This window comes from Eubalaena glacialis, chromosome 5, assembly GCF_028564815.1.
Source record: "Eubalaena glacialis isolate mEubGla1 chromosome 5, mEubGla1.1.hap2.+ XY, whole genome shotgun sequence".
In the NCBI taxonomy this organism is placed as follows: domain Eukaryota; kingdom Metazoa; phylum Chordata; class Mammalia; order Artiodactyla; family Balaenidae; genus Eubalaena; species Eubalaena glacialis.
The window spans coordinates 94,660,912-94,805,090 of record NC_083720.1 but is presented as its reverse complement, the minus strand read 5'-3'; the positions used below and the strand labels follow the sequence as shown (position 1 = coordinate 94,805,090).

Genomic DNA, 144,179 nt, shown 5'->3' with positions numbered 1-144,179 from the left:
ACTTTTGATCCAAATGCTATTCAACACCAGTCTCTTGCCTCTTTATTTTTTAAGTTTTAAAAAATATTTATGTATTTATTTATTTATTTGGCTGCACCACGTCTGAGTTGCCGCTGTGTGTGGGATCTGCAGTTGTGGCATGCGGGATCTTTTTAGTTGCAGCATGCAAACTCTTAGCTGAGCATACAGGATCTAGTGCCCTGACCAGGGATTGAACCCGGGCCCCCTGCATTGGGAGCGTGGAGTCTCAACCACTGGACGGCCAGGGAAGTCCCTCTTGCCTCTTTAATTCGAAGAGAGAAAGAGGGGGAGGAAGAGAGAAAGAGGGGGAGGAAGAGATGTCTTTCCTTTCTTTCTCCCATTCCTCAGAAATGCATCTGTTGGTTCACAGCCTGATGCTGTGATGCAATACCCGCTCATTGTCTCATCATGAAAGGAGGTCTAACGCTTGCGTAGGACAAAGAAACATGAAATACAAAGACCCTGCTCCTCCCTCTTCTCACTCATATCTAAACTATGAGGTGGAACGTGTGGCCATTCTAGAGTCAAGTCAGAAACACCTGCCTGAAGCAGAGATGATGGGACAGAGCAGAGGGGAGGGAAATCCCTTCTCAGAGCTGGATTCAGCATTATGATCCCTCCATTCCAAGCAGACTGACCTCCTTGCTATTTCTAGAGCACCTATCACACTGCTGCCTCAGAGCCTTTGCACTCACTGTTCCCTCTCCATAATGCTCTTCCCCAAGACACCCACATGGCTCACTCTTACCTATTTCAGGTCATCTTTTCAGTTGTATCTTCCCTGACCACCCAATTCAAAAACGGTAACCCCTCACAACACTGCTTGCCTTCTTTCCCTGCCTCATTTTTCTGAACAGCACTTATCGCCACTTGATATGCTGTATATTTTTCTGATTGTTGTCTCACCTCTCACCTTCTAAAATGTAAGCTTCTGAGCTTGTTCCCTGCTACATCCCCCTGGCATCTAGAACAATACTTAGGACACAACAGGTGCCTAAGGTTTCTTAACTTCAGCGTTATTGACACTTTGAGCTGGATAATTCTTTGTTGGAGGTGGGGGGCGGAGGTGCTGTCCTATGCATTGTAAGATGTTAAGCAGCATTCCTGGTCTCCACTCACTAGATGCCAGTAGCATCTCCAAATTGTGACAACCAAAAATGTCATCTCCAACGTGGCCAAATATCCCTGGTGGGGTGCGGGGGTGGGAAGGGGGACAAAATTGCCCTGGCTGAGAACCACTGAATTAAAGGAAGGAGGGTAGGAGAGGAAAGAAGAAAAAAGAAAGGAAGGGAGAGGAACGCAATCTACATACTGCTCCACTAAAGAACTTGAGCTCTAGAATACGTTAGGTTGCTGGGTACCTGGTGATCTTTCAAGATTCAGTACAAACATAATTTCGTCTGTGAAGTCTTAACTGTACCACCCTCAGCCCATGCATGGTGGAACTGGTTACTGCTTCCCACAACCTGGATGAACCATGACATCATTTCATTATAGTTAGTCATTTATCCATTGACCTCACTAGACCGTAAGCTCCTTAAATGCAGGAAACAGTCCTTCATTTGCTCCCAGCGCTTTTCGGCACATAGTAACAGATGCTCAGAAGTGTTTGTTGAATTAATGTATAAATAAATGGATGAATGAATATATAGGGCAAAGAGAAATATGCTGCAATAGAGGCACAAACCGCTGTGAGAGATTAGAAGTAAGAATAAATTAATGTCAACCGAAGGACCTGGAGAAAACTCCATGGAAAAATTGGCATCTGACCTGTGTCTAAAGGAAGATGTAAGAGTGTAGACGTGAGAAGAGGGGCACATCAGGCAGAGAGAATACTGTGAGCAAAGGTAAGGTAGTCGAAAAGCTCAGAGTTTTAAAGAACATCAAAGAGCAGAGGATAACAGGCCTGAGAGTATGTGGAATAAGAAAATAAAGATGGAGATTCCATCCCCGGAATAGGGACCAGATTTACCCTTCCACCTGCAACAACCAAAAAACGAAATATAGATATATATAAATATATATATATATGTTTATAAGACACTTGACATCAAATAGCAAAGGACAGTGATCCCTGAGAGGCAAAAAGTAAATATAAGCCCCCCAACTGCCCCAGTTCACTGTCTTCAGAGAGTTCCCAGGCCACAGAGCAGGAGGAGGAGCCCAGCAGGAACCTAGTGGACTTTCTGAGTTGAGAAGACAGAACTGAGAGTCCAGGAAGACCAAGGCAGCTAAAGTTTGCAGCACAGAGTAACAGAAAGGAAAGAGCTGCACAGAGAGGGAACTACAGAGGTTTGCAGAGGGTCTCCATCTGCGTATGTTTGGGAGGAAACCACCTGAGGTCTGGGAAAGAACTAACCAAAAGGATTAGAGAGAACAGTGCCCTGCATGCACACAGGGCCAGGGCCAGGGCCTCTTCCCTCCTGGGAAACTCAAAGATTCACAGGATACTGGGTAGAATACACAGAAGGGTCTTGCATCAGTAGTAGGGAGTTAGCCCTAGACTAAACATTATTTTGACCCTTCTCAACAGTTCTTAAAAGCAAGACCCAAAAGGATCAAACTTTTCCAGGCACAAGAAACATGAAGACATATACACCAATGTGTATAATAATCACACTACTCAAGATCAGTGACAGAGAAAGTATTAAAAGCAGCCAAGAAAAAACATGTCCAGAAAAACAAAGATAAGGATGACATAAGATTTCTCATCAGAAACAACACAGCCAAGAGGACGGTGGAGCAACGTTTTTAAAGGACTAAAAACAAACAAACAAAAAACTTTGAACCTAGAGTTCTATACCCACAAAAATATCTTTAAAAATGAAGGAAGAACAAGGATATCTTCAGACATAGAAAAGCTGGAAGAATTCATCGCCAGCAGATCTACACTAGACATATTAAAGGAAGTCCTTCAGGTGGAAGGAAAATGATACTCTGTGGAAATCTATTTGAACTTTTGCATAGAGATCCTCCATCGGCCAGTCAAAAGTTCGATTTTGGCAATAACCACCATGCTTTATAAAGCAGCATTTGTGCAGTTATTTGTAAATACAGAGAATTGAGCAATTTCATTCAGCCCAGATTCAGAACAAGCAGTGGTTCAGGCCCCATGTGCCTGAACCACACGGATATAATTTGCCTGTCCAGCATCATTCTGCATTTTACCCTTTAGAAAGATGAGAGGAGAATGGAAAATTTAAAGTGCTGAACTAGTGATGGAATGCATAGCTTTCATAAACTTTATGCAACAGAGTCAAAGATGGAAAACATCATGAATGTAAAAATAGGTCAGCTGATCATGTTCAATTATGAAAGGACAAAGTATGTCAAAAATATTGGAAATATAGTATCAAAGATTATGTGTAAAAGACAGAGGGAAATTATTATCTTCGCTTCCAGAGAAACTAACTCTATAATCTCCCCGCTCCCAACCCCCGATTAGGCACGTAAATCTGTTGTTGGACTGGCACAATTTGACTTGTGTATATATATTTGCACTAACACATTGTGTAGAAAAGTACTTAGGGGCCCATAGTACTTCCCTTTAGAACATAGCTTGTTTTTTCTCCTCTCTGCTTTCTTGTTCTGCCTTCACAGGAAATTGGTGCTGGGAAACTGAGCGATTTGTTAATTATCAGGCAAGCATGTGGTCAAGAATGATGGTCTGTGGTCAAAAAGACCGCCAAAAAAATTCAAGAATTCTTTGGACATACACAGTGTTCACAATTGTTAACTGCAGCATTTTACTCTTGCAGTAATAAACATTCATGTATATTTCTACTGACTATTAGAATTGCAACATGTAAAACACATAAAGAGATAGATTTCAACATATAAAGCACACAAAGAGGTTGTCTCAACATATAAAGCACATAAAGAGAGAAATAATGACTGTTCAGATATTAACAATAATGCTGAATGGCCTGCCTTGTTTGTATAACCGACTTTTTAAGATGTATTAAATATTCATCCATTTAACAAATGTTTGTTTATTTATTGTATTTTTTACAAATATTAAACATCAAAAAAATTTCAAGAATTTTACTGAAAAAGGTCAGTGCCTTCTGAAGTCCCAGAAGTCAAGAACATTTAATATTTTAATACAATTTAACTTCCTTTGATTCTCAGTCTTCTCCCTTTTTGCAGTTACCTGTGGTTTCTGAAGTCTCTGCTCATAGTGTAGTTTCTGGAAAAACTGTGGCTCCTGCAGTTGATTTAGCCCAATCCTTTTCTTTAGCTCCAGAGGAACCTGGTTGGGTCTCATTGTATGGAGCACATTATAGCTTGGTTTGCTCTGATAGTCAATGTTAAACTGTCTCAGGATGAACTCCTCATCAATGTTCAGGCCCCCCTGGAAGAATAGCACAGGGCATGAGTCAAGGACAAATGGTGAAACGCTCCTTCTTCCTTCTTTAATCTACAGGAGGTATTCGACCATGGCCGGAGAAGAGAGAGGTAGTTTAAAGGAGAGGTAGAAAGTGCTCAGTCACCGTTTATAGGAGACAAGAAGTATTTGGGGTCTGGAGAGCTTTGTCAGTGCATTAAGAGACAACATAGGACCTACAGGAAGCAGTGAGTCCTGAGGGAGATAGTGGTGCTGAGGAAAATTCAGTCTGTTTGATCAAAAGCAAACATCTCCAACACTTTATAGTAGTAACATCTTTAGAGGTATTTTCCAGACATGTCTAGAAATGTTAGTGTGTGTTCTGCCCACAGCCCCTTATACGGGAAGCTGCCCTGTTCGGGGCTCCTACTGAAGCCATGGGCTCCTTTTAGTCAGCCATGTTTTGTGCACAGAACAAACCCGCCTCCCCTCCCCCAGCCATAGCTGGCAGGAGTACAGATGGGCACATTAAGAGCCCCTAATCTGTAGGCTGACCGTGGATCTATGATATGGCTGAAAGATAACTTAGATTTGAAGGATAGTAGAATATAGCACCCCAAAATATGCCTCTGGCTTAAGGCTTATTTTGAGCTGATGATTTTGAGAAACAGCAGACAACACAGGAAACGATCTAGAAACGGAGTAGAAGTCACCCTTTAAGTGAAATTTACACTTATTAAAAAAATCTCCACTTGTAAGGCTGTCTCCCTCTCCATTCTAGGAAGAGAAGGAAGACTTTAAATCATAAGACACTCTTAGCAAAGGAAAAGGCACCCACTTAAATCTGCATAATAAACCATACTCTTGTTCTCCTATTTCTTCCTGGTCACCTCCCCATTACTGACTCCCCACACCTTTCTCTCTTTGTCTTTGGTGGAAGTTGGTATTTGAGCCTGAATTCTAAGCCACCTAGGAGAGTTAGTCATTTTTCCCTGGGTATCTCCCATGTATACATGAGGTATACTTCTTAATAAACTTCTGTTTGTTTTTCTCTTGTTAATCTGTTTTTAGTTATAGAGATCCCAGAGAAAACTTAGAAGAATAAAAGGAAAATTATTTTTTCCTGCTCTACAGGCTCAACACAATCCTACTTTGGAATATATAAGTTGGGGAATATAGAGAATGAGGTCATTAGCAACTGAAGCTGATGTTGGAGTGAAATTTATAGACAGCGGTCATTAAATCGAGTCAGGGGTATAAACTAGAGCAAGCAGAATCAATGAGGTAAAAAAAAAAAAAAAAAAAACATGGAAGGAAAGTATAAACCAGTGCTATGGAGAAAATACCACAGGGTGATGTGATCGGGACCAAAGTAGTATGACAGTTATGGGACCTTGGTCATAAGGGACTGAAAATAAGGCTGGTTACCAGAGGAACTAAACTATTATCCTAGGGTTCCTTACACTTCCTGCCTCAAAAGAGGAATAGTCTCCAGCAGTAGGAATGGGAGAAGTGGAAGGGCTGGGACTCAGGCAATCCCATCCAGTCAGCTTGTAGACAAGCAGTGGTAGAGTGGGCATCACCTACCCTGTCCAGCATGCCTACTCCAGTCACCCTCTGGGGAGCCTCCTTCCACCACTTTCAGTCAATCTGTTGCAAATGGGCTGGACATGCCCACCTCTTGGCCTCAGGGTTGGACGTGTGACCTAGACCAGTCAATGAGCATATTCCATCTCCTTACTCATAGTGGATAATTCAGGCACAGGTGTGACCCAGGTTAGTCTGGTGAGAGTAAGCCCTGGATTTTTCCCTATGGGAAAAAGGTTGCTCTTTTCCCACATTAGGTTGTTGCCTGGTGGGATATAAGCTTGGAAAATTTAGTGAATACTTTTGGTATCTCTTAGGGAAAGACTACAGGAACATGTAGTCAGAGGAGAGTAGCTAAGTGATAGGGAGAGCACCTAAAAACATTTTAGCACCCAGATCCAGCTGTGCCTGAAGCTCTGAATACTTCTGGATGATTCCCTTTTCTCACTTAATCTAATCTGAATTATATCACTTGCCAAAGAAATAGTCCAAAATAATATATTGACTAAAACTGACTAATAAACTCAAAAAATGGGGGGAGGGGGATTGAAAATTCTAGAAAGTCTTAAATCCAGGAAAAAAAATCAGGAAACTAGACATCTACAGGGACTCAGGGACAGGAATAGGTAACTAAAAAGGTTCTTAGAAGGAGGGCAAGAAAAGAACTTGATAACTGAGTCAAAAGTCTCTTCATGTCAAATACTTTTCATAACAACTGTAGTCAAGCACAGCTTTCCAAGTACTTACAGATAAATATAACTGAGAAAAATGAATTGAAGAAGGAGGTAAGGACAGAGAGAAAAGAAGGTCCTAACATTGAAATATAAGATTAAAATATGAAACAATGGGGTGGGGGAAATGGGGAGATGTTGCCCAAAGGGTACAAATTTCCAGTTATAAGATGAGTAAGTTCTGGGGAATCTACTGTACAGCATAGTGACTCTAGTTAACAAAGCTGTATTATATACTTGAAAGTTGCTAAGAGAGTAGATCTTACATGTTCTCACCTCACACAAACAGAGGTAATTATGTGAAGTGATGGATTTGTTAACTAACCAGACCATGGTAATCATTTTGCGCTATATACACGTATCAAATGATCACATTGTATACCTTAAACTTACACAATGTTATATGTCAACTGTATCTCAATAAAGTTGGGTGCAGAGAGCCACTTTAAAAAATATATGAGAGGAGGGAGGGGCAAGATGGCGGAAGAGTAAGACGCGGAGATCACCTTCCTCCCCACAGATACATGAGAAATACATCTACACGTGGAACTGCTCCTACAGAACACCCACTGAACGCTGGCAGAAGACGTCAGACCTCCCAAAAGGCAAGAAAATCCCCACGTACTTGGGTAGGGCAAAAGAAAAAAGAAATAACAGAGACAAAAGAATAGGGACGGGACCTGCACCAGTGGGAGGGAGCCGTGAAGGAGGAAAGGTTTCCACACACTAGGAAGCCCCTTCGTGGGCAGAGACTGCGGGTAGCAGAGGGGGGAAGCTTCGGAGCCACGGAGGAGAGCGCAGACACATTGGTGCGGAGGGCAAAGCGGAGATTCCCGCACAGAGGAGCGGTGCCGACCAGCACTCACCAGCCCGAGAGGCTTGTCTGCTCAGCCGCCGGGGCGGGCGGGGGCTGGGAGCTGAGGCGCGGGCTTCGGTCCGGATCCCAGGGAGAGGACTGGGGTTGGCTGCGTGAACACAGCCCGAAGGGTCTAGCGCACCACAACTAGCCGGGAGGGTGGACGAGAAAAAGTCTGCAGCTGCCGAAGAGGCAGGAGACTTCTTCTTGCCTCTTTGTTTCGCGGCGTGCAAGGAGAGGGGATTCAGAGCGCCACTTAAACGAACTCCAGAGACGGGCGCGAGCCGCGGCTATCAGCGCGGACCCCAGAGACGGGCATGAGACGCTAAGGCTGCTGCTGCCGCCACCAAACAGCCTGTGGGCAAGCACAGGTCATTCTCCACACCGCCCCTCCCGGGAGCCTGTGCAGCCCGCCACGGCCAGGCTCCCGTAATCCGAGGACAACTTCCCCGGGAGAGCGCACGGCGCGCCTCAGGCTGCTGCAACGTCACGCCGGCTTCTGCCGCCGCAGGCTCGCCCCGCCTCCTCCGTACCGCTCCCTCCCCCCGGCCTGACTGAGCCAGAGCCCCCGAATCAGCTGCTCCTTTAACCCCGTTCTGTCTGGGCGGGGAACAGATGCCCTCAGGGGACCTACATGCAGAGGCGGGTCCAAATCCAAAGCTGAACCCCGGGAGCTGTACGAACAAAGAAGAGAAAGGGAAATCTCTCCCAGCAGCCTCAGAAGCAGCGGATGAAAGCTCCACAAACAACTTGATGTGCCTGCATCTGTTGAATACCTGAATAGACAACGAATCATCCCAAATTTAGGAGATGGACTTTGGGAGCAGGATATATTAACTTTTCCCCTTTTCCTTTTTTTTGTGAGTGTAGATGTGTATGCTTCTGGGTGAGATTTTGTCTGTATAGCTTTGCTCTCACCGTTAGTCCTAGGGTTAGGTCCGTCCGTTTTTTTTTTTTTTTTTTTTTTTTTTGGCTTAAAATTTTTTTTTTCCCTAATAAATGTTTTCTTAATAATTTTTTCCTTATTTTCTATTTTTAAAAAAATTTTTAATAAGTTTTTTCATATTTTTTATTTTAAAAAATTTTTTTTCTTAATAAATTTTTTCTAAATAATTTTTTTATTTTTAGTATAAAAAATTAATAAATCTATTTTTAAAAATTAAAAAAAAATTTTTTTCTTAATAAATTTACTCTTAATAATTTTTTTTCTTATTTTTTATTATAATTGCTTTATTTTATTTTATTTTATCCTCTTTTTTTCTTTCTTTCCATTTTTTCTCCCTTTTATTCTGAGCCGTGTGGATGAAAGGCTCTTGGTGCTCCAGCCAGGCATCAGGGCTGTGCCTCTGAGGTGGGAGAGCCAACTTCAGGACACTGGTCCACAAGAGACCTCCCAGCTCCACATAATACCAAATGGCAGAAATCTCTCACAGATCTCCATCTCAACATCAAGACCAAGCTTCACTCAACGACCAGCAAGCTACAGTGCTGGACACCCTATGCCAAACAACTAGCAAGAGAGGAACACAGCCCCATCCATTAACAGAGAGGCTGCCTAAAATCATAATAAGGCCACAGACACCCCAAAACACACCACCAGACGTGGACGAACCCACCAGAAAGACAACATCCAGCCTCATCCACCAGAACACAGGCACTAGTTCCCTCCACCAGGAAACCTACACAACCCACTGAACCAACCTTAGCCACTGGGGACAGATACCAAAAACAACGGGAACTACGAACCTGCAGCCTGTGAAAAGGAGACCCCAAACACAGTAAGATAAGCAAAATGAGAAGACAGAAAAACACACAGCAGATGAAGGAGCAGGGTCAAAACACACCAGACCTAACAAATGAAGAGGAAATAGGTAGTCTACCTGAAAAAGAATTCAGAATAATGATAGTAAGGATGATCCAAAGTCTTGGAAATAGAATAGACAAAATGCAAGAAACATTTAACAAGGACGTAGAAGAACTAAAGAGGAACCAAGAAACGATGACAAGCACAATAAATGAAATTAAAAATACTCTAGATGGGATCAATAGCAGAATAACTGAGGCAGAAGAACGGATAAGTGACCTGGAAGATAAAATGGTGGAAATAACTACTGCAGAGCAGAATAAAGAAAAAAGAATGAAAAGAACTGAGGACAGTCTCAGAGACCTCTGGGACAACATTAAACGCACCAACATTCGAATTATAGGGGTCCCACAAGAAGAAGAGAAAAAGAAAGGGACTGAGAAAATATTTGAAGAGATTATAGTTGAAAACTTCCCTAATATGGGAAAGGAAATAGTTAATCAAGTCCTGGAAGCACAGAGAGTCCCATACAGGATAAATCCAAGGAGAAACACACCAAGACACATATTAATCAAACTATCAAAAATTAAATATAAAGAAAACATATTAAAAGCAGCAAGGGAAAAACAACAGATAACACACAAGGGCATCCCCATAAGGTTAACAGCTGATCTTTCAGCAGAAACGCTGCAAGCCAGAAGGGAGTGGCAGGATATACTTAAAGTGATGAAGGAGAAAAACCTACAACCAAGATTACTCTACCCAGCAAGGATCTCATTCAGATTTGATGGAGAAATTAAAACCTTTACAGACAAGCAAAAGCTAAGAGAGTTCAGCACTACCAAACCAGCTTTACAACAAATGCTAAAGGAACTTCTCTAGGCAAGAAACACAAGAGAAGGAAAACACCTACAATAACAAACCCAAAACATTTAAGAAAATGGGAATAGGAACATACATATCGATAATTACCTTAAATGTAAATGGATTAAATGCTCCCACCAAAAGACACAGACTGGCTGAATGGATACAAAAACAAGACCCATATATATGCTGTCTACAAGAGACCCACTTCAGACCTAGAGACACATACAGACTGAAAGTGAGGGGATGGAAAAAGATATTCCATGCAAATGGAAATCAAAAGAAAGCTGGAGTAGCAATTCTCATATCAGACAAAATAGACTTTAAAATAAAGACAATTACAAGAGACAAAGACGGACACTACATAATGATCAAGGGATCGATCCAAGAGGAAGGTATAACAATTGTAAATATTTATGCACCCAACATAGGAGCACCTCAATACATAAGGCAAATACTAACAGCCATAAAAGGGGAAATCGACAGTAACACAATCATAGTAGGGGACTTTAACACCCCACTTTCAGCAATGGACAGATCATCCAAAATGAAAATAAATAAGGAAACACAAGCTTTAAATGATACATTAAACAAGATGGACTTAATTGATATTTATAGGACATTCCACCCAAAAACAACAGAATACACATTTTTCTCAAGTGCTCATGGAACATTCTCCAGGATAGATCATATCTTGGGTCACAAATCAAGCCTTGGTAAATTTAAAAAAATTGAAATCGTATCAAGTATCTTTTCCGACCACAACGCTATGAGACTAGATATCAATTACAGGAAAAGATCTGTAAAAAATACAAACACATGGAGGCTACACAATACACTACTTAATAACGAAGTGATCACTGAAGAAATCAAAGGGGAAATCAAAAAATACCTAGAAACAAATGACAATGGAGACACGACGATCCAAAACCTATGGGATGCAGCAAAAGCAGTTCTAAGAGGGAAGTTTATAGCAATACAAGCCTACATCAAGAAACAGGAAACATCTCGAATAAACAACCTAACCTTGCACCTGAAGCAATTAGAGAAAGAAGAACAAAAAAACCCCAAAGCTAGCAGAAGGAAAGAAATCATAAAGATCAGATCAGAAATAAATGAAAAAGAAATGAAGGAAACAATAGCAAAAATCAATGAAACTAAAAGCTGGTTCTTTGAGAAGATAAACAAAATTGATAAACCATTAGCCAGACTCATCAAGAGAAAAAAGGAGAAGACTCAAATTAATAGAATTAGAAATGAAAAATGAGAAGTAACCACTGACACTGCAGAAATACAAACGATCGTAAGAGATTACTACAAGCAACTCTATGCCAATAAAATGGACAACCTGGAAGAAATGGACAGATTCTTAGAAATGCACAACCTGCCGAGACTGAACCAGGAAGAAATAGAAAATATGAACAGACCAATCACAAGCACTGAAATTGAAACTGTGGTTAAAAATCTTCCAACACACAAAAGCCCAGGACCAGATGGCTTCACAGGCGAATTCTATCAAACATTTAGAGAAGAGCTAACACCTATCCTTCTCAAACTCTTCCAAAATATTGCAGAGGGAGGAACACTCCCAAACTCATTCTACGAGGCCACCATCACCCTGATACCAAAACCAGGCAAAGATGTCACAAAGAAAGAAAACTACAGGCCAATATCACTGATGAACATAGATGCAAAAATCCTCAACAAAATACTAGCAAACAGAATCCAACAGCACATTAAAAGGATCATACACCATGATCAAGTGGGGTTTATTCCAGGAATGCAAGGATTCTTCAATATACGCAAATCAATCAACGTGATACATCATATTAACAAATTGAAGGAGAAAAACCATATGATCATCTCAATAGATGCAGAGAAGGCTTTCGACAAAATTCAACACCCATTTATGATAAAAGTCCTGCAGAAAGTAGGCATAGAGGGAACTTTCCTCAACATAATAAGGGCCGTATATGACAAACCCACGGCCAACATTGTCCTCAATGGTGAAAAACTGAAACCATTTCCACTAAGATCAGGAACAAGACAAGGTTGCCCACTCTCACCACTATTATTCAACATAGTTTTGGAAGTGTTAGCCACAGCAATCAGAGACGAAAAAGAAATAAAAGGAATCCAAATCGGAAAAGAAGAAGTAAAGCTGTCACTGTTTGCAGATGACATGATACTATACATAGAGAATCCAAAAGATGCTACCAGAAAACTACTAGAGCTAATCAATGAATTTGGTAAAGTAGCAGGATACAAAATTAATGCACAGAAATCTCTTGCATTCCTGTATACTAATGATGAAAAATCTGAAAGTGAAATTAAGAAAACACTCCCGTTTACCATTGCAACAAAAAGAATAAAATACCTAGGAATAAACCTACCTAAGGAGACAAAAGACCTGTATGCAGAAAATTATAGGACACTGATGAAAGAAATTAAAGATGATACAAATAGATGGAGAGATATACCATGTTCTTGGATTGGAAGAATAAACATTGTGAAAATGACTCTGCTACCCAAAGCAATCTACAGATTCAATGCAATCCCTATCAAACTACCACTGGCATTTTTCACAGAACTAGAACAAAAAATTTCACAATTTGTATGGAAACACAAAAGACCCCGAATAGCCAAAGCAATCTTGAGAACGAAAAATGGAGCTGGAGGAATCAGGCTCCCTGACTTCAGACTATATTACAAAGCTACAGTAATCAAGACAGTTTGGTACTGGCACAAAAACAGAAATATAGATCAATGGAACAGGATAGAAAGCCCAGAGATAAGCCCACGCACATATGGTCACCTTATCTTTGATAAAGGAGGCAAGCATATACAGTGGAGAAAAGACAGCCTCTTCAATAAGTGGTGCTGGGAAAATTGGACAGGTACATGTAAAAGTATGAAATTAGAACACTCCCTAACACCATACACAAAAATAAACTCAAAATGGATTAAAGACCTAAGTGTAAGGCCAGACACTATCAAACTCTTAGAGGAAAACATAGGCAGAACACTGTATGACATAAGTCACAGCAAGATCCTTTTTGACCCAGATCCTAGAGAAATGGAAATAAAAACACAAATAAACAAATGGGACCTAATGAAACTTAAAAGCTTTTGCACAGCAAAGGAAACCATAAACAAGACCAAAAGACAACCCTCAGAATGGGAGAAAATATTTGCAAATGAAGCAACGGACAAAGGATTAATCTCCAAGATTTACAAGCAGCTCATGCAGCTCAATAACAAAAAAACAAACAACCCAATCCAAAAATGGGCAGAAGACCTAAAGAGACATTTCTCCAAAGAAGAGATACAGATTGCCAACAGACACATGAAAGAATGCTCAACATCATTAATCATTAGAGAAATGCAAATCAAAACTACAATGAGGTATCATCTCACACCGGTCAGAATGGCCATCATCAAAAAATCTAGAAACAATAAATGCTGGAGAGGGTGTGGAGAAAAGGGAACACTCTTGCACTGTTGGTGGGAATGTAAATTGATACAGCCACTATGGAGAACAGTATGGAGGTTCCTTAAAAAACTAAAAATAGAACTACCATATGACCCAGCAATCCCACTACTGGGCATATACCCTGAGAAAACCATAATTCAGAAAGAGTCATGTACCAAAATATTCATTGCAGCTCTGTTTACAATAGCCAGGACATGGAAGCAACCTAGGTGTCCATCATCGGATGAATGGATAAAGAAGATGTGGCACATATATACAATGGAATATTACTCAGCCATAAAAAGAAATGAAATGGAGGTGTTTGTAATGAGGTGGATGGAGTTAGAGTCTGTCATACAGAGTGAAGTAAGTCAGAAAGAGAAAAACAAATACAGTATGCTAACACATATATATGGAATCTAAGGGAAAAAAAAAAAAAGAGGTCATGAAGAACCTAGTGGCAAGATGGGAATAAAGACACAGACCTACTGGAGAATGGACTTGAGGATATGGGGAGGGGGAGGGGTGAGATGTGACAGGGTGAGAGAGTGTCATGGACATGTATACACTACCAAATGTAAAATAGATAGCTAGTGGGAAGCAGCCGCATAGCACAGGGAGATCAGCTCGGTGCTTTGTGACCACCTGGAGGGGTGGGGTGGGGAGGGTGGGAGGGAGGGAGATGCAGGAGGGAGGAGATATGGCAACATGTGTATATGTGTAGCTGATTCACTTTGTTGTAGAGCAGAAGCTAGCACACCATTGTAGAGCAATTATACTTCAATAAAGATGTTTTAAAAAAATATATATATATGAGATGGCAGACAGCAGAAGCAAGAAGAACTACAATCCTGCAGCCTTTGGAACAAAAACCACATTCACAGAAAGATAGACAAGATGAAAAGGCAGAGGGCTATGTACCAGATGAAGGAACAAGATAAAACCCCAGAAAAACAAATAAATGAAGTGGAGATAGGCAACCTTCCAAAAAAAGAATTCAGAATAATGATACTGAAGATGATGCAGCACCTCGGAAAAAGAATGGAGGCAAAGATCGAGAAGATGCAAGAAATGTTTAACAAAGACCTAGAAGAATTAAAGAACAAACAAACAGATGTGGCAGCCCCCAAGCTGTAAGCTTAATCAGCTTTCTGCTTTCCGGAGAACTGCTTGTCTCTTTCTTGGTATGCACTCCTGACTCTGTGGTTTTGAGCGTAAAAAAGGAAAATGGCTGGAGGCCAGTTTCGTTCCAGGAGTCTGCTCTGGCCAAAGAGCCCCTGGTTAATCCCAGGAGTCTGCTCTGGCTAAAGAGCCCCTGGTTGTTCCCCAGAAGAAGGACGTGCTGCCCTGAAGGGAAGGTCTGTAACTCCAAAGAATGGCCCATTGGGCATGCTGACGCATAGTCAGGTGGCAACAGGATCATGTGGAAAACAAGGTTTACTGATTTATTGCCTTCTTTCTGTTCCTTAACTAACCTATATATGTGATCATGTTCTTTGAATAAACTGGCCTTGCAACCATCAGTTGTCTTGGCCCTTCTGATCCCATACTTGTGTTTCTCAGTTCCTTACCCCTCACCGCCAGGAACTCTCAGCTTTCTGCAGCCTGTCTGCGGCAAGTGGCGCCCGAACAGGGACCTGAGTGCGTGAGGCATTTTGGAAGATTTCAGGTAAGTAGAACTCTCGAGTGAGATAGTGTGGCCACAAAAAGAAAAGAATTTTAATTTTAGGACGGTAACTCGAGAAAGAGTCAGAAGTAAAATAATATGGGACAAAAAGGCTCTAAGGAGCGTGATTTATTTGCTCAGGTTCTGCTTTCAATGTTAAAAGCTCGTGGAATTAAGGTAACTACCTCACAACTTCTGGAATTTTTGCAGTTAGTATATGATGCTTGTCCTTGGTTTCCTGAAGGAGGATCGGTGGACTTAGCAATTTGGAATCGTGTAGGAGATGAGTTATCCAAATATCATGAAGCACATGGACCATCTTCTGTTGCAGTTTCCACCTTTAGCTTATGGAATTTAATAAGAGATTGCTTTAATCCAATTTATGATTCAGTTTCAAAATTAACAGCAAAATCTGTAGAACATATTGCTGCAGTAGCTACTGCTCCTCCTTTGCCACCGAGAGTAAAGACTGTTAATTCACTTGATGATGATGATTTTTCTTTTGATCTAGCGGATGAAGAAGCTAAGTATGAGGCTGAGAAATATCCTGATGAAAATATTCTTCCTCAGTTACAGCAATTACATGTCTCTGTCCCTATCCCTTCTAAACTTAGTCCTTTACAACAAGCAGTACGGGGAGCTCTTAATAGAGGGGAGGATCCTTTGTTCTGCTGCCCGGTGGTGGAACGACCCAATCCTCAAAATCCACAACAAAATAATCGGGAATATCAGCCTCTCTCTTTTAAGGTTTTAAAAGATTTGAAAACAGCTTGTGCACAATATGGGCCTATAGCCCCTTTCACTGTTACTATGCTGGATACTATTGCGACAGAGGCTTTGCCTCCGGCAGACTGGAAATCTATTGCTCGTGATTGTCTCACTGGTGGCGATTATTTACTTTGGAAATCAGAATATTATGAAAAAGCTGCTGAGCAAGCTGAAAGAAATACTACACATAACGTGCCAGTAAATTATGAAATGTTAATTGGAGAGGGCAAATATCAATCTCTACAGGATCAATTAGCTTTTCCTTTTGTGGCCTATGCCCAGGTTAATCATATAGCTCTCCATGCATGGAAACATTTGCCTGCCTCTGCTAGGACTGAAGACCTTGCAAAAATAAGGCAAGGGGCAGATGAACCTTATGCTGATTTTGTGGATAGATTATTACAGGCAGTCAGTAGAATTATTTCTGATGGTCCTTCTGGAGCAATTATTGTCAAACAATTGGCTTTTGAGAATGCTAATAATATTTGTCAAGCAGCCATACGTCCATGGAAAAAGAAAGGAAATTTAGAGGATTATATTCGAGTTTGCTCTGATATTGGGTCATCTTACTTACAGGGAGCAGCTATAGCTGCAGCCCTAACTAAGGCCGGATTTGGACCTAATGCTAAAAACAAAAACTGTTTTAAATGTGGGAAGCCAGGCCATTTTGCAAAAAGTTGTACTGCTGATAATTCTGGTATGCCTGTCACAAATTCAGTATCTCAAGCTAAACCTCCTCCCCCCACAGTTTGTCCCCGATGCCAAAGAGGACGGCATTGGGCTAAAGAATGTCGTTCCATGACTCATAAAGATGGAACTCCCTTGTCGGGAAACTTCCGGAGGGGCCTGCTCCGGCCCCATCAAACAATTGGAGCAATGTCAATAATCCCCCCACAACCTGCTCCACCATCTCCAGCCCAGCCCTTTGTTCCTCAGGGAATGGAATCTCCGCCCTTCAAAGGGCCACGCCAAACAGTGCAGGACTGGACCTCTGTGCCTCCACCCAATTCTTATTAACCTCTGATATGGGACCACAGGCTCTTCCTACGGGAACTTTTGGGCCTCTTCCCCAGGGAACAGTTGGTATAATCCTTGGAAGAAGCAGTATGTCTATGAAAGGCTTAACTGTTATTCCTGGGGTAATTGATGCGGACTATGAAGGGGAATTAAAAGTTATGGTTCAAACATCAAAAGAATTTTTTCTTATCACACCTGGTATGCGAATAGCTCAGCTTTTATTAATTCCATACATACCGGAAGGAAAAATTTTACAACATAACAAAAGAGGAACCGGAGCTTTCGGTTCCTCTGATGCAGTTTATTGGATTCAACAAATTGGTAGGGAAAGACCACAGTTGGTATTAAAAATAAATGGAAGGGGCTTGCCTGGTGGCGCAGTGGTTAAGAATCCGCCTGCCAATGCAGGGGACACGGGTTTGAACCCTGGTCCGGGAAGATCCCACATGCCGAGGAGCAACTAAGCCCGTGCGCCACAACTACTGAGGCTGCGCTCTAGAGCCAGCGAGCCACAACTACTGAAACCTGTGTGCCACAACTACTGAAGCCCGGGGCCTAAAGCCTGTGCTCCGCAACAAGAGAAGTCACCGCAATGAGAAGCCCGCGCACTGCAACAAAGAGTGGCCCCTGCTCGCCGCAACTAGAGAAAGCCTGCGCACAGCAACGAAGACCCAATGCAGCCAAATAAATAAATAAATGAAAATTAAAAAACAAAACAAAACTATAAAAAAAAAAAAAATGGAAGGCCTTTCTCTGGGTTATTGGATACTGGTGCTGACGTTTCTGTTATTTCATTTATACATTGGCCATAAAATTGGCCCGTGCACCAAACAATTACACAGTTACAAGGTATTGGTCAATCTAACTCTCCACAACAAAGCTCGCAATACTTGCATTGGCAGGATGCTGAAGGTAATCAAGGAATATTTAAACCCTACGTGTTGCCTGGATTGCCGGTTAACCTTTGGGGAAGAGATATATTACAACAAATGGGAATCTTGTTGCTTAGCCCCAACCCTACTGTAACTAATATGTTGTTAAATCAAGGATATGATCCTAGGAATGGTTTAGGAAAAAATCAACAGGGAGATAAATTACCCTTACAGATTAATAACAAACGGGATAAAACAGGCTTGGGTTTTTCCTAGGGGCCTTGGATTCTCCTCCACCACATGCTGACCCTATAACTTGGATTTCTGATAATCCTGTCTGGGTGGACCAATGGCCCCTTACTAAGGAGAAATTAATGGCTGCCCATAATATAATTAATGAACAGCTTGCTTTGGGCAGACTAGAAAAGTCCAATAGCCCTTGGAATACTCCTATATTTGTTATTAAGAAAAAATCAGGAAAGTATCGTTTATTGCAGGATTTGCGTGCTGTTAATCAAACTATGGTAATTATGGGAGCTCTACAACCAGGTTTGCCTTCTCCTGCAGCTATCCCTAAGAATTATATGATTATTATTATTGATCTTAAGGATTGTTTCTTTACTATTCCTCTTTTTCCAGCTGATAAATTACGATTTGCTTTTAGCATACCCTCTTTAAATTTTATAGAACCTATGCAACGCTATCAATGGAAAATGCTGCCTCAGGGTATGGCTAACAGTCCTACTTTATGTCAACAGTTTGTAGCTCAAGTTATTTCACCTGTTCGTAAACAGTTCCCTCAGATATATTTTATTCATTATATGGATGATTTATTACTTGCTTATTCTGATAAACATATTCTACTTAAGGCCTATAATTCCCTTCAAAGTTATTTATCTCGATCAGGATTAGTCATTGCTGCTGATAAAGTACAGATGAACCCACCCTTCTCCTATCTTGGTAAGTATATCACAAATTGTAATATTACACCTCAAAAGATAGAAATAAGAACTGACGTTCTTAAAACTTTAAATGATTTCCAAAAGTTATTAGGAGATATTAATTGGCTACGACCTTCATTAAAATTAACTACAGGTCAATTACAACCTCTTTTTAATATCCTAAAAGGAAATCCTGATCCTTCTTCCCCTCGTATTTTAACTTCTGATGCTCAGCAAGCACTTAAGCTTGTAAACAAAGCGATACAATCTGCTCAGCTAACTAGAGTTGAGCCTTCTTTACCTATACTGTTAATAATCTGTGCTACTGCACATACTCCTACCGCCTTATTATGGCAAGAAACAGGAATTCTTGAATGGATTCATATGAAAAATGCACCTAATAAAGTCATTACACCTTATTATGAATTAGTAGCAACCCTTATTCAATTAGGTCGCAGAAGAAATATCCAGTTGGTTGGATATGAGCCAAATTCAATTATTATACCTTATACTGCATATCAGTATTCTTGGCTTTTGTTTGCCTCTGATTTTTGGGCTCTTGCTTTTGCTGGATATTCAGGAACTATTGATAATCATTACCCTTCTAATAAACTTCTTCATTTTGCCACACAGCATCTATTTATTTTTCCTAAAACTATATGTTCAACTCCTATTCTTAATGCTCCAAATGTTTTTACTGACGGTTCTACTAATGGCGTTGCCGTGGTTATTTCTGATGACTTAATTCATAAAGAACAAACAGATCTTACCTCTGCCCAACGAGTTGAATTACATGCGATTTCCTTAGCTTTTCAAATCTTTTCACATTGTTCTTTTAATCTCTATACGGATAGCCATTATTTGGTTACTATTTTACGTAACATAGAAACCGCTATTATTGGAAGTACAGTTGATTCTCAATTGTTTCAAACTTTCCACCAATTACAAAAGGTTATTCGTCAGCATGACTTTCCTGTAGCCATATTACATATTCGAGCCCATTCAGGCCTCCCTGGCCCATTGTCTTTGGGAAATCAATTGGCTGATGAAAATACAAAGACTATAGCCTTAAGTTTATCTCAACCTCAGGATCTTGCTACACAATCACATAATTTACATCATCAATCTGCTGCTATGCTTCAAAAGCAGTTTTCTATTTCCAGAGAAACAGCTCGATACATTGTTAAGTCTTGCTCTAAATGCTTACCCCACCTTCCTGTTTCACATTTTGGAGTCAATCCTCGGGGTTTACTCCCTCATCATCTTTGGCAAATGGATGTTACTCATATACCCTCTTTTGGTAAGTTACAATTTGTTCATGTAACTGTTGATACTTACTCTAATTTTATATGTGCTACGCCTTTGGCTGGAGAATCTACTAAATATGTAATTACTCATTTGTTTCATTGTTTTGCATCTATGGGAATTCCTAAAGCTTTAAAAACAGATAATGCTCCAGGATATACGAGTAAAGCTTTTGCTAATTTTTGTGCAACTTTCCATATTTCGCATAAAACCGGCATTCCCTACAATCCTCAGGGCCAAGGTATTGTAGAACGTGCCAACCAACAATTAAAAATTACATTACAAAAAATAAAAAAGGGGGAATATGATAGATCCCCTCAGATTATGCTAAATCATGCTTTATTTATTTTAAATTTTTTAACTTTGGATGCATTTGGCCACACGCCTTATGAACGATTGTTTACAGGTCTTTCTGGAACCCCTCCGGAAAAGGCGCTTGTTAGATGGAAAGATCCTATGACTAACCTTTGGCATGGACCAGACCCTGTTTTAGTATGGGGACGGGGCCATGTTTGTGTTTTTCCTAGGGAAGCAGACTCTCCTCGGTGGCTACCGGAGCGCTTGGTTCGACATTACCATGCCAATGAACGCCCTGACTCGGAGAATGCGTCGCCTGAGGCTCTCGCAAACGGGCGCAACACAGCCCAACCGGTTCCCCCGACGGATGAGGAGAATGCGGCGACGCTTTCTTCAACAGCATAGGAGACGAATTGTCAGGGAGGCGAGAGGAGATCAGAGTCAGAATACTTGGTATCAATTGCAATGCTTAGTGTTTCAGGCACGAAGAATTATGGAAGAGGGCGCTCATCCTCGTTCTCCTCTCACCCTTTTTCTAGCTATGATCGCTGTGTTGGCAGCCCCACCTATAGAGGCTAACTCCTATTGGGCTTATGTACCCGATCCTCCTTTGCTACAACCTGTTACTTGGTCTGAAGCTGACCTTCCGATTTTTTATAATGATTCTACTTTTGGAAGAGTGCTGGGAAATTTGCCTATTACTAATACTTCTGTTAATTATTCTAATTGGTTCAATACTCCCCCTGTTCGTTTAAGTCCTATGAGTGCCAATTCGGGTTGTGTTAAGGCTGTTGCTTTAGAACATGCTATTTCTTATCAAACCACGGTGAATTCTCAGTTCTCTACTCGCTTACATAAAAACTATAAAGCTGTGGGATCTAATATTTGTCTTCCCTGTAAGCAAACAGTTTCTAAACGAGGAGATTTATCCACCTTTGTATTTTGGTATAAGGATAATGTTCCCCTTCACATGAATGCTAGAGTAACTAAGTTTGCTTCTAATACTCCGTTGGATCATTCTCTATGCATATATCGCTTGAGGATTAAAGATACTGGACATTATTTGTGTGTTGAAATTACTATGGGCAATCAAGGGACTTTGTTAGCTGGACATCAGATTACTGTCGTAAAGACTGTCGAAGGACTACGATTCCCTGCTTTTATGGCTTCTGAATTCCCCCAGTCTGATTTTCCTGTTTGTAATGATACTTGGACTAAAGCCTCTGTTTGGTGTACTTTGGATTATGATAATGGCACTATATTAGTTTCTTCTGTCCCTGCTAATAGTAACAGCCTTGTTTTTTATAAGCAATGGGAATTTTGGAAACTTGCTTTATCCTTTTCTTATAGACCGGTGATTACTTGTGTCGCTCCTCCTTATGCCTTGTTGATTGGAGATTTAATTGTAGAATATACTATGAATCCTATAGGTTATAATATTACTTGTATTAACTGTATCTTTAGTAGTTGTATTCTGCCCGTTAAAGGAACCGCATCTGTTATGATTATGAAACAACCTTCTTATATAATGTTACCTGTAAATTTGTCTGAACCATGGTATCATAATACTGGCATGCAAGCCTGGCTGGAATTGACTGAAGCGTTAAAACGACCAAAGAGATTTATTGGCGTTCTGATATGTGCAATTCTTGCTTTGGCAGCTTTAACTGCTACTGCGGTTACTGCTGGGGTTGCTCTTTCACAGACCATTCACCAAGCTCATTATGTTAATCAATTATCTAAAAATACTAGTGTAGCGTTAACCCTACAAAGTCATATTGATACCCAACTAAAGACGGAAGTAGATGAATTAAAAAATGTTTTAATAGGATTAGGGGATCAAGTTATGGCTTTAAAGCTAAAAATGCGTTTGATTTGTCATGCTAAATATACTTGGATCTGTGTAACTCAACATCTATATAATAATTCACAATGGGATTGGGAGAAAATCAAAATGCATATATTAAGTGTATGGTCTGATGGACACATTAGCTTTGATATTCAAAAGTTAAATGCCGAAATACAAGCCATTCAAGAGGCCCACCTGGACGAAGATGGACCCCAAAATTTGATTCAAGGACTATTAGATCAACTACAATGGTTAAATCCGATGCAATGGATTCATGGAGGGCTTTCGGGCCTGATATCAATTGGTGTGCTACTTTTACTGGTGATTAGTTTATTGCCCTGTATTATCAGATTTGTGACAGGGCGCCTTGCTGTCTTGCGTCAGGATGTTCATGGCTTAAAGCTACATTATCAAGCTTTAAAAAATAATAAAAAAGGGGGAAATGTGGCAGCCCCCAAGCTGTAAGCTTAATCAGCTTTCTGCTTTCCGGAGAACTGCTTGTCTCTTTCTTGGTATGCACTCCTGACTCTGTGGTTTTGAGCGTAAAAAAGGAAAATGGCTGGAGGCCAGTTTCGTTCCAGGAGTCTGCTCTGGCCAAAGAGCCCCTGGTTAATCCCAGGAGTCTGCTCCGGCTAAAGAGCCCCTGGTTGTTCCCCAGAAGAAGGACGTGCTGCCCTGAAGGGAAGGTCTGTAACTCCAAAGAATGGCCCATTGGGCATGCTGACGCATAGTCAGGTGGCAACAGGATCATGTGGAAAACAAGGTTTACTGATTTATTGCCTTCTTTCTGTTCCTTAACTAACCTATATATGTGATCATGTTCTTTGAATAAACTGGCCTTGCAACCATCAGTTGTCTTGGCCCTTCTGATCCCATACTTGTGTTTCTCAGTTCCTTACCCCTCACCGCCAGGAACTCTCAGCTTTCTGCAGCCGGTCTGCGGCAAACAGAGATGAACAATACAATAACTGAAATGAAAACTACACTAGAAGGAATCAATAGCAGAATAACTGAGGCAGAAGAACGGATAAGTGACCTGGAAGACAGAATGGTGGAATTCACTGCCGTGGAACAGAATAAAGAAAAAAGAATGAAAAGAAATGAAGACAGCCTAAGAGACCTCTGGGACAACATTAAATGCAAAAACATTCGCATGATAGGGGTCCCAGAAGGAGAAGAGAGAGAGAAAGGACCCAAGAAAATATTTCAAGAGATTATAGTAGAAAACTTCCCTAACATGGGAAAGGAAATAGCCACCCAAGTCCAGGAAGCACAGAGAGTCCCATACAGGATAAACCCAAGGAGAAACATGCCGAGACACATAATAATCAAATTGGCAAAAATTAAAGACAAAGAAAAATTATTGAAAGCAGCAAGGGAAAAATGACAAATAACATACAAGGGAACTCCCATAAGGTTAACAGCTGATTTCTCAGCAGAAACTCTACAAGCCAGAAGGGAGTGGCATGACATATTTAAAGTGATGAAAGGGAAGAACCTACAACCAAGATTACTCTACCCAGCAAGGATCTCATTCAGATTCAATGGAGAAATCAAAAGTTTTACAGACAAGCAAAAGCTAAGAGAATTCAGCACCACCAAACCAGCTCTACAACAAATGCTAAAGGAACTTCTATAAGTGGGAAACACAAGAGAAGAAAAGGACTTACAAAAACAAACCCAAAACAATTAAGAAGATAGTAATAGGAACATATATATCGATAATTACCTTAAACGTGAATGGATTAAATGCTCCAACCAAAAGACACAGGCTTGCTGAATGGATACAAAAACAAGACCCATACATATGCTGTCTACAAGAGACCCACTTCAGACCTAGGGACATACAGACTGAAAGTGAGGGGATGGAAAAAGATATTCCATGCAAATGGAAATCAAAAGAAAGTTGGAGTAGTAATACTCATATCAGATAAAATAGACTTTAAAATAAAGAATGTTACAAGAGACAAGGAAGGACACTACATAATGATCAAGGAATCAATCCAAGAAGAAGATATAACAATTATAAATATATATGCACCCAACATAGGAGCACCTCAAAACATAAGGCAACTCCTAACAGCTATAAAAGAGGAAATCGATAGTAACACAATAATAGTGGGGGCCTTTAACACCTCACTTACACCAATGGACAGATCATCCAAAAAGAAAATTAATAAGGAAACAAAAGCTTTAAATGACACAATAGACCAGATAGATTTAATTGATATTTATAGGACATTCCATCCAAAAACAGCAGATTACGCTTTCTTCTCAAGTGCGCATGGAACATTCTCCAGGATAGATCACATCTTGGGTCACAAATCAAGCCTCGGTAAATTTAAGAAAATTGAAATCATATCAAGCATCTATTCTGACCACAACGCTATGAGATTAGAAATGAATTACAGGGAAAAAAACGTAAAAAACAAAAACACATGGAGGTTAAACAATACATTACTAAATAACCAAGAGATCACTGAAGAAATCAAAGAGAAAATCAAAAAATACCTAGAGACAAATGACAATGAAAACATAACGATCCAAAACCTATGGGATGCAGTTCTAAGAGGGAAGTTTATAGCTATACAAGCCTACCTCAAGAAACAAGAAAAATCTCAAACAATCTAACCTTACACCTAAAGGAACTAGAGAAAGAAGAACAAACAAAACCCAAAGTTAGTAGAAGGAAACAAATCATCAAGATCAGAGCAGAAATAAATGAAATAGAAACAAAGAAAACAATAGCAAGGATCAATAAAACTAAAAGCTGGTTCTTTGAGAAGATAAACAAAATTGATAAACCATTAGCCAGATTCATCAAGAAAAAGAGGGAGAGAACTCAAATCAATAAAATTAGAAATGAAAAAGGAGAAGTTACAACAGACACCGCAGAAATACAAAGCATCCTAAGAGACTACTACAAGCAACTCTATGCCAATAAAATGGACAACCTGGAAGAAATGGACAAATTCTTAGAAAGATATAACCTTCCAAGATTGAACCAGGAAGAAACAAATATGAACAGACCAATCACAATGAATGAAACTGAAACTGTGATTAAAAAGCTTCCAACAAACAAAAGTCCAGAACCAGATGGCTTCACAGGTGAAGTCTATCAAAAATTTAGAGAAGAGCTAAAACCCATCCTTCTCAAACTCTTCCAAAAAATTGCAGAGGAAGGAACACTCCCAAACTCATTCTATGAGGCCACCATCTCCCTAATACCAAAACCAAAGATACTACAAAAAAACAAAATTATAGGCCAATATCACTCATGAACATAGATGCAAAAATCCTCAACAAAATACTAGCAAACAGAATCCAACAGCACATTAAAAGGATCATACACCATGATCAAGTGGGATTTACCCCAAGGATGCAAGGATTCTTCAATATGCGCAAATCAATCAATGTGATACACCATATTATCAAGTTGAAGAATAAAAACCATATGATCATCTCAATAGATGCAGAAAAAGCTTTTGACAAAATTCAACACCCATTTATGATAAAAACTCTCCAGAAAGTGGGCAGAGAGGGAACCTACCTCAACATAATAAAGGCCATATACGACAAACCCACAGCAAACATCATTCTCAATGGTGAAAAACTGAAAGCATTTCCTCTAAGATCAGGAACGAGACAAGGATGTCCACTCTCACCACTATTATTCAACATAGTTTTGGAAGTCCTAGCCACAGCAATCAGAGAAGAAAAAGAAATAAAAGGAATACAAATTGGAAAAGAAGAGGTAAAACTGTCACTGTTTGCAGATGACATGATACTATACATAGAGAATCCTAAAGATGCCACCAGAAAACTACTAGAGCTAATCAATGAATTTGGTAAAGTTGCAGGATACAAAATTAATGCACAGAAATCTCTTGCATTCCTATACAATAATGATGAAAAATCTGAAAGAGAAATTAAGGAAACTCTCCCATTTACCATTGCAACAAAAAGAATAAAATACCTAGGAATAAACCTACCTAGGGAGACAAAAGACCTGTATGCAGAAAACTATAAGACACTGATGAAAGAAATTAAAGATGATACCAACAGATGGAGAGATACACCATGTTCTTGGATTGGAAGAATCAATATTGTGAAAATGACTGTACTACCCAAAGCAATCTACAGATTCAATGAAATCTCTATCAAATTACCAATGGCATTTTTTACGGAACTAGTACAAAAAATCTTAAAATTTTACGGAGACACAAAAGCCCCCGAATAGCCAAAGCAGTCTCGAGGGAAAAAAACGGAGCTGGAGGAATCAGACTCCCTGACTTCAGACTATACTACAAAGCTACAGTAATCAAGACAATAGGGTACTGGCACAAAAACAGAAATACAGATAAAAGGAACAAGATAGAAAGCCCAGAGATAAACCCACGCACCTATGGTCAACTAATCTATGACAAAGGAGGCAAGGATATACAATGGAGAAAAGACAGTCTCTTCAATAAGTGGTGCTGGGAAAACTGGACAGCTACATGTAAAAGAATGAAATTAGAACACTCCCTAACACCATACACAAAAATAAACTCAAAATGGACTAGAGACCTAAATGTAAGACCGGACACTATAAAACTCTCAGAGGAAAACATAGGAAGAACACTCTTTGACATAAATCACAGCAATATCTTTTTTGATCCACCTCCTAGAGTAATGGAAATAAAAACAAAAATAAACGAATGGAACCTAATGAAACTTAAAAGTTTTTGCACAGCAAAGGAAACTATAAACAAGACGAAAAGACAACCCTCAGAATGGGAGAAAATATGTGCAAATGAATCAACGGACAAAGGATTAATCTCCAAAATATATAAACAGCTCATGCAGCTCAATATTACAAAAACAAACAACCCAATCCAAAAATGGGCAGAAGACCTAAGTAGACATTTCTCCAAAGAAGACATACGGATGGCCAAGAAGCACATGAAAAGCTGCTCAACATCACTAATTATTAGAGAAATGCAAATCAAAACTACAATGAGGTATCACCTCATACCAGTTAGAATGGGCATCATCAGAAAATCTACAAACAACAAATGCTGGAGAGGGTGTGGAGAAAAGGGAACCCTCTTGCACTGTTGGTGAGAATGTAAATTGATACAGCCACTATGGAGAACAGTATGGAGGTTCCTTAAAAAACTAAAAATAGAATTACCATATGATCCAGCAATCCCACTACTGGGCATACACCCAGAGAAAACCATAATTGAAAAAGACACATGCACCCCAATGTTCATTGCAGCACTATTTACAATGGCCAGGTCATGGAAGCAACCTAAATGCCCATCGACAGACGAACGGATAAAGAAGTTGTGGTACATATATACAATGGAATATTGCTCAGCCGTAAAAAGGAACGAAATTGGGTCATTTGTAGAGACGTGGATGGATCTAGAGACTGTCATACAGAGTGAAGTAAGTCAGAAAAACAAATATCGTATATTAACGCATATATGTGGAACCTAAAATAATGGTACAGATGAACTGGTTTGCAGGGCAGAAAGTGATACACAGATGTAGAGAACAAACGTATGGACACCAAGGGGGGAAAGCGGCAGGGGGGTGGGGGTGGTGGTGTGATGAATTGGGCGATTGGGATTGACATGTGTACACTGATGTGTATAAAATGGATGACTAATAAGAACCTACTGTATAAAAATATAAATAAAATTTTAAAAAAATGTATTGATAATGGCACATTAATTTTTTCAAGTGTACCATACTAATTATTAACATGAGAGATGTTATTAATAGGAGGAACTGGGCATGAGATATATGGGAAATTTCTTACTATTTTTGAAACTTTTCTGTAAACCTAAAACAATTCCAAAATAAAAAGCTAATGAAGAAAATAATAAAAAAATTTAAAAATTAAAAAATATATATTTGAAACAACAGCAATGTACATATAAACAATAAACATTCAAACATTGGCTGTAAGCTTGCAAACTTTCCAGAAATTTCACCTACAAAAAACATTTCTATTTTAAACAGTGGGAGAGTCAAAAGATTCCTTTACGACTTTGCTTATTTGACTTAGATTATATCCAAACACTGTTTTTTAACAAAAACAACTTTGAGCTCGACTTGTATTACCAGTAACTTACAAACTTAGCAGCCCAGCTGCAGAAGTCGCTAACTCCTTTGCGTACGTTTTCGTGAAGAAGTGGACCATCATTGCAGAGCAGATCTGTTTCACTTGGCTTCTTTTCTTCATAAAGCCATTGGCCTGGATGTGACACAGGAGTCTTCTTGGGACTAAAGTTAATGAGATCATCAAAGAATCACAATATAAAGTGCCATGAATCCAGGTGGATTTCAAATAGTATCTTGGGGAGGAGCTCATAATGCAAGTATGTTTAACAGGCTCTTGCAAGCTCGTACAAATTATATGTTAATATTTTTCAAAGATCATATTCTCATTATCAATATCATAAAGACAAGTATATCATATTTATTTAGAACAATTAAAGCTGATATAGAATTTTATCACTGTAAGTTAATTTTTTTTAAATTATGAGTACCATTTTTTAAGACCTATTTCAGGTAAAAACCCAAATTACAGCGCTTGGAATCTGTCAAGACTATCTTGACAAGTAGGAGATATCCTTGCGTTCTCTCTCCCTCAGCCCTAAAATCCAGCCTATTAGAAAATCTGGTAGATTTTAACTCTGTCTCCTTCTCTGGACTGTTGCAAAAGGCTCCTTGCTGGGGTCTCTGCATTTTCTCTTAAGGCCCTAACTGCTAATCCCTAATCCATTCCCAAAATGTAAATCTTGTCTTATCAAATGCAGCTACCCTTCATCCTGGATTAAGCCTCTTCAATAGCTTCTTTTTAAATATTGAGATATAACTCACACACCCTAATATTTACCATTTCAAAGTATACAATTCAGTTGCTTTCATATATTTACAAAGTTGTGCAACCATCACCACTAATTCTGGAACATCTTCGTCACCCCAAAAAAAGAAGCCCCATAACCATTAACAGTCACTGTTCATCTCCCCACCCCCACCATTCTCTCTGCTCTTAAAAACCACTAATCTACTTTGTGTCTCTGTGGATTTGCCAATTCTGGGCATTTTATCTGAATGGAACCATATAATATATGATCTTTTATGTCTGACTTCTTTCACTTAGCATAATGTTTTCAAGTTTCATACATGCTGTAGCATGTATCAGTAGTTTCTTCCTTTTTTATGGCTGAATAATATTCCATTGTATGGAGAGACCACATTTTGTTTATCCATCATCAGTTGGTTGATGGATATTTGAGTTGTTGCCACTCTTTAGCTATAATGAATAATGCTGCTATGGACATTCAGGTACAAGATTTTTGAGTTCAATAGCTTCTTGTTACTCCTCCAGTAAAGATCTAAGTCTAAACTCAGTTTTCAGGGCTCTTCCTGGCCTGTTCCTTGCCTATCTCTCCAGATTCTTCTGTAACTACACCCTCCCTCACTCTCTGAGCTCCAACCATAGTGGTCCCCTCTCAGACCCATGAATTTATCATGCTCCCATCCAACCACAGGGCCTTTGTACATGTTATTCTAACTGACTGCAATGCCAACTCCATTCCCTCATCACCATTATGTCTCAACATACATGCCACTTCCTCAGGGAGGTATTCACACAGTCTGTCCCCAGAACCCACATTTTATTCATAGCACCCTGTACCTTTTATTCATAGCACCTATATATTAATTCATCCATCCATCCATTCAACAAATATTTATTAGGCACCAACTATGTGCCAGGCACCATTCTAGGCATTTGGATTCAGCTGTAAATAAAGTTAAGACCCTATCCTCATAGAGCTTACAATTGAGTAGGGAGAGACAGATAGGAAAGAGCTAAACAAATATGTACCAGGTGGTTATAAGTGGTATAAAGAAAAATAAAACAGGGTAGGAGGGTTGGAGAGTGATGACAGGGGGCTCTTATTTATACAGAAAAGTTCTCTCAAAGTGATCTTTGAGCAGAGACCCAAAAGAAGAAAGGGATTAAACCATGTAGATATCAAACAATGCAGACACCAGGCAGAAAAGAAAAGCATGTGAAAAGGCCCTGAGGTTGGTGCTAAGCATGTATGAGGCACACAAAGAGGTCACTGCGACTGGAGAGGAGTACTTAAAGGGTATAATAGTAGAGGATGAGGTCTGAAGAGATAATGGGAACCTGATCATAAGGAACTTGAGAGGAAACTGTTAGGACTATGGAGTTTACTCTGAATAAGTAAGCAACTGGAGAATTTTGAGCACAGGACTGATACTGTATGACTTAAGTTTTTTACAGAATCACTTTAGCTATTGTGCAACAAATAGACTGGGGCACAGGGTGGGGGCTGGGTGGAGGCCATGAGACCAGTTAGTAAACTATTCCAATAATCCAGGCAAGAGATGATGGTATCTTGGATAGACTGACAGTAGTAGAACAGGTGAGATTCTAGGTATATTTCAAAGGTAAAGGCGTTAGGATTTTTCGGCAGATTGTAACCACTGTTTCAAAAGCCACTGGAAGAATGGAGTTACTATTTACTGATCTGGAGAAGACAGAGCGGGTGTAGGTTTGGGGAAGAAATCAAGAGTTCAGTTAGGACTTGTTGAGTCTGAGATGCCAATTATACACTCAAAGGCAAATGTTAAACATCCATACATAGACGGACTGAATGAGGTGACTTAGATTGCATAAACATGCAGAAAAGAAGACGTCAGAGACTGACGCACTTCGAGGTTAAAAAGAAGGTGAGGAAGGACCAGCAAAAGAAGACTGGGGAGAGGGCCATGACGCAGCAGGAGAACCAAGAAAGAGGATGTACCAGAGACAAAATGAAAAAGTGTTTCAAGAAAGATGATATCAATTGTGTCAGCTGCTACTGTTACATCAAGTGGTGATCACTGAGAACTGATTAGGTAACATAGAGGCCAATGGTGACCTTGACCCAAGGGAGATCCAGTGGAGTGCTGATTGCTGTGAGTTCAAGAAAGAATGAAAGAGGAAGTGAGTATGGACACCTCTTTCAAGGAGTTCTGCTCTAAAGGAAAGAAGAGACTATATAGTTAAAGAATGTTGTTTTAAAGATGGGAGATATTACCTCATGTGGGAGGCTGCTAATGGCTCCCAAAGAGATCAGGTGCTAATCTTTGCAACCTCTAAAGGTTACTTATGTGGAAAAGAGTCTTTACAGATATGATTAAAATAAGGAGTTTGCGATGGGGAGATTATCCTGTATTATCTAGGTGGGCCCTAAACGCCATCACAGTGCCTTATAGGAGAGAGGCAGAGGAAGATTTGACACACACAGAGGAGAAGGTGATGTGAAGACACGGCAGGGAGAGATTTGAAGATGCTGCCCTTTGAAGAATGGAGTGATATGGCCATAAGCCAAGGAAGGCTGGCAGCCTACAGAAGCTGAAAGAGGCAAGGAATAGATTATTCCCTAGAGCCTCCGGAAGAACATGTACCTGCAGATACTTTGATTTCAGCACGGTAATACTGATTTCTGACTTCAGGCCTTCAGAACTGCAAGATAATAAATTTCTATTGTTTTAAGCCACCAAGTTTGTGTTACTTTGTGTAGCAGCCATAGGAAACTGAGAATACACTGACAAAAAAAATCCCTCGCCATTATATAATTATACATTCATTTTGTGATATGACAATTTATTAACACATTAATTTTGTTTATTTCCTCTATACTTTACCTTCTTCCCTCTTAAGTAGATAACCCATTAGCTTGAAATTTCTTGCCCTGGAGATTTTTGCAGGGTTGACCAAGAAAACTGCCTAAGTGAAAGACAGATCTTATATTGTGTAGAAACCCAAGCTCACTGAAGTAATTATGTAGGTGTTGAGATGGGATGGGGAGAGTGGGGTGGGTGCATAGAGTGTGACAGAAACAGCAAGGGTTGAGAAAAGAAAGAGTCCCCAAAACCAGAAAGAAATTAAATATCAATCTAATTGCCTCTGCAATTGCTAGAGGCCTATCCCACTTTCTTATACTACAAAAAATGACCATGACTGAGTGTTTGCTATTCAGTGGGATGAGGGCTTGGTGTCAGATATAAATAGAAATAAAAGAAAAGTAATATTTCATAAACATATGGCTTTGTGAACAAAGACTCGATGCCCTTGATATTTAATGCTTTCTTCCACACCAGTCTGCAATCACCACGAGGATGGGGTCCTAACTTGTTTACCACTGTGTCCTCAGAACCTAGCACTGACCATGACCCATAGTAGGTGCTTGATAAGTACTGTTGATCTTTTTGCATAAATAGAATGAGCTAGTGGTCCCTGAGGGTCAAGAATTCAAAGATGCTCGCAGGGCCACACTGACCCACACTGTTGGAGTCTCCAAGGGGACCCCCTACTTACAACACTCCTCCCTCTTCCCCACCCACATTCTAAGCACTGAAAAATAATACAAAGAGCAAAGACAAAAGCCAAAATGTCCCCTTTATCACTGGCAGCAGCCATGTTGGAGCACTTGGGTTCAGGTCCAAGAGGACTTGCTAACTGAAATGCAGAAATGGGCAGACTGTTCCATCCGGGCAGCAGCGGCATGGACCAGGGTGGGGTTCCCCTCAAGAGGGAAGGAAGAGAGGAGAACTCGTGCTTCCATGGGTCGTCTTGCTTTCCAGTAGAAGGGCAGAGCTGAGAGGAGTTTGCCCAGTTGTTCTCCCCAAATTGACCAGGGGTACACTAAGGGGCCAGAACAGTGGGGCTCCTGTCACCTCATGTCCCACCCTAACCAACATGTATAATTAATCAGTGGATTCTCTCTCACTCCACTTCCATGTAGCTAACTTGTGTGACTAGCAAAGCTCTCCGTGGCCCCTTCCAAACACCCTGGCCGTGGTCCTGGGTCCTATGTAAGTGGCCTGGGTGCTGTGGCTGGGCTGCCCTCTAGTTCATCCATACGCTTCAGTGCCTGCCAGTGGTCTCATTAATTTCAACAGTCAAATGCATATCCCAAATCTGTTTGTGCCAAGTATACTTATCATGGCATTTACATTTTAAATTAAATAATATGTGAATGGGGAAAACAAAAGTGTGATATGAAAGAGAGCGGTTTCTAAGAAAATTAAGCTTAGTGCTTTGGAAAGGTTCAATGAAGGTGGCATTCCTGGTGTAGTTTATGCAAAAAAGATGACTGGGAAACTCCAAGCAGCAGACCCATACTCCAAAAAAGGCTTTATATTAAAAGACTAGCAAGTGAATGTACAGTTATGTTTTAGGGTAAAGTAAAATGTGTCAAGTACTAAAGTATCACCTTCTACACTTCCCTATGTTAGCCTCTTGGTTGGTTGGTTTGTTTGGTTGGTTATTCAACCAACTACTGGTCTCAGTCCTGTTGAATAAAAGGGCTTCTGCCATAGATAATGCAGAAAGCCACTGTGGGCTAATCAAAGTCAATCAGGTTTTCTGCAGTTTTCTTCTTCTCCGACAGCTGTCCTAGAGTCACGCAGATACACCTGTACTCGCTCCATAGCTGGCTAATTCACATCGATTTATGAAGTAAACACTATTCAGAGCGGGACCCGAGGCTCCCTTCCCTCCTCCTCAGGAACTTAGTTACTTTTGCTTCTCTTAATTATTCTAAAGATTCTTAATTATTCCTAAAATATTCTAAAGATGAGAAGCTTTGAGAAGGTAACTACAGATAGTCACTGACTTATGATGGTTCAACTTACGATTTTTCTACTTCATGATGGAGTAAAAGCAAGCAACGTTCATTCACTAGAAAATGCCCTTTGAATTTTGAATTTGGATCTTTTCCTGGGCTGGTGATATGCAGTGATGATACTGTCTCGTGATGCTGGGCTGCGAACCACAGCTCCCCGTCAGCCACGTGATCACGAGGGCAAACAGCCGAGATACACTTACAACCAGCCTGTACCCACACAACCATCCTGTTTCTCACCTTCAGTGCTGTATTCAATAAATGACATGAGATATTCGACACTTTATTATACAATAACCTTTGTGTTAGATGATTTTACCCAACTGTAGACTAATGGAAGTGTTCTGAGCACGTTTAAGGTAGGCTAGGCTACGCTATGATGTTTGGTAGGTCAAGTGTATTAAATGCATCTTTGACTTACGGTATTTTCCATGTACCATGGTTTATGGAGACATAACCCCACCATAAGTCAAGGAAGATCTGTACTAGAACGTTTCATCACGGGACAGGAATGAGCGAGAGGTTAAGAATGATACTTACTGCCCCAGGTAGACTTGGGTAGAACATTTTTTTAAAAGTTTTGTGGGTTCCTTCATTCTTTTCCGGATGCCCTGACAATAACCCCATGTGTCCTCCAGCTTCCTGTCAGGATCCAGCACTTCCAGCACCTTTAATAAGAGTTACAAACAGAAAACAACTTTGGAGGAAAGAAAGATGAGCTGAAAAGGGTGCCCCTTGATTCTAAAACAGAATGGACCTAGTCGTCCCTTTCCTTTTCCTTTCCAGTTGGTCAATTCTGTTCATCAATTCCAGTGCAAATACAGTGCTGGGTGCTGCAGGTAAACGTCCATCACCTAGACATTAGCTATGTGGCCTTTTTACTGAAGTTCCATCTCCTCTAGATGGAACAGTGCCTCTGGGCCCACCTGGACCCCACTGCCCCACAGAAAAAAGTGTCTCTAGAGGATTTCTGTTTGACTGCCCACCATCCATTCTTTCTCCTATGAGTAACAGTATCTAGACTTTTCTTTGGAGAATCATGTCTCCCCCCACTCTCAGTCCTTGTGACCTGAATTGGCCTGACCACTCCTCACCCTGCAGGCTGACCAGGCTAATCAGGCCCACAGTGACTGGCTTAGGAATGGGTACAAGACCCAAGTGAGACCCAGGGAAATATGGTCATGGAATTTTGCTGGAACCATGAAAAAAGAGGTGTTGTTTTTCTGGGTAAAATTTACATCCAGAGCTGCTGGTGGCCATCATAGCACCACAAGAAGAGATCCTGCTTCAGAAGGAAGCCAACACATCTGTTTGAGGAGGTCAGACATGGGAATAAGAGCCACAGTCCCATGTGCCCTCTAAGGACGTGTGCAAACAATCTCTTTGTCACGGACTCAGAAGCTCTGGCCTGCAGGAGGCAGTGAAGGAAAGCCCAGGGGGCAAATCATTGATTAGAAATTCCAGTTGTCCTTTCTACAGACTTCCCTGACACTAATCACTTATTCATTCATTCATTATCCATAAATATTTATTGAGTGTCTACCATATGCCAGGTATTGGTGGTACACAGTGAAAGACACTGATAAAATCCCTGCCCTTGAAAAGCCCTGCCCTTGTAGAGCTTTTATTCCAGTGAGGAGCCCAGTGCTGACAACTGCTAGGATGGAAATAGATCATGGTAAGGGACAGAGGATGAGGGGGAGGGGAGTGCTATTTTATGTAGGCCTCTCCAGTGAGGAGATAATTGAGGAAAGAGCTGAAGCAAGTGAAGGAGTGAGCCTGGCAGACAAAGGAACAGAGACCTAAATTGGACATGCTTGTTCACATTTGCTGAGCAGCCAGGAGGCCAGAGTGGCTGCAGCCGAGTGAGGAGGGCAGAGGAGTAGGCGGTGAGATTGGAGAGGGAGCAGGGCAGGGATGGGATGGAGCACAGAACACGCAGGGCCTTCCAGACCATAGCAAGGACTTCACTCCGAATGAGAAGCTTTGAGCAGAGGAGTTTACCTTCTCAACAACTGTCATGCCTGCTGACATAGGGAACAGACTGCAGGGGGTAGGGGGGTAGGGGGGGTAGCAGGCACTGTTAGTTCCCTGTCCAATATCCACCCTGCCCCCTTTCCTTAAATCTAATAGAATTTGTCCTGGATTTTGTGCAGTGCTGCAATACCCACGCAAGAAATTCAATTTTCTAGACTCCCTAGCAGCTAAGAGTGGTCAGATGAATGAGATGTTTACTGGGAAAGCTACTATTTGCCTAATTAAAAGAGTCAGCTGGGGCTTCCCTGGTGGCGCAGTGGTTGAGAGTCCGCCTGCCAATGCAGGGGACACGGGTTCGAGCCCTGGTCTGGGAAGATCCCACATGCCGCGGAGCAACTGGGCCCGTGAGCCACAGCTACTGAGCCTGCGCGTCTGGAGCCTGTGCTCTGCAACAAGAGAGGCCGCGACAGTGAGAGGCCCGCGCACCTCGATGAAGAGTGGCCCCCGCTTGCCGCAACTAGAGAAAGCCCTCGCACAGAAACGAAAACCCAACACAGCCATAAATAAATAAATAAGTAAATAAAAAAGAAATGTACCACAATTAAAAAATTAAAAAAACCAGGCTTCTCGTGAACAAATCATAAAAAAAAAAAAAAAAGAGTCAGCTGGCATGCAACTTTTAAACTTTGCCCCTTCCCCTTCTTGTCTGAAAGACAGACTCGATGCCGGGAGGTGTGGAAGCCATTTTGAGCTATAAGGACAAGAGACATATGCTAAGGACATTACACCTGCAAGTTAAAAGAAGCCTGGGACAGTGGTGACATATTGCAGCTGCTGCCCAGCCCTAGTCTTGGCAACCTGGTGAATTTTCCCATGACATTTCAGGTGCTCAGGTGCCTTTCCAGCCATCAGTTAATAATTCTCATGGACATCTCCCAAGACCAGGCTAACGTGACAGAAGCAAGACTGAACAATTCCTCCACTATATTCTCCCCCTAAAAAGTCACAAGCAAAGTAGACTGGTAGAGCTTCAGGGGTAAAGAAGTCAAACACTTCCGGTTTGCTGGGCCTTTATAAGTTGGATGGCCTCGTAGGAAGCACACGGAGCAGCGGGTATGTTGCTGCCATTTGCGTTTCTTAGAAGGCCGCTCCAACCCCAGGAGAACGCTCCCCCTGGGGAGACATTCATCACCCTCACCCCCTGGAGGGAACTCCCCAGGCCTCTAAGGAGCAATATTCTCCAGGTGGTCACCTCTGCAGGCATGTCTTCCTCCAGGTCCGGGTAGAGGGCCGAGGGGTGCGGGGTCAGATGGGCCTCAACGTCCGCCCGGAAGTCGTTCCGTGCCTGCCGGGCCGGCGAGAGCGTGGAACACAGGGCTGCTTCCCTAGGCAGCATGTTCTTCTGTCTCCTCTTCGGGGCAGGTCGCGGAGCTCTGTGATAAATCTGGGGGAGAAAGCCCTCCTCAGGGCCCTGAGTGATCCCACCTCCGCGAGGCGGGCAGCCTTTCCGGAAGTCATCCAGTCGCGTTCTCACAAATCTCCACTGCCGGCTGTTCAGTGACGTGGGACATGGCGACCTGCGCCTGTCCTTTGTGAAGCACTTGGACGGCAGATCTTCTCTGGACCTGCAAGACAACATGCCGGTGTTATGGACCACAAGGACCACAAGGGTGGGAGAAGGAGGCTGTGAGCAGGCTGGTCTCCACCTGTTTTAGGAGGAGAGGTGGAGGAAGGGAAGGTCACGTGGAGAAGTCTGGTCCTGGTTCATGGCACATTATCGCTGGTCTGTGCAAGGCCCCGCTCCTGTTTTCTTTATTCTACGTTATTCCCATATCCCACCATCATTGGCCTCCCCTGCACAAGCAAAACCACTCTGATTTGGAATGTACCCGTTGTTTGCAGACATCCTCATAAGACCTGGGTATCCTTCCTGTACATAAATGGTACTATTCTATTACTTGCTTACCAAGCAGGATACCATGAAGGCTCATCCGTGTCACTATGTGTAAATGTCATCCATCCATTATTACATTTGGTGGTGCTGTCACCACCATCCAGCTATCCAGTCTCTTTGTGAAGAATACTCACAAGTTGTGACCCCTCCTGGGACTCTTTCTTATCCTTTAAAGGGACACAGTGCAGTGGGAAGAACTTGGACACAGTGACAACTCGCCCCTAACTAGCTGCATGACCTTCGCCCTTCATTTAACCTTTGTGGACCTCGATTTCTCCTCTAAACTCAGGGGGTCAAGGGTTGCAAACTGGTTGTTCATGGACTGTATCAGGCCCACAAACCTGTCACTTGATCCCATTTGTGTTTTAATAAGAGTCATAATAGTTCACATGTATTGAGAACTTTCTATATAACACGTGTTGTTCTAAGTGCTTTACATGAATTAACTTATTTTAATCTCATAACAATCCTATGAAGTAGGTACTAATATTATTCCCATTTACAGATAAGGAAATTGAGGCACAAAGAAGTTGAAAAACAAACACTTGTCAAAGTTCCCACAGCTAATAAGGGGGAGAGCTGAAATTTTAATACAGGTAGTGTGCCTCTGGAGAAAGGTGTTTAACCACTATGCCAGAGCTTCTGACATATAAAAAAGTTCACACAAATAATCTGGAACAAAAATCAGGAGCTCTGGGGACACTGGGTCCACCTATCCATGGAGCCATTATTGGTATAAGGGCTGCCATCTTTAGAGAACTCCTATGCTCTCTTATTCACAGTCTCTACCACTCCCTACTGCCTTATATGCAGCCTGCTTCACTCTGTTTCTTTACCCATCAGACCCCTGTTTGCACTGAGTAGTTAGGGCATGAAGCTAAGATGGAAGAGACAGATGGACAAATAGGAAGGAAAATGGGACCTGGATAATCTAATATATCCAGCCATTGCCAAAGTCAGGACTTGGAACCTGAGCAGCTTAATGGCAGGTCTCTCATTATCCTAATACATCACACTGCCCTAGTCAGATATTTCTATATTATTGGTGTCTTTCCTTGAAGCCTCTTCCACCTCCAGGCCCTTCTCATCTATAATTACTCGTTACAGCAAATCTACTCCTTGTTGAACTCATCCTTATGGGCACAAAACATTTTTAAGAGGTTCCAGCTTGATCTCTATTCTTTTCTTATGAGTCCTAGAAACTTCTTGCTTGCTGGCGTGCATGTGTGTGTTGTAAGGGCTTAACCCATCTCTACTGCGAAGATCTAAATGAAAGGATATAAAAACATGAGTTTACAAAAAGTTGCCCTTTGCAATTAATAAGTCACTCTTAAATGGCTAAGTGGTGGGAATGTCGAAATTCCATCTAATCTTGAGATTTGATGACCCACTCAGTATGACCTGTTAGCAAGTTACCCTCCACAGTATTAAATATCTTTACCAAAGTGTATTTTCCACACATTTACAACAAATTCAAACACCCAAGCACTTCATAAAATCAAATCTGATAACCAATATTTTTACTTAAGGACAGTCATACAACTCAAAATGGGGAAAGTGTGGTAGCTAGCTCAAACCTCATAGATTGTTAGAGCTGGCAGAAACTTTGAAAGAAATCTAGTCCACCTTCCTCACTTTTCAATGAGGAAACTGAGTTCCAAAGAGGTGAATAAGGCAACCAATCTGGCTGGAGGGCTTCCCATGACCCCACTTTACCTCTCATAGCTGATAAGCTTACCTCTCTGCATTCTGTTAAGTTCATGAAAAATTTTGCTTGACCCAGAAAATAAAACATTTTTTCTAAACATTTACTATTTTCACAGTCACTATATGATACTTGGATATTTCCACTTTTAAGAATTGCAAGAGTGTCAGGCATTTATCCTAAAGAAATGAAAACTTATGGTCACACAAAAACCTGTACGCAAATGTTCATAGCAGCTTTATATGTAATAGCTAAAAACTAGAAACGACCTGAATGACTTTCAGCACATGAATGGATAAGCCATGGTACATCCATGCCATGAAGTACAACTCAGCAGTAAAAATGAACTAACTGTTGATGCACACAATCTCTTGGATGGATCTCAAGGGCTTTCGCTGAATGAAAAAGAGCCAATCTCAAAAGTTTTATACCTTTAATAAAGGTATTATTCTATTTATCTAACATCCTCAAAAGAACAAAATTATAGAAATGGAGGTCAAATTAGTGGTTGCCAAGGGTTGTGGTGGGAAAATGAATGATAGTAAAGGGATAGCATGAAGTGGTTCCCTTGCGGTGAGGAAACAGTTTTGTATCTTGATGTATACATATGACAACATTTTACTGAACCACACACACACACACACACACACACACACACAAGTACAAGTGAAAACTGGTGAAATTCAAGTAAAGTCTACCGTCTAATTCATATACTGCACCAGTGCTGATTTCCTGCTTTGGTAATGTACTATCATTATGCACGATGGTACTACTGGAAGCATCTGGAGGAAGGGTATATGGGGCCTCTGCACTGTATCTGCAACTTCTTGTGAGTCTATAATTATTTCAAAGCAAACAGTTTGAAAATGGGGGTGGGGAGAGATTCTCAAAGAGTTCATAATTGCTAACATGTATACAGTGCATGTATGTGGCAGTAACTGCTTCACAGGTGCTATGTCAGTAAATCCTCACAACAATCCTATAAAGCTGATTCCTTTTATTGTCTCCATTTTACAGGTAGGAAAACTGAGTCCAGAAACAGCAACTAAGTTGCCTAAGGTCACCAGTCAAACAAGAGGAAAACTGGCCTTCAACTCCAGCCTTTCTGATTCTAGACTTTGTAATCTTAACCACCACATTGTGCTGCCTACAAGAAAGCCGAATTCCATTCTCATAAGCAGCTCGAGGAATCAGCAAAGGCAGAAAGCCCCAGCTTCCTGTCCTGCGGCAGTGACACTGAGGTAGGAGACAGATGGGCCCCTGGGCTGGACAGCTGGTGTCTGTCACGTCGAGTAAAATTGAAGCTTTGTTCTCCCCCAGACACTCCAAGGACAAAGCCAGTGGTAGAAGCTGAGCTCTGCTGAAGTAAAGAGATAAGATGACCACTCCCGAGGTCAGGAAAACTTCCCTTTCTGCACATGCGCAGGAAGGCTCCTTGGCGGTCAAAAAGGGAGGGGGCGCCACCCCATAGTAAGTGTGGACATGCACCCACAGGACTCTGCAGTGGGATCCATCTTAGCAAAAAGTTGCACACACATGTTGGGGAGCATCCTAGGACCAGTCAGGTGTGAAGGAAGAAACAAGATAATTGGCCAGATGTAAACAAAGACCTGGAAGGACTGTCCTATAGAAGGGATTTAAATCACCTCTTCACTGCTTTTCTCATTCAGGAGGCCAGCACTCCTCTCCGGTTGTGTACTTCCGCCTAGTTTCTGACTTACTGCCTCCTCCTCATTAAGAGAGGACGCCCATACCCTTTCTCTCTGGGTGTGTATTTCTGCCTAGCTCCTGACTTAAATAAACTGTTTCAGTGTGTGCTCTCCCATACATTGTGCTGTGTCTCTAATAATAAACGCTGTACCTGTTTTTACAGTTTTTGCCTCCTAGAAACATTCTTGCCTTCAATGGGGGTAAGAGCCAGGGGAACTTTGCTTCTAGCCTCTAGCCCCTGGTGGCTAGGATTCCTGGTTTTCATCCAGGCTACCCAGGTTCAATTCCTGGGCAGGGAACTAAGACCTCTCTTCAGGACAGCTGACCGCTGTCTCTTTGAGATCAATACATTCAAAACGGCAGCAGACCACCCCAGTACCCGAGGTACTCTCCAAACACGGACTCAGCTTGGCCACAGTTACTAGCTGGGTGGCCAAGGCTCCAGGTGCTGTCTAACCCGGAGAAGGGCGGGTCGCAGGCTAAACCAGTCTCCGCAGAGGACTCTATGGCCGTCAGTTTCCCATCTGGAATGGGTATATTCATCTACCTCCTCTGGGGGACTGTGAGGATAAAAAATAAAAAAAAAAAAGGTGTCCTTGGCATTGAGGAACGTCGCGCGCTGGTTACGGTCTATTTTCGCGGGGGACCACGAGGAGGAAAGGGAGTTGGGTCCTCCGCGGCCCCCGGCCATCCCCCGCCCCCAGCCACAGCAAGCAGGGGGTGCAGGCTCCCCCCACGCTCCACCCGCAGGATGCGCCCTCGCGCGTGCGCGCGCTTACCAGGGCCTGCAGTCCATGCCCAGCGACACCCCGGCCCGCGCCGCCGGTGCGAACAACCGCTTGCGGTCAGCCGTGCTTCCCCGCTGCCCACTCGGCCTCCGGTGGTGTGTTTCCCCCGCCTCTCGAGTCGCTAGGAGACCCGCGGAGCTGTGCGCTGCCCAGACTCGCTCGGGGCGCCCCCCTGCTGCTAGCGGGGAACACGCGTCCCCGGGGCGTCCCTGCGTTCCCCAACCCTCGCCTCACCAGAGCCTTCTCCAACGCCCGGGGGCGTGGACCGTGGCAGGGGACGCGCGAAGGATCAGGTTCTTGGTTTAATTATGTTTTAATCTGTTGGGAAGGCGTGTTCGTGTTTATTTTGTTCACCACCGTTTCAAAAAATGTGTTGAAGAAAAGGAAGAAAGCAGCTGGAGAGAGAGCAAGAGAAGGAGTGGAAAGGGGGCGAAAGGAATAGACTGATTTCTAATGGTGGGAAGGCCTTTTAGCACGGCATGCTTTTCTGGAGGTCTTGGAACTCCGCGAGTCTCACCGCCTCCGTAAATCGGGGGCTGCGCACTGGTATCTAGCTAGTCACCAGCTGGTTTCCAGAGTCACTCTCAGCTCTTGCGTTGCTTGATTCTTTTGCCTGGACTCACTTCAGCAGTAAAATTGCCATCCAGTTGGCCGTGATAGGCAGTTGCCCACGTAAATATGGATTGCGTGAGGATGTATTTGGGGTTTGCTAAGTTCTCTTGCTGCTTCTGAATGTTCCTGATTTAAATAGTGAGCATCGCTTCTAGAGGAAATAGCAAAACATTCTCTTCCCTCAAAATTATTGCAGTAGTTAAATTGTGTCTGTTATGGTGGGATACTTTTTGTAGTCATTTAAAGATGAGTCTTCTCTTTAAACTCTCTGGGAATAAATTAGCTTCACCTTTGGGCACCTGTTAAATATCTGGATGGTAATAAAGGTGCCCCGACTGGCACTAGCTCCAGCATCTTCACCTGCTCTGTGTGTTCAGCTGCCTTTTCTAGGCACAGTGGAAAACCCTGGAGTCCCACCACTTGAGATAAATCATGATTCTGCCACTTAATAATTATGCACTCCCCCCCCACCCCCGCACAGTTGCTTAAATTTGTTTTAGCTTCATTGATTTCCTAGTCTGAAAATGGGGGAAATAGTAGTATCTGCCTATAGGGTTATTGGGGAATTCAATGAGATAATGAATGTAAAGCATTGAATGCTGTGCTGGCAAGTAAGAATCCCTCAGTAACTACTGAGTATTATTATTATCTCAACTGTGAACTGGGGATGTTAATATTTGCCCGGCTACTTCACAGAGTTGTTATAATAGTTGATAGAGAAAGCTATGAATGTAATCATGAAAAGGAGCCCTGTTAGTTGTTTTCATTATCTTCGATAATATCGTTAATATTTGTTTGATTGCAAATTCCAGCTTTTATTACTTTGAGGAAGTAGGATTTCTCCTTAGGACTGAGGATTAGGGTCATGTCCACCTTGCTCCTAGTACTGTGCATAGCACACAGTAGGTCCTCATTCAACAAATACTGTTTGTTATGGCCATGCTAGGCACTGGGGAGGCAATGGGGGATAAAACAGACTTGGTCTTTGTCATCTTGTTACTTAGTTTGTAGTGTTGTATGAATTAATAAAAAACCACCTATTTTCATGACTCCTGTATCCTCACAAGTTGATATTTGCTCCATGTCATAAGTCTGATTTCATATCTGGTAGGAAATAACTAAGATTCTTTTTATTTCACCACATTCCATGCCTTAATTATAGTCATTACTCAGAGAATCTCTCATTCATTCTCTTCTCTCTCCCCTTCTTTCTCTTTTGCAACACAAAGGTAAAATGTGTTACATATAGTAATCCAACAAGTAGATGTTATTTAAGAGTGAGGATGATGGGGTTTTGTTTTGTTTTGTTTTTAGCCCTATTGGCAGGTAGTGTGATCATTTTATTTCCAAAGAGGGTTACTCAAATACCCGTAACAGCGTTGCCAAACACTGTTACTGGATCTTTCCCACTCAAGGACTAATTACTATCTCTGTAACATGTTGCTACATACTCAGCAATACTTAGTTCATGGTACTTTCCAGAAAAAAAGCATTTGAACAACAAAAACAACAGAACTTTAAGCTGAGATATTATAAAATGGTCTTGGATTAGTAGAAACCCTTGGCATCTGGACAAGGTGTTAGGTTGCTTCCATATGTTGGCAATTGTAAATTATGCTGCTATGAACATTGGGGTACATGTGTCTTTTCAAATTAGTGTTTTTGTTTTCTTTGGCTATACCCAGGAGTGGAAATGCTGGATCATATGGTAGTTCTATTTTTAATTTTTCAAGGAACCTCCATACTGTTTTCCACAGTGGCTGCACCAATTTACATTCCCACCAACAGTGTACGAGGGTTCCCTTTTTTCCACATCCTCGCCAACATTTGTTATTTGTAGACTTTTTGATGATAGCCATTCTGACAAATGTGAGGTGATTTCTTATTGTAGTTTTGATTTGCATTTCTCCGATGATTAGTGATGTTGAAAAACTTTTCATGTGCCTGTTGGCCATCTGTATGTCTTCTTTGGAAAAATGTATATTGAGAGGCAATATTTTAAAAGATAATGGCTAAGAATTTTCTGGACTTGATTAAAGATACAAATTCTCAATTTCAGGAAGGACAGTGGACTCTGAATAAGATAAATAAGAATAAAATCTCACTTAGCATTTCACCGTGAATACAAAAGACAAATATTTGACATTAAAAATAGCCAGATAGGAAAGATAGATTACTTACAAAGGAACAAAAAATAGACTGAAAGCTAACTTCTAAAGCAATTATAGATGTCAAAGACATTAAATAATCAAGGTTTGAGTAAAAACATCTGTCAATTTAGAACTGCATACTTAGCAGAACTATCTTCCAATAATATGGCTCAAAAACATTTCAGACAAACAAAAAATGGCAGAATTTAGCATCAAAAGACCATAACTAAAGAAGATTATAAAGGTTGCACTTCAGAGAAAAGGGAAATGATCCCCAAATGAATATCAATGTGAGATGGAATGTTGAACAAAGAAAATTATAAATACGTTGGTATTCTTTTAAAAAGTGGGTTGTATAAAATCATAATACATTCTAATCAGTGGATATTAACAAAAAGAACTTATCTAAAATACTGAATTATTTAATCAATAAGAAGATAAATACATTGATTGAAGAAATATAAAGATGTACCAGGTAGATATTAATCAAACGAAACCTGATGTAACTATATTAATATCAGACAGAATAGACTTTAAGGCAAAAAGATCATTAGAGATATAAAGAGTATTAAATGTATCATTATGCAAAATGATAAAAGGTTCAATTCACACACACGCATACACAGATAGAGATGCACAATTCTAAACTTGTATGCACATAATAACATAGGTTAAAATACAAAAAGGAAAACTGATAGACCTACAAAAGAAGTTGATTAATACACTATCCTAATGGGAAGATTTTAATACAACTCTCAGTAATAAATCAAACAGACCAAAAAAATCAGTGAGGACGAAGAATTTAAAGCTTGATCTAATGGATATATGCTGAACTTTGCTTCCAACAATCATAGAAAACATTCTTCTCAAGAACATATACAACATTATATTTGCAAGTTCATAAAACAAGTTTTACACATCTCTGACTTGGTATCATTTAACCCACAACCCTGATCATATTGCAATTAAGTTAAATATCAATAATAAAATCATATTTGAAAGAATTTACTTGAAAATAAAACAAGACAAATACTTCATGGGTCAAGGAATATATCAAGACAGAAATTTAAAAATAAATGTAAAAATATCAAAAACTGGGAGATGAAGCTAAAATGATACTTAGAATGAAATCACCTTAAATTATTAAACTAAAAAAGGAGAAAGGTTAAGACCTAAATAAATGGAAATATCAATATATCTCATGTTCATGGTTTGGAAGACTTATTATTAAGACAACAGTACTACCCAAAGTGATATACTGATTCAATGCATCCCTATCAAAGTCCCAATGATGTTTTTTGAAGAAATGGAAAACTCTTCCTAAAATTTATTTGGAATTTTGGGTTAAGAGACCTAAAATAATCAAAACAATTTTGAAAAAGAACAAAGTTTCCTTATTTCAAAACTTACTAAAAGCTACAATAATCAAAAACATCTGTATAGACCAGTGGAATAGAATTTAGAGCCTAGAAATGAATGGTCAACTTATCTTTGACAAAGGTGCCAAGACCAATGAGGAAATAATAGTCTCCTCAGTAAATAATGGATAGCCACATGCAAAAGGATGAAATCGGACCCTTACCTTATAGAATATACCAAAATCAACTCAAAAATGGATTAAAGACAATTTTAAGAGCTAAAACTATAACAATCAGAAGAAAATACAGGAGCAAATTTGCATAACCTTGGATTTGGCAATGGTTTCTTACATATGACATCAAAAGCAGAAGCAACGAAAGAAAAAATAGATGAACTGGACTTCATAAAAATTACAGACCATTGTGTTGTGCATCAAAGGAAACTGTCCAGAGAGTAAACAATCCACAGAATGGGAGAAAATATTTACAAATCATATATCTGATAAGAGTATAATATCCAGAATATTTTTTTAAAAACTCCTACCACTCAATAACAAAAAGACAAACAACCCAATTAAAAAATAGGCAAAGGACTTGAACAGATATTTCTCCAAAGATATACAAATGGCCAGTAAGCACATTAAAAGATGCTCAAAATCATTAGTCATTAGTGAAATATAAATCAAAGCCACGATGAGATAGTACTTCACACCAACTAGAATGGCTATAAAAACAAAGAAAGGGACTTCCCTGGGGGTCCAGTGGTTAGAACTCTGCTCTTTCACTGCAGGTAGCGCAGGTTCAACCCCTGCTCAGGAACTAAGATCCCACATGCCACACGGTGCAGCCTAAAAAAAAAAAAGAAGAAGAAGAAGAAAAAAAAATTAAAAGGTTGGCAATGATGTGGAGAAATTGGTACACTTGTGCATTGTTGGTGGGAACATAAAATGGTGCAACTGCTTTGAAAATCAGTTTGGCCATTCCTTAAAAAGCTGAACATAGACTTGCTGTATGACCCAGCAACTCCACTCCTAGGTATATACCCAAAAGAATTAAAAACAAGGACTCAGTTATTTGTACAGTATGTTCATAGCACCATTACTCACAATAACCAAAAGGTAGAACCATCCCAAGTGTCCATCAAAAAATACATGGATAAACAAAATGTGATATATACATACAATGGGATACTATTCAGCCATAAAAGGAATGAAATTCTGATACGTGCTGCAACATGCATGAACCTTGAAAATATCATGTTAAGTGAAATAAGCCAAATGCAAAAGGACAAATATTGTATAACTCCACTTATATGAAATATCTAGAAGAAGCAAATTCTTTGAGACCAAAAGTTAGAGGTTACCAGCAACTCAAGGGGGAGACGAATAGGAAGTTATTTCTTAATGAGTACACGGTTTCTGTTTGGGGTGATGAAAAATTTTGGAAATAATCATGATGGTTGCACAACATTGTGAATGTAATTAATGCCACTGAATTGTACACTTAAAAATGGTTAAAATGGTAAATTTTATGTTGTATGTATTTTGCCACAATTTTTAAAAATTGTAAAATATGCAAAAAAAAAAGAAGAAAGGTTGAAATTAATGAGCTAAGAATCCAACTTAACAATTTGGAAAAATAGCCAAATAAATCACAAAGGAAGGACATTTTTCATGTTGAGCAAAAGAAACCAGACTCAAAAGAGTACGTACTCTATGCTTCCATTTACAGAAGTTTTAAAACAGGCAAAATCAAGTAATAGTGATAGATGGTGGTATTATGGTTATTTGGGGTAATTGATGGAAAGGAGGCAGGAGGGGGCCAGCTGGGAGGCTGAAAATGTTCTATATATTGATCTGGGTGGTGGATACATGGGTGTACACATGTAAAAATTCAATGAGCGGTACACTTCAGCCTTGTGCACTTTACTGTGTATGCTGTAAATGAATAGAAAAGCAAAAAACATATGGAGCATTTTCTATCAGGAATATAATCCTGGAGAATTCTCTCTGCCATCATCACACATAGAAAGGAGGCTCCTGGGAGTCATAGGACACCCAAAAGTCTACAGACTTTCCCCTATGCTTCTTTTGTGATACTCCTCCAGGGGAAGGATATTTAATATATTTAACAACCAGTAAGCCATATGCAAGAACCAGTTGGGAAAGTGGCGAGCCAGATTGCAGCAGCAGAGTTCTAGAGTCCCCTGGCCAGGCCACACATATCCCTTTAGTTGCTGATTTTGGAGGGAGGGGTGCTTCCAAGGAAGTGGCTGAGGCAATCAGGGCACAGTGGTCACTTGGCATTGCTCAGAGCAGAGCCTATTTATCAACCAACACAGTGTTTTGACAACCATTATGGTCTTAAACTATGCTTGTTGGCTGAGTATCAACTCTCTCCCTCACCCACGGGCTCTCCCTAGAGATTTCCCTCCACAGTGCCACAAGTGGCTTGTTGAAGACTGCCACCAATGCAGTCTGCAAGCCAGATCGTAACAATAAGGGGTAAGGCATGACACCAATAATCAACAAGTATATTTATCACTTGGTCAGTAGCATTGAGCATAATGACAAGTAGGAGTTTACAAATAAAACTGATGAGGTGGGGCTTCCCTGGTGGCACAATGGTTAAGAATCCGCCTGCCAATGCAGGGGACACGGGTTCGAGCCCTGGTCCGGGAAGATCCACGTGCCACAGAGCAACTAAACCTGTGTGCCACCACTACTGAGCCAGCACTCCTAGAGCCCGTGCTCTGCAACAAGAGAAGCCACCACAATGAGAAGCCCATGCACCACAACGAAGCGTAGCCCCTGCTCGCCACAACTAGAGAAAGCCTGTGTGCAGCAACGAAGACCCAACACAGCCAAAAAAACCCAAGAAAAACCAAAAACTGATGAGGCTGCTGCCCTCAAGAGGCTATGGCCCAATCGATGGATGGGTCCCCGAGCTCCAGGAAGCTGCTAGATTTAAGGAGCTACCTGAGGCATCTGCAATAGGCTAGACACATTCAAAGGAAGATGGAAGAGATGTCTACTGCTACTTTCTGGAGTATGGTAGACCATAAAGAGTAGATGGTATGTGGGGACATGCTGCTGAGAGGAGTAGAGCTGGTGCTAGTTAGAACAGTCTAGCAGGACTTAGTCAAATCAAGTATAGGTTGTGCTTACAACTGTCTGCCCTCTATTTGTTCCTCACCTGTCCCTGCTCTGCTCTGGCACCTGCAGGATGCATTTGGGAATGCAGCAGAAAGCACTGATAGGACACTGGGGATGGGAGAAGGGAAAAGTCAGGGTATTTCTCTCTTTCCCTCTGTCTCCAAGGGGGTATCTATATTTTTTCCTTCTCTTTCAGCTTCCACCGGGCAGCTTCCATCAGACTCAGGCTCCTATTATAAGTAATTCCTGCAGTTTGGATGTGGTAAGCGTGTTCCTGCTGTTGCTAATCTCTCAGTTACCTCATATCCCCAGTTTGGCTCTCAGCACTTCCATCACCTCTGCAACATGTTCTTTGCATTAAAGTCCCTTGGTTTGGGGCTTCCCTGGTGGCGCAGTGGTTGAGAATCTGCCTGCTAATGCAGGGGGCACAGGTTCGAGCCCTGGCCTGGGAAGATCCCACATGCCGCGGAGCAACTAGGCCCGTGAACCACAACTACTGAGCCTGCGCATCTGGAGCCTGTGCTCCGCAACAAGAGAGGCCACGATAGTGAGAGGCCCGCGCACCGCGATGAAGAGTGGCCCCCGCTTGCCGCAACTAGAGAAAGCCCTAGCGCAGAAACGAAGACCCAACACAGCCAAAAATAAATAAATAAATTAATTAATTAAAAAATAAATAAATAAAGTCCCTTGGTTTTACATGCTTAGAGTGGGTTCTGTTTTCCTGGTGGGAACCAGACTGACACATATATTACCTATACCCCAGTATTTCTGCTGCTGGGAATGGTATAGGAATCCAGAGGGAGTCTCACTTGTAAAGGAAGATGTACAAGGATGTTTGTCGCAGCATTATTAGCAATATCGGTGAGTTAAGGACAATGTGCATGCCCATTTTTGTGATGTAGATGGGTAAAATGGACGGATAACTAGGTATCAGATGCAACAGTCTAGATTTTACTTGACAGCATGGTTAGACTTTTTAAAAATGTAGTAATGAAAGTGAGATTTTTTACAATGATATGATTTATATAAATTAAAAATGTATGCATCAACACAAAAATATACATTTTACAGAATGCATACACTTAAGAATGATTGCTTATGGTGAGAGCAGAGGAATAGAAGTGGAAAATGGAAAAGAAAAGGAGTATATAAATGAATGATTAAGAGAGGGCCTTGTACACCCAGTTGCTAATGGAATGCCATCAATTAAAGAATAAGATTAACCAATGTGCTGTACCTGAAGTTGAAAAAAAACGGTTGCCAGAAAAATAGTTACTAGGTGGCACTGAGACATAATTTCCAAGAACACATTGTGACTTGTGGAATGTTGAAACAGCTTCAAAGCCAAGTTAGTCGCAGTAATAAGAACACAGGACAGATGGTGAAGCAAGGAGCCGGAGCTAGTGACAAGTACTGGATAAAGTGGGGCTGCTATCGAAATTCCATGGCAAATTTATGTGATCCGAGCTTGAAGAGGATTCTAGGTCAGGTCTTTTTTGTCAGTTGCACTCAAGCATGAGCAGAGATTATGACTTGGAGTCTCACAACGGAGTATAAGCGATACCAGAAATTTCTCTTTCATGCTTTTAAGGATCAGCTATGGCCTTGAAGAGTGAGCTGCTTTCTCAAGTGGGGCTCAGATTATGATCAGTATATGCACTAAAAAATTAGAAACAAGAAGCATTTGGAGTGTGTTAGGGAGGACATGAATTCTCACCAATGTAATTAAATTAAAATATGACAATAACAGAAAAGAAATACTTCCGCATGGCACCAGGTTTTCCTTTCCCTTGCTTTTATGTTTAGAGTTGGTATGATCTTCTTGGTCCAAAACAATTCAAGTTCTGGAGATTCTTTGTGTAAGAGGTTGTAAGAATACTTGAAAAATGATCATATGTAAATCACCCAATATAGTCAATATCAATTCAAAACCATATTGTATCTGTTATTCATTAAGCTTAAAGTGAGCGTTGCTCTTCTCTTTTTACAACTGGAAAGTTAAAGTGTGTTTTGTTCATTCATTCTGGTGTTACTCCAAACATAATTAACTCCCTCTCAGGAATTAACATATTTGATGGTGTTTATTTGGGCTTTTTCACAACTGTACATAGTGATGTTAAGGAGACATTTGCTAAGTTGAACTGAATCTTTGTTTCCACAGATTGTGAAGCCAAAGAAGTGATTCAAATAAGACAATAATGCATTATTGACTTATTAGATGTATTAGGCTCCTGTCTCATGACATGAAGAGATTAAGATAATCACTCAAGGTCATTCAAGCAATTAGCGGGGGAGACCACATCCTAACCCAGAGTTCTACACTTGAGTCACCCAGAAAAATACTGACTCATAAAGCAAGCTGAAGAGGCAGTTTATTATAATATAGTGGCTAAGACCAACCCTGGTTTGAATCACAGCCTCAGCACTTAATAATGCTGGGCAAGTACCTTGCAGTCTCTACACCTCAGCAATTTCTTCTTCAATAAACAGACCAAGTAATAGTCTATGTTATAAGGTTGTTATGGGAATGCAGAATGGAGATCATCTAAAGCTGTGCTCTCCAATAGAAATACAATGCAAGCCACAAGTGTGAGCCATTTATGTAACTTTAAATTTTCTAGTAGTCATATTTTTAAAAGTAAAAAAAAAGATAAAATTAACTTGAATAATATATCTTATATAACCCAGTATATCAAAAATATTATGATTTTAACATGCAATCAATGTAAAAATATTAATGAGATATTTTACATTCTTTTTTTCATATTAAGTCTTCAAAATTTAAGCACATCTCAATTTGGACTAGCCACATTTCAAGTGTTCAGTAGCCACATGTGGCTGGTGGCTAGCATATTAGGCAAGACAAATATTAGTATTTCGCCAAGTGCCTAGCACAAAGGAAGCACTCAGGGAGTACTGACTCAGAAACATTCCCTGGGTTTATCACAGATCGGTTGCATTCCTTATTGTTATAAGCATAGAAAATATTTGTTAGCAACACAAGCTTGAAGTCACGTACTTCCTCCATTTCAGTTATTCTTGTGCTGTTTACTCCAGGGAATGTTTCCTTTCTTTCCTTCTGACATGAGCAGAGGGTTGCTAGCCCTGTTAGCTTTTTCAGATGAGGGACTTTCCCTGAGAACCAAGATGAAGCGTGTAGCCTCCATAAAGGATTTCACAGGACTTTTGTCCTAGTGAAACAAACTGCATTTGGCCAGGTAGTTATTTAATGTGCTCTTATTACCGCTGGAGTATGCCTAGAGTCAAAATTATAACACTTATTTCTTTGAACCTGACATAGGTAAACACCTTCCTTTTATCCTTCTCGTCAGATTTCTCCTAGGCTTCCTTGGGAATCTGGCCCCAAATGGTACAATTAATTCATTTGAATTGCCTCTTTTACGTCTGCTTGTGGCGTCATTGTTGCCTTTACCTGCTGAATTCATGGTGATCAGTAGGCTGAGCTAGGAACCCTGCCTTCTGCTAGTGGCTCTGCTGAAGATAAGTGTAGAATGAAGGGCCAGACTCCCCATGGCCCTGGCGGGATCTCTCAGAAAGCCCACAGGGCAGTGTCTAGCAGTCTTGGAAAAATAGCACTTATATTTGTAGCATGGTAGAAACAGGTTCCCCAAGCAAGGTCAAAGCGTGCAGGCGAAGGAAACTCTGTCCCTAGTCCTTGAAGGCTGAGCCAGGCTTGGAAACATCATCCTAATCCAGGGTGACCTGGAGACATTCAGCCTGACCCGGATCAACAGCTGATGCAGAAAAATCTTTAGAGTCTTGGCAAGCACAGACTAATAATGCCATAACCTTCCTTAAAACCTTGCACAGCTACCCATTAGATACAGAATACATTCAGGCTCCTCAGGCTGACATTCAAAACCTTCCAAATGTGGCCTGCTCACATAGTTCTCTTACGTCCTAGTCCTGCTTCTCTCCAATTATATTATTCTACTTTCTATTTTTCTCTTCCATATTCTTTCTTTCTTAATGTTGTTCGTGTTGTACCCTTTACCTAAAAATCCCTTAGTAGTTGCTCTCCACCATTATCTTTGAAATCCCACTCTAACCACACATCTTTCTAGAGATGGAATCCTTCCTTCCCCCTTTTACCTCCAACAGAGCTCCCTTCTATTAAGTATCAGGCATTTAGCGTTTTTATTGGACATTATAGATGTTTCTTCAGTAATTATCCTACCCCTTCCCCATTATGTAGCAGTCACTTATTTGCAGAGAATGACTGCACCAGCTCTAATGATTGACTCTGATTGATAGAAACCACTATAATTGAATTCTACCTATGACTGGTTCAGGTATGGGCAGTAACCCAGTCCGAGTCAGTCAGTGCATGGCATTCCCTAGGGGTCTGGTTCAGATTGATCCAGAGTTTGATGTAAGTTCAATGGCTGGGGGAAGGGAAGACCTTTCTCATGCTCCCAGTGGTATTTATCATTATAATTTTTTAATGGAAGTATAGTTGACTTACAATATTGTGTTAGTTTCAGGTGTACATCAAAGTGAATCCAGTTACATATATTTTTTCAGATTATTTTCCATTATAGGTTATTATAAGATATTGAATATTATTCGCTGTGTTATATATAGTAAATCCTTGTTGCTTATCTCATTATAATTTATAATTAATTTTTTTTATTCACCAAAAGTATTTGGGATGGTTGACTTTACCATTGAATTTGAGCCATCGGAGGCCATAAAGCATTTACCATCCTTCCTAGCTCCTAGCAGAGTGCCAACCACTGTCCCTGGCACACAATAGAGGCTTCTCTCCTCCTAATGCCCACCTTAAATTTATCAAGGAGAGATAGCTTGAAATTATATATTTAAAACTATTTCCCTAAAATGAAATTGATCTTAATTTAATTTTACTATTTGAATCAGCCACAAGACAGTTTTAAAGAAAGACTAACATTCCCCAAAATGAAATAACGTTGGGGCATCATTTAAAATGATTCACTTAAACAAATCCCAGTGGTCCATTGTATATGAACGAAAACTATTTACACATACACACACACACACACACACAAAGATTGTAACTATTATTTAATTGACTTTATAATTCAGCATTTTATTTTTTTTCCCTTTTTAAAAAATTTATTTACTTATTCATTTATTTTTTATTTTTGGCTGGATTGGGTCTTCATTGCTGCGTGCGGGCTTTCTCTAGTTGCGGCGAGCGGGGGCTACTCTTCGTTGTGGTGCGCGGGCTTCTCATTGCAGTGGCTTCTCTTGTTGAGGAGCACCGGCTCTAGGCGTGCGGGCTTCAGTAGTTGTGGCACGCGGGCTCAGTAGTTGTGGCACGCGGGCTTAGCTGCTCCATGGCATGTGGGATCTTCCCGGACCAGGGATCGAACCCACGTCCGCTGCATTGGCAGGCAGATTCTTAACCACTGCACCACCAGGGAAGTCCCAATTCAGCATTTTAAAAGAAAGTTTCTAAGTTATTTCATTTCGTACCTATTCAGCATTTCTATGTGTCAACTTTTTAGGAAGGCATAAAAACAATTTGTCTTATCTAAGTGAAGCTTCTTGCCTTTTATAAAGTTTCAAATGAGAGCACCAGCAAGTTTTGTCCCTCCTTGTAAACCTAATTTCTGTCCTATATAGAATACTTAAGAATGGTAATAATATTTATTGAACACTTATCTAGTGCCAGGCACTTTATATGCTTCATCTCACTTAGTCCTTAAAACATCTCCATCAAGTAAGTACTATATATTATTCCCATTTTATAGATGAAGAAACTGACACACAGAGAGGTTAAGTAATTTGCCTAAGGTCACACAGCTTCTAAATGATGGAAGTAGGATTCAAACACAAATGGGCTTTAGTGTCCACTGACAACGTTGAACTTTGTCTGAGCCCTGTGCTCCTAAAAAGCAATTGAGATACCTCCTGGCCTTTTTGCATTCCAGCTAACCTCAAAGAACCATCCTGCCTATGGGTGATAAGACCTGTCATCACCCTTCCTCAGGACTCTCTTGTTTACCTGCCTCTACAAAACTCCCGACATTCTTTGTTTCTTTGAAATATTCATTCCTTCTTATTGAGCACTTTCCCCATTGCAATAGCCTGAATAAGATGATCTCTTTAATTTTCCACTGTGTTTTGTCTTCACACCAAAAACTTACCCACTCAGGACAAGTTCCCCAATACCTGAGAAAATAAAATCCAATTCGGAGAGTTCTAAACTGTTGTCAGGTACATAATGCCTTTTCTGGTAGAGTGGCCTACACACATTTCATCCAGCCTCTCATAATCAATTCAGAAATTTTTACCAACGGGGAGAGAAGGCAGATCCCTGGGAAGATGTAAGGTAAGGTTACTTTATAGAAAACAAAGACTGCTAAAGCTGCCAGCTAAAAGAGAGTGTAAACAGATTTGAGGGTTTGAAATCAGAACTCCTTTCCCCAAATCAATCTCTCTCTCTTTCCCCTTTCCTCTCTTCCAAAATTTTGCCCAAATGCAAAGGTTCTCAATAGAACGCTTTAGTAAAATTCTCAGTCAGCATTTATGAGCATCCGTTATGAACCACTGTACCCCTTTCTAGGGTACAGAAATAAGTAAAATCAACATCTTGCTCTCATAAAGTTCACACAGAAATGGAGCACAAATCTAGGTGTATTCCACCCTAAAGCTCTCTATGTAGGATTGCTGATTGAAAGCACATTGGATGAGGACAGCTAAACAGGGAGTGCTCTAGAACAATGAATAATACCAAGTGCAGAGATGACCATGACAAAAAAGTTTCATTTTCTCTTAACTAGAACCCTGAAATTACTCCCACCTTAGTCAAAGGTTAGACATTCAGCTTTCAACAGATACTAAGAACCTACTATGTTCCAGGAACTCTTCCAGGCACTGCAGAAATAATCACATGGTTGAATCTTTCTGTGCCTCAGTTTCTCCATTTTTATTCCATGTCAAGAGTAAGGCACACATATAACTCAGTGAAGAGTTCTATCTCCTTTTCTGCATGACACTTGCTCTCAATTTCCAGGAGGGAAAACTTCAGGACATACAGCAAAGATCTCTATCTCATTCTCAGAAGTCTGGTACTATCTGGTACTGTTAGTGTCCAAGATTTTACTTTTTTTTCTCAAGATGCAGAGAAAAACTTTCCTTTTTCTTCTAATATTACCATAGATGGTAAACAAAACAAATTATTTTTACAATGTTCTTTGGGACAATCTTAATAAAGCTCTCAGTTAAAATAAATTTGGGAAGTGTCTAGAAGAAGGGAACAAATATTGGTAAGGTCATTAATCAGATTAGCTATGTCATCGACAATAATTAGGTTTCTGTCATTGTTGTCTCTCCTTTATTACAGAAATTATGGCCCATTTACAGGACACGTCATTTCTTAGCAAGGGCTGTAGCTATACTCAGCATTTTTATGGTTGTAATAGCAGGTAATATTTAACTTTTGATGAGACAGAGTAAATAGAGAATTTGAGAGGCTTTCAACATTAGCAAGAAAAGGATGGGTTTATGCTCTTGACCCCCTAGAGAATCTGGTGATTACACAGGACCTGAGAGGCCAGTCCAGGACAAAGCTGGGGTGCAGGGCAGGGGGGAAGGGAAAAGCTACGGAGATGATCAGAGAGATATCCCCAGAGGTCAACGAACTGGATGCTGTTTGGAAGGACTAGAGACTCAATTTAAAGAGTCATATTTTGCACCATCTAATTTTAAGATTTTATTTCAGCTAAAGGATTGGACCTGCTCAGCCTCCTGAAGTCCTATTTAAAACTCTGACATTATATTTGGCTAGAACCCTCATTCCTTTTTTTAAAACCACTTTATTGAGGTATGATCGACATACAAAAAGCTGTACATATTTAATATACACAACTTGATGAGCTTGGAGATAAGTATACACCCACAATTACCATGATCTGTGCCGCAAACATATCCATCTTCTCCAAAAGTTTCCTTCCTCCCTTTTTATTATTATTATTTTTTCTGTGTATGATAAGAACACTTAACATAAGATCTGCCCTTTTAACAAATTTTTAAGTATCCAATTGGATTGTTTAAGTAACAATCCAAGTATTGTTAACTCTAGGCTCCATGCTGTTCAGTAAATCTCTAGGATTTATTCATCTTGCATAACTGAAACTTTGTACCCTTGGATTAATATCTCCCTGTTTCCCCATCCCATAGCTCCTAATAACCACTGTTCTACTTTCTGCTTCTATAAGTCTGATGATTTTAGATTCTTCATATAAGTAGTATCATGTAGTATTTGTCCTTCTGTGACTGGCATATTTCACTTAGCACAATGCCCTCCGGGTTCATCCATGTTGTCTCAAATGTCAGGATTTCCTTCTTTTTTTTAAGGCTGAATAATAATATATCCATTGTATGTGCATACCACATTTTCTTTATCCATTCAGTGATCAATGGACACTTAGGTTGTTTCCATGTCTTGGCTATTGTAAATAATGCTGCAATGAACATGGAAGTGCAGATACCTCCTTGAGACCCTGATTTCAATTCTTTGGTATATAACCCAGAAGTGTGAACCTTGGATCATATGGTAGTTCTATTTTTAATATTTTGAGTAACATCCATACTGTTTTCCACAGTGGCTGCACCAATTTACATTCCCACCAACAGTGCACAAGGGTTTCCTCACCAACACTTGTTATTTTTGTTTTTTTGATAATGGCCAAGGGCCCTCTTTCTTTTTTTAAATTAAAGTATAGTTGATTTACAATATTGTGTTAGTTTCAGGTGTACAGCAAAGTGATTCAGTTATATATATTTTGTTTTCAAAATAAGTTCTTACGAGATAATTAATATAGTTCCCTGTGCTATACAGAAAATCCTTGTTGTTTATCTATTTTATATATAGTAGTGTGTATCTGTAGTCCCATACTCCTAATTTATCCCTACCCCCCTTTCCCTTTTGGTAACCATAAGTTTGTTTTCTATGTCTGTGAGTCTGTTTATGTTTTGTAAATAAATTCATTTGTATTATTTTTTAGATTTCACAAATTAGTGATATCATATAATACTTGTCTTTCTCTGACTTCACTCAGTATGAGATTCTCTAGGTCCATCCATGTTGCTGAAAATGGCAAAATTTTATTCTTTTTTATGGCTGAGTAATATCCCATTGTATATATATACCACATCTTCTTTACTCATTTATCTGTTGATGGACACTTAGGTTGCTTCCATATCTTGACTATTGTAAATAATGCTGCTGTGAACATTGGGGTGCACGTATCTTTTCAAATTAGAGTTCATCTTTTCTTGATATATGCCCAGGAGTGGGATTGTTGGATCCTATGGTAACTCTATTTTTAGTTTTTTGAGGAACCTCCATACTGTTTTCCATAGTGGCTGCACCAATTTACATTCCCACCAACAGGGTAGGAGGGTTCCCTTTTCTCCACACCCTCTCCACTATTTATTATTTGTAGGCTTTTTGATGATGGCTGTTCTGACTGGTGTGAGGTCGTACCTCATTGTAGTTTTGATTTGCATTTCTCTAATAATTAGCGATGATGAGCATCTTTTCATGTGCCTCTTGGCCATCTGTATGTCTTCTTTGGATAAATGTCTATTTAGGTCTTCTGCCCGTTTTTGGATTGGGTTGTTTGTTTTCTGTATTTTTATTTTTACTTTTATTTTGACTGTGTTGGGTCTTTGTTGCTCCGTGCAGGCTTTCTCTAGTTGCGGTGAGCGGGGGCTACTCTTCGTTGTGGTGCGCGGGCTTCTCATTGTGGTGGCTTCTCCTGTTGCAGAGCACAGGCTCTAGGTGCTTGGGCTCAGTAGTTGTGGTGCATGGGCTTAGTTGCTCCACAGCATGTGGGATCTTCCAGGACTGGGACTCGAACCCATGTCCCCTGCATTGGCAGGCAGATTGTTAACCACTGTGCCAGCAGGGAAGCCCAGGTTGTTTGTTTTTTTGAACAATTTTTTTTTTTTTTTAAATATTTGGCCATGCTGTGTGGCATATGGGATCTTAGTTCCCTGACCAGGGATTGAACCGGTGCCCCCTGCAGTGGGAGTGCAGAGTCTTAACCATTGGATTGCCAGGGCAGTCACTGGTTTTTTTTGACATTGAGTTGTATGAGCTGTTTGTATCTTTTGGAAATTAAGTCCTTGTCAGTCACATCATTTGCAAATATTTTCTCCCATTCTGTGGGTTGTCTTTTCATTTTGTTTATGGTTTCCTTTGCTGTGCAAAAGTTGATAAGTTTGATTTGGTCCCATTTGTTTATTTTTGCTTTTATTTCTATTGCCTTGGGGGACTGACCTAAGAAAACATTAGTAAGATTTATGTCAGAGAATGTCTGCCTATGTTCTCTTCTAGGAGTTTTATGGTATTATGTCTTATATTTATGTCTTTAAGCCATTTTGAGTTTATTTTTGTGTATGGTGTGAGGATGTGTTCTAACTTCATTGATTTACATGCAGCTGTACAACTTTCCCAACACCACTTGCTAAAAAGACTGTTTTCTTCCCCATTGTATATTTTTGCCTTCTTTGTCAAAGATTAATTGACCGTAAGTGTGTGGGTTTATTTCTGGGCTCTCTATTCTGTTCCATTGATCCACATGTCTGTTTTGGGACCAATACCATGCTGTTTTGATTACTGTACCTTTGTAGTATTGTCTGAAGTCTGGGAGGGTTATGCTTCCTGCTTTGTTCTTTTTTCCTCAGGACTGCTTTGGCAATTCTGGGTCTTTTATGGTTCCATATAAATTTGAGGATTATTTGTTCTAGTTCTGTGAAAAACGTCATGGGTAGTTTGATAGGGATCATACGTACTAAATCTGTAGATTGCTTTGGGTAGTACGGCCATTTTAACAATGTTAATTCTCCCAATCCAAGAGCATGGGATACTTTTCCATGTCTTTGAATTATCTTCAATTTCCTTTATTAATGTTTTATAGTTCTCAGCATGTAAGTCTTTCACCTCCTTGGTCAGGTTTATTCCTAAGTATTTTTTAATGGAATTTTAAAAGCTATTGTTTTTTTACACTCCCTTTCTAATATTTCATTTTTAGTGTAAAGAAATGCAACCAATTTCTGTATGTTAATCTGTGTCCTGCTACCTTGCCGGATTAGTTTATCAGTTCGAATAGATTTTGTGTGGAGTCTTTAGGGTTTTCTACATATGGTACAATTTGGATACTTTTATTTCTTCTTCTTGTCTGATTGCTGTGCCTACATCTTCCAATACTGTGTTGAATAGAAGTGGTGAGAGTGGGCATCCTTGTCTTGAGGCCTCATTGTTTTGTTTTGTTTTGTTTTTTGGCCATGCCACTCGGCTTGTGGGATCTTAGTTCCCCAACCAGGGATTGAACCCAGGTCCTGGCAGTGAAAGCATGGAGTCCTAACCACTGGACTACCAGGGAATTCCTGAGGACCCTCATTGTCAAATGTGCAGGGTTTTTTTTTATGGTTTCACACATAGATATTAGCATGCCAGGTAGATCCCTTCAGGTTGTCACCTATTATTAAAGAGTTTGGAACTAATTCCAGAATATCACCCAGCATAGGTTAAGGAATAGGCTTTATTGGTGAAAGGAAAACTCACAACACCAGGGTGAAGGCTGCTGGACAGCTTCTCCCCACCACCTTCCCCTAAATCCCCCTCACCCTCCACAATGGATCTCCCTTCCAGTAGGGCAAGTGTGAGAAAGTGGCCTTTATTCTCTGTAAGGGAATAAACAGATTGCTCGGTGTCAGGCAGTCAGGATTTAGGACACTGACTCTCTACAGGAGTTGATTAGGAATGCCAGCTGTCTTGCGTCCTGGGGACCTTGGGATATACATATCTGTGGGATGTACAGTGCCCCATGGGGAAGTAAGGAAGGCTTAGAAGAAGTCACCAGTCTCATGGAAAGCAGAGTATTGAGTGCCATCTCTGCTGAGAGAGAATGAGGGAGCCCCCTTTTATTTTCTCCCTGAAGAAAAAGATGCTAGACCTTTCTAGAATTCTCTACCATCACTGAATTTTCAAAAGATCATATTCCAAGAGTAATTATCACTGAAATCAGAAATGGTATATGAGAAAGAAAAAAAAAATCCTTGGAAGAATTTGATATCTATACATCTCCTTCGTATACACTACCATCTCCTTATAAAATTCCCCTGTGATTTGCAGTTTTTATTGACGTGAAATCCACATAACATAAAACTAACCATTTTAAAGTGCACAGTTCAGTGACAGTATAATTGCATTGTTGTACAACTACCATCTCTGTCTAGTTCCAGAACTTTTTATTACCCCAAAAGAAAACCCCATACCCATTAAACAGTCCTTCCTTATTCCCTCCTACCCTTCCCTGGCAACCACCAATCTGTTTTCTGTCTCTAAGGATTTACTTACTCTGGATATTTTACGTAAATGGAATCGTACAATATGTGACCTTTAGAGTCTGTCTTTCACTTGGCATACTATTTACAAGATTCATCCATGTTGTAGTATGTAACAGTACTTCATTCCTTGCTGTGGCTGAATAATAGTCCATTGTACATATTCCCACATTTTGTTTATCCATTTGCTTGCTGATAGACATTTGGCTTGTTTCCACCTTTGGCAATTGTGAATAGTATTGCCATGAACATTTGTATACAAAGATTTGTTTGAGTATCTGTTTTCAATCTTTTTGGGTACCTACCTAGGCATGGAATTTCTGGAATATATGGTCATTCTATGTTCAACTTTTTGAGGAACCATGGTTGGTATCTTTGTCTCCTCTGGTTTAATTAGAAATGCAGAAAAACAGTGCCACTCAAGATAGCCTGTAATGCAGTTGAAGCAATCCCTTATCCTGAATATTCTGAAACATTCTTCACTGAGGCTAAAAAGAGAGAGTGTTTGTTGTTTATCAGAGAATTGGAAATGTTTCTAAACCAGTAGTTAACTGATAAACAATCTTCTTTGGAGCTGGACCCTTACAGGAGGCTTCTGAGTGATCATTTCAGAGAGACTCAGGGAATGTGGTCAGTGCAGTGGCCAGGAGTCCTGTGGGCACTAGGCTAGAGGTGAGGCGCAGCTCTTATTTTTACCCTTTCCATAGGCTAATTCCTTGACCTGCACCCCGACCCTTACCACACCCTGTCCCCAGCCGAACACTGACCCTCACGCAGTCCCCTCTTCACTGCCCATTGCCCCGTTCTACTCCCACTCAGAGATACTGAGTAAAGTTGACTTTCTCATTTAAGACAACTTCTAACCATGGAATACATCATTAAGGAATAACTGTAAACTGTTGTGTGGTTTACTTAGCACGGATTTCATAATGTGCAGGAATCAGACAGCCCTGATATTTCATAATACACTGGCTTGCCACACTGAGTTGAACGGCTATCTAAACACACAACCCAAGCTTCGTTTGCTTATAGAAAATACCACCAAACTACCTCAAGTGACGACAGATTAGAATGCTTTTCACATGAGAGCATGCGTTGAGGATTGTATGTTTAGCCATTTTGTGGTTGAGGGGAACCTGCAGCTCATTCCTGGCATCAAGTCCAGGCAGGCGGAAGTATTCTGTCTCTCAAACAATGAATTCTGATCCACTGCCACGCCTGAGGGGCATGGCTGCCCATGTGACTGAGAATGATGGTACTGCCACAGCGTCTTCAATTTTCCCTGCTTTCCTTTTGCTCTTAGTAAACACGAGGCCAGAAATCCCAAGCAATGGTTAAGAGGCTAAGAGCCCAGCTTAAGTGTCTGACAGACTCAGACTTCAGGACTAGTTTGCTTCGTACAAGCCATGTGACTTTGGACCACTTTGTCAACCTCTCTTTGCTTCAGCTTCCTCACCCTGACAAAAGAATGTCTACTTCAGGGGGCATTATGCGTGTTAAATGAAGTAACGCGAGTCCAGGATCTAGCACGGCGCTTGGCACATTGTCCAAGCAGCAGGTAGAATTGTTGACATATGAACCAATTTTTGCCCAATATTTCTTTTTTCCTCTTTTGCTCCTCTGCCTCCCCCTCTACCCACCCCGCTGCCCCGCCAAGCAGTCTCAGTTAGAAGAGACTCTGATTGTGGTTTCAGGGGAGGGAAGGGAACAAGACAAAAAAGTTGTCTCTTCCTAGTTGTTGTTTCAGATACTCTGCAGCCTTAGAGGAACAACAACAACAACAAAAAAGAAACATGGATTTGAATAGGGAGATTCTCATTTTCCCACAAACCCAAACAGAATCAAACCCAAACCCAAACCAAACAAACTAGAAAAGATTCCCCTCACTTGGGGTACAAAGATGATAACAGGGAAGCTATAAGATTTCTTGGTTGGATGAGGCAGCAGATGGGCCAAGGACAACCCCCTGGATTCCCTCTGCCTTGGTTTGCTGTGTGATAGCATATGAATGGTAAAGCAGCTCTAATCCAGGAGCCTGTAACTTGTCTCATAAAGAAGTTGGGTAAACGTGAGAAGTTTGGGGTGTTTGTTAAGTGGGAAGGGAGGTGACAGAGATTCTTTCTTATGGATCCAACATTGCTTAGGGTTAAGGATGCTCCACAAACATTTAGAAAAAAAAAATACCAGATCACTAGGGTGTGATGGTACATTTTCTAGATCACCTTCAAATCATAGTAAGAAAGCTAAGAGTTTTAGATACCTCTTGGAGCCAGGCCGATCACAAAGTAAGTAAGGCCTAGGGCCACCTGCATCCTTTCTCAGGCTCCTAAAATAATGAATAAATAACAAAATATGGTATTTCAGTTATCCATTATGGCATAACAAACCACCCCAAAACGTAGTTGCTTAATACCCAGCCATGCAATGGCCTATTCTGCAATGTGGGCAGGGCTCACAGGGATAACCCATCATCTCTGTTCCATGTGGCATATGCTGTAGTCATCCAGGAGCTGGGATGACCTGTGAGTCCCCTCTCCTTCTCCAGGGTCTCTTTCCATGTGGCTTCTCATCACCCAGCGGTCTAATCTGAGCTTCTAACATGGCAATTGGATACCAAAAAGGTAAAGGAAGGAGCTGCCTAGACCTAGAACGGGCACACTCCCGTCAATTCTGGCACATTCTACTGGTCAAGGCAGGGCACAGGGCCAGCCCAGATTTAAAGGGAGGGGAATAAACGCCACCTTTGACTGGAGGAGCTGCAGGAGCCTACAAAGAAAGGAAGACTTGCTGACAGTCATATTTAGAAATGATTTCCCACACAGGGTTGTAAAAACTGTGGTGTATTCTAAATGTTTACATTTAACACATCGACACTTTTAACATAACTGTGTACAGTGACTACATGATTAACCTCCTTTGAGTATAATATCAAAATTTTAAATTTAAGGTGGGGCCCAAAGGGTCCTTCTTGCTTCTCCCTGACTCAGAGTCTGTTGTCCTGGCACCTGTCTTAGACTCTGTGAAGGAAGTTCTTTCTTTTCTGAGTCCTGAATGATTGTGTAATTTGCAGCGGGCACCAACAGTCATTCATTCACAAAGGCACTTGTTCCTCTCAAGTTCTTGTTCTTCTGATTTTAGGTTTAGCGGGGTCACTGGGAAAACTCCTGACTGTCTCCCTGCCAGGGCATCAGTATCCCCATCCAACCAGTAGCAGCAGTAACCCCTTCCTCCACCGTCCGACCCTCCAGAGCGTGAGAGGAGCTTAATAGTCTCTGTACCTGCCATGCAGCAGCTACCCCTTGTATGTAGAGATGGAGGCTCATGTGGAAGGGGAGATGATTCAACAGCACAAAAAAACCCAAACGTTAAGAGTGCCAGTGAGCAGAGGAGGTGACACATCCTACAGATCAGAAATGAGGAGGCGGTCTCAGGAGCTTTGGAAGCTTGTATGAGAATTTGGGGGGCTTTGGGCAAAGTCCCTGTCAGTAGCTGCCATGGGATGGAGATGAAACCGAACAGAAAGACAGCCAGGCCAGGAGCTCAAAAGTCGTCAGCTCTTTACCTTACGAAAGAAATTGCTGTGGGATCACAGATTGCTATTTTGGGAACATGAGTTTTTTTTTTTTTTAAGCTGTTTATATTTTCTGTAATTTAGGTCCTTTTTGTTCTCTCTTAGTGTTTAGTACATTTTAAAAATGCTAGTCTGGTCAGCTGTGCTAAGAAAGAGGTTTTTGTCCAGTTTGGACCAGAGTTTTAAAGGCGAAGCAGCTTACCAACCACCTGGCAAGGTGGAGACAAGTGCCGTTGCCTGAGTGAGAGAGCCTCAAAGGGAAGGTAAACCGAGAGCAACTGAGTTGGAAACTGTGGTTTAGATGCTCCCCCCACCCCGAGATGTGTTTATCAAATCTGGGTCCATCTCTCCATCCCCGCAGTCTGTTACTCCCCTAGTGGCCCAGACAAGAGGCAAGAAGAGACCTCAATGAACAATGAGAAGGAACAGCACCCTGGGATTGGTGGCCCAGGGCTGGAGTGGGCGGGTCACCATGGAGTTTGCCCTCCAGAATGCAGCCAGCAAACAGAAAAGCTGGTCTTAGTCTGGAGACGGGGGAGGGGTGTTCAATGTGAGCATGAACCGCTGGGTGCCAAGTACTCAAGCAAGCATGTTACCAAATCATTTTTTTCTAGTTAATGCAGGAGAGGACACACACAGGCTGCAGAGGACCCCAACCAGTGCCTAGGAAGGGGATGAGTGAGGGTTACTGGGCTGGCACAGCCCCTGAAGCAAACTGGGGCACAGGACAGAGCTCAGGTAGATAGGTGGAATCTAAAGCAGAGACAGGGTCAGAACAGGCCATTATCACGGCAGAATTGGGGGTAGGGAAAGGCTGCTGATGGTGGCATGAGGACTGGGGACCACCCAGGCATCCTGGCCGTGAGGTTTGGAGGAGCTGAGTCATTCCAGACTCCACCCAGGCCTGGTTCTCTGGGACTGCTGCTCGAAGACCTTTGGTAGCTACAGATGGGTAGAACTGGGAGTGGGCAACCACTGTCATTGCCAGAGTCACGGGCTCAGGCCTGCCCTCACAGTCTGCTCCAGTTATCTAAAACCCAGTAACATGCCAAAACATAGTGGCTTAAAACAACAACAGTCCTTTATTTTGCATTTCAAGCAGGGCAAGGCAGAGACCACTCTGCTCCACGAGTCTGGGGCTCATGACTCAAATGGTTGGGGATAGCAGGGGGCTGGCAGGGTATCTCCCCATGGTCTCTCCCCTGTTCTCTCCAGCATGGAGGCCTCAGGGTAGCTGAGCTTAGTGGTGGCTCAGGGCACCAAGAGCTACCATTTCCAGAGGCCCAGAGAGAAGCTGCAAGGTGTTTATGATCTATCTTAAGAAGTTCCAGGATATAGTGATTTAGTGCTTTCCATCCCTAAATCCAGCCCAAACTCAAGGGAAACGGTATAGACCCCACTTCTCAATAGAAGGAGTGTCAAAGAATTTGCCGCCATTTTTAATGCATCACAGCATCTCACCAAGTCGTCAGCAAAGTCTCCCAGCTGAACCCCCTGTTCCCAGATTCTCACTGATGGCAGCTGGGAGGCAGCAATGCACTGGGTAGAAAAAGTGAGGGCTTTGGAAGTCACCGGGCCTGCATTCTGATCGAGGCAGGATTCACCACTCAGCAACTGGTTGAGCTCGTTAGGTTACTCACCTCTCAGAGCCATGGTTTCCTTGTGTGTAAAACGGGAATAATACTACCATAGTGGCCAAGAAAACGTACTCTCAGAACTTGCAGTGCAGAGCATAGCTGACCAATGGCCCTGTCCCAGCTGCTGAGCCCTAAAATCTATGCTCTGATTCTCATCCCCAGCTTGGTGCAGAGGCCAGTTTCCTAGGACTGCTGCCAGCCCATGCCTTATGACAAGAAGCCTATTCCTGGGGGATGCTGGACTCCTGGGACAGGGCAGCTTGGCTTAGGATCCCCCAAGGCCTTGCTGAACTTTCTTAGAGCTTCACTGTAGCATAAGATGCTTCCTTCCATTCAGCCTTCCTTCCTCGCCTCTCTCCTTCACAAAGGCCACACCTGCATCCCAGGTCCAGCTTCCTGTCCAAGTGCCCTCATACATCTCTGGCACAGTGCTCCCATCTGGCACTGCTTTGGGGGAACTGGGACAAACAGCCACAAGGCTGCTGTGGGTATTAAATAGGTGTGTGTAAGCACCTAGCCAAGGCCTGGCATATAGTTGATGTTCATTCAACTAATACTTATTGAGTCCCTGCTGAGTGCGGACTTTAGCCTGGCTGCCTTGGGACATATTGGTGAGCAAAGCAGATGAGAACATCAGGGCCACCTCCTTGAAGCCTCTTGCTGACCCCACTGAGCAGGGATAAAGTCCCAACTCCCCTATGGGACACAAGAGCCCTTCAAAGTCTGACCCCAAGGGGCCTCCACACCTCTCACCCCAGACTGCACACCTGAGCCTAGAGTCAAAAGTAACTTCTTTCCGCCTACAATCTTGCTTTTTCACCCGCGATGTCTGAACACAGCTTTTTCTTCTCCAAATGCTTCTTCCCTCCCTTGCACACACCCCTCACGTGACAAACCCTTACCCATCCCCCAAGACCCAGTTCAACTGTGAGGTCCTAGGTCGCCGGGGCAGAGGTGTGGTAGGCACAGATCTCAGCACGCCCCTCGTAAAAGCACTTGTTACATTGCGCCTTAATTACGGTTCACAGTGTCCCCGCTAACTTGTGAGCTCGTCTAGAGCAGGCGCAGTGTCGTATCCATCCTGAATCCCCCGTGCTTGGCACTCGGTAGGCCCGCAGCTCGTATCTGAGGAGGCGGTAGAGCCGGGGAGGGCAGGCGATTTTCCGGGGTGGGCGCGGGGCCTGCGACGAGGGGGCGGGGGGCGCTGCCGGGCGGGGGTCAGGGAGCCGCTGGCGCTGGGAGGCCGCCGGGACTGGCCGCGGGTCGCGCGGGCCGAATCGCGGCAGCCGCTGCGGGGCACATGACTGCGGGCTCAGCCTCCGCCCCGCCCGCTTCCCCGCGCAGCTGCTGGCTGTTGCCTCCCGGGGCTGCGGAGAGCCCGGCCGGCGAGCGTCCCCGCCCTGCGCGCTCCCTTCCTCTCGCGAGCTGCGCCACAAGGGCGTCGCGGCTGCCCCGGCCGGGGAAAGCGAAACCAAAGCGGGCCTTCCACTCCCCACCGGCCGGCGGGGGGCCGCGGAGTCGGGAGCGCGCGCATCGGCCGGGCCGCAGGCGCCCGAAGGTCCCGGGTCTTCCGGCCGGCCGCCCGGCCCGTGAGCGGTACGCGGAATGGGCAGGTGCTGCTTCTACGTGGTGGGGACCCTGTCCCTGCTTCTGCTGGTGACCAGCGTCACGCTGCTGGTGGCCAGAGTCTTCCAGAAGGCCGTGGACCAGACGATCGAGAAGGTGAGGCGTGGCCGGCTGCGTGTGTGTGTGTGTGTGTGTGTGCGCGCGCGCGTGTGTTGGGAGGACACTTCCAGCCCACCCTCCCTCTGCTAAACCTTGTGCAGGGAGGATCTGCACCCCGGCGAACCCTCTAGACTAGAGCCCTGCTTTCCTCCTTGTCTTCTTGGGGTGGGTTGGTAAGGGTTAAAGAAGGAGGAGAGGAAAGAGAACGCTTCTGTTCCTTTTAGAATAATAAACGAGACTACGGATCTAGACTTTTAAAGAAAGATTCCACTTCTCTTCTGTCGTTTGCATCCTCGCCCACCCCGAGCCCTCCCTACGCCCCAATTTCTGTTGGGCCCAAACTCATTTCCCTCCCACTTTATGAAGAAACAAAACTAAATGAAAGACCCCACAGGTGTGTTGGCTGCTTGCTGTGGCCTTGGAAGTGATGTGGGGTGGGGATGAGAAGCGGGTGTGTGGTCTATCGTGTCCTTGCCTTCCTGGGCTGAGCCCGCCCTTGGTAGCCAGGCCAGGCCTCTGGGCTGGGTGACTTTACAGTCCATCAGAGTCTGTGTTTACCGGCCGACTTAGATGTTTGATATCTTGTACCAGCAGTCTGTGTTGCTTTGTTTCACCTTAGATTCTTGCTCTTCTCAAACAGCCGTAAGCTTCAGGCAGAGATACATTTAGATCCTTAAAAGAATCTGAGCCCGTCTCTTCCCCCTAGATGTGTGTGCTGGAGAGCTGGTCATTTCAGATTTTTCCATCCTATGATTTCACCAGTAGTCATTTCTTCTGCCCTTTCACCCACACCCACCAATCTGTGTGGAAAGAGGAACCAGAGAGAGTTAATGGGATCGCTTTTTCCTTTAAAAAAAGATTATCAGAGCAGCCTTTCTTGTTAGCACCCATAACTGCATGCCTAATTTCCTTGATCACTGCACTCCCAGTTAGCAAAATTGTTTCGTTTCAGGTGGCAAAAGACATATTCCTTTAATAGAGGCTTGACTTTAATATACTTGTAATATAATCCACCCTGTTACTCCCAGTTCTTAATTTTTTCATTTGAAGACTGTGTCCTGTCTTGTCTACATCAAAAAGAGAAGAGAGAAGAAGGATGAAAATCAAATGAGTAGGTTGGGTTAATTGTGAGAAGCTTAGTAACATAATTCCTATTAGAAGAATTTGTCTCATGTGATAATTATCTTTGATCCCCACAGTAGCCAGGGATGATTGAAGGGAGATTTTAATTTTGGCCATCGAATAGAGTGGAAGGAACCAAGACAGTTTGGTTCCATTCTTGGCTTGTTATATTATGCCTTGCATTGGGCAAGCCCTGTAATGGTTTCTCTTTACTTTTCTCAATTGCAGAAGAGGCAGCGTAATGCTTCCCTCCTTGGCCCACACCCGCATCCTGGGGGATACTCTGAGCATTAACTGGGCCTTCCCTGTCGAGCATTTTAACCTCCCTGAAGACAGAGATTTGCAGAGACCCAGCAATCTCTTTTCCTCCCTAGAACCTGGAAGGGCAGGATTTTATGTGACATTTCATTTGGTAGCCCTGCTAATTGTTCTGGCACCTAGTGTAGTGCCTGGTACATGGTAGTAGCTAAAAAGCCTGCTGCCTCACTTTTGATCGTTTTACTTGAAAGAACAGTGTCCTAAGAATCAGCAGAACTTGGTTAAAACTCCTTTTTCTGTCACTAACAAATACTTGGATTAAACTGGACAAGCCAAGTAGCAAAGTATTGAACCTCTCAAACCCTTAGGTTCCTCATCTTGAAAATGGAGGTAATAAGAATACCTACCTTTGGGTTGGTGGAAGAATGAAATAAAAGGATTGATGGAAAGCATATAGCACAGTCCCTCCCAAGCACCTGACTTTGTTATTGTTATTTGTATAGGCAACATATTTGTACAGACAACAGTAAACATTTGTTATTGTTTCCAGCTATTCGTTTCTCATCTAGGAACTGAAGCTTATATAGTAGATAAAGTTCCTTCTAGCTTCAAATTTCTGAGATTCTATGACACAGGCATACGACCTGTGCTTGAGAACAACTCTGCAGGTCAGGATATTAAATTTGCCTTTAGGCTTGTTGACGGTTTAAACATCTCCCAGAAATGAGGACACAGAGCTGGCCGAAGTCAGGGCTGGCTAATAAGAGATGGGCTGGCAAGGGAAGCAGTGAGAGGGCAAGAGACTGTTGACACTTTGCTTCCTATTCACAGACGAAGGAAGAACGATAGCCTTAGGTCTCAGCGATGAGACAAACAGGACAGATTCCCTTACCCTTTGCCAGAACCTGAGGCTCTGGGCAGGTACCAGCTGGCCTCCATCGGGAGCCAAAGCAACTTTGGAGCTGTTTTAGTGCCTCAAGAAATAAAATATAATCACTGATAATTTAACCAAATAACATTGATTGGTGAATATGTGGGGTCTTTTTTAAAGTCAAATGAGTAAAACATTTTCATTGTTGTTTATGTAAAGACAATCAAGTATATGTAATCTTAAAGGGCTCCTTCTTGCCTGGCTACCTCATCTCCTTAGTTGTCTCTTTTCAGAGTTAAGAAGACATAGAATCTTAGATTAAGAAAAAAACCTTAGGCATCACTTAATCTGTTATTTTCTAGTCAAGGAAACTGAGACTGTGTCAATTTTGAAATGGATGGTGGTGGGTATTGAATTACCTTTACCACCTATATGGCACTGGATATGTAGATAAGTGACTTACCAAAGTCCAAATGGAGAGGCTTGGGGGGCAAGCTGGGTCTCCTAATTCACTTTTCCTATCCTGAGGATGACCCTACATCCCGTTGCCTGTGACAGTTCTGGCTTATTTACACCTGTTATCCCGGAGCAGTTACTAGCACCTTCTTTCCTTTCAAAAGAATCCTGGTGACAGTAAATTCTACCCTCACATATCACATTGTCCTCCACTTCTTGGCATTAAAGAGGAGCAATGCTCTCTGAGGAAACGAGGCATCCTCACGCGAGCTCAAGAACGAGCTAGCCGGCTTTTTATAAAGCCGGAAGAGGAAGCTCATAGAAATCCAAGGGTGAGACCCACAGCACAGTCAGGCCTCCTGCCAATCCAGTAGAAACTGGAAAGTCAGCAGGACCAGGCACACTCTGTGTCTCCCACTCGTTCCTCTGCTTTCCCCACCAACCAGCTTCCTCTGTTTCCTCGGGCACAGGCTGTTTCCTCATCTGGAGCTTCCCCAGCCCTGACCCTATATGACTCTTCAGCTGCTGAGCCTCCCATGAACATGCTTCATCTCTCAGTTCCTTCTTTCCGGATTCGTGATAGAGTCGTGTGATTGGCTCAGCACAAGCAGAAACCATAGATCTGTAAACAGAGGCCGTATCCTTGCCAGATTCTTTAACTCCTAAGCAAAATTATCTAACTCCTCCCTGGCTTTTAGAAACATGAGCTGGTGACATCAAAATCATATTGTTTCTTTCAGCTGTTACTAATTCATGGTGACCGTGCGTGCATTCATTACTAATGGTTAAGACAATGGAGTGAACCAGTCGTTCTCAGTGTTGTCCCTAGACTGTAGGGAACCACGTCAGAATCACCTATAGAAATTTAAAAAATAGAGACCCCACCAGCCCTGCTGAATCAGAGTCCTTAGAAACAGCACCCAGGTCAAAGAGCTAACCATGAAGTCTGTGACTGGTTTGGATGGTGATTACGTTAACCCATGTCTTCACTCCTTGAGATGGCAATTCTTTTTTTTTTTTTAACTTTGTATTTTATTCTTTATTTTTGTTTATTTTTCTGGTAAAAAAATACATGCCATTGTAAAAAGTCAGACAACAAAAATTAATAAAAGAAAGATAACCACTGTTAAATATATTGTTGATTAATCTACATTTTTTCATTGTGCATATATAGTAATACATATACTTTACAGAAATGGGGTGCTTCTATTTATTTTTAATTTATTTTTAATTTGCTGTATTTATTTTTAATTTCAACTGGTATGACTAACATATAAAAGAGTTGATAATTCTAGTTGGGGCTATTACTCTTAGTAATTACTATTATTCTGCAGGTTTACATTAAAGGAGATATCTTTAGGGAGGGAGGGGAAGGTTCTAGATTGTGAGAATCGTTTTTGTTTTCTCGTTGAATAAAGTACAAGATTTCATTGTCAGGCCGCAGTGAAGGGGCCATCTGTTCTGCCAGACACTTGCTTGTTTCCCAGGGAAGAATCGGCAGGTGGGATTATAAGACCATTAATGAAAACACAGGATGTTGGCCAAGTGACTGGGCATTAATGGCCTATATCATCAAGATGTATACTCTACATACATGATACATTACATGAAGCGACTGTTCTGTATCAAAGCTGGTAACTAGTCAAAAGCAGCCGAGGAAACTAAAGGCTACATTCAGTGTTTGCTCTCTATATCCAAAAGCACTTTTAGGTATATTCTTTGGCAGTCATCTGTTTATTTAGCAAATATCAATATTTACTGAGTGTGAACCATTTGTGAGGCAGTGTGCTAAGAGCTACAGATACAATGGTAAATGAGACACAGCCCTTACCCTTATGGAATTTATAATCTAATTCAGACTTTTGGGGCTCAGACCCTTTTATTCTCTTAACAATTATTGAAGACCCCAAAGAACCTATATTTCTGTGGGTTATATCTATTGATATTTACAATATTAGAAATTAAAACGGATACATTTTTAAAACACAAGAATACACAAGCACATATTCCGTTAGCTGTCAGAGCAATGACATCATTACAAGCTGTGTGACCTCTAGAAAGCTCCTCTGTATGCTCATGAAAGAATGAGAGTGAAAAAGGCAGATTATGTCTTAGTATTATTATGGAAATAGTTTTGACCTTGGAGAACCCCCTGAGAGGGTCTTGGGGACCCCCAGAGGTCCTCAGACCACCCTTCGAGAACTACTGATCTGGTTTTCATTTAATTAATTTTGTTGATTTTTAGAATAATTTAAAAAATAGCATAATGTCTCTGCTTTATTTCTGTAAGGCCAGTTTGGAAGCTATATTATTAATGTTTTCAAACCACCAGGATTTTGTTTAGCTTGTTATTGGGTTGGCCAAAATGTTCATTTGCTTAGTGAATGTTCAATAAAGTTCTTGGTGAAAATGAAAAATGTGTCTTTTATGGTTACTTAAAACTGAACGAACATTTTGGCCAACTCAATATATATTCATATGTCCTTTTAGTTTCATTAGTCCAGTGTGAAGGGTAGTAGTTTGGGCCACCGGTGATGCAGGTTCAGCAAATCTCCTGTCTTTTCCTGCATGTGAAACAAACTAGACTAGAACGTAAGCAGCTCCATAATTGAATTCCTTGATAATTCCCCTCTAGCCTCAGCCCTGCCAGGGATTTTCTATTCATATGACACAATTTAGTATTTAAAGCTAGCCTGAAAGCTCTCTTTGAAGGTAGGGGTCCTGCCTTATGTAGCTTTGTATCCTCTTCCCAACCTGCTGAATGAATGTCATACAAAATAGATGGTCATTAAACATTGCGTGGATGAATGGAAGAACGAAAACTTAACATCTTCAGGATGATTTTGTTTGTATATTGTTATTTAGCTTCACATTTTTGTTCCGCTCTGTAGGCCAGTGGTCACGTTTGCCTCACTAATAGTTTATGCCTTTAAAATCTGGAAAATTCACCAAATAATCCAGCTTTCCAGCTTCTCCGGAAACATGTGGCTGTTTTGCAGTGCTGACCCCATCACAGTCCTGTGTGGCAGCAGCCTGGGCAGAATAGAGGCTGCTAACCTCCCTCCCTGTTCCCACCACGGTCACACCCCTGTTGTCCCCTGACTGCAAGGCTCAGTGAAGGTGCCCTTTGTCATGGTGCTTGCTCTGCTGTCTTTCATAGAGTAGAGAAATATCTGTTTGTGTCTGATGCTCTTTACCAAAAGAAGGAAAATGAAAGATAGCCTGTGTTTAACAAAATGTGTTTAACAAAAATGGGAGAGGGCATAGTTCTGTGTAGAAGTGAATATTATTGCTAAGATTTGGCTTGCAAATATGTACAAACCTGTGCCTGCTTCACTCATTGACCTTTCCCACGTGGCTCCTTTGGCATCTGAGTTTTCTACTCTTTCTAGAGAAAGCAAGGCAGAAGGCCATTGTTATGGGAATGTAATCATTACTCTTGCAAGTCCCATTTTAAGGATATTACTTTTAATACTATATTTCTGATCGTCCACAGTAATGGAGGGAAGAGGAGACGTAGAACATTACTTATTTCGTCTTTGAGAGATATAATCGCAACCAAACAGGTTGTAAAAGAATGAATGGCTCCACAGATTATACACAGAACCCAGCATTATTGTCACGGCCACATTTCTTATTTATTCACATCTTAAAATACTTTCTGTCATCCACTCCTTCAGCCTCTTCCCCCCAACCCCCCGCTGGCTGGAATCCACATATATTTCCCCAATTTTCACCTGGTCCTTTTGATTAAGTTTATGTCTGGTGGCTGCTTTTTCTTTAGGCTGGCAGTCTCAACCTTGGTGTCACATTTGTAATTACTTGGAAGCGTTTAAAAAGTACTCTAGTGTGTATTTTGTAGCAGGAGCTTTTTCAGGATAACTGTTCCACCTTCTTGTCTTGTATGTAATTTTCTTTAAAGGTCAAGTTTTTTTTTTTAATAAATTATTTATTTGTTTATTTTTGGCTGCATTAGGTCTTCGTTGCTGCGCGCAGCCTTTCTCTAGTTGTGGCGAGCGGGGGCTACTCTTCATTGCGGTGGCTTCTCTTGTTGTGGAGCATGGGCTCTAGGCACGTGGGCTTCAGTAATTGTGGCTCACGGGCTCAGTAGTTATGGCTCGCGGGCTCTAGAGCGCAGGCTCAGTAGTTGTGGGGCACGGGATTAGTAGCTCCGCGGCATGTGGGATCTTCCCGGACCAGGGCTTGAACCCGTGTCTCCTGCATTGGCAGGCAGATTCTTAACCACTGCGCCACCAGGGAAGCCCCCCTTGTATGTCATTTTATAGACAGAGTAGCAGCTTACACATAAACTAACATTTGAACCTCAACTGTCAGATCTCATTAGCTGAAATTGTTGGAGTTGCAATTAAAGCAAAATGAGTTCAACAACAGTGACGTTAAAAAAAAAAAAAAAGCCAAGGCATTTGTTCTTGAGTTAAAATAAGGTCAGAGAATAAGGGTAAAATGTTAATGGCAGCGTATTTCTTTTACCTCAACAGAGAATTTAAAAAGGTAAATAGTGCAAATTACTTACATTACTATAAGAGTCTGCATTGGGTTTGCTTAATTTCAGGGAGAAATTTTTAAAATAATGCAAACCAACTGGTGTTTTGATATATGGTGAGTTTTATTAATCTGGAATCCAATGAGAATCATCCACATGCTATTAGATCAGGTTCTCAAAGTTGGTCTGCATCATCTCTGGGTGAATTCAGACAGTGTAGATGGCAACATGGATGCTGAGTTTCTGTTTAATTATTAAGTAGCACTTTATTGAACTGAAAGAACAACCAGCAGTGCTCTTGAAGCCTGGAAGTTTCCTTTAGAGTATTACTTACTACCATCAAGCCCAATGCAATTCCCTGAGTGCTTGTTTTTATCATCTGGACGTGGCTTATACCAGGACAGCCGGTTCAGCAGCCATCCTTGTGCTGCCTTCCCGAAGATCTCTGTCAGGCTGGCTTGGATGTGTTGTATCTTGTGGCTGTACCAACTCATGTCAGCTCTCAGGAGAAGCAGCTAATCCAGCCCATACCTGGGGGAAGGTGGGCAGTTGAGTGTTGCTGGTGCTTAAAGGACCTGTCAGGGGATGACAGAGGATGGCAGGTGACGGGCTGCGTCAGGTCAAGAACCTCAGACTTTATCCTGTGAGCAGTAGGGAGAGTGTCTGTCCTGATAGGCACTTTTGATAGAACTCTCTGGAAGCTGATGTGGATAATAGCTTTGAAAGGGCCAAGGCTGGAGAGAAGGAGACCAGTTAGGAGACTACCTGTTACCTAATTACCTATTAGGAGACTAGCTAATACTGAACAGTATTGCCTCAGTCCACGCCGGTGATGAAATAGGCACAGGAATAGAAGTGGAGAAGGGGAGGAGGTAAAGTCAATAGGACTGAGTGATTGATTAGGGGAGAAGATCATGAGTCCCTTTTTTGGTCACGTTGCTGTTGAGCAGCCTGTGAGGTATCCAGATGGGGATTTTAGGATGGATCCATACAATTGAAATGATCCAAATAATTTCAGGCATAAGCCCCTCTTTGGGCCTTGCACTGTTACATGCAGGTCAATTTTGTGTCCTTAGCTAAATGTCTTCTTGAAACAGGGCCTATGCTTGTTGGGCATAGAGAAAGCTCTCATTATATACATATTGGCTAATTAACTGAAAGGTAAGTTTTTCAGTCCAAATGATTAACTTGGCTGTTGACATTACAGATTGGCCACGTAACTTGATCATCTTTCCAATACCTCTTTTGATGGTAGTGCCACCATATTATTCCTGGAACAATTCATCATGTTCTGCAGTATACAAAGTCACATTGTAAAACTGATTTGGGACCTTACGCTGATTGTTAATTTAGCATAAGTGGAAAACTCTGCTGGTTACAGGGTTGTCTAGTGGCCCAGGAAGGTCTCGGAGCCCAAATGATGATTTCTTTACAGTTACACGGTCTTTCTGGAGTAGGTTGCCAGATAAAATACAGGATGTCTAGTTAAACTTGAATTTCAGATAAACTACAAATAATATTTTAGTGAGTATGTCTATGCAATATTTTGATTCATTTCAATTTATAAGTTGTTAGCATCCTCCTATATAGACGTCATCTCTCTCTCATACACTTTTTCTTGAATTATTTGAATGCAAGTTGCAGATATTACAGCACTTTGCCCCTGAATCCTTCAGCATTGCATCCTAAGAATTAAAGCATTTTTGACATGGCCTATGCAATATTTGGGACATCCTTGGGCATCCTTTGTTTTTATTCACTAAATCTGGCAGCTCTACCCTGAGGGTGCGATGGTGGGGCAGCTGCTAGAGTGGCCAAGCATGGGCTTTGCAAACCCACAGACCTAGACTTGGTGAGATTTCACTTGACTTACTGGCTCTGTGAGTTTGGGACAGGCGGTGCCACCATTTCCTTATCTGCAAAATGGGAATTCTTACCTTGCAGGGCCAGCGTAAGGCTTAGAGATCCTTTCCATAAAGCCCTAGCACAGCACCTGATTCCTGGAGACTTTCAGTAAGTAGCATTTTAGCAATGATAATTGTCCTTCTCTGAGCTGAATGTCAGGATAGGAGATAAAAATAAAGAAGCAACTGTTTTAGAAATGTTGGCAGCTGTATTTATAAACTCCCCTCTGTTCTCTCATTCCCCTTCCCTACTTAGTGTGTACACACACACACACACACACACACATACAGATGCACACGCACCACCCCACACCATCCACTCTGGGATTTACAGTGGGTTCCGTGACAGCCATTTAGCTGGGGAAGAAAAGAGACATGTTAAAGGTACAGGAAAAACCAACACTCTTGAGAACAAGATTTGAATGGAATCAAAGGTGGTCTGAGACTTGTTTGAATATTGACTCAGCTAAGAGTGACCAGGGAGAGGCCGGTGATGGGGGTGGAGGAGAATCCCGGGTTGTCACAGCACCTGCTGTCACTGTGGCTCTGGCAAGCTGTCAGGGATTGTTCCTGTTAGTAGGTTTTCATTTGCTTTGTTTAGCGAAGGACTCCAGTCTACCAAATGTTTATTTCCATCCTGGAACTTCGTCATCCACTTGAAACTTGGAGGAACAAGTTCACATCAGACTGTCGTGAGAACAGCTAGTCTTACCCTCCCTTCTGGGAACTCTTCCCCTTGTCTTTGGACTTTTTTGGCTAAGCTGGATACAAACCAGGCAAGATAAACTTGGGCAGTTAACCGTCTGTTCACTCACACTGACTGGCTCTTTTGGGGTTCATAATTCTGAGATGATTTTCTTTAATAAATAAACAAGGTTGCAAATCCTTTTTTTTATTGAAGTATAGTTGATTTACAATATTGTGTTAGATTCAGGTGTACAGCAAAGTGATTCAGTAATATACATATATACACACACACACATATATATATCTATATTCTTTTTTTCAGTTCTTTTCCATTATAGTTTATTACAAAATATTGACTATAGTTCCCTGTGCCATACAGTAAATCCTTGTTGTTTATCTATTTTATATATAGTAGTGTGCATCTACTAATCCCATACTTCCAATTTATCCCTTCCCACTCCACCTTCCCCTTTGGTAACCATAAATTTGTTTCTATGTCTGTGAGTCTGTTTCTGTTTTGTAAATAAGTTCATTTGTACTACTTTTTAGATTCCACATATAAGTGAAATCATATAATATTTATCTTTCTCGGACTTACTTCGCTTAGTGTAATAATCTCAATCTCTAGGTCCATCCATGTTGCTGCAGCAAGTCCTTTCTCACTCTGAAGTTCTTCACACACTGTGACGCTTGTCAGGAAAAGCTGGCGAGGAACACTGTTACATCAACCGTCCTGACAATAATAGGAAAAGAAATACTGTACAGCCCAGTGTGGCGGGTGGAGGCCCTTGGCGCTTGTGAGGGAGAACTGACCACAGCTGAGGAGGCATCAGCCTTACCTCTGTTTTGCAAGGACAGAGGAAAAGCTAGATGAAGCTGGTTCTCTGTATCTCCTCCTTCTGCCTTCCCTTGGGGTCTGTTAATACATTTTGTAGAATCTGAGTTTCTTTCTTAGATTTTCACTTAAAAAAAAATGATAAGGGAACAGTTATTTTTTCTGCTTACAGAATTAGTTTACTTCTGTTGTAAAAAAAAATCCAAACAATGCAGAGAAACATCACAGAGAGAATGCAAGACCCTTCATAATCCTGTTCCATAGAGATAAATGCTATTAGACATTTAGTGTGGAGGCTTAGTGATTTTGAGGGTAACTAAAAGATTGAAATTGTAAAATTATCTATATATCACCCCCCTGGTTTCATGTTTGCATTTTATCTGCTAGTCTTGTCCACACTTAGGCATATTTTACATTGTCTGCTTTTACCATTTAACATACATTATGAACATGTTTCTTAGGTCTATGTAGTTTTTATAATTCTAATTGCTTTCTTCTCCAGCCTGTGAATTATCGTAATTCACTACGTCATTCTTGTCCTGTTCAACATTTTGGTTATTTCCGATTTTGTACTAATTCCTTGTTGTTTCAACCTAAACTGAATTTTATGTAGGGCTGGAAGAGAGAATCATGACTAAAGACTTTATTTTTTCCCCCTCTTTCATTGTTTAACATTTGTTGGGTTGTCTGTATTTGAGCAGACTCATGGAAGCGACATGATTCCTTTTTTTCTTCGGACTAAGTCCTGGAACCCTCTCATCCCCAACCTGAAGATGGTAAGAGTCAAGATCGCAGTCACCATTTATTGAGTATTTTGAGCATGGCCTGCGATAAGTGCTCTGCTGAATCTTCATTTAATCCTTACAACAGCCTTAGCCAAACCCTCCTTCCCACGTATGCCAGTGTAACCTTCTGAAACACCTCTTGCCTGTGTCAATGCAAAATAGGCAATGTGGCACAATAGTTAGGAGTGTCAAATAAAAAACAAATCTGATTGTAAAGGGGAAAAGACTTTGCAGTAGGGGCAAGGGGACTTGCATTAGGGAGAACCTCTGTGTGGTCTGCAGGGCCTCAAGGCTTAGCCAAAAGGGTTTTCCTTTTATAGGGAAGAGTTCATGGGGCTGGGAAGGAGGGAAACCTAACCAAAGTTTGGTTAACAAACATTTTTCCCCCCAGCTTTATTGAGGTATGATTGACAAATAAAAATTGTATATATTTCAGGTGTACAATGGGATGCTTGATATGCACCGTGAAATGATTACCACAGTCAAGCTAATTAATATATCCATAACCTCACGGAGTTAATTCTTTGTGTGTGTGGTGAGAACACTTGAGATCTATTCTCTTAGCAACTTTCAAGTGTACGATACAGTGTTGTTAACTATAGTCACCGTGCTGTACCAGCATTTCGCTCCTGTTGACCAGCGGGGTCAAGCTGTTCAGCTAATCATTATGAGGCAAAAAATGGGAATCTGGAGGGTCAGTGCCTAGCCTTGTCTTAGGTAAACAAGAGAGACATCTGTGAATCTAAGTCACATGGGGAAGGGTGTTTCTTTGCAGTCAACCATTTCCCGGAACACGGAAGCAGAGATTCCCGAACCATTACTGTTTTCCAGGGGCATGAGGCTCCGGTAAAATTCAGCATTGCCAGGAGCACAGGTTTGCAGTGAGTCCTGGGGTGGGAGGCTGGTTGCACCCTCTGCTAGCAAACCTTAGGCGTTCACCTAACCTCTCTGAGCTTTGGTCTCCTGAGGTGTAAAATGGGGAAGATGATTTCCCTCTTGTAGACTGTTAAGGGGATTAGATGAGATACAGTGGCAACATAATGCCTGGCTCTTGATAGTATCCTGCAGCTCAGAAACCTTCCATAACCCCTCCTTATATATCATATAAAATCTAGACTCCTGGGACCCCAACCCACCTCTCTAAATCAATCTCCCTACTCCCTAGAAAACCCACACCCAGTCACATCTAATACCGTCCCTCCTCTGTATCTTTTACTGTCTCATTCTCCACATCCACTCTTTCTGATTAAGCAGAGGGCTCCAGGAGAGATGGACATGGAACAGGCAGGGAGGAAGGGCTCACTCTGTCCAGCCAGACAGGATAGTCGAATCAACCCCAGCTATCCATAAGGAGTTGATAGTCGAATCAACCCCAGCTATCCATAAGGAGCCCACCCCCGTGACCTCCTCTGCTTGCCAAATTTTTATTCATTCTTCCTTGCTCACTTTAAGCACTACCTGTCTCCGTCTCAGTTCGTAGAATCCATTGTCTGAACACCACGGAGACCACTGCCTGGTATACTCATTGACCATTTCTTACGGGCTACTTTACATTGTTGATTATCTTGCATGTGTGAATTACCATCCCCCAAATAGAGGGTAAACTCCTGGAACACAGAAACCATATCTGTGTTGCTGGGTATCTCCTACCTGCAATGCCTGGCACAGACAGTGTTTGGATGATTTGCATGTATAGTTCTACACTTTGCAAGAAAACCATGGGTATAGCGCTGCTTTAAATAGTTGTTAGGAAAAGGGATCACAGAGACACACAGATTTTTCTTTCCACCCACAAAAGGAACTGGCTGCACTTAGCTCTTTAGCGTGCTGGGTCACCGATAAGACACACAAACTAATAGGTGCTAGATCTGTGTGTTTCTGATTCTAGTGAATCTGTATCTGAATTGCTTTCTCTGTATCTGAATGTGGCTGAAATGGCTAGGGAACAACCACTTCCTCTGGGTATACTTTAAAGGCTCCTTGGACTTGTAGCTGTCGAGCTGCTGTTATAGGGCCTTGACTGTGGCTTTGCCTTTGACTGATCATGCCTTTCTTCTGCTCTTCTCTGGTTGTCTCACATCAATTTCTTCTCTCCCAGCATCTTATAAGCAAAGTTGACGGAAAATATAGTTTTCTAGTACTATATTTTGTGGATTGAACCAATATTTCTCCAAAACCTGCATTGTCCTTGAGGAGTGGGGAGGAGTAAAGAAAAAAAAAAACACCCTACTTTTTTTTTTGTAGGTCAGCACCTTCTGTTTTGAGAAGCCAACTGTTAACCTAATATGTTCCAATATAATAGCTGCACTTTCCTTCTCATTTTTGGTTGCTAATATCGCTGCTTCATGTAGATTCCAATTAACCTCAATTTTTAGAAGATGTTTTCTGTCCTGAGCACTTTTTTTCCTGAGAAATTCCTATGTGTTATAGGGTTCAAAGGAAGGGATGATCCATCCAGTTAAGGGGAGGGTACTCAAGGAATTCATGGCGGAGGAGAAATGATTGCCCTGCCTTTTTCTGGAAATTTCTGGATAAGAAAAAGAGGTTCTTTTTTTTTTTTATGTATGTATGTATGTATGTATGTATTTATTTATTATTTGGTTGCACTGGGTCTTAGTTGCGGCAGGCGGGGTCCTTAGTTGTGGCATGCGAACTCTTAACTGCAGCATGTGTGTGGGATCTAGTTCCCTGACCAGGGATTGAACCCAGGCCCCCTGCATTGGGAGCATGGAGTCTTAACCACTGTGCCACCAGGGAAGTCCCAAAAAAGAGACTCATTTTAATGAAATCAGATGACTTTGAAGGTATCTGTGGGCCTTCAAAATCCTCTAGAAGACAAATAATTATTATATATGTGTTACATTTCTCATAGTTAACATACTGGTTTTAGGTAGGTTATATTCATGTTACTGAGCTGTTTCTAGGTGCTGTGTGTATACTTTATACCAGAGAAGCTCTACCATATAACTTGTATAACTAAAATGTGTAGTAGGTTTATACCCATTTTATTAAAATGTTGTATGCTGAGGTGGGGTGGGAGAGTGGAGAAAAGGAACACTGGGTTCCAGACCCAGTTCTGACATGAAGCAGCTGTACAACCTTGACCACAGGCCCTTGCTTACCCTGCCAGGGCCTCTGGGTTCCACCTGGTAAGCCTCTCCAGTTATGCTGCCCTCTCTCTCTCTCTGGGCCCGACTCTCTCCCTTGTTCCTCCTCAGATAGCTAAGACTCCTGTTTAGAAGATAAGATAAAAGACCACGAAACTCTTAAAAAACTGCCTAAAATGATCGGTTAGGCTGCTCTATGGCCAGGGCAGGGAGAGAGTAATGTGTGCAGGGGCAGGCGGGGAGGGCTTCACAAAGGAGAGAGTCTGAGCTGGACCCGGAGCTTGGAGGAAAGGGGTTTCGTGGTTTGTCTTTAAATTTTTCTATCTCAACAATCTGACCTCAACTCCCTAAATCAGTACTGGTAGTCAAGGCCAAGAATATTTCAATAATGTGTTGTTTGGCTAGAAATCTGATGATTAGATGTTCCGAACTGATGCCAAACCACAAAGAGTCCCCAGTTCTATGACATGGCTGACTCATGGATGTGAATTGACTTCCAGCCCTCCAGATGACTGTCTTTGCTTTGACAAGCTTAGGTTTTCTGCATCCATTTATTCCGGTGCCACTTTGTTTTTCCCTGCAGAGATTCTTGGGATATTTTCCATTGAATAATAGAGTTATATCATTAAGTTCCCTTGCAACATTGCTTCTATTAAATTGGAGGCCTGGACTACTAAAAATTGGCATCCTGTTGTGTTCTGTGTCACAGGATGTTTTAGCATGTGATTTCTGTCATGTTTTGAAGCGGTCCCTCTGTTGATTGTCATTCAAATCCTCACCGCTAGGGGAGTGACAGGTGATATCAGGGGATGCTTCTCTTGCATCTAGTTACTGTTTCACTAGTGGCCCTACATTGTCTTTATCAGCAGATCCCATTTTCCTCTTTTAAAAATTTTTCTCAGTGTTAATTTTTTTTATTCATTATAAAAATTCGGAAAATACAAAATCTCATCCAGGAGAAAATAACAATGATCCAAATTCCAACATGCATAGTTAGTCACTGTTTGCATTCTGGTTTATTTATTCTGTGTATGCTTTTATCCTTCTCGAGCACTTCAGTAATCTTAACTTTAAAAATGCAGTTTTTCTTTATTAACAAGTTAACTACTAGATATTAGCTTTCAGTCTATTAACTTTAGGTGCTGTATTAATCAGGCTACTCTTGCAATGCTGGATAACAAACAACCCCCAAATCTCAGTGGCTTATATAGTAACATGTACTCCATACTCCTTATGGCCAGGTTGGCTGCAATTTGAGCTTAGCTGGGTCAGCTGACTTAGGCTGGACTCCTGGCTTCATGTCTGGTCTACACATTACCATTTTAGGGCCTTGGCTGAAGGATCACCAACTACCTGGGACAGGGCAACAGAGGGTGACTGGTGGAAACTTGCCATGCCTCTTAAGGCCTCAGCTCGAAGTTGGTGCTTTGCCATTCCACTCACATTCTGTTAATCAAATCAAGTTACTTGCCACACCTGAAGTCTGTAGGGTGGGAAGGATACTCCTTCCATAGAGGGGCCATGGTGTATTAGTTTGCGAGAGCTGCCATAACAAATACCACAGACTGGGTGACTTGAACAACAGAAATTTATTGTCTCACAGTGTTCTGGATGCTAGAAGTCTGAGATCAAGGTGTCAACAGGGTTGATTTCTTCTGAGGCCTCAGTCATGTTGGATGACAGCCCACCCTAATGACTTCATTTAACCTTTAATTTCTCTTTAAAGAACCTATCTCCAAATACAGTCACATTCTGAGGTACTAGGGGTTAGGACTTCAATATATGAATTTTTTGGGGGAGGGGGGTGGCAGGGACACAATTTAGACCATAATCCATGGTAAGGGTGGGAAACAAAGGAAGGATTGTAGACAAAGAATACCCTAAGCACTTAACCTCAGTGTGGCTTAGCTTTCTCATCATTAAAACAGGAATATACAAACCTATGTTAGGGTTTTGTTAGGGATTAGATGAGAAAATGCATGTGAAGCCCCTGGTGGTGAAAGTGGTAGAGCTGGGTGTGGTTCTACCTCAAATGGAAGGACCAAAGTAACCTTCTGGGGCCTCTCTTCCTGGTCTCTCACATGGGCGAGCTGGGAGTGCATGGAGCTTCTCAGAGTGGCCTGACTTCCACGGAAGCTGTCTGATCAGTAGACTCTTTGTGACGAAGCAAATAAGGCCTTTCGGGTACTCAGACTGTGGGCTTGGTTTTGGTGACACCATGTTTCCACCCATGAGCTATGGCTCTAGCATCCTTTCTTTACCACAGATATTTATAGAAAACCTGTTATGGCTTCTGAGGGCTGTGGGCTTCATATTGGCGTAAGGCATGTCCCTGCTCCCAAGGGACAGCAGCTGAATGCCTGTGGAAAAAATAAGTGAGCCGGGAGGTCAAAGGACAGGGTGTCCCTCGTTCTGCCTCTGTGTTCAAAGCCAACTGCCTTACACTACGTAAATCCCCTTTTGGTTTTCTCCCCTAGAATATTGTGTTAAGGAATGGCTCGGAGACCTTTGAGTCCTGGAGGAAGCCCCCTCTGCCCGTGCACACCCAGTTCTATTTCTTCAATGTCACCAATCCAGAGGAGGTCCTCAGAGGGGAGACCCCTCGGTTGGAAGAAGTGGGACCCTACACCTACAGGTGAGTCCCGACCACCTCCCTGCCATACCAGCCAGAAGATGGAGCGACCCCCCGCTGTGGCCTGAGCCCCCGTCTCTTCCCACGAGCAGCCTCTGTGTGCTGCGTGGGGGGCACATGTTCCGGCTACAGTTGTCTGAAATGCTGCTGGTGTTTGGCCCACGTGTGTCAGTAGCTTTGTGGACCTGGCCAGTCTCAGCCTGTTTCGTTTAGAAACGCAGCTGCTTCCTCCTGAGGTGGCAGAATGTGGTTACTAAGCGACGGAGAGCTGCCCTCCACTCCCTACCCTTTTAAGGGCGTCCTGCGATTTTCTTTGGTGACTTTTAGGGTCTTTTCCTATTTCTCTCTGCCACATACCTAGTTTTAGACCAGTTCCTAGAATTCATTGTTGGTCTGGAGACAGGCCTTTCTGTCTCTTCTTTTTTTTCTAACTGAGGTATAGTTTACTTACAATGTTGTGTTATTTTCTGCTGTACAGCAAAGTGATGCAGTTATACATATGTATGTACATTCTTTTTTATATTCTTTTCCATTATGGTTTATCATGGGATAGTGAATATAGTTCCCTGTGCTACACAGTAGGACCTTGTTGTTTTTCTGTCTCTTCATATTCACTCCTTTTCCCACTCCTCCATGAGTACAAGAGATAACCAGGTGGCAGGGTGGGTTAGAGTCTTGGGCAGTGACCATCAATTCCAAACGCTGGGGGAGTTAGGAGCATTGCTTTAATCATTTTTTTGAAAAGATTAGTAGAGGGAGGTGCTGGGGGATCTTATAGTCAAAGTATTTTCCCCACTGTTGCCGTATCCCCGCAACCCACTAGGACAGTAAACTGCCCCACACGCCTTGCAGTCATCTTTCCAACAAAGTTTCTCCTTACCAAGTTTAAAAAAAAAAATAGTAGAGGAAGCAGACAGCGAGATCTTTCTTCTTCAGAACTGCTGCATGGTAAAAATGCCTCACAATTCTATCGTAACCGATTGCTCAATAAATGGTTGCCAACTGATTCATTTACTGTGAGTCAGCACTGTCTCAGCGCTGGCATTGAGAGATAAAAATCCCGGTCCCTGCCTCAGGTGCTCATGGTCTGACTCTGGAGTCGAATGACCTGTTGTGAACCTCACCTCTGCCACTTACTAGTCCTCCGTGCCTCAGTTTCCTTATCTATAAAGTGGGGATAAAAATAGGACATCCACCATGGGATTGTTATGAGGACTAAGTGAGTCAAGTATTTATAAAGTGCTTAGACTAGTGCCTGGCACAGAATTAACGCTAATTAAGTGTTTGATGTTATTATTACTCTTAGGGGATTGTCTTAGTCCGTTCTGTGGAAATCAATACCCAGAATTGTAAAGATGAGCTTTATCATTATATAGTAGAATTTTTAAAAATAAACAACACTTGGGTCCTCATTTTAAAAAGCATTTTTATACCTTTAATGCCTCGAGAAACTCCAGGTACTGGGTAGAACCAGCCCTGCATTTGAGGCTGTCCAGCTTGGTGACAATTAGAAGTTGAACCAGAATTAGGCTCTGAGCGTCCTGTTTGTTTGTTTTGCAGTTTTAACCCTTTTTATGGTGATTTAAAAAAAAAAAACCCACATAAGATGTACCATCTTGGGCTTCCCTGGTGACGCAGTGGTTAAGAATCCGCCTGCCAATGCAGGGGACACGGGTTCAAGCCCTGGTCCGGGAAGATCCCACATGCCGCGGGGCAACTAAGCCCGTGCGCCACAACTACTGAGCCTGCGAGCCACAACTACTGAAGCCTGCATGCCTAGAGCCTGTGCTCTGCAACAAGAGAAGCCACCGCAATGAGAAGCTCGCGCACTGCAACAAAGAGTAGCCCCCGTTCGCCACAACTAGAGAAAGCCCGCGTGCAGCAGCGAAGACCCAACGCAGCCAAAAATAAAATAATAAATTAATTAATTTAAAAAAAATTAAGAAAAAAAAAGATGTACCATCTTTACCATTTTTAAGTGCAGTTCAGTAGTGTTAAATATATTCACATTGTTGCAAAACAGACCTCCAGAACTTTTTCATCTTGCAGATCTGAAACTGTATAGCCATTAAATAACTCCTCTTTTCTCCCCACCCTCAGCCCCTAAGAACCAACGTTCTACTTTGTTTCTATGAATTTGATTGCTGTAGATATCTCATGTAAGTGGAATCATACAGTATTTGTCTTTTCCTGTTTTTGTTTTGTAACTAAATTCCTTCGGGCAAGACGGATGACTTCCTCCCTGCAAGAATAAGCTCGCCTGAGAACTAAAGAAAAACCCCAACAAACAGTCTTCCCTCTGGGTCTCCTGGGCCTGTTCCTGTGATCATTATCCTCATCTGAGAAAAAGGCATGGGTTCTAATCATAACCCAAGGAAACCCAATGTTCCATTAAGACACCTTCTGGGCCATTGTCTGCTGCCTTAATATGCTGTTGTAGATGTAGTCATGGGAATAAATAAATCCTAGAAGTAAAATAGCATCCAACTGTTACCATACTCCCTGCATGTTCCCATCTTAGAGGGACCTAAACTAACTCCTGAGGGAAGCCTGGGAACATCTCACAAGGGTCCTTAACCCTTGATCCATGGATCCCTAAGGGGTCATGGATAGAACTCAAGGTGGTCTGTGACTTGGGGGGAAAAATTACAGTTCATTTTCATTAACCACTCACTAAAATTTAGCATTTCCTTTGAGTATAAATGTAGGCAACAAATCACAGCAGTGTTAGCAGTACCGTGGCTTCACCACTAATGGAAACACAGATATCGTTGTGTCTCATGATAGCTGTTGCTCAAAATATCATTCATGTTCATAAATACTTCAAAATTACCATAATTGTGGACTTCCCTGGTGGCGCGGTGGTTAAGAATCCGCCTGCCAGTGCAGGGGACACGGGTTCCAGCCCTGGTCCGGGAAGATCCCACATGCCGCGGAGCAGCTAAGCCTGTGCGCCACAACTACTGAGCCTGCGCTCTAGAGCCCACGAACCACAACTACTGAGCCCATGTGCCGCAGCTACTGAAGCCCGAGTGCCTAGAGCCCGTGCGCCGCAACAAGAGAAGCCACCGCAATGAGAAGCCCGTGCACCAAAACAAAGAGTAGCCCCCGCTCACCTCAACTAGAGAAAGCCCGCGCGCAGCAACGAAGACCCAACGCAGCCAAAAAAAAAAAAAAAAAATTACAGTAATTGTTAGACCTGCTGCTACATCTTATTTAAAGTGTCAATAAAGAAGCACACATATTGCCATATCACAGATTTTTACAGTGACACCTGTATTTCAGTCATTGGTTTCCTTTGTAATCCTGGGTATTTTATTTTCTGTATGTAAAGACATTTATCTGAGAAAGGATCTACCAGGCTGCCACAGGGCCCAAGGCACAGCGAAGGTAAGAATCCCAAGAGCAGATCCTGTAGGTTGGAAGGCAGATTGGTCACTCACTGATATTTCATTTTTGCCCCATGAGTTTTCCTGCCTCCGGTTTTCACCCTGCCCTGGTCTCTCCCATTTCACTGCCACAGTGATCTTCCAAAGCACACAGCTGACATTTCCTTTCCTTCCCTGCTCAGGGTCCTAGTGACTCTCCCTGTGTGATGTTCAAGGCCTGAGCACCCCGGCTTCTTCTGTATATATAGCCTCTTCGTTTGATTTTAATTTAATTTTTTGGCACTCTCAACCTAGAATTTTATTCTCCAACCAGAGCTAATTCTATGCTATAACCAGAACTGTCCAACAGAAATTTAATATGAGTGTCAACTTAAAAAAAAACGCGCAAGGATTAACCAAGATGGCGGAGTAGAAGGACGTGCTCTCACTCCCTCTTGCGAGAAAACCAGAATCACAACTGGCTGCTGGACAATCATCGACAGGAAGACACTGGACTTCACCAAGGAGGATACCCCACGTCCAAGGACAGAGGAGAAGCCACAGTGAGATGGTAGGAGGGGCGCAATCAGAGTAAAATCAAATCCCATAACTGCTGGGTGGGTGACTCACAGACTGGCGAGCACTTATACCACAGAAGTCCACCCACTGGAGTGAAAGTTCTGAGCCCCACGTCAGGCTTCCCAACCTGGGGGTCCGGCAACGGGAGGAGGAATTCATAGAGAATCAGACTTTGAAGCCTAGTGGGAATTGATTGCAGGACTTCGACAGGACTGGGGGAAACAGAGAACCCACTCTTGGAGGGCGTACACAAAATAGTGTGTGCATCGGGACCCAGGGGAAGGAGCAGTGACCCTGGGGGAGACTGAACCAGATATAACTGCTGGTGTTGGGGGGTCTCCTGCAGAGGCGGGGGCTGGCTCTGTTTCACCGTGGGGACAAGGACACTGGCAGCGGAGGTTCTGGGAAGTACTCCTTGGCGTGAGCCCTCCCAGAGTCTGCCATTAGCCCCACCAAAGAGCCCGGGTAGGCTCCAGTGTTGGGTTGCCTCAGGCAAAACAACCAACAGGGAGGGAACCCAGCGCCACCCAGCAACAGTCAAGTGGATTAAAGTTTTACAGAGCTCTGACCGCCACAGCAACAGTTAGCTCTACCCACCTCCAGAGCCTCCCATCAAGCCTCTTAGATAGCCTCAACCACCAGAGGGCAGACAGCAGAAGCAAGAAAAACTACAGTCCTGCAGCCTGTGGAACAGAAACCACATTTACAGAAAGATAGACAAGATGAAAAGGCAGAGGGCTATATACCAGATGAAGAAACAAGAAAAAACCCCAGAAAAACAACTAAATGAAGTGGAGATAGGCAACCTTCCAGAAAAAGAATTCAGAATAATGATAGTGAAGATGATCCAGGACCTTGGAATAAGAATGGAGGCAAAGATTGAGAAGATGCAAGAAATGATTAACAAAGACCTAGAAGAATTAAAGAACAAACAAACAGAGATGACCAATACAATAACTGAAATGAAAACTACACTAGAAGGAATCAATAGTAGAATAACTGAGGCAGAAGAACGGATAAGTGACCTGGAAGACAGAATGGTGGAATTCACTGCTGCGGAACAGACTAAAGAAAAAAGAATGAAAAGAAATGAAGACAGCCTAAGAGACCTCTGGGACAACATTAAACGCAACAACATTCGCATTATAGGGGTCCCAGAAGGAGAAGAGAGAGAGAAAGGACCAGAGAAAATATTTGAAGAGATTATAGTGGAAAACTTCCCTAACATGGGAAAGGAAATAGCCACCCAAGTCCAGGAAGCGCAGAGAGTCCCATACAGGATAAACCCAAGGAGAAGCACGCCGAGACACATAGTAATCAAAGTGGCAAAAATTAAAGACAAAGAAAAATTATTGAAAGCAGCAAGGGAAAAACGACAAATAACATACAAGGGAGCTCCCATAAGGTTAACAGCTGATTTGTCAGCAGAAACTCTACAAGCCAGAAGGGAGTGGCATGATATACTTCAAGTGATGAAAGGGAAGAACCTACAACCAAGATTACTCTACCTGGCAAGGATCTCATTTAGATTTGATGGAGAAATCAAAAGCTTTACAGACAAGCAAAAGCTAAGAGAATTCAGCACCACCAAACCAGCTCTACAACAAATGTTAAAGGAACTTCTCTAAGTGGGAAACACAAGAGAAGAAAAGGACCTACAAAAACAAACCCAAAACAATTAAGAAAATGGTCATAGGAACATACATATCGATAATTACCTTAAACGTGAATGGATTAAATGCTCCAACCAAAAGACACAGGCTTGCTGAATGGATACCAAAACAAGACCCATCTATATGCTGTCTACAAGAGACCCACTTTAGACCTAGGGACACATACAGACTGAAAGTGAGGGGATGGAAAAAGATATTCCATGCAAATGGAAATCAAAAGAAAGCTGGAGTAGCTATACTCATATCAGATAAAATAGACTTTAAAATAAAGAATGTTACAAGAGACAAGGAAGGACACTACATAATGATCAAGGGATCAATCCAAGAAGAAGATATAACAATTATAAATATATATGCACCCAACATAGGAGCACCTCATTACATAAGGCAATTGCTAACAGCTATAAAACAGTAAATCAATAGTAACACAATAATAATGGGGGACTTTAACACGTCACTCACACCAATGGACAGATCATCCAAAATGAAAATAAATAAGGAAACAGAAGCTTTAAATGACACAATAGACCAGATAGATTTAATTGATATTTATAGGACATTCCATCCAAAAACAGCAGATTACACGTTCTTCTCAAGTGCGCACGGAACATTCTCCAGGATAGATCACATCTTGGGTCACAAATCAAGCCTCAGTAAATTTAAGAAAATTGAAATCATATCAAGCATCTTTTCTGACCACAACGCTATGAGATTAGAAATGAATTACAGGGGAAAAAGCATAAAAAACACAAACACATGGAGGCTAAACAATACGTTACTAAATAACCAAGAGATTACTGAAGAAATCAAAGAGGAAATCAAAAAATACCTAGAGACAAATGACAATGAAAACACGACAACCCAAAACCTATGGGATGCTGCAAAAGCAGTTCTAAGAGGGAAGTTTATAGCTATACAAGCCTACCTAAAGAAACAAGAAAAATCTCAAGTAAACAATCTAACCTTACACCTAAAGAAACTAGAGAAAGAAGAACAAACAAAACCCAAAGTTAGCAGAAGGAAAGAAATCATAAAGATCAGAGCAGAAATAAATGAAATAGAAACAAAGAAAACAATAGCAAAGCTCAATAAAACTAAAAGCTGGTTCTTTGAGAAGATAAACAAAATTGATAAGCCATTAGCCAGACTCATCAAGAAAAAGAGGGAGAGGACTCAAATCAATAAAATCAGAAATGAAAAAGGAGAAGTTACAACAGACACCGCAGAAATACAAAGCATCCTAAGAGACTACTACAAGCAACTTTATGCCAATAAAATGGACAACCTGGAAGAAATGGACAAATTCTTAGAAAGGTATAACCTTCCAAGACTGAACCAGGAAGAAGCAGAAAATATGAACAGACCAATCACAAGTAATGAAATTGAAACTGTGATTAAAAATCTTCCAACAAACAAAAGTCCAGGACCAGATGGCTTCACAGGTGAATTCTATCAAACATTTAGAGAAGAGCTAACACCTATCCTTCTCAAACTCTTCCAAAAAATTGCAGAGGAAGGAACACTCCCAAACTCATTCTATGAGGCCACCATCACCCTGATACCAAAACCAGACAAAGACACTACAAAAAAAGAAAATTACAGACCAATATCACTGATGAATATAGATGCAAAAATCCTCAACAAAATACTAGCAAACAGAATCCAACAACACATTAAAAGGATCATACACCACGATCAAGTGGGATTTATCCCAGGGATGCAAGGATTCTTCAATATACGCAAATCAATCAATGTGATACACCATATTAACAAATTGAAGAATAAAAACCATATGATCATCTCAATAGATGCAGAAAAAGCTTTTGACAAAATTCAACACCCATTTATGATAAAAACTCTCCAGAAAGTAGGCATAGATGGAACCTACCTCAACATAATAAAGGCCATATATGACAAACCCACAGCAAACATCATTCTCAACGGTGAAAAACTGAAAGCATTTCCTCTAAGATCAGGAACGAGACAAGGATGTCCACTCTCACCACTATTATTCAACATAGTTCTGGAAGTCCTAGCCACGGCAATCAGAGAAGAAAAAGAAATAAAAGGAATACAAATTGGAAAAGAAGAAATAAAACTGTCACTGTTTGCAGATGACATGATACTATACATAGAGAATCCTAAAACTGCCACCAGAAAACTGCTAGAGCTAATTAATGAATATGGTAAAGTTGCAGGATACAAAATTAATGCACAGAAATCTCTTGCATTCCTATACACTAATGATGAAAAATCTGAAAGAGAAATTATGGAAACACTCCCATTTACCATTGCAACAAAAAGAATAAAATACCTAGGAATAAACCTACCTAGGGAGACAAAAGACCTGTATGCAGAAAACTATAAGACACTGATGAAAGAAATTAAAGATGATACCAACAGATGGAGAGATATACCATGTTCTTGGATTGGAAGAATCAACATTGTGAAAATGACTATACTACCCAAAGCAATCTACAGATTCAATGCAATCCCTATCAAATTACCAATGGCATTTTTTACAGAGCTAGAAAAAATCATCTTAAAATTTGTATGGAGACACAAAAGACCCCGAATAGCCAAAGCAGTCTTGAGGGAAAAAAACGGAGCTGGAGGAATCAGACTCCCTGACTTCAGACTATACTACAAAGCTACAGTAATCAAGACAATATGGTACTGGCACAAAAACAGAAACATAGATCAATGGAACAAGATAGAAAGCCCAGAGATAAACCCACGCACCTATGGTCAACTAATCTATGACAAAGGAGGCAAAGATATACGATGGAGAAAAGACAGTCTCTTCAATAAGTGGTGCTGGGAAAACTGGACAGCTACATGTAAAAGAATGAAATTATAATACTCCCTAACACCATACACAAAAATAAACTCAAAATGGATTACAGACCTAAATGTAAGACTGGACACTATAAAACTCTTAGAGGAAAACATAGGAAGAACACTCTTTGACATAAATCACAGCAAGATCTTTTTTGATCCACCTCCTAGAGTAATGGAAATAAAAACAAAAATAAACAAATGGGACCTAATGAAACTTCAAAGCTTTTGCACAGCAAAGGAAACCATAAACAAGACCAAAAGACAACCCTCAGAATGGGAGAAAATATTTGCAAACGAATCAACGGACAAAGGATTAATCTCCAAAATATATAAACAGCTCATTCAGCTCAATATTAAAGAAACAAACACCCCAATCCAAAAATGGGCAGAAGACCTAAATAGACATTTCTCCAAAGAAGACATACAGACGGCCAAGAAGCACATGAAAGGATGCTCAACATCACTAATTATTAGAGAAATGCAAATCAAAACTACAATGAGGTATCACCTCACACCAATTAGAATGGGCATCATCAGAAAATCTACAAACAACAAATGCTGGAGAGGGTGTGGAGAAAAGGGAACCCTCTTGCACTGTTGGTGGGAGTGTAAATTGATACAGCCACTATGGAGAACAATATGGAGGTTCCTTAAAAAACTAAAAATAGAATTACCATATGACCCAGCAATCCCACTACTGGGCATATACCCAGAGAAAACCGTAATTCAAAAAGACACATGCACCCGAATGTTCATTGCAGCACTATTTACAATAGCCAGGTCATGGAAGCAACCTAAATGCCCATCAACAGACGAATGGATAAAGAAGTTGTGGTACATATATACAATGGAATATTACTTAGCCATAAAAAGGAACGAAATTGAGTCATTTGTTGAGACGTGGATGAATCTAGAGACTGTCATACAGAGTGAAGTAAGTCAGAAAGAGAAAAACAAATATCGTATATTAACGCATGTATGTGGAACCTAGAAAAATGGTACAGATGAGCCGGTTTGCAGGGCAGAAGTTGAGACACAGATGTAGAGAACAGACATATGGACACCAAGGGGGGAAAACTGCGGTGGGGTGGGGATGGTGGTGTGCTGAATTGGGCGATTGGGATTGACATGTATACACTGATGTGTATAAAATTGATGACTAATAAGAACCTGCAGTATAAACAAACAAACAAAACAACTAATACTAAACTTTCATTGGGTTATTTGTATGGAAATATGTTAATATAAATGTTTCAGACATTAAAAAAAAAAAAAAAAAAACGCGCAACATAAGAGCTGTGAATTGAGTTTATTCTGTGTCTTATGGAGGACTACAGCCTGAGAGACAGCCTCTCAGATAGCTCTGAGAAACTGTTCCAAAGAGGTAAGGAAGGGGAACTTCCCTGGCAGTCCAGTGGTTAAGACTCCGTGCTTCCAATGCAGGGGGCACGGGTTGGATCCCTGGTCAGGGAACTAAGATCACATGCCACTCGGTGCAGCAGAAAAAAAAAAAAGAGGTAAGGAAGGAGTCAGAATATATATGAATTTTTTTTGCAGGAAAAACACGTAGTCAAAACATCAAAAGATTACTTCTAATCACAAAAACAGACATCTCAAGTTAATGATCTTAGTGCTTTTCTGTGTATGGGAAGATGCAAGAATCTGAGGTCTTTGAAATATTTCCTTAGGTATGTACCTTAATTATCTAGGTGCTGGTATCCATAGCACAAGATGCTTCCTGTTTTTCTCCATCCTGAATTCCCTTCAGGCTCACTTTTGGTGGGCAACTGCAGGGGCTAATGGCTTGATCCTATAGAACTAAAAGGGCAAGCAACATCTTTTTTTGTTTACAGTGCCCCACGTTGGTCATAAATTTGACCAAGGCTTGGGAGGCATTTCATGACCAATTTGTCCCACAGCCTTAGGAATGCTTATTCCCAGATCAGGCAAGGATCTTAGTGATAGGCTATTCATATGCTATAACTGGCTTAGGCCCTATTAACAACCTAAACAACCTAAAATCCTCTGGATCTTCTGTTTTACTACTCTATTATGATCCAGGAAATGTTTTCCCCTTGTTGTTTCTTCCCATATTTAAAGTTGCACTATTACAATTAACTTTATCTGTATATATGTGATATATATGTGATCATATATATATATGTGTGATCAATTGCCTCAAGATATTTAGCCATCATTAATTTTGTTGGAGGCCTGGTTACACATCAGGTAATGCAGGATACAACAATCTTATAAAATAGAATATAAGTAATATAACGAGTAACATTAATAAGATAGTATAGCAGAGAGACAAAAAGTATAAATAGTTTGAAAACAACAAAGAGAGAACAAATTAAAACAATGGTTAGTATAACTAGTTGTAATCTGGATCTCAATAAGCCATCAAGTCCAGAGGGGAGCCAGTTAGAGAAGCCAAATTCTGGAGAGATTAGGTAGAGAGAAAAAGATAAATGTTTCATCTTCATTTGCAGAGGTATACTTCATCAACTTGCCACATATCATAGCATAAGAGGAAAGGTTTTCTGGAACACAAAGATTAAAAGCCAGTATATTTAAGAAAAAAATCATAAGATTATAAATCATATTTATCAGTTCATTAAGTTCCGTATAATTAATTCTTGTTGATCTTGATAAACGCATCAGGTTTTCTATTAGAGTTTTATAATTTCTTACCCAGTTCAGTGGTATGATCTAAAAGTCATCAGAAACCTATATTTGTCAAAAAATCCTTTTTATGAATCTTCTTGAAGATTTTCATTTTTGTAAAAGCATCAGAGTAAAACAATGACTGTCTATAAATAACAAAAGACTTAAAATGGCGTGGTTAAAGATTTGATTACAGTGCAGTTGACAAAGCAACTTGGTTATTTCTGTGACAATACAACATTTTAAGGAATAATTAGAATCATAACTGATAATATTTTACTAGGACATATCAGGTTGTTAAGAATTCCATTTAATTTCTAGAATATATATGTTAATGACATTTACCCATGCAATATAACCTAAGAAGGTTTATCACCACTTATTTGACAATGTTTCCTATGTAATTTAACATATCAAATAAACCTAATTAGTTTAATGTCTCTTTTGAGGATGCTTTGGGATCTCTCTGAAGCATCCGAAAGTTAGCTACAGGTCAAAAGGACTTCATTTAGAACTGACTTGGGGAAGTTTGTCGAAGATATCAAAAGGTTTAAAACACTTGGTCATATAGAATCATAGGTCACTGTGAAACAATACTTATTTACTTCACCCAAATGACAAAAGATTTTAAAGGCAAATATAGAATGTTACAACAGATCACTTAAAAGGTAGAGAAACTTTTTATAATCTGTTATCAAAAGCAGATCAATATTCTAAGAAAACTTTGTTCTCTTAACACAGAGAAAAAAACAAATTCTAGTATTGTACCAGCTTACTTTTTTTTTTTTCAGCTTACTTTTAATGTTAAAATTTATTTACTCAATTAAATTTTATTTTAATCCTAGCCAGTCCTGACCATGTACAAAACTTTTTCTTTGCAGGGTTTCTTTCCCACAAAACTTCTAAAACTTTCTTTTTTATCTTCAGGTTTTGTCCTATGCCTTCCTTTTCTTTCTCTCTCTCCAGGACAAAATTACCTTCTTTTCCCTTAACAAAATGCATTTCCATTCCGTATTCCGTATAAGGAAGATGTTTTCCTTATTAATTTTAGTAGTTTTAATTACATACGTTAATTAGAATGCTTAACCTTGAAAACCTTAATTTCTTTCTCCAAAGAATACATACAGATGGCCAACAGGCACATGGCAAGATGCTCAACATGGCTAATTATTAGAGAAATGCAAATCAAAACTACAGTGAGGTCAAAATGGCCATCATCACAAAGTCTACAAATAATAAATGCTGGAGAGGGTGAGAGAAAAGGGAACCCTCCTTTGCTGTTGGTGGGAATATAAATTGGTGTAGCCACTATGGAAAACAGTATGGAGGCTCCTTAAAAAACTAAAAATAGAGCTACTGTATGATCCAACAATCCCACTCCTGGGCATATATCTGAAAAAGATGAAAACTCTAATTCAAAAAGATACATGTACCCCAATGTTCACGGCAGCACTATTTACAATAGCCAAGACATGGAAGCAACCTAAATTTCCATTGACAGATGAATGGATAAAGAAGATGTGGTATATATGTACAGTAGAATACTACTCAGCCATAAAAAAGAATGAAATATTGCCATTTACAGCAACATGGATGGACCTAGAGATTATCATACTATGTGAAGTAAGTCAGACAGAGGAAGACAAATATTATATGATATCACTTGTATGTGGAATCTAAAAAAATACAAATGAACTTGTTTACAAAACAGAAACAGACTCGCAGACATAGAAAACAAAATTCTGGTTACCAAAGGGGAAAGGCGGGAGGGTGGGATAAATTAAGAATATGGGATTAACAGATACACACTACTATATATAAAATAAACAACAAGGACTTACTGTATAGCACAGTGAATTATAGTCAATATCTTGTAATAAGCTATATAAAGGATAAAAATCTGGAAAAGAATATATATATATATGTACCCATAAAGGATAAGAGTCTGGAAAAGAATCTGAAAAAGAACCTATAAAGGATAAGAATCTGAAAAAATCTGAAAAAGCATACATATCAATATGTATATATAGATATATATACATATATATCTATATATATCTGAATCACTTTGCTGTACACCTGAAACTGACACAATATTGTAAGTCAACTATACTTCAATAAAAATTAAAAAATGTTAAAACCTTAATTTCTAGTGAAAACTAAGTAAGCAATTATGTACTTTTATGTTAGCATAACATGCCGCGGAGCGGCTAGGCCCGCGAGCCACAACTACTGAGCCTGCGCGTCTGGAGCCTGTGCTCCGCAACAAGAGAGGCCGCGGCAGTGAGAGGCCCACGCACCGCGATGAAGAGGAGCCCCCGCTCGCCGCAACTAGAGAAAGCCTGCATGCAGCAACGAAGACCCAACGCAGCCAAAAATAAATAAATGAAAAAAATTAAGATCTTTAAAAAAATTAATTAATTAAAAAAAATAAATAAAAACGTGCCCTTTTATGGAAAAATTTTCAATGTGACACAAAACATTTATTGGTGCTAAATATCTTTAATTTCTCTGTAAAAGGAAGCCTATTTTCAGTAATCAGTTTTTCAGTATCTTTATTTGGGAATGATCTAGATATTTAGTACATTTCCATCATTTAACTTAACTTAGCAAAACTCTAAAGTTTCAAGTTACCAAAAATCTGGAGAAACTATTTTTAAGTAGACATACCATAAAACATAATAATTCTTAAACAGTACACTAAATGGCTCTTATCCCATTTATATCTATTTAACTCATTTGTTTCCAGCAATTATATTTAGATTACCCATGAAAACTTCAGGAGACATTAGACCAAGTCAGCCATCAATATTGAATATTTCCCAGATCACATGAACTTGAAATTCATTTGGGTTAGTTTCTATTACATTCAAAAATATTTAATTTCTAAGTGCTTACTTTTAAGTCAGTTAAATAGAACTCCTTTATAAATTAATATTGAGGATACTGTCTGGAGGTAGAGACATATCTATAATGTACACACAGACATATAACAGACATAACCAGAGATCTCATAACTTCATTTTATAACTTAGTCATGAATCAGGTATTACAATATAAACTTACTAGTTTATAAATAACAGTTGGTGTAAGTTAAATTTATTTGCTTAGATGACTTAGCCTTTTTACAAAGACAGTTGCTTTCAATTCCCCAAAGAACTGGTCTGCCTAAATGATATCAAATGATTGATTTGTCCAACTACATTTTCTTTAATTTGCTTTTTTATATCAATGAGAAGATTTCCAGCTAAACTGGAAATTAGGAGTTCTATGTTCTAGAGCTTTAGGGTTCATTTTATCATGCCTTCAAAAGTTTGCACAAGGCATTCAACAAAGGCCCTCTTTCTGAGTGCACAAGTCAAACCCAGACCAATTTACCCTAGGGGCAAAAAAAGTCTCCACTATTGCTTTATTAGGCCCTGAATATTAGCCCCCAGTTTTTGTTTCATATTGTGCGGGCTCAGGTAACTCTGTTTCCTTTAGTATGTTTAATTAATACTGCCTTAGGGGCAGATTTATATGCTCTGTATTATAATATCAGGCAGGAGAAGCATTCCCCAGTGAGACATAATGTCTATCCCACAGTATAATCAGGCAAAAGAGGTGTAACCATCTCACATAAAGCCCATTCAAATATGCCAATTTTTTTTTTAAATTTATTTTTGCCTGCGTTGGGTCTTTGTTGCTGTGTGCAGGCTTTCTCTAGTTGTGGCAAGCGAGGGTTACTCTTCGTTGTGGTGTACGGGCTTCTCATTGAGGTGGCTTCTCTTGTTGCGGAGCACGGGCTCTAGGCACACGGGCTTCAGTAGTTGTGGCACACAGGCTCAGTAGTTGTGGCTCGTGGGCTCTAGAGCACAGGCTCCGTAGTTGTGGCACACAGGCTTAGTTGCTCCGCAGCATGTGGGATCTTCCCGGACCAGGGCTCGAACCCGTGTCCCCTGCATTGGCAGGCAGATTCTTATCCACTGCGCTACCAGGAAAGCCCCAAATACACCAATTTTTAAAAAATAAATTTTTATCTCAATTCTATCAACTCTTATACCTTTAACTTTAGCCAAGTGCCCCAGGCCCTTTTGTCAATCTTTAACTTGATTAATTGGCCTAACTGTTGCCTCAAGCAATTGCTGGTTAGGTATCTTAGTATAATTTTATTCCAGCCTTTAAAAAAAATTTTCAAACCGGACTTGTTTGGGGCCCTTTAATGTTGGGTGGACCAAGAGGGGGTCTCTTTGGCCCATTCAACTTTAGGTAATGTTGTGTCAAAGCCTTTGGTTTTTTTGTTTGTTTTATTTTGTTTTTTGGCCGCGCTGTGCGCTTGGGGGATCTTAGTTCCCTGACCAGAGATTGAACCTGGGCCCTCAGCAGTGAAAGCACAGAGTCCCAACCACTGGGCCACCAGGAATTCCCTGAAGCCTTTGTTTTAATCTCATCAATGCCCATTTTATTTATCGCATTTTTAAATCACCATCTAAAGATTTCTATCCTGCTGGGACGAGTCCCTTTAAAATTTCCACCTTGTTGGGAAGCAGTCTCTTGACTTTCCCCTCAGCATTTCCTATTCCCTTGTTAATCAACCTGATTAACGTTAATTAACCTAATGTTTTTATTAGTATCCTAAGACCCATCAAGGGAAAGCCAAGACTACAAATAAGGCTTCCCAAATCGTTTTGTTTTAAACTATGGGAATTCTTAAGGTTAGAATCTTAAGAATTCCCATAGTTTTTTCAGAGGTTGTTAATAAACCTCTGTATCTACCTTTTAATTTGCTCTTTTCATAGGTACCAATAAAACAGCTATTTATAATGAGAGCTCTCTAAAAATTTACCAATTTAGAAGTTTCTTCAATTTAAAGGATCCATTGTCTGGCCATTGATGAGTAGTATCTTAATAGTGATAACCAGTAAGATGCAGCCGGCACCCGCAACAAGAGAGTGCAAAGGATGCAACCTTCACAAGATCCAGAAAGTTTACTCCAAAAAATAGTCTAGGAAAATAAAGGCCTTTGTTGTATAGGTGGACGCAACGAAGGTTGAGAAGACAAAAGGTCCCTTATGGACCGGGACCCCTTACGACAAATCTTCCTGAGAGCTGGCACAGCCAGACAAAAAGACTGTTTGGAATCCCAGTCTATTTGACGGGCTGTCAAATGTACATCGTATGTGTACTTTCCTGATGGCGGACACTGTGCTCTCCAAACACAGAACAAAATGCCTAAGACGATCAGGTAGAACATTTACATCTCAAAGGCATAGGGAGAGAAATGCAAGTTCCTCCTAAATCCTAAGAGGGCGTTTGTTCCTTTAAGATCAGAAATCTGAAAAGATGTTTTATCAAGCTGGCTTTCTCTAACTGGGTATGCAAAAACCAGTTTTGGAATGTCAAAAAGAGCCCCATCTCAGCCATTTTTAGGGTGAGATTTCCTTAGTTCTCACTTAAGTACTTGCAAGTATAAATTCTGTACATCCCTAAACCTGGCTGGGTTTTAGTTGTTAGTTGGAGGTTGGCTTTCTGATACCCCTCATTTCTCTGTTTGAGAAACTGTTTCCTATTTTAAAGTTGAATTTGTCAGGAATAAAATTTACTGATGAAATTGTGTGATGGGCAATGTGCAGCTTGTGAGCTTAACCCCTGTAGGTGTTACCCTAGAGTCACTTCTGCTCTTCTGCATGTCTCTTCTAAAACCACCATTGGTGCTGGGATCAGTGAGTGGCCAACTCTCATACATGGTCCCCAGACAAGCACGTTTTAAACTAATGAGTGGGTTTCCTTATGGGACTCTGCTTCCATCACTCCCATAAATTTCTTAGTTGCCTGAGAAAGCCATAACTGGCTGGGAGGAGCCTTGTCCCCTCTTCCTCCGAGCAAAGCTTTCATGCGATATCTTCACTTTTATCCCGACAGAGTCTGTTAAGGAAGCCAAATTGAGGAAGGATGTCAGGTCAGCTTCCTACTTAATCACCGAGTCCAAGCCTCCTTAGGGTCCTTCAGCTGAGCAAAATCATCCCAGTGGTTCTCACCTGAGGGTAACCTCAGTGTCTTTCAATTGAGCAAATACAGGCACCTTTTCTGGAACCTAAGTTCAAGGATAACCTACTCCACATAGTGAGGAGTTTAACAACCTCTGAATAAACTCAGGATCTTCAGCTAAGAGTGGGAGATCCGGTACCAAGAGAGACTCACTTAAATTTGTCTGGACTCATTGAGGAGGCAGACTGGTACAAGGGGCCCTGCTGGTGTCAATCAAGGTTCTGGATCCTTGTAGAATTCAGGCGAAGGAGAGAAGTCTGCTCTGGGTCTTCATGGTTGCCAAAACTGCTGACAAAAAAAAAAAGGCACAACATAAGAGCTGTGAGTTGAGTTTAGTCTTACTGAGGACTATAGCCCGGGAGACAGCCTTTCAGATAGCTCTGAGAAACTGTCCCAAAGAGGTAAGGGAGGGGCCAGGATATATGTGAACTTTTTTGCTGGAAAGAAACACATAGTTGAACATCAAAAAATTATTGCTAATCACAAAGAGTAGACATTTCAAGTTAATGATTTAAGTTGTTTTCTATGTATGGGGAGATGCAAGAATCTAGGGTCATTGAAATATTTCCTTAGATATGAACCTTGACTGTCTAGGGGCTGATATCCAAAGCACAGAATGCTTCCTGTTTTTCTCCATCCTGAATTCCCCTCAGGCTCACTGTCGGTGGGCTACTGCAGTGGCTAATGGCTTGATCTTTGTGGAACTGTAATTGCAGGCAACATTTTTTTTTTCTTTACATGAGCCACATATGTAATTTAAAATTTTCTAGGAGTCACATTAAAAAAAAAGTAAAAAGAAACAGGAGAAATTAATTTGAATATTTCATTTACCTCCAAACTACTTAAAATAGTATCATTTAAACATGTAATCAATATTCAGAATTATTAACAAGGCACTTTGCATTCTTTTTTTCATATGAAGTCTTTGAAATCCATGTGTATTTTACATTATAGCACATTGAATTTAGGACTAACCACTTTTCAAGTGTGTAATAGCCTCGTGTGGCTAGTGGCTACCATAGTGGACAGCACGGTTCTAACCAAACTCCAATTAATTTTATAGCCCTAGACACCCTACCCTGTCAGTAAGCATGCCGTTCCCTCAGTCAAGAAGGAGCTCCTCACCACCTCTCTCCGTTCTCCCCTAGATTTTCCCTGACTTTGAATGCACTCTACCTGGTATGTGATAAAGTGATAGGGAAGAACCAAATCCTTTCATCTCTGAATATCCAGTGTCCAGTGAATATTTATAGAATAAGTGAGTGAAACATCCTCAGCCATGGTTTAAATCCACAGGACACAGGTTGCTCAGCTGGAACCCCAGGACTGAATCAGGGAAACCCAGGACCCAAGGACAGGTTCAGGAAAGGGGAATAGGGTCCTGAAAATGAGTGACCTTGTTTAGGAACGGCTACTCACACGTGCATTACAAACTGCTAAGTGTTCCTAGTGGGGTTGAGTGGGTTGTGAACTGGGATTTGTAGGAAAACCTGGCTTTTTAGGGAGACCTACAACCCCTCTAATGGGTCTTTTGTAATCATTTGGTGGATCTGATCTCTGTCACTTGTGACTTAATTATGCTATTGTTTAGCTACACGGGAAAGACAGAACATTCCAGTAGCTCTGCCCCAGTATTTGATAGTCCCACGGGTTCCCTCCAGACTGAGTCAGCTGTGTGCGTGCAAAGAAGGGGAGGGCATGCGGCCCCCCCATTGGTCAGTGTGGACTGGCCTGGGGGTGGGAGTCTCTGAGATGGGGAGGCCACGCTGGGCAGTGCAGGGCCTGATTGATTGGACACACAATTTACAGTGGCACATTCCCCATGACTTTCACGTATTCATGAGTTCAGAATATTAGTGTTTTTGGAAAAAGATGGTGGAAGTTCCACATGTAGATAAAAAATCAGTCAGTCTGGTTTAAGGAATGTAGTGCGTTATTTACATTTTTATTAAGCTGTGGATGGATCAGCCCTGGAACAGGTCTGTTGACACAAAACTAATTTGCCTCATGATCCTGTTGCTTAGTGACCTACTTGCCTAAAATTGTGTATCCAATGGCTTCTGCAACCTTTTTGAGATTTTTCATTTTGTCCGGTTTCTTTTTCTATTTTGCCTACTATTTAGCATTTCAAGAATTTTTTTTTTAATTAATTTGTCCAAGGGCTCTATCAACTAACTTTCATGTTTCTAAGATGTATTTGCTGAATTTACAATATCCCATTAAACATCTTCTCCTTGACTTTCTTAGTTTTGCTGTTTGGATTGTTAATTTCTTTTATAAGGTCTTATTACTGCTTTGATAGTAAGGAAAAAGATGTGAGGGACAAATATTTCATAAGTGTTTTTTAATTATTATTCACTGACCATTAAGTAATACTGGATTATAAAGTAATCAATATGTACAGTATCATATATAGCATTACCTTTAAAAGAGTAAAATATATTTTATATTATAAAAATAATATATATAAGCAGCAAAGATAAAGTTGAAAGTACAGGAAAGTAAAATTTAAAAACTACTGGTACCCTCCATGGTTTCACTGTCTCAAAGGTAACCAGTGCTAATGGATAGATTCTCAGTCATTTTCGCATGGTTGTGTTTTACTTTTACATGGTTATGCTGTATATACTTATGCATGTTCATGTACATCCGTGTATTCTACTCACTTAATATTACATCAGAGGTATTTTCCCATGTATGTGTTAGTCATTATACAAATATATTTTCGTGATGATAATATTCAAGAGATAGAGGAAATATATTACTGTACTTAACCACTCCCTTCTTCTTGGACATGTCTATCAGTTCTCGTTCCATCCTTTGATTACCACATGGATTGAATGTTCTCCTCATGTTTGCCAACCGATTGTGTTTCCACATTCTTAGTTCTTGTCCTTTGCCAGTTTGCCTGTCTGGGTTCCGGTGTGTTCATGCCACTCCGTAAGCTTTTTATATAATAACGATGTTAACCCTGTGTCACAATTGTGGCAACTGTTTCTCTATTGTTTGCATTTTTAATTTTAAAATTTATATGTAACCAAATCTATTCTTTAATGAACTTTTCTATCATTTCTGAGTTTAAAAAGTCCCCCTTCCTTCAAAGGTTTGATATTCAAGTCTATTTTCTTGTAGTTCTCTTTTTTTCACATTTAATTTCTTATGGATCTAATTGTCTCCTTACAATTTAGCCAAGATAGGAACTTAGTTTAAAGTTTCAAATGCTGTACTGTTATTCCTTTGGTCCTTTACTCAACTCTGAGCCAAGCTGTATATATATATATATTTTTAAATACCAAAGAGATGGTAGAAAAAATTTAAATGCCATGGTTTTTGTTTCCATTATTGTAAGAGGATGCTTATCTCTTTTTCTAAACCTGACTCATTCTACTCTGATAGGACCGTTTTTCTCAAAATAGAAACAGAAATAGCTTTAGATAAATCAGTTTTTTAAAAAATCAAAAGTGAGAAAAATAGAAAAAGATCTGTTTCTTATCCTGTACAAAAAGGTGGTGACCAGGTGGGTTTTAAATGCATGTGGAGTCCTGGGTGAGCCAGCAGGGTCAGGGTAACACTTGGAGGACGGGGGACCATTTCCATCTTCAGCAGTGAAGCTGTTTCTTATACATTGCCAACAAACATGGGCCACCGCCCACCCCCTACCCAGCGCTTTTTCTCCGAGTCCTGCTCTGGACTCTGGGTTTTCAGTCCTCCTCCTAGTTGACAAGGCAGTGGTGATAGAAAGTTCAGCAGCCCGCTGTTCAGACCCTGCCTTTGGCCGGCTTTCCTGCTCTGCCCTCTCTTCTGGGTCGTCCCATCCACTCTGACTGCACTTCACTTCCCTGCCATGCCCCGAGCTGTAGGCTGCTCTTTTTTTTTTTCTTTTTAAACATACACAAAGTTGGAAGAAGCTTTTTATTTATTTATTTATCTATTTTTGGCTTCATTGGGTCTTCATTGCTGCGCGCAGGCCCTCTCTAGCTGCGGCGAGCGGGGGCTACTCTTCGCTGCGGTGCGCAGGCCTGTCACCGTGGAGGCTCCTCCCGCTGCGGAGCACGGGCTCAGTAGTTGTGGCGCGTGAGCTCAGCAGTTGTGGCTCACGGGCTCCAGAGCGCAGGCCCAGCAGCTGTGGCACACGGGCCTACCTGCTCTGCGGCATGTGAGATCCTCCCGGTCCAGGGCTCGAACCTGTGTCCCCTGCATTGGCAGGCGGACTCCTAACCACTGCGCCACCAGGGAAGTCCAGGCTGCTCTTTCTAAACCGCCTCTGCAGTGCGTCATCCTCCGCCCCACCACAGTTTTCTCACCCTCCACTTAGAAAACACATCCTGTGCTGTCGTGCGATGCTGCCTGCCTTGCTCTCCCTCTGCCTCTGTGTGGAAGCCCCTCCACCCTCCCACCCCCGGGAAGCCTACTGCTTCCAGAACCAAGTGTGCTGCCCAGTGTTCCCTCAGGACACCCATTCCAGTTGCCCACCCCCCCTGCCCCCGACCTAGCACCTTGGGGTCAGCTTCAGAGCTCTTTCTACATGTGAGGTAGCCCTTTAAACAGCAGCCTGCTCTGCTCTGCTGTGGATTCTTCAAGGACAGGACCCAGGTCTTAACATCTCTCCATCTCAAGAACTTAGCACAAGCCCCCTCCTACATGATATTAGTAGCTAATGTTTCCTAAAGCACTTAGTATGTGCCAGGTAGTGTTCTAACTGGATGACAAGCTTATGTGGATTTAATTCTCACAACAACCCTACAAGGAAGGGATGCTGTTATTTCCATTTTACAGATGAGGAAACTGAGGCACAGAAGTTAGTAACGGATGAAGCCAGGATTGAATGCAAAGCCTGACAGTCAGATCTCAACCCAGACTCTACCCAGTGTGTTCAGTCACTTCTTATAGGAACCCTCAACAGAGAGCATTGGGTGAATGGAGAACAGAAATGACTTGGGACATTGGATTATATGGTGGTATTGAAGTATCTAATTTATCCAGCACCTCTGAGGAATTAGATATTGCAGAGATGTTAGTTTTCCAATTGATTAAAATTATTCCTTTTGGTTTCCTTATCTCAGGCGTATTTTTTGCCTTCTGTGATGGTGAGATTTTGCCTAAACATTCAGGAGATTAAAAATTCTTTTTTGTTTTAAAAAGTAAGAACTTCTTTTAAAAAAAGGTTTTAAATGAAATATCTCTAAAATCAATTATGTATTTTCCTGCCAGATTAAACAGTTCATGGGGCATAATCAACCTTTTCTTAGTGACTAGGGCTATCATTGTGATTAACAAATAGTAAACTGTATTCTGAGCCTGTGATGTCCTGGGGCCTTTGACATCAATCAGTAGGATTAATTAGTATCTACTAAGTACCTGGGACTATACCAGGAACTTTCAAGTATGGTTCCTTAATTAATTGTCTAAGCCTACGATTTTGCTTTGCCTTTTTGTTTTTTAATTTTGTTTCTATTTCTGGAAGCTTCTTTGGTCTTCTCCGATACTGTAAAGCACTAATCCATCACTTCTTGCTCTCAGTCTGCTGTTCACCAGAACAGCGCCCTGCCTCTAATTGACTATGGTTGATCAGCTATGGGGGAGATTTGGGTAACGAGACTTGTTGCTCTTGTTACTAAACTCCCTCTCCTTTTGCTGTGACCTCCTTAGGGTCTCCAGAGTGACAGGAGTGCTTGGAAGGGGAAGCCTTTTGGGTTTCCTCTGACTGTCACATGTTGTTTTGAGACGGAGGTCCCTTGCCATCCCTCCCCTCGGTTTTCCTGGCCTCTGCAGAGCTGGAGGCCACTCCTGACAGCCCTGTGGCACTGTCTTCCTTCAGTTAGATGGCTCAGCAAAGGTTGTGTGTCGGTCATGCCCGAGGACGGCTGGTGGCTGGGGGAAGTCACCTGGTTAGCTGTGAGTGACCTGACATGAACCCTTTGTGCCTGCCAAGGGAATGAAATGTTTTTGTGGTTCGGGAACCCTTGGCTTTGACTTTTTGAAGTTTATTGAGAAACCAAGTCAAGTTACGAGGCAGAAAGCGATTGGAGCATCCATGTGCAATTTCCCTTTAAAACATCAGGTTCTTACAGGGTAAGCAATAAAGAAAACATTTTAAAAGTCATCTTCAAAGTCAGTAAACATACATAGACATAAACAAACGAAGCAGGCTCTAGACTTGGAATTACTCAGGCCTCTAGGTGTATGACCTAAGGCTCAGTGAAAACAACAAAAAGTCTTGGGAAGGTCATCGATTTTCGTCATCAGTTAGAAAACTTGGCAGTGTTGGTCCCTGGCTTCTGAATCTGTGTTGAATCCCAGCTCGACTGCCTGGCCCAGCTTTCTGTGAGTGCAAGGAAACTGGCGTTCACCCTGGGGTCGCTTTTTCTACTTCTAGTTCCCTGGTGTTCAGCAGGGCTAAGCTGGGATCCTGGGCCCTGATTATACACAGCTTCTCCTGGAGAAGTTTGTCCTTTCCTCTTCCCTGCAGGGCGGCTCTGGGACTAGAGAGGGGGCGGGGCCCTCTCTGCAGGCACCTGCCTTGGCTCAGGCAGGGATTTGCCTTTGAAATTTCTTCTTTTCCTCCAGCTTCTAACAAATCCCTTTGCATTCACTTAGGTGTAGACTCAAGGAAGACCTTGGACATGAAGTCAGGCTACCAAGAGTCTAACCCTGGGTCTGACACTTCTTGATTAGTCCTGGGCAAGTTACTTTAGCTGAATCTCTGTTTCCTCATGGGTTATGATTTCTCTATGAGAGGGTTTTTGTTTGCAAGCAAGAGAAACCTCTAATTTAAGTAAAAAGAGCATGTATTGGAAGGCTATAAAGTGGGTTACAGATCCCAAGGAAACCTGTAAAGAAGAAAGGGGCAGGGGCCGGGGAAGCTTTAAAGACCCAAATCACAGGAGCCCATGGGTCCTCATCTGTGTGTCCTGGGAGAAAACGTCTGTCTACTGTGTTTTCCATCCTGAGGCTCTGTGCTCAGGATTCCGGGGCCAAGGAAAAGGAATTGGGTACCACACCACTGCCCGGTGCAGGAGAGGAAGGAAAATGAGGGCTCTGACCAGCAGAAAGGGGAGTGAGTATCTAACAACCAAACGTCCAGTGCAAACACCCCGAACTGCAAACTGCACAAGGCTTTTAACAAGTATTTGTACGTATTCCTCGCAAACTGCAAGGGCGTGGACTTTTTTTCTCTCATGCTTACTTAGATTTGGCAATTGCTAGAGGCACTCATTGGTTCCATCCTACAGACATTTAGTAAGCACCTACTAGGAGAGACCATCTGATTCAGAGGAGAGAGCACTAGGCAAGAATTAGAAGACTTGAGCTCAGGTTCTGACTCTTCCACTGCCCTGTGTCCCCATCTGTAAAAGTTGGACGAAAATACTTGCTCCGTGTGTGCCACAGGCTTGTCAGAAAGATTAAATGATATCAAATGGCATAGTGTGGTCAAACCCTTGGAAGAGCTGTACAAGTGTCAGATATTTATATGACTGTGTGTAGCTTGGTGCTAAGTACTAGAGAAGAACGAAGACTCATCGACTTTTATGTATAGGTGCGCATTTGTTTATTGTTTGCTTGTCTATTTTTATTTTAAAATCTAGAAAAGATTTGAGGCATACAAGTTTCTTAAGCTTACTTGCAATCTACATGAGGCTTCAAGCTAATTTCTTCACAATCTAAATGATGTCGCTAAGCATTTTATAACTGAGTGCCAGGCTCCATGGGTGTTCAGGGATGAGAAACCCCACGTGTGGCTGTGGTTGGGAAAGCCCTCCGGAGGAGGTGGCGGGTAGCCCCACTGCCTAATGCCTTCGTACCTTTGTCTACATTAGCTCTGTTCAGTCGAAATATAATGTGAATCACATATGTCATTCCAGATTTTTCTAGTAGCCACATTAAAAAAAATAAAAAGAAACAGATGCAATTAGTTTTAATAATATATTTTTAGTTTACTCATTCTGTCTAAAATAGTATCATTTCTGAATGGATAAAGAAGATATGGTACACACAAACACACACACTGAAATACTACTCAGCCATAAGAAAGAACAACATTTTGTCATTTGCAGCAGCATGGATGGACTTGGAGAGCATTATGCTAAGTGAAATAAGAGAAAGACAAATACTGTATGATATCACTCATCCGTGGAATCTAAAAAATACAACAAACTAGTGAATATAACAAAAAAAGACTCACGGACATAGAGAACAAGCTAGTGGTTACCAGCAGGGAGAGGGAAGGGGGGAGGGGCCTTATAGGGGTCGGGGAGTAAGAGGTACAAACTATTAGGTATAAAATAAGCTATAGGGATATATTGTACAACACGGGGAATATAGCCAATATTTTATAATAACTGTAAGTGGAGTATAACCTTTAAAAATTGTGAATCACTGTATTGTACTGTACACCTATAACTTATATAATATTGTAGAGCAACTATGCTTCAATTTAAAAAATAAATAAAATAGTATCATTTCAACATGTAATCAATATAAAAAAGTTGAGATATTTTACATTCTTTTTTTTTTTTTTTTGGTACTGGTTTTGAAATCTGGTGTGTATTTTACCCTTACAACACATCTCGGTTCCAATTAGCCACAGTTCAAGGGTTCAGTAGACACAGGGCTACCAGGTGAGACAACACAGCCCTTGATGAAACAGGAAGAAGAACAGGTAAATGGCAGAGAAGGAGTGGACATGGCAATTTAGTGACCATCTACTATGGACCAGGCAGGCTCAGGACTGGCATGAGGCATTTGATGGACAAAACATCAGTCCTGTTTTTATGTAAAATTTTGATATTTTGTTCATCATGAATTTTTAGCATTAATTTTGATTTTTTAAAATTGCATTAAAGTATTATTTATTTTGATTACTGAGTGTTTGGGCACCTCTTACGTTTTGTACCCTAGGCAGGTGCATCACTTCCCTCATCCTAGTCTCAGGCCTGGCACCAGACACTTCCTACCAACTTTGCTAATACCTCATTTGGGGGCACTCACAGGCACCAAGCTGAAATGGATATCAAAACCAGGAGTGTACTCCTCTACTTTACTAAACCTTAGGCATTCGTTTTGTTAAATGGATTTTTAATTGAATTCAGCTTAGAAATAAAAAGGCATTGGTAAACACATTGAAATTGAAACTGAATCTATGAACTGAAAAATTTGAAAATATTTTGGGACCAAACTATAACCCAGGAGAGAGTTCACTGGCTTTGATTCCCTAGCTAAGGCGACCCTTGACCATTGCATTTCCCTAATTATGGGGGGAAAGAATGAAAACAACACTTTTTTTCCTCTCTACGGGGCCTCATTTCCTTTCCACATTATAGCTTAAATCTCCAGTGTTTAGGGGGTCAATATCTGCAGTCTCCCCCAATATGGGTTGTATTGGGAATGTTATATTGAAAATAACTTTGATGCTGAAAGAAAGGAAAAGTATTACTTAATAAAGTGTTGCCTATTTTCAAAGGAAATCCTTTTCTTTTAGGGAACTCAGAAACAAAGAAGATATTCAATTTGGAGATAATGGAACAACAATATCTGCCGTGAGCAACAAGGCCTATGTTTTTGAACGAGATAAATCTGTTGGAGACCCTAAAATTGACTTACTTAGAACATTAAATATTCCTGCATTGGTAAGTAGGCATTTTAAATCTCATTATTGTGGATTTTAGAAGAAAGGAAAAAGCTAAGTTAAAGCCATTATGGTTTTACCTTTAGGAGCTAGTAAGTTATATATGTGTGTGTGTGTATATACATATACATATTTTTTAAATGTTTATATGTATATGTGTGTGTGTATGTATATATTTATATTTTCCCCCCTTCTTTAAAGTTCATTTCAGACTTTTTTTGAGGTCTTTCACATGCGGTCTTTTCCAATGGTGACAAAATGTAAGTTTTAGGATTTTTTTCGCAGTTTCTTCCTGTGTATTCAGCATCAGCACTTGTGGATTTTGGAAGGTAGCTGATAATTTTTTAAATATTTATTTACCCCTTGTTTTGGTTCAGAAACTGTAGCAATAGAACTCGCATACTACTTCTTAATTTAGCTTTCTATCTTGGATTTTTTAATTCTCAAAATATGTATTGACTCCCCCCCGTCCCCTTTTCAAATAGCAGAGACTGGGTTGTTGATTACAGCCTAGCATGATTTATTGGGCTCTGTTTTTAATGTCAAGTCCAGCTAATAAAAATACATGAGGCCCAGGAGACTTCTTCTATCCCCTCTGAGGTTCCCACTCCAACTCCTGGGTGACCGCTACATATGCAGCTGGACACTTATGGTGGACCCAGGACCTGGAAAGTATTAGATCCCAGGTCTGGCCCTGCCCAGCTGGCTAGTGGGGCAGAGTTTATGGGGACCCAGCCTCGAACCCTGATCAGGAGGAAGATGGTGCCACCTTGTGGCTAAAGATGCCAATATATTGCAAGAGTTTTTCCCCTTCTGTGGTGTTGGGAGAACTCTGAGAGTTGCGAGTGAGGATGCTAAGATGACAGTTACAAAATGTAATACTGAGAAAGGACAGTAACTGCAGAGTCTTATTCTTCACACTCAGCCAGAGAGGAGCTCTTTGGTTAACCTCTCAGCTGTTTGATCTCAACATTTACATTTAAGTTTGCAGCCCCCTTTGCTGAAGGGGCAGTAGGAGAGTGGGGTGGGGACACTGCTATCTGAATGTGCCTGTGCTCCTCAGACCGCCATGGAATGGGCCCAGCTACCCTTCCTCCACGAGCTCATCGAGGCCCTGTTGAAGGCCTATCAGCAGAAGCTCTTTGTGACCCACACGGTGGATGAATTGCTCTGGGGCTACAAAGATGAGATCTTATCCCTCATCAACGTTTTCAAACCTGACATCTCTCCCTATTTTGGCCTGTTTTATGGGGTAAGTCAGTTTTTCTTTTCAGAGATTCTTTGTTCAGCTGAGGAGGAGGACATTCCAAGCCAGATTTTATCTTCACTTTGGGTTTCTTCTAGGAGAAGACCAAAGTTGCTTGGAATTCTAGATCTCTTGTAGAGTATGTGAAAAATAACAAAGTGCTTTAGTAAGGGAAAAAAAAAAAAACTTCTCCCACAATTTCAACATGCTACCAGTGCTGACTTTGAATGAGTGTCACTATGAAAAATATATAGAGTGTGCTGTGCCATTAATCAGGTGCAGTCTTTCAAAGTGTCATAAATTTCAGTGATCAATGCCGAGTCTTGTTTTGATGACTCGGAGACTAAACCCATGGATCAGTCTGACAGAGGCAAATAAGACACTAAATAGGGATGTGATAGTCCATTAGGGGTGGGAGCTACTTATTAGATTTTTAGACATCTTATTTGTGAAAGAGGTTGGATAATTTGAAACTCTGTGTGTCCCTCGTCTATGATTTCTTTTGTTTATAAGTGGAATTTTGTATCATTTTTTGCAGATTTTATTTACTTTGGCTTGAACCCCAAAATATCAGCATTCAAGTAATTATTATTCAAAGCATATGTTATTGCTGCCTGAGCTTCAAATGAATTAAAATTAAAAGCAATTAAAAATCTATACCCCCCCCCAAAAAAAAAAAAACTTGAGTAAAATGGATAGTTGGAAGGTTGGTAAATGACAAACTTAAACTCAGGAAGAGAGGTAGGTTTGGGACAGGATATGGAATTGTGATGAATTTCCCCGTCTTTAAATTTGTGGTTATTCTCTGGGTCTAACTACTGGAGAACTTCACCCTCATCATGTAATCTCTTAGCATTTCAGTTGCTTAGTGGTAAAAATACTGCCCCTGTACCTTCAGGGATATATAAAACTTAAAAACTGTTCAAATGAAATGGTAAACAACTTTTAAATATTATCTTCGCAAGAGGAGGGTGGTCCTAGGAGTAGGGTCCCGCCAACCCTAAATCCTTCACTCTGGGCAAGCAGACCCAATAGATGTTCCCTAGAAGCTTCCGTCTGACAGGAGCCAGCTTCCACAGGACCAGAGGAAGCACCGATTTCTTGTTAAGCTGTGACTAGACTCCCTTCTAGAAATAATTTCCGGGAAACTTCCTGCAGAAAGATACAAAGGTTTCCTTAAGCCCCCTTTGGTCCCAGTGGCTACCATCCATCTGCCAAGTGGATCCTGTTCCTAATACCTCAGTATTTCTCTGATAACTTTCATTGTATGGCTTGCTTTTTGTTTTTACACTGACCTCATCAAGCTTATAACTAATATCCTTAAACACCTGTTAAAAATGTCACTCACATTTACAGACAGATTTAAAAATTGGCACTTTTGCTTTCCCGTGGCAAGGATGTGTGGTTTTACTTTATATTTTTTCTCTCTCTGCCTCTCCTTGCAAGCACCACGGTAGCTCTACAAGGCCCTGTTAGTGAAAAGCCCTGGCATTGCTCAGTTAGATTAGTACCTGGTGTAGATTTCCCACATGCAGGAAAAGAGCATGAGACTTAGACTCAGAAGGCCTGGATTTGCATTCTGACTTTCTCGTTTAATAGCTGTGGGAATTTCCTGAACCTCAGTTTCATCATTTGTAACTTGAGGCTAAAGGTATCTACACTTCAAAGTTTGCTTGGAATGGCCAAATGAGAGTCCACGAAAGTGCTTTGCAAACTATAAGTTGCAACACATTTTAGGAACCATTATTCTTTTTCTCCTCCATGACTGGCTCAAAATAAAGACCCTGAATTAATATGAATGACTGGTATATGTTTCCATTTTGGAGCCAAATAAACTGTCTCTAGTGTTGTTGGTAAGAAGGCAAAGGTGTTTTTTGTTCAGTTTTTCATCTGCTCTGGCCAATCCTGACTCTGTCTCCAGCAGCACAGAGGTCCATACTTGGGCCGTCATTCATTCAAGACCGGGACAGACCGCAGGCTTGTGCACCTCACTGGCACCTCCTGCTCTGCACTCGTCTGAGCCCGGCCTCAAATCTTTCCTTAATCCCAGTGGCGTCTGCCACATTCCCCTCTGATCCCCTAGGCCTGTGTGCCCATTCCACCCGCTCCAATACACGTTGTGATGAAAAAAGAAAACCTTAGTTAAGGCCGTTGAACACTTTTCCTTCAAAGACTTTAATGATGAAACAGCCAAACAATTAATGGTGCGGGACAGGGTGTGTGAGTGAGAAGGATGAGGTAATACAGACAGCGTGTTGGCACAGAGCTCCTGAGAACAAGGGACCTGGCTGAATATCAGGTGCTCTTATTTGCGTACTGGAGAGCCAATCAGCAAATCTTTACCCGTTGATTTTAGGGTACCTCTGTTTTCCTTGGCATAAGAGAGTTCAAGCACCTCCCAGTGAGTGTGGGTTCTTGGATGTCTAAAGCGATGGTGGCTGGGGAGTATCCTTGAGAGGTCAGCCAGTCCAGCCAATTGTACTGGGAGGATGGATTATGCATGTATTACGCTAGTGGTATGAATGTTGTCTTATTCTCAGAACATTTCTCAACCTCCTGCAGTAATATGTTCCTTGTATTCAACCCACAACCCTACTGCAATAACACAAAACCTATTTATTCCTGCTTGTTCTCAAATAACAAAAGTTCTAGCAAGTAACAGGGAAGCATTGACATTCAGTGTCTGACTCTTGGGCCAATAACAGCTGGGGAGAACTCTTGGAGATACTCTGAAATATTTAAATGCTTAACCACTTAGCTTAACCCACATCTGAGTTCATTGGAGAACTTCAAGAAGTAACACAAGCATTTTTTAAATTTGGTGGTTCAGCATTTTTTTATGTGAATTTGCTTCTAAATTGTTGTACGTTCATATTGTTGCCCTTAAAGAGGAGTCCTTTCTCATATCTTAAAGTCGTGTAAAATTTCATATGTGGAACACAACATGACTATTATGTATGTGGACCATGTTGTTATATTGACATAGTTGGTGAAGTAGTGTTAAGTGACAAAAAGAACCCAAGTAGGCAAAAAAATTGAAAAGAGAATTCACAAAGGGTATGAATGTTTTTTTAAGGAAAATGACTGAATGAAAAAAGAGTTCAACCTCAGTGAATACAGAAATGCAAAAAGAGATAAGAAACCCCTTTTTTGTTGATCCAATAAGCAAAGTTTAACAAAAGGCATTTGGGGAATGTAAACTGATTTATCTTGCTGTTTCCACTGGGTGACCTTGAGCAACTTGATACTATGTTTCAAAAGTTTAAAAAATGTTCATGTTCTTTTATCTGGCAATTTCACTTTTAGTGGTCTATTTAGAAAATACAAGCACGGAAAAAGTTTTTAGTCATAAAGATACTCATATATTATTTATAGTAGCAAAACAATTCAAAACTAAATATTTAATAATAAGAAAATGGTTAAATTATTTCCACATAATATTATGGAGTCATTAAGTTGTACCTAGGAAGAACTTTTGATAATACAGGAAATATATTAGACACATAAGTAAAGAAATTGTATATGTGTATACACAATTGTATATATGTATAAAAATTGTGTATAGCAGATACTGTATGTGTATGCTATATATAATATATCTTAGTTCTACAAACAAATTTTGTGTAGAAAAAAGACTGAAAAGAAACAGACCAAAATACTAAAAAATAAATACATGTGTGTTGCTTCTTGAAGTCCTCCACTTAACTCAGATGTGGTCTAAATTAAGTGGTTAAGCATTTAAATGTTTCAGAGTAACCCATGCTATTTCCCAGAAGTCAAAGCTCCATCCCAGATGAAGAACTTGTAAGAATGTACAGTGTGTCTGTCTGTGCCATTAAGAAGTGTAACTTGGAAAGAATATACAGCTTAAGAAAACTTTAATTGAAAAATGGGATTATATTAATACCACTTTTTTTCTATTCAAGTATAATTGGGTACTGGCCCTGGATTTATGCTTTTTTATTTTTTAATTGAGATATAATTCTCTTAATATAAAATTCACCATTTAAAAGTGTACACTTCAGTGTTTTTTAGTATATTCACAAGGGTGTACAACCACCAGCACTATACAATTCCAGAGCATTTTAATCAGCATCCCCCCCCCAAAAAAAAACACAACCTGTTAGCAGTCATTTCCATTCCCCCCTCCCACCAGCTCCTGGTAACCACGAATCTACTTTCTATCTCTATGGATTTGCCTATTCTGGACATCCATATAAATGGAATGAAATTCATATGAAATCATATATGATCTTTTGCGTCTGGCTTCTTTTATATAGTATAATGTTTAGAAGATTCATCCATGTTGTAGCATGTATCAGCACTTCATTCCTTTTTATGGCTGAGTAATATTCTATTGTATGGATATACCACACTTTGTTTATCCATTCTTCAGTTGATGAATATTTGGTTTATTTCTACTTTCTGGCTACTATGAATAATGCTGCAAATGAACATTTGTGTACAAGTTTTTGTATGACCATTAGATATAAACCTTGGAGTGGAATTCTCTTGGGTATATCCATAGGAGTAGAATTTTGGAGTCATCTGGCAACATTATGTTTAACTTTTTGAGGAACTGCCAAACTGTATTCCACAGCAAATGCAACATTTTACATTCTTACCAGCAATGTAGGAAGGCTCTAGTTTCTCCACATCTTCACTAACACTTGTTCTTTTCCTTTTTTTTTAAATTGCCATCCTCATGGGTATGAAGTTGTATCTCATTGTGGTTTTGATTTGCATTTTTCTAATAACTGACAATATTGAGCATCTTTTCTTGTACTTATTGGCTATTTTCATATTTTCTTTGGAGAAATGTCTCTTCAAATCCTTTGTCCATTATTTAATTGGGCTCATACTTTTTAAAACCATAAAGTAATAATATGGTTAATATGGGATTTAGCAAAATAGTTACTCTATTCCCTAGTTGTGGTTCAGTCTCATGAGGCAATTAGGCCCAACTAGGGTAGTTTCATAAAGATTAAATGTGTTAGTTACTGTATCAGTTAGGGTTGTCTAGAAAGACACAATCAATGGAGATCTATATATCTGTTGAGGAATTTATATTAAGGAATTGTCTTATGCACTTGTGGGTCCTGGCAAGTGGCAAGTCTGAAATCCATAGGACAGGCCGGCAAGCTGGAAGCCCAGGCAGGATTTCTATGTTTCAGTCTTGAGGAGAGAACTCCTTTTTCTCCAGGAAACCTCAGACTTTGCTTTTAAAGGCTTCAACTGATTGAATGAGCCCACCCGCATTATCAACAGTAATCTCCTTTACTGAAACCCAACTGATCACATCTACAAAATACAGCAACATCTAGAGTATTGTTTGATCAAACAACTGGGCACCATAGCCTAACCAAGTAAACACATGAAATGAACCATCACAGTTACCATAAATGACCATATTCACTTATTTTCAGAAAAACGGGACTAATGATGGAGACTATGTTTTTCTAACTGGAGAAGACAATTACCTTAACTTTTCCAAGATTGTGGAATGGAATGGAAAAACGTAAGTCTCATGATTTATTGGTGTAATTATTTTTTCAATTTTCATTTAATTGAACTTCTGCTTTATTTCAAAAAAGTTTAGCACTATCATTTTTTGGATGAAAAATCTATAAATTAAAAAAGTCTATAATTATGTAAAATATCCTATAATACAAATAATATAGTATAAATATGTAAAATTACTATCTTGTAAATCAAGATTGGGGTAAGGTACTTCACAAATTAAATATTAATGAGAGGTAGGTTTCTCATGGTTAGTCATGAATCACAAGCCAATGAAAAGTTTTGCTCTTCCACTTAGTCATTGAATGATACGTAGCTACAGCACAAATACTTCTCAAATCACTGCTTGTTTTGGGGGAAGGAAAGAGGTTCTCTTTTTTATTTAATGTAGTGATTCTGCATTGTTTATGTATTTTTTTTAAGATGAAATACAGTTGAGTTCAGCATTATAGCATTTCAAAATATTTTTAATGTTTATAATTTATAAACAAACTACCTCCAAATAGGGACTGAGGCAGCTTGCAATAAAGCCACACATAAAGCAGAATGATTTTTTTAAGTCATAGAAATTAGAAATCTTCGAGAGAAAAGGAGGCTAATTCTTCAGGAACTATGGTAAGAGGAATTTTGTTCTTGAACATTAAATTTACTTCGCAGCTTCCGAGAAATACAGGCAAGAAAACTGGCGTGGAATATTATCTGCACAACTTTTCTGTAAAGCAAAAACTGTTTTTAAATTATAAGTTTATTTAAATTTTTTAAAACACACATATCCAGGTACATACACATACATTTGCGCACGCATGAGGGCGCGCACGTGTGCACACACACACATTCCCAAGGATATAAGAACCCTAAAAGAATATGAGAAACTGGCAACAGTATTGCCTTTGGAGGGTTAACTAGATGACTGGGTACTGAGCTGGGAGGGAAATTTACTTGTAAACAGCATATAGCTGGATTTTGTTTTAAACCCAATCTGTTATTTTCTTTCCATATTTTCTTTCTCCTTTTAATAAGAGAGTTTAATCCTTTTATATACATGTTGTAATTACTGATACATTTACGATATAATGATATGTTATTTGATATATTTAGACTTATTTCGACATTATTTTTCACCCTTAGCTGGTTTATATCTAGTCTACCCTTTGATTATATTTAACAATTTTTTTTCTAACAGAATCTAAAGCTATCTATTATCTCTCTTCTTCAAATGAGACAATAACTTTACCCATTTCTTAATAGCCACACCTTCTATGTTATTCTTGTCTACAACTTGTTTCACCTTCTTCGGAAGCCAAATATAAGTAAAATTTCATTATTTTTATAGTAACTAATTAAATATACCAACATATTTTGTTAATTTATTATTTTTCCTTCTCACATCTTCCCCTTGGATTTAGTTTTCTTCTTGCTGAAGGTCATTAGTACAGTGGTTCTTAAACAGGGGCAATTTTGCTCTCTAGAGGACATATGGTGATGCCTGGACACATTTTTGGTTGTCACAACTGGAGGTTGCTACTGACATCTACTGGGTAGAGACCTGGGATGCTGTTAAACATCCTGCAGTGTACAGAACAGTCCCCCACAAAGAATTAATCAGGCTCAAAATGTTACTAGGTTGGGAAACACTCTATTAGTAGTTCCTTCAGTGAGGATCTGTGGGTGGTAAACTTTCTTAGACTTTGCATATTTAAAAATATCTTTATTGCACTTTCAGTTGTTAATGGTTTTAGTTGGGTATAGAATTCTAGGTTGACAGTTCAAAATTATGAAGATGTTACTCCATTGGCTTTTGATATCTATCTTCTTCCTTGGCCTTTTGCAGTTTTACTGCAACATATCTAGATTTGAATTTATTTTATTTATTCTATTTGGCCCTTGGGGCATACTTTCAATCCAAGGTCTTGTATCTTTCTTAAATTTTGGAAAACTTTCAGCAATTATCTCCTAAATTATTGCTTCTCTGTTATTCACTCTATTCTCACTACCCTCCCACAAACTCCTATTAAATATTTATTGGAGCCTCTTGATATATTCTCTGTATCTTGATCCTTTAATTTTTAATCTTTCTGAGTTTATATTTGTATAAATTCCTCAGAGCGATCTTTCAGTTAGCCAGTTCTTTCCAACTACCTACAGTCTAGAGCTTATCCCTATATGGAGTTTTTCTTTCAGAAAACTTTTTTATTCTGTTTTTATTCTGAAGATTTCTATTTTTCATTCTTTGGGTCTCTCTACTCTTACCTCATTCTTTTTTGTTTTTTTAAAATAATTTACCATTCTTTTTTATGGATGTTATTCTTTCATTTGTCTCTTTGAGGATACTAAACAACATATTTATTAGCCAGATTGTTCAGTTATTTTAATTTCTTCTCAAGTGAATTCATCTTATTGTTGATTTTGTTGCCTATCTCTTAGTATAAGTTTCTTTCATTAAAAAAAATGTTGACTTGCAGAATAATTATTTGGGAAGTCTGTTATCTATCTATCCATCCATCCATTCAACCATCCATCCATCCATCCTCTCACCTCTCCCTAGGTAACACTTTTGCAGTTGCCTCCATGTAGCCTACCTAGGAACCCCAATACCAGTACACATGGTGGGTCTCCACCTCACGATTACCCAGGGGTCATCACAGATCTGGCCAAAGAGTCAGTAGGCAGCTTGACTCAGGTTCTGGTTGTGAGGCTGTGTCTGGGGCTTTCTGCCTCCCAGCAACTCAGCTTTGCTTTCTTCAGCCTCTCTCGCTGACCAGAAAATCCCTGCCCCCAGATCCTGGTTTCACACCCTTGATGGACCACTTTTAATCCTCATTAACCTCAGGAGCTAGACTTGCAGATCTTTCTCCTGGCTTCCAGACCTGCAGCCCAGTGGGCCGGCAGTTGTAGCCCTACTCACCACTTGGCAGTTATCACCTTTCATTGTCTAGGGAGATGTTCTTTTGTGTTTGAGTAGGGTGTAGACCTTTTAAATGTTCTCTTTTTTGTTCTGTCAACCACTGCTCTGGAAGATGTCCTCAATTCACGAACTTAGAAGGCCACCTTGACCAGAAGTTAGAAGAATTACTATTTATTGCCTGTCCTTTCCTGTCTTTTGCATTTTATACCAGTTTTCAAGGAATTAATTTTTAAAAACCCGCTATCTCAACTGTGCTCTTAGTGAGCATAAAGTTGATTCAAGGTTAAACTTTCTTGTGACCCAAAAGAAATCCTCCCTTAGCTGTTTGGAGGGGGAGACAGTTAATGCTCTGTCACAAATATTATCTCCCTGCAATATCTGTCCAGGGCTCATCTGTCCACGGGCTGGCTGTGAACAAAGCTACTGTAAATGCCAAATGGATCACTGCTTTAAGTAAGTGCATATTCCCAAACCTCTACGTGAGATACTCTGTTTTAGAGGAAGGGAAGAAAGATTTTTGGCTGTTGCCTCTGTCAGAATTGATTGGGGATCGGGGGCCTGCTTTTCTGCCTCTTGATCCAGTCCCCAACCAATACCACCCTTGTGTCTGCGTGTGAATAAGATTCTGTGGGTAGCCAGCTCCTAGTTGAGTCTTGAAAAGTCCTGACCATTAAAAAAAAAAAAAAAAAAAGCCTGAAATCAAGTGTGACCCCCTGGACTCTTTCTTGTCTCCCAATGACAGGTCGCTTGACTGGTGGACAGCAGACGAGTGCAATATGATCAACGGAACAGACGGAGATTCTTTTCACCCATTAATCACCAAAGACGAAATCCTTTATGTCTTCCCATCTGATTTTTGCAGGTAAGAACTTGAAAAATAAGTTCTTTGACTGTAAGACCACCAAAAATGTGAGGAATATATATAGTTGCACTTATTCGGTGAGGATATGTATGCTTAGTGAGTGATCAACGATGATGGCATATTGAGAAACAGCTAAGTGTAGTGGTTCACAGCACTAACTCCAGAGCCCGGCTGTGTTGGTTTGAATACCAGCTCCACCACTTACAGCTGTGTGACCTTGGGAACATTATTTAACCACTCTGTGCCTAACTTTTCTCATTTGTGAAATAAGGATAGAAAGAGTTGCCTACCTTGGGAGTTGTTTTGAGGACAAACGAGTTACTTTGATAAAATACTCAGCCCAGGGCCTGTCACACTGTAAATAACATTAAATGTTAGCTCTTTGTTATTATGGTATGCTCTGTCAGGTGTGAAATTTGCCCTGGTCTTCTTCCGGTCAACAGGTGATTGCTCCATAGAAGGTAAAGAAAGCATACTGTGGGCCATGTTTCAGAGTTCATAGGTCTTTGCTGAGCTCTAACTGTCCCATTGATCCCATCTGCTAACGCGTGCCCCGCGATCTCTCCCTGTCTCCCACCTGCTGTTTCTCTCCAGACGCACATGATGAAGTCCCCTCTGTGGCAGGAAGGCATCCTGCTCTGTGACCTGATTCCCAGCTCCCCGTCATCACTGCTCCTTCTCCCGCCCTTCACCCTAAAACCGCTCAGCTGAGTGGCTGATCACACAGCCTCCCTTTCCTCTCCCACTCACTCCTGCAAGGCTTTTTGTGAGACTTCCCCTCCGTCAGAAGTAATCTAGTTGCCTTTGACGCTATGGAGTCAATATTCTCAAGATCAGCTGTTCTTCTGGCTTTCATATCTCACACCATTGAGTACTTCCTCAGTCAGCCCTGCCAGAATCACTATAAATCTCCCTCTTCTCTTGCACTGAGTCAGTCACCAAGTGGTATCCATCCTCCTCAGAAAGAGCCCTCCTTTCACTCCATCCCTGCTCTCTGTGCCGCGGTGCAGACCCTTTCCAGCTTTCACGTGGAATATCTCAGTCACCTTCCATCCAGCTTCTCTCTTCAGTCAATATTTGTGAAAGGACTAAAGGAAGAGAAAATATGTTTGAGTGCAATGGGTGAGACAAAGAAACTTCGGAGGGTAGTAGGAGGCTTATTAAAGATATGGCACAGAGGAAACTCATTCTTGTTTGGTACCACTACTTCTGAAGAGCCACTTGGCAATGCTTGGTAAAGCCAAAGACGTGCAAACCCCATGATTCCGCACTTCCCTCCTATGAAGGTTCCCTGACCTGAAGAACTCATGTACATACATGAAGGAGATTTATACAGAAAAGTTCACTGCAACATGGATTGTAGTTAGGAAAAATTGGAAGTGTCAACGGAAATAATAAACAATCTAAAATAGGAATAGAAAAGAGTTTTATTTGAGCCAAACTGAGGACTGTAGCCTAGGAGACACTGATTCAAGGAGCACTTGAATTGTTTTTTATCAGACTACAAAATGGGGGAGACGTACAAAGGCAAAAACTTCAAGGTTGCAGTTAGTTACATGAGTTGTTTATCAAGAATTATAACTGGAGCTGGCAAGAAGTAAGAGTGCTTGTTAAGCAAGGATTGGTTGGGATCTGAAATGGTTGCATAGTTACAAGGGGAGACCTTGAGACCATAAGGTTGCAGCTGGCCACTGCTAGCAGATACTGTTTTGAGAATGGCTAGTGGTGTCCTTGAGTTTGATGCAGTTCAGAAAATTCAAGTTCTCGGTGATGCAGGAATGTGTCTGAAACCACATTCACAATGGCCACCCGGCTCCATCCTGAATGTGTGACCCACAATTACTCCATTTTGATTTTTAAATGCATTCTTTTCTTTAATGGTTAAAGCAGATGTACAATGCGTGTTTGACAGGCTATAAGAGAGGCTGTTCTCTTTAGCATAAAGTTTAAGTTAAATCATGTGTAAGCCAGAATAACTTCCCCATATCTCGCTATGTGAAAATTTCTTCCATCCAAAGCAATCTAAGTGCCTGTGAAAAGGAAAATATAAATAAATAATGGGGCTTCCCTGGTGGCGCAGTGGTTAGGATTCTGCCTGCCAGTGCAGGGGACATGGGTTCGAGCCCTGGTCTGGGAAGATCCCACATGCCACGGCACAACTAAGCCCGTGCGCCACAACTACTGAGCCTGGGCTCTATAGCCGCGAGCCACAGCTACTGAGCCCACGCGCTGCACTTACTGAAGCCCATGCACTAGAGCCTGTGCTCCGGAACAAGAGAAGCCACCACAATGAGAAGCCCGCGCACCGCAATGAAGAGTGGCCCCTGCTCGCCGCAACTAGAAGAAAGCCTGCGCGCAGCAACGAGACCCATTGCAGCCAAAAACTAAAACAAACAAAAAGTTTAAAAATAAATAAATAAATAAATAATGGGGTATTTGTTTGATAGAATATCATATTAAAAGTAAAATATAGGGCTTCCCTGGTGGCGCAGTGGTTGAGAATCTGCCTGCCGATGCAGGGGACACGGGTTCGAGCCCTGGTCTGGGAGGATCCCACATGCCGCGGAGCGACTAGGCCCGTGAGCCACAATTGCTGAGCCTGCGCGTCTGGAGCCTGTGCTCCGCAACAAGAGAGGCCGCGACAGTGAGAGGCCCGCACACCGCGATGAAGAGTGGCCCCCGCTTGCCGCAACTAGAGAAAGCCCTCGCGCAGAAATGAAGACCCAACACAGCCATAAATAAATAATTTTTTTAAAAAAAAGTAAAATATAACAACCAGAGCCATGTACATTAATGCAATAAATCTTAAAAATATAATGTTGAAGGAAGAAGCAAATTGTAAAAGAGAATATGGTATACTGTTTATATAACATTTAGAAATAACAAACAATGCCACAAGTTGTTTATGAATATGTACGTAGGTGAAAGTATAAAGACCTGCATGGGAATGATAAACCCCAAATTCAGGATAGCGGTTACCTCTGGGGATGCAGAGGACCAGAATCAGGAGTGTTACGCAGAGAGCTTCAGCTGTATCCGTAAATATACATTTTATTTATCTAAGTGGTATTTGTTATAAAAGGTACTTACTACAGTATTTTCTCTGTTTTTCTGTTTGCTTAAAATTTTCATGAAAAAATGCTATGGGGTGGGATGTGCAGTGGAAGGCAACTCCTGTTAGTCACAACCCAGGGAGAGATGTGTCCCACCTGTGCTTCAGAGATGAAAAAGTGAGGCCCCAAAAGCAGTTCCCCTCAGCCTTCAGATGCCTTCAGATGCAGGGCTGAAAGATCAGTTACCACAATGTATGTGAAAAGTGCCTTGGCTGTCACTCAGGTGCTGTGCAAATAGAAGGGTGGTTAGTATCATAAGGGACCACTGTTTGAAACTCTGTAACCACTGAAGGCAGAATGATGTTGAACGCCATTGAAATAAGTGACCTAGGCAAAATATGGAAATTATTTTTATTTGGAGGAAATGGGTATCGAAGTATATATTCTAATCAAGTATCTGTCTGATGGGGCACTTTTCCAGGCCTTCAGAATCTACCAGGCCACACCCTTTGCCACCTCTTCTGCTTTTGCTTTGCCTCTGCCTCACCCTGGCTTCCTTTGCTTTGCTTCTGCTTCATGCATACTGGCATGTGTCCATGCTAGTCTAGACGACTCATTTCTTTTAGCACAAATATCCATTCTAACTCATTTTCTTGATTTTCTACCACACCTTATGTTTTTTTCTAAGCCTTGTTAAGATGTTAGCATAGCTGCTGCCTCTTAAACATCTTTCATTATAATCTGTCTCCTACTTTATTACACATTGAATGGGTTGAGCTCCCTTCAAGCTTTCTTTTGCCTCTTCGTTTTCCACTTATCCTGTAAGCTTTTAGCCACGTTACACCCAAGAACTGTTGGCTAACTCACTGATACGGGCAGATCATGCTGATGAGAGCTCACATTGACTTTTTATTCTTACTTCCTAACAGGTCAGTATATATAACTTTCAGTGACTTTGAGAGCGTACAGGGACTGCCTGCCTTGAGGTATAAGGTGCCTGCAGAAATATTAGCCAATACCTCAGACAACGCTGGCTTCTGTATACCTAAAGGAAACTGCCTGGGCTCAGGAGTTTTGAATGTCAGCGTCTGCAAGAACGGTAAGAACTCAGAGAGGGGACATGGGCAGGAGGGTCTGGATGCAGGATTGGTGTTCTTCAACAAAGAATGTTGTCAGCCCAATAGAAAGAGCGATTTTGACCTTTCAAGAATAACATTTTGTCAGAAACAGACTCACAGACATAGAAAACAGACTTATGGTTACCAAGGGGGAAAGCAGAGGGTATAAATTAGGAGTTTGGGATTAGCAGATACAAATTACTATATATAAAATAAAATAGAACAAGGTCCTACTGTGTAGCACAGGGAACTATATTCAATATCTTGTAATAACCTATAAAGGAAGAGAATCTGAAAAAGAATATATATATATATATATATATATATATATATATATATATAACTGAATCACTTTGCTGTACACCAGAAACGAACACAGCATTGTAAATCAACTGCAATTTTAAAAAAAAGTTTTGTAACATGGCTATAGCATAGTTTTTTTTTTTAAAAAAGCATTGGCTTTCCTGTAATGATTTTTATTCCTAGATTGCCATGTTATGTTTTTCCTGGGCAGTAGTTTTAAGAGTTTTTTTTTTTTTTTTTCTTGAAACCGGTCCAGGGCGCCAGTGTTTCTTAATGTCTGAGCTAATCTGCTCCTTTCCGTGAATGAGGTGGAATGATCAGGGGTGCAGCTGACAGAAGCATTTTTTTCATCACGAGGACTAGTTTTTGCAGTCATATGCTGCATAATATTCACAATAGCCTTGCTAGATAGACAGCCAGTAGCCCCTTTTCATAATTGTGGAAACCAGGGCTCAGAGAAGGAACAGGATTTTTATAAAATCCTTACCTCTGAGCAAATTCCTGCTAGAACTTAGGGTCTTCTCATATTTGTACTGTGATCTTTCTTAGGTTACAATTCTTATTTAAAGTTTCTCTAGAGAAGCTTTGTAACTCCTTTCTCTTGATTAAAGTTGTACTTTTTTCCTGAAAAATGTGCTAACTTTTGCCCCCTTGTCCATTTGGTTTGAAAATCTCCTTTTGGGATAACCCTCCCTTTCCTTGTCTGATGGGGTCATGGCTCCCAAGCCTGGCCTTGCATCAGAACTATCTGGAGAATCATTAAAAACATCTGTCCCAGGGCCCACCTGCTAGCACCCCAGAATCTGTAGTTTTAATGAGCTTCAGGTGATTCTCATGAAGGTGGTACCTGCGAGATTGGGAACCACTGTTCTGGGGAACACACACCCCTGACCTAGAGATCAGACCTCTCCTGCTGGCTCACTGGGGGATGGTCCTGAAATGGCATCTGCCCGCTCAACCCATGTTTCTGTGGCTCAAGGCACACATGTAGACACATTTTTCTTGTTGTTTTGTTAACAGTCTGCTTCCTCAAGAAGTTGATGTCAGAACCAACAGAGGATTCTACTTTGCAACAGTCATACCTCTTGCTATAATCCTTTTCCTCTTGCCTGTCCTGTGTTCCCAGATGCGGACTGAAATATTACCCTTCAGGACTATCCTCAAGTGTTTTGCATTCCCCAGGGGAACATTCTGGCTAGTGGGATGAGTGAGCGTTCTGGAGTCAGGGGGATCTGGGATTGAATTCTGTTTGTTAGCAAATTGGCCACGTTGCTGAAGGAGGGTTCCAGACAGCAGTTTTCTCATCTGTAAAATGGGGGTGATTATAACTTCCTTGGAGGGTTGTGTGAAGGTTAGAGATAATGTATGTAAAACACTCAGGACGGTGTCTGGCCCTTATTAAGTCCTTAACAGATCTTTAAAAATACATTTTAAAGGTCAATGTAGGAAATTCCCCGGCGGTCCAGTGGTTAGGACTCTGCCCATTCACTGCTGAGGGCCTGGGTTCAATCCCTGGTCAGGGAGCTAAAATCCCACAAGCCACGTGGTGTGGCAAAAAAAATAAATAAATAAAGGTCAGTGTAGGTCACAAAGAAGGAAATCGTGTCTTTGTGAAACTGTGTAGCAACAGAGCGCAGAACTGTGTGTGTGACAAGTGAGGTGTCTGAGCCGTGGGCTGGAGGATATGTGAGCAGACTTAAACTACTTGCCGTTAAGCTAATTTCTCCCAAAATATATTTTCCTGGCAGCAGTTATTGAGTCCCTCTCCTCTTTTCAAGAGCAAAATCTATCAATAGAATAGGTTTCCTTTAATAACTTGCTTCTCTATTTGTTCCTTAAAATGAATAGGAAATATTTTTTTTTTAGAAAGGAAGGAAAAAAAAAAAACAGTGTCTTCCTGTGGGCAGACCTTGATCTAGTCAGAGGCTGCAGATGGCAGGACCAGGCAAAGTCTTAAAAAAATTCTGCATTGGGAATTCCCTGGCGGTCCAGTGGTTAGGGCTCCGTGCGTTCACTGCTGAGGGCCAGGGTTCAATCCCTGGTCGGGGAACTAAGATGCCGCAAGATGCCTATTTTGGGTAAAACATAAACAGAAAAGCAGAAAAATAAGGGGGAAAAAAGTCCATTTACTGGTAGAGAATTACAGTTGAAACAAGTGCTTTAAAATGAGCCGTCCCTTATTCGATCAGAATTCTGCCTCCATCGCCTGAAAGCTGGATGTCTTAGGGAAATTTTATAACTTCTCTGAACCTCCCTTTCCTCAAATGCAAAAGGAAGGAAATAGTTCTAACTTCATAGGGCTGCTGGGAGCGTTAATTAAAATAATGTGTGTAAAGCATTTGTCTATTATAGGTTCAGCAAATGTTTGTTGAAGAATAAATGATTTAACCAGGACTTCATTATCATATTATGATATAAAATAATGTAGGGGTAAATGAGATATCAGCAGATGAAGTATAAATCCCAAGCTAGGAGATGGAGAATATACTTTTAGCCTGCCCCTCTCCCCGACCCAACTTTTCTGTGTATAGCTTTCCCCCCACTGAGGAACTGGATTTGTGGTCAGGAACTTTATATTCATCTTAGACTTTTAAGAACCTCACCATTCATTTCTGTTTTCCTCAAAATGCAGGTGCACCTATTATTATGTCTTTCCCACACTTCTACCAAGCAGATGAGAAGTTTGTTTCTGCCATAGAAGGCATGCACCCAAATAAGGAATATCATGAGACATTTGTGGACATTAATCCTGTGAGTACACACGTCTTCTTGGTTGAAAAACATACATTTTATTCTGTCTATACGGTGTTCACCAGCTTAGCCCTGGGTACTCTTGAGAAGTGTATTGTCTTCCTTTCGTTCACATATTCAAGTGGAGGGAGCTCAGCTCGGTGTGATGTGATGCAGAGTCTCATAGCCCTGTAATTAGAAGGCTGAGTTGTATGGAGCTAATACGCAGAAATATCGGCAAACCCACTTTAACAAAAAAGCAACAGTGAAAGTCCCATCATTGGAAACAACTGGAATCGGACCCAGGTAACCTGGTCAGTCTTCTGTTGCCAAAAGACTGGACCTGAACATACACACATTCCTCTCACTGGGCCACAGATCAGCAGGGGGAAGACATTCCTCTGCTTACTCGCTGCCAGGAACGTTTTGGTTGAAATTTAAATGTGTATATATTAGCTTCAGTCACTTTTGGCAAAACTCTTTATACAGGTGCTTTTGAGAGTTATTATATGACATCATTAATTTAAAAAGCATCAAATGTATACATTCTCTAATCCCATATTCATAGAGGAGGAAACCTAAAAACCATGTTGAAAGGCTGTATCATTTCACAATGTGAGAACCTTTTACTGTAGGGACTGAATTAAAGGTGAGATATCTTCATTCTTGGGATTTTGAACACATGCATGGGACAGTCACAGAAGAGCCAGCACATTCTTTGAGCACAGCAACTTATGGGCATTTCACTCTTAGCTACACTCATTGCATTTATATTTGAGAAATCGGTGCTCTTATCGTTTTGTGAATGAGGTCAGGTGTGGTTTTCTCCCTTTTCTCTCTTAGCCATCAGTCAATTCCTTTTCAGTAGCCAAACCGCTTGTCACCAGGGTGAGGCACAGCCCCCCCCACTTGGTGCAAAAGGTGGCATGGTCATGGGTGGACGGTGCTGTGTCTGTCCTCCGGGCTCTGTTGGGTGGGCCTGGCCACACGTGGGCACCATTCTCTGGCTGTGACCACGTCCTCCTTGTAGCACTCTGGCCCTCCACCTGGATACCCAGACCCGACAGGGTATCTGCTGGATCTCCTTCCTGCCCGGGTCCTCTAGGGCTTTGCTTTTCAAAGTGACAGCATCCTGCCCAATCTCAGGCCCCACCCCAGACCTACCAAATCAGAATCTGCATTTTAATAAGGTGCCCAAGGACTCGCATGCATAGTAAAGTGTGAGAAACATTGGTCTACCAGGCACCTAATACAATCCACAGTTCTCATTCTGGCCTGGGGAACAGTTTTCCCTCGTCCCACTCTGCCTAGCAAATGTGGCAGTGGCTGCCCTGTTTATCAGAACCACACAGAAACGGTGCTCTATTGACAAAAACTGTGTGTGTGGTTTTAATAAATCCTAACGTTTTCTTTCTACTTCTCTGATTCACAGTTGACTGGAATTATCCTAAGAGCAGCCAAGAGGTTCCAAATCAACGTTTATGTCAAAAAATTAGATGACTTTATGTAAGTTTTGCTTGTTTCTGCAGAGGCAGAGGGTGGTTTTGCTACATTGACTTTCTGGTGGGGTTGATGTCGAGAGGGGTACAGCCCACTTCTAAGTCTGTTCACCCTGCCCTTCAGGGATGAGGCACGATCAACATTGCCATGGGCAGCCTCAGTCTTGGAATTTACTTATTTTATTTAACCAAACACTTACAGAATGCTTTCCATGGGTCAGCCATTATTCTAAGTAGTTTACATACATTAACTCATTTCTTCCTCACAATAACCCTGTATTACCCCATTTTACAGATGAGGAAACTGAGGCACAGAGTCTGCTCTTACCCACTCTGCTAAGCATTTCCCTCACCAGGGCTCTGGCTGCCTCCCTCCCCTCCCTTTCTTTCCACTGCTCCCACCCAGGCCAGCCATAAGCCCTCCCGTGGATGGTTAAATACTCTCTGGAGTCCAGTGTACCCACACTCCATCTACTTAATTAGGATTCTTGAGTATAATCTCCTGCTCAGACTTTTCAGTGGAAATTGAGAAAATGATTTCATTCAATGTTGAATGAAAAAACAGAATGCAAAACTGTAATACATACCTATAATATATCTATATTTATCTAATCTTTCTGTCTGCCTATCTATCATTCAAACTTGGTTGGCTCCCCCCATAAAATTTGCCAGGTTTAAGCACATGTGTTAGGGATCTTTCTAGGAAGCAAATGTGATTTGTAAGATGCATTTTGTGTGTGTATTTCTGAGGGAGTATAATTTAGTAGTTACAATCTAGAGCCTTAGAATCAAAGTGGAATTCCAATCCTAGCTCCACCACTTCCTCGTGGTGGTCCTGGGCAAATTACTCCGAGCCACCATCTCCTGGTCTTAAACCTGGGACAGTAAAACCTACTGCATGGGACTACCATGAGAATTAAGTGAGATAATGTTCCCAAGACACCTGTACAGAGCTGGTGCATAGTAAATGCTCAGTAAGTGACTGCTCCAGGCTCTTGTAAAGACAATACTGAGTAGCCTGATTATAAAACATTCTGAAGAATGACAGCATTGTTCTGCTGGAACCTCCCCTCCAATAAGTCTTGGGAGTATAGTAATCATTTTGATGAATTTACTTTTGGCATCTTGTGTTTTGGTTAAACACACTTTACATAAATATGCAACATTTTGAATTGCTAGACTGTTTGTGATCTAACTGCTGATTATTATGTGTTTGCAAATATAATAAGAGGTCTGCATAAATTCCAGGTAATTTAATGAAATAACTGGGCTGGCATTTTCATATAAACTTGTCTCGCCAGGCCAGTGTGCCATCATAATGAGGATGTCTATAAAATAGTCTCCTTTTTTATATTTGTAGTGAAACGGGAAATATTAGAACCCTGGTTTTCCCAGTGATGTATATCAATGAGGTAAGTCCTGGGAGGGAGCCACGGGTACATTTTACCTGTGGAAGCTTGGGGAACTTCCTACTTCTGCGACTGTAGCTATGTGTAATTTAAGATGCGAGAAAGGGACAAAGGTGATTTTTTAAAACCTGTTTGTCCTCAGAAAATTTCTGTTTATATGTTTACATGAATCTTCCTGTGTCTGAGATTTGAAAACGACAGAAAGAAATTTCCCTTGTCAAGAACATTATTTGGGTGAAACTTCTTTCTGGGAAGCTGGTTATGTAAGAAACAAAATGCAAAGGTAATTAGTTTACCGTTCATTAGTTGAGGAGAAAAAGAGAGTAAAAAAGAGCGTGGGGTGGTTGAGAAATGATTAAATAAAATGTGATACATGCCCATTAATTGCAGTGATACGTGGTTGCCTTATCCTTCATCATAGCGTAGAGTCTTTTCTACTTTCTGCTTCCTGTCTTAGTTCAAACAAAAGGAGTCTCACGTTAGAAATATTTCTTTCACAGTGTACCCACAGAAATATTATCCCTAATTGTTAGGCATAAATTGAAGTTTTGTAAAACATATTCTGAAAGCTCATAAAACATCCACTATTTAAGACACCTGTGATAAATTCTTTTCTGAATCACGTATCACATTTACTGCAGTTATATCTCCTCAGTTTCCCTTCTCTCTTTCACCCAGTTTTGAGGGGAAAATTGCAGAACTTTCCCCCTCAAATTCATGATTGGCTGGCTTCCATTGTTACCAGCAGCAGTTTTTAAAGTTTTATGATTTTTCTCTCTTCCCTAAAAATATTTGTTCTTTGTAGAAGATTTAGTAACAAAGATTAGCAAGAAAAGGGAAAATTCAAATGACTTCTCACAAAACCTGAGCCAGACTGATAAATTTTTTTTTTAATTAATTAATTAGTTTATTTTTGGCTGCATTGGGTCTTCGTTGCTGCGCGGGCTTTCTCTAGTTGCAGTGAGCGGGGGCTACTCTTCGTTGCAGTGCGCGGGCTTCTCCTTGCAGTGGCTTCTCTTGTTGCGGAGCACAGGCTCTAGGTGCGCGGGCTTCAGTAGTTGTGTCTCACGGGCTCCAGAGAGGAGGCTCAGTAGTTGTGGCGCATGGGTTAGTTGCTCCGCGGCATGTGGGACCTTCCCAGACCAGGGCTCGAACCTGTGTCCCCTGCACTGGCAGGCGGATTCTTAACCACTGATCCACCAGGGAAGCCCCTGATAAATTGTTTTTAACTTGCTTTATTTTCCTCAACAATATGTTGTAAAATTTTTTTCCAAAACAACTTTGTAAAAAATAATTTGATGTTTCGCATTTTGTAAAAGTAACGTGCTCTTTATAGAACTCGGGAAATTAAAAATAGTATTTAAAAAGTGAACTGCTTGATAAGCAAGCCCATCCCTCAGAGAAAAGTGCAATTGACATCTGCTTATGTTGCCTCAGTATTTTTCTGGTTTTGATATTACATAGTTGAGACCATACGGTAGATACAGTTTTATATCCTTTTTCAACTTAGCATTGTATTGGTAGCCACATTGATAAACTTTTGAAGGGTTTGTGATTACAGTTCTAAGACAAGGCTTTTATTGTTTCATAGGAAGAATTCAGGCAATATTTACCATTTATAGGACCTATTTGCAGTTGCTCCTGGGTCATTACGGTTATTGTTTGTGGGGAGAGCCATGGAAGGAGGGCTTTTTGAAAGTGTGGAAGGGCCCTGTTCTGCCAGCTTACGTTCCTTGTTGCACCAGATTTGAAGTCCCCTCCACCTTAACTTCTGCTTTGACTTTTTGTTAAAGACGAGATTGAGTCCAGGGAATGATGGAGTGAAACCTCGTGCTTTTACTCCCTCCCAGAAAGAACTTGACTTTTCTCTTCTCTAGAAAAGGAAAACATTAGACCTGGAAGTGACCTTGGAGACTGCTCTCCCACCCCTTTTTTTCCGGAGGAGGAGACTCTGACCATGATGGGCCTTCATCTGCAAATTGAGCCTAAATTAAGCCCCAAGTCCCAGTTGTTGCTAATAATTTTTATAGAATTAAGCTCTTCAGATGCCTCACAGTTTAAGGTGATAATACTTTTGCCCTTAGTTATCTGGAATTCTGGTTAGCCTCAAGACTTCCCTGAACACTTTCTGTCTAGACCTCTGGTCCCAATCAGTATAGATCCAACCAAGAGAGAAATGATGCTTTCCACATGCCATTGTTGGAATATTGCATTCATTCATTCATTCATTCATCTAATCAAGCGACATTAATTGAGCACCTACTGTGTTTCAGGCGCTGTACCCAGTGTTTAGTTGACTGAAATAAAAGTCTTGCCTTCAGGAACCTCACAGTCAGGAGGAGACAAACAAGTAAACAGACAGTTATAATGCAGAATGTGGAGACAGTGATGGAAGATTTTAGAATGTGAGATGGAAGCGCAGAAAAGGGGCCTTGAACCAGGCCAAAGGAGACTTCTGGAAGGAAGTTATGCTGAGTTGGATTTTGAAGGGTGACATGGAATTGTCTGATACAAAAGAAAAGCTGATATTATCTCAATATTTCTGAATACTTTCCCCCTCCCTTTTCCCACCAATTTTGAGTAAAACATGTCTTCAGGAGAAAAGAGACGTCAATGAATAAGTGCCCCCTCTGGTTATTCTAACTTATAAAAGGATTTTCAGTATCTCTGGTTTGCTAACAGGAGGACATACCCAAATTGTGTTTAATGGTTTGGAAGAAAGAGCAAAAAACTTTACACCCTGGATATTCAGTAATCAAGGGAATACTGTTTTCTTGCCCCTCCCCCCAGAGTGTTCTCATTGATAAAGAGACTGCAAGTCGACTGAAGTCTGTGATTAACACTACTCTGATCATCACCAACATACCCTACATTATCATGGCGCTGGGTGTGTTCTTTGGTCTGATCTTCACCTGGCTTGCGTGCAGAGGACGGGGATCCATGGATGAGGTGAGCAGTGGCTGGAGGAATGTCTCCCTTACAGAATAACGTTCCCTGAGGACTTCAGCTGTGCTTCATTGAAGGGCTGGCTGTCAGCGGGCTTATTAGGGTGGATTCTGAGGTTTTATGCTGGGCACAGTGATTTCATGGTTATATTACTGCTGGGCCAAATGAGAGGCAAGGGAAGTGTGTCCAAGGTGGAGGGGTGATAGAATGGTATCTTTCAGTATTTCAGGCTTTCTTGGTGGGAATGGAACCCCTGGGAGAAAGCATTATGTCTTTGAAAATAACCTGAAAAAAAGAGGAAGAATATAAAACAGCTAAGCACCCGGGCTTTGGTGTCAGACTGCCGAGGTTCAAATCCCAGTTTGTCCACTTAATAGCTGTGTGACCCCAGAAACTGTGCCTTGGTTTCTCTATCTGTAAAATGGGATGATAATTGAGCCTCGCTTAGGAGTTTTTTGTGAGGATTTGATGGTATTTTAAACATAAAGCACTTGGCCCAGTGTAAGCATTTAGTAAGAGCTCAATAAATATTAGTTATATGACAAAATAGCTCCATAATTATAGAGCAAGGCAGCCAGAGATCTGCTTGGAAAGAATCCCTGGTTTATCAGAAGATACCTACCACTGAGTCGTCATTGCATAATAAATGATGGGCACAGGGGAGTAGTTCCTCTCCTGGAGGGGTGGGAACAGCCCCAAATGGGTGGGATAAGTGGTTAGGTTGGCTTCTCTAAGTGACCAGCAGACCAACCCAGGGGTCTTAACATCTTCAATGAGCCCTTCTTAAATTCTCACCAGCCTCTCTGTTTGCAACAAAGGCTTTTTTTTTTTTTTCCTCTCTTCACTGCCTCCATTATGTGTCTGAGGCAAATGTGAAGTAGAAAATGAAATACGCTGAAACCATCTAAATCATATAAGCTCAGACTTCCCTGTGTTCTGCGTGCTTCCAGTATGCCTTTCAACCCATGCCCATCACGTTCGCGTGAATTAGGTATGAGGCAATGATTTTTCCATTTCTATCTATGGATTGATCTTACAGTCCACTGTAAGATGGATTGTACTGTCACTGAGATTTTCATAGGCACAGATGAAAGCCCACGTAAATATTATGACTGTTCCTACAATTAGCCGTCTTCACATATTCAACGAGCAAGCATTACTGAGCACCCATCACCTCGGAGACATTGTTCTCTGATGGGCCTCCAACTGAAGGAGACAGATTCAATAGGGTGTGATGAGGATTATGGTCCAGGTCAACACAAGGAGAAGGGTACTGGTCCAGTGTCAGGGTAGGGGTGTCAGAGCAGGCCTCCTGGAGAGGATCAGGGCTGAATGTTAAAGAAAGAGCAAGAGGAAGCAGGCCAAGAGAAGAGAAGGTGATTGGGATGACAGTCTTCCCATCACTTTCCCCTCCTTGCACCCCTCTCTCCACTTTCCACATCTGGGGAGAAGTTGGTCACGTGATCTCCTAACCTCACTGTTCTCTCTCACCTGGTCTCAGGGAACTGCAGACGAAAGAGCACCCCTCATACGAACCTAACCTAACCATGGGCTGCGCTTGGGGAAGGAAGTGTGCGAGCTGTCGTGACCTGGACCAGTTGCCAGTGGGGCAACTGTCTGCATCCTCACAGGCTTGTCAACTGGTGTGAGAGGAGGGTGGAGACCCCGTGCCTGCGTGTGGTGAGCACCTTCTGGCAGAGGTTCAAGAACAGGCTGACCTGGTTGGCCGTTAGGATCCTGTGGTCCCTGACAAATTGTTTTGTTTTTCATGTGTCTAGCAAGTATTTAATAAACTCCGGTATAGTAATTTTTTTGTTGTTGGGTGCTGGTAGCTCCAGAATTTTGTGACCACTGTCGTGGTTATAATGTCTGTGCATCACTTGTTAATGCTACTTGGTCTAACCTTATTCACTACTCTTCATTCACCAAACTTTGTGCTCAAAATACATAAATACTATTTGATGTTGTATTCCTCCATGCATTTCATCCACAAAACAGAAGTAAATAAGAGTTTGGGATGCAGGGTAAAATGGTAAGCCTCATTCAATATCATTCAGATGCATCTAATTTCCTCGTTTGAAAAGGTGCATATTGCATTTCTTGCTAATCTTCAGTTCATAATTCCTCCAGGAAAATAATTCAGACAGCTTTCATACAGGGTAGGAATCAAGCAGGGAAGGGGTTGGTGGAGGTGGTACCCATGAGTTGATAGTGACAAGCACCTGAGGATTTTTGACTTGTACTTTTGTGAATTGAGAGAACGCATAAATGATGTTGGTGAGGACAAGTACAGATATTTCATATAGAATAGAATGCCAGTTACGACATTTGTGGGTTGTTTGTTATTTTTTTAGTCAAAATGATCTTGATGTGGAAAGATGTTTCTGGGAGAATGTAATCAGTAACTGATTTTTTTCCCCAATCGCCCTTGCCAAATATGACTGTATCAATTACAATACTATTGAGTGATTATTTGTAAAATGATTTATAAATATAGGAAATCCATCTATCCACAGCCTAAGTTACACTTAAATTTCAGGAAGTCTGACTACACTAAAGAGACATTTCTTCTAGGGCAGTCTTCTTGGTAACTTTGAAATTGTTTTTATAAGTTGTTCTTTTCTCAGATTCAGTTCCTTCTGATGTTTTGTGGCTCACTATCACTCACTGAATAGAGAAAGATGTGCCCTACACTTCCTGTGACAATCATTTTGCTGACAGAGTGATGGTGTTTTAAAATATTGCACAGGAAGTGCCTTTAAGAAAGGTCCCTTGGGACCAGAAGCAGAGCCACCTCTCTGCAGAAGACCTCTTGGCTTTCAGTGTAACCTAAGTCAGGAGTGGGAACCATCAGCTGTCACAGAATTCAAGCATATTTAAGGGCAGTTCTCTTTGATTCTCAACGTTCACTGTTCATTTTTGATTGAGAAACCTGCACAGTTAATATGGCAAAGTGCACAGATAATTTCTTAACAACTGAATCATTCTGCAGGATTTTTTGTTTAAAACTGGATTTCAGTGTAAGCAAATGAAGGAAAAAAAGCCACAGATTTCACAAATAAAACTTCTGATCCCTGTATGGAAGTAATAAAACATTTCGTTTCCTTGCCCCAATTTTCCTACTCTCTACACTAAAGCAATTTGTAATGTTTCCCTTTTTGAAGGGGCAGTTCATTAAACTCTCAATTTCTCTATAAATTGACATAGAACCTATAGATACCCCAAATCACCGAAATGTGAGAAGCTAAATTGAAGATATTTTGTCTTCAATAATGCCAAATATCTAGATTTTTAAAAATTTATCAATATTTAACTAGATAATTGGCACATCTTATTCTGTTATGCACCCATTTATTCACATTAATAAAACTGATAAGTCAGTGCATACCCATTGATTCATTCTCTTACCAGAATATAATCATCTGTGAGGAGGAAATTTTTACACACTATGAGTGATAATATTACAGTTAATGATGTACACCTTTTGATTGAATCCCACACAGTCAGGGAGGCCAAAAGCATAATATTTTCATATGATTCTTAACAGTTACTTGGCTTAAAAATCACATTTGATATTTTCCTTCTGAAAACTCTGTGGCAAACCCATACACTGCAGTCAAGATTATAGATTGGTTAAGAAGAATGAATGTACCTATTTGGTTTGAGGTTGAAATAACAAACAGTTCCTCATGCTCATTTTTGTGGAGCCATTATCCTAGAAAGGTCCCCAAAAGCTTTGTGATTGTCACAATCAAAGAATACGGTGTCCTGTACTATGATACTCAATTTAGGGAGAAACCAAACAGAGAGAGGTTACCTCACTTCTCTCAGGGAAACTTAGGAGTTGAACACAGGACAGGAAATGGGCTTTGCCACTTTCAGCTCCAGGCTTTTCCCACTAGACTTTATTCTAGAAAGCTCACTAATGGTCAGGCAGACCAAGTACTACACAACTAACCTTTATCGGGGTTTTTACTTAAGAGAAGCTAATTTTTTTATTTCAGTTGCTCAAGATAAGAGTTCTGTAAAAGGTGACCACCATCCTTGGCCCTCTGGGCATTATCACTAGGATCAATTGCTTGTGGCTATTAAAGAGAATGCTGACCAGAATGTTCTTCCTATAGTTTATACCGCTGGTTCCTTTCATGTGATTCTTGACATGTTTATTTCTACCCTTAATGCAATGGAATATTTCACTAATAAAAAAACTTTCTATGAAATTGCACTGGAAATTGTATGTTATGTCATCAGATGTTCAGTGGTCTATGGAGTTTCATTTGAAAGATGCTCTTCGCCCTCCTGATGGACTCAGGCCTGAGTCACCCCCCTTGGGCCACCTCTGATTTCAGCTCAGCTGCGGTGGACGGTTATAGGCAGCCTGACAAGCCCCACTTCAAGCAGGTCCCACACTGTGCTTTTCTGCCTCAGAGCTTTCTCCAGAGCCCCGGAAGCCCCTCAGGAGCATGGGGGTTAATACTCCCATGTATTGACGCTCAATCAAAGGGGGCAGGAGTCAGCTGACAAGGGTTCCCGTCCTCAGAGGGACAGTTCTCAGGCTCATTCTACTTGGTTCCTCAGCTAGGGTTGCCCACACCAGAAACTGCTTCCTATCATCATTTCTTCATCCCCTGTCTCACTCTACCCACCCCCTCACTGCTGCTTCCAACCAAATAATCTACCTGCACTAACATCCTTATTCAGGTCTGCTTCCAGGTAAACACAAACTGAAATGCAGACAAGTCCACCCAGAGGGCTCAGCAAGATCAGAGAGCTGTTGGAGAAATACCAGACCTTTGTTTCTGTGGACATTTGGACCGAAGTTATTAGTCCAAAAGTTTAGATTACCTTTAAAACCTTTCCCATCCCAATAATATTGCAACTTATTTCTGAAGTCAGAGCAAATCCAGATCAATCATAAAATATTTAGTTCAGTGTTACAAATGTCCTTATGTATTAGGGACACTTGAACCTCAGCATAAGTGCTTCCTAGGAATCCCAAATCTGCTTAACTGGCTTCTGTCATAGGAGAAGCTCCTTGTTTGATCATAAATGTAAACTTTCAACTAAGTTTCATGATGCTCTGGGAACCTGACTCCAGGGAAGGCTTGCCCAAGGAAGTAACATTTAAGTGAGACTGAAGAATAGGTGTTAATTAGGCAAAGTGAAGCATTTCAGACAGAGGTAGCAGGAGGTGCCCAGGAGCAGGAAGGAATGTGTTACAAGCGACTGAGAAAATATTTGGCTGGGATTCAGAGAAGGAAGAAGAATAGTGGGAGATAAGGCTGGAGAGAAAGGCAGCCTTATTGAGCCATGTCAAAGGTTTTGGTCCTTTTCAAGGCAAACAGGAAGCCATTGAAGTGTTGTGAACTGGGTTGTTGGTGTGTGTGTGTGTGTGTGTGTGTGTGTGTGTGTGTGTAGGGGGGGTGGAATGGGAGATTCAACAGGTTTCTTTAGAAAGACTCACTCTAGCTGCAGGGTGAATAAATTGGAAGAGAGTCAACGTGGATACAGGGAGGTCAGTTAGGAGGCTGTTGTGTTAGGTGGTTCCTTTAGGGTCCCCACTGGATCTTGTCTGGGTGTCATGCACTAGCCTGCAGGGTGAATTCCACAAAGCCACATACATAGCATAGGTCAAGTAATGGCTTTAATGGGGAAAAAAAAATTATGGAAAAAGGAAGGCACAGACCCTCCATCTTCCTGTCATCCCATGGTGAGGCAAGCTGAGGGCCAGGGCACTGTTTGGTCTCAGTGCAGAGGGCATATTCCTTCTCGTCCACCTTTTTATAGGGCGAAGGTGAAAAAAGCAGTCTTGTCAATGGAGAAATACACAAGCAACTGAACAAGAGGCAGTTTGGACTTGGGCTGCCCATGGAACGTTGCAACCTCCACTGCTGGGGTGAAGAAGACACCAGTTACGTGGGACATAAGGTTGGGCGCGGCCCCTTCCCCTCCCCTAGGAGAAGGGGGAACCCCCAGCCACAGCCAGCGCATTTGCCAGGCAACCTAGAACGAATCCTGCTCATCGCACTGCAGTAGTCTAGGTAGGAGCTGGCAAACTTTTTTTCTGTAAGGGGCCACTTAGAAAATAGTTTCGGCTTTGCAAGCCTCTCTGTCACAACTACTCAACTCTGTACTTGTAGCATGAAAGCAGTCATAGACAACATGTAAGCAAATGCATACGTCTGTGTTCCAACGAAACTGTGTACAAAATAGGCAGCAGACCACATTTGGCTCATGGGCTGTCTGCTGATATCTGGTCTAGGCAAGAGATTACGGTAATTTGAATCAGGGAGATGGCAGTGGAAATGAAATATTTTAGAAATATTTAAAAGATAAAATATATAGGACCTGGAGATGAAAATGGGAAAGGCAAGGGAGAGAAACATGTCAAGGAAATCATTCATTCATTCCACAGTACTGAATAAGGGCCTATCACGTGGGTGGGCACTCTGCTAGCACCAGGGACACAGCCAGTAAATAAAGTTTTCTGCCTTCATGGAGCTAACATTAAATGGGGGCTGGGGGGCAATAAATAGGTGGTGGTAATGCTAAGAATATTAAAGCAGCCAGTGACAGGAGTGGGATGTGCAATTTTAGAAAGGGTGATCAGGGATAGCTTCCTACTGAAGAAATAGTCATCCATTCTTTTCCATCTGAGATCGTTCTCCCCTTCCATCCGTAATTTCTGGATTTGGCTCGGCTGGTTCTTCTTCTTTCTCACAGGCTCTCTTGAGCGCTGTCTCCTCTGGTCTAATTACTGATGCTCAGCTGCATCTTCTCACTTGATCCTCTCTCCCTGACAATCTCTTTGGCTCCCAGACTTCAATTACACCCTAAACATGGGCCTCTCCGTTCCACCTCAGTCCCACATATCCAAGCGCCAGCTGGATATCCTCAGCCAGGTTGTCCTCAAATCCAGTAAGTAAAGAAAGGAACTCATTTTTTCTTGTCTCCCTCCCAAATTCCAATGGCATCACAGTGTACAAGCCAGGAACCAGGGACTCTTGCTAGAGTCCTCTTTGCCCGCCTCTCCACACCCCATCAATCATCAAGTCTGCCTGCTGCTCAGTCTCCATTCCTGCTGTCCTCATCCGCATATCAGCGTTCTCACTGGGACTTCTGCAATGACCACTATTAGCATTATTTAATTGTATGAGTAGGTAACCCATTTACATTTTCAAAAACTAAACGGGGTTTATACTGCAAAGTCCTCCTCCACCCATCTTCTTGCCACCCAATTCATCTTCTCAGAGGCAACCGATGTTATTCATTTTAAAAATGTATCTTCCAGGAATATTTCATACAAATATATGTAATTACATATTCTAGCCCTCTTTTTTTCCCACCCAAATTGTAGCATACCATATACAGTGTTCTAAATTGTGTTTATATAATTTACCTTTGAGATCTTTCTTTTCAGTACATAAAGAGCTTTACTTGGCTGAATAGTATTCCTTTGTATGAATGCAATGTATTTAAGCAAAACACTGTTCCCAGTCATTTGTTATTATAAATAATGCTGTAACCTATAACCTTGTATTCCATTAATTTTGCCAAATCATTTACAAGATAAATTCCTAGAAGCAGCATTGCTAGGTCCAAAGACAATTTTAATTTCGATAGACACAATGACTTTGTTTTTATTTTTATTTAAGTTACAGAAGCACATAGATTTAAGAAGCAAATAATTCTACAAAGTTTCTACCAAGAATTCTACAAAACAAAAAACCAAAAACCTAAATGGACATCATTCTCAGAGGCACTTCTTTTAGCCTTCTTCTTTTTTCTTTCTTTCTTCTTCTTTTCCCCACCATTACCCCATGACTTTAAGTGACATGCTGCTTCGTGAATTTTCAG

At 41.1% G+C, this 144,179-nt stretch overlaps 2 protein-coding genes across 3 annotated transcripts in view; one reads left to right on the top strand and one right to left on the bottom strand.

Moving 5' to 3' along the window:
* FAM47E (family with sequence similarity 47 member E) overlaps positions 1-42,449 on the bottom strand; it is a 47,054-nt gene extending 4,605 nt beyond the window's left edge. Inside the window, exons 1-5 of one of the 2 annotated variants that reach the window (XM_061191500.1) lie at positions 42,211-42,449; positions 37,317-37,687; positions 34,626-34,767; positions 28,551-28,656; positions 4,175-4,375 (exon numbers count right to left, since the gene is read on the bottom strand). In XM_061191500.1, the coding sequence (XP_061047483.1) occupies positions 4,175-4,375; positions 28,551-28,656; positions 34,626-34,767; positions 37,317-37,687; positions 42,211-42,227 (837 nt within the window). In that variant the 5' untranslated portion in view covers positions 42,228-42,449. Of the gene's footprint in view, positions 1-4,174; positions 4,376-28,505; positions 28,657-34,625; positions 34,768-37,314; positions 37,688-42,210 lie in introns of those variants that run through there. The other variant, XM_061191502.1, reaches the window with a different exon arrangement.
* A 25,994-nt stretch (positions 42,450-68,443) lies between these two features.
* Positions 68,444-140,542, top strand: SCARB2 (scavenger receptor class B member 2). Its single transcript, XM_061192382.1, has 12 exons — positions 68,444-68,787; positions 85,797-85,954; positions 112,585-112,732; positions 113,795-113,983; positions 119,404-119,495; positions 123,145-123,264; positions 127,247-127,416; positions 130,371-130,489; positions 131,901-131,974; positions 133,328-133,379; positions 136,167-136,325; positions 137,824-140,542. Exons 1-12 carry the CDS (start codon positions 68,671-68,673, stop codon positions 137,860-137,862), a joined length of 1,437 nt encoding a protein of 478 aa, XP_061048365.1. The 5' UTR covers positions 68,444-68,670; the 3' UTR covers positions 137,863-140,542.
* Positions 140,543-144,179: the final 3,637 nt, after the last annotated feature.

What these genes read in the sequence shown, in the direction of transcription:
- SCARB2 (XM_061192382.1), top strand. Translation starts at nt 68,671, where the DNA reads ATGGGCAGGTGCTGCTTCTACGTGGTGGGGACCCTGTCCCTGCTTCTG. An exon ending in GTGGGACCCTACACCTACAG is followed by an intron (nt 85,955 to 112,584) that starts GTGAGTCCCGAC and finishes CTTTTCTTTTAG; the next exon opens with GGAACTCAGAAACAAAGAAG. An exon ending in ATTTTGGCCTGTTTTATGGG is followed by an intron (nt 113,984 to 119,403) that starts GTAAGTCAGTTT and finishes ACTTATTTTCAG; the next exon opens with AAAAACGGGACTAATGATGG.